At 44.4% G+C, this 144,179-nt stretch overlaps 2 protein-coding genes across 2 annotated transcripts; one reads left to right on the forward strand and one right to left on the reverse strand.

Moving 5' to 3' along the window:
- Positions 1–9,776: 9,776 nt before the first annotated feature.
- Positions 9,777–65,799, reverse strand: ENKUR (enkurin, TRPC channel interacting protein). The gene is made up of 5 exons (XM_085631694.1): positions 65,560–65,799; positions 56,763–56,908; positions 26,026–26,279; positions 24,210–24,356; positions 9,777–10,439 (listed from the first exon to the last, which is right to left on the reverse strand). Exons 1-5 carry the CDS (start codon positions 65,634–65,636, stop codon positions 10,269–10,271), a joined length of 795 nt encoding a protein of 264 aa, XP_085487820.1. The 5' UTR covers positions 65,637–65,799; the 3' UTR covers positions 9,777–10,268.
- A 487-nt stretch (positions 65,800–66,286) lies between these two features.
- Positions 66,287–120,058, forward strand: THNSL1 (threonine synthase like 1). Its single transcript, XM_085631695.1, has 2 exons — positions 66,287–66,529; positions 115,474–120,058. Exons 1-2 carry the CDS (start codon positions 66,493–66,495, stop codon positions 117,720–117,722), a joined length of 2,286 nt encoding a protein of 761 aa, XP_085487821.1. The 5' UTR covers positions 66,287–66,492; the 3' UTR covers positions 117,723–120,058.
- The last annotated feature ends 24,121 nt before the right edge of the window (positions 120,059–144,179 follow it).

Consider the following 144,179-nt stretch of genomic DNA (forward strand, 5'->3'; position numbering starts at 1 on the left):
TAGCCAATAGCTACTGTCCCGACTAAACCCTTCGGGTGCCTCCTCCCATTGGGTAGAGGGGCACATCTCTATTCCTATTGGGCCTAATTCTCCAAACCAAGATGGAGAATTCTCAAGAGAGGGGTTCATCTCAGCTCCTGGCCACCCTAGAGGTGTGGCAAGCCAAGGTGGACACTCCTACTCTGCTTACTAATTTTCTTGCTTGTCATGCCGCCAAAAAGTGGGGCTGGGACAGGGGGGCGGTCATCTCCACTGGTTGGGGCTACCCAAATCAACATAACACAAGAGCCTTTGAGGCTCCTTGCTTGAGTGCTGCTGTTTCTGCAAGAGGGAGGTGTGAAGCACCTCCACCCAGAGCCCACTTTGTTTCTGACCGCCGAAAGCACAAAGGCTCTCACACCATGAGGTTAGAAACCTTTCTGGTGGTGGCTGCCTGGCAGGGAAACAGTCAGCCAATACACTAGAAGTTGGTCGTTTTTCAGGGGGCATCTTTAAGATGCCCTCTGAGTGCTTTTTATAATGAATCCATCACTGACATCAGTGTGGATTTATTATGCTGAGAAGTTTGATACCAAGATACTCAGTCTTCAGTAAAGCCATCATGGAGTTGTGGAGTTCTTGTTGACAAACCCCCAGCCCATGTACTCAAAATAGCTTCACAGCACCTACAGTATCGAAGAATGGACTAAGACACTGTAGGGGCATATTGCTCACGCAGCTATGCCCTCACCTGTGGGATAGTGCACCCTGCCTTAAGGCTGTAAGTCCTGCCAGAGGGGTGACTTGCCTATGCCACAGTCAGTGGTGTGTAGGCATGGCACCCAGGAAGGTGTACCATGTTGACTCTTTTAGTTTAGCCACATCACAATACAGAGCCTGCAATGGCAGTGTGTATGCGTTAGTTGTGGGGTCCTTTAGGGTGGCACAATACATGCTACAGACCAAAGGGTACAGCCCTAAGGGACCATCACTGGTCACTAGGCCCTAGGTACCACTGGTACCTATTACAAGGGACTTATAAGTGGGCCAGAGATGTGCCAACTATGGGAGTTATGGCACAGTTTTGGGAAAAAACACAGGCCCTGGGAACATGATTGGCAGGGACCCAGGGCACACTTAGTCAAAATACTTCAGATATCAGGCAAAACGGTAGGGGGTGACCATGCGAAAAGGGTCCCTTTCCTACAACTATTATTAATCAAGTCTGCATGACCTACATGTGAGGTTACATGCTGCTCCCTGCAAACACATATGCAATATGCCTGGCTCAAAACAAACGCCAACCAAGGCAAACTTCGCCTACAGAAAATTAACAGATTATACAAGTCAGCTATCAAAAAAGCAAAGAAAATACTATTCAGACAAAATTCTTAAATGCTAAACGTGGAAATAAAGAATTCTATAAAATTCTCAATAAATTTCGTAAACCAAATTGCCTAGAAGCAACTCATCCCATCACTCAAGAGTTCACAGACAAACTGGCAAATTATTACACGGACAAAGCAGACACATTGGACTCATATTTGAAACAGAGACAAAGCATCAGCACTAACGCTTTTCCAAAGCTACAATCCAAGCATACTCTAACCCAGCCTCTCCATTCTTTCCAACACATTTCACACAATGAATCTATGGACCTGGTCAAAGCAAGCAGGCCTGCTGGCATCCCTTCTGACCCATGTCCACCGCAAACCTTCAAGAAAATTCTTCTAACAACCTCTGCTGCCACTCCAGTAAGGAGAATCATCAACAACTCCTTAACTACCAGAATATTTCCAGAAGACCTCAAAAAGTCATAAATATGCCCATTACTGAAGAAAACAAACTTGGACCCACTGAACCCTGCCAACTACAGACCGATTTCAAATGGACCTTTCCTGGGCAAACTGATGTTACAATTCATTGAAGAGAATGCCATACTTTCAGACTTCCAAAACGGAGTTCCGTCAGGGAAGAGGCACAGAATCTGCCCTTCTTGCCATCTGGGATGACCTGAAGAACACAGTTGACTACAGCAGGGTTGCTGAGATACTTCTCTTGGACTGCTCAGTTGCCTTTGACACGGTTGACCATGACACTCTGATACATAGACTCTATGAAGCCAGCATAGAGGGGACTGCTCTAGAATGGATCGCGTCTTACCTTTGCAACAGAACTAATGTCATCCATACCCCACCCTTCTGTTCCAATCCGTACTTCATAAAAGCAGGGTTCCCTCAAGGCTCTATTATCTTGCCTATGCTTTTCAACATCTACATGAAGTCATTACTAGCACTGATCAATTTCACCCCACGTGCTATAACAATGCAGATGACACACAAGTACTCCTTCAACTGGAATGCCTCAAAGACATTGGAAAGCCGTCAATTTTCAGTTGTCTCAGGGCCGTGGATCAATGGATGACGTGGAGCCATCTCAAATTGAATGTTTCCAAAATGGAAATACTCAGATGTGGCAATTATGACCCGCTCGCCACATGGCCTGATGATCTGGAAACACCGCCTAAAATATCGAAGGAAGTAAGAAACCTCTAAATGACCATGGACTCAAAGCCATCGAAGAATGTCTAAGTAGACAAACTAGCAAGATCAAGCTTTGTTGCTATAAAAACTGCGATGGATCTTCCCCCATTTGGGATTTCCACACAAGGTCCAGGCTACCGTCGCCCTTGTTTTGTCCAAACTCGATTGCGCCAATAGCCTCTACCATGGATCATCTTTACTGTCCATGAAAAGACTACAACGAATTCAGAACACAGGTGCCAGACTACTCTTACATATAAAACCGCAAGACACCATCTCCCCTGCCTTGAAAGCCCTGCATTGGTTACCGGTTGCCAGAAGATCCACGTTCAAGCTGGTTTGTATCACCCACAAAGCAATACATGAAACAGGACCACTCTTCATCAGGAATAAAATCAACAAACACATTCAACAAAGGAACCTCCACTCTAGGGTGGCACCTCACTGCAAAATCCCAAGATACAAGAAAAAACAATGGGTGGCACATCATTCTCTGTTCAATCTGCCAAACTATGGAACTATTTACTCCCCAACATAAGATCCACGGATGACCACCTTATCTTCAGAAAACTACTCAAGAACTGGCTCTTCCCCACATAACCACCATACGCAAACAGATAGAAATATACAGCATATCTCTATGTATAGAAGCATTTATTTGTACTATCGATATGTACCTATATATGGGTATTGCTTCGTATAAACGCGTAGAATTCTTATGCTTAAAAAAAAGTATGTATATTGGATATAGATATTCATTAGTTCTGCTTAACACATGTACATATTACTGATAGTTACATAATTCTATGTTTTTAACATGTATATAAATGATTGCATAAATAAGTAAATCTTTTTATCAAAACTATTTATATACAATTGATTCACTATTGATCTACAAAAAATATATTTATATAAAAATAAATAAATAAAACTAATCTAATGTTCAACAACACCTGAAAGACAGAGTTTATGTAATGCATCTTTAATCTACATATACTACCATCCTTCATGCATCTATATACCTTCCATGTACTTATGGATCTATATCTTTATTACTTTTGGATCTATATATTTATTACTTTTACTTATTTATTATTTTTCTACTAATGCAGTATATCCAATGCACTACCTTATTTTTCACCCTATACCACTCTCAGTGTATCTTCTAGCTCAACTCTCTGACTCACCTCAAACCTCTTTCTACTACTCTCTCCAATGCACTAGCCTATTTCTCACCCTATACCTCTATCAATATATCCATTACCTCCACTCACTCATTCATCCCACACCCCATACCACTACTATGAACCCTAAAATAACCCTTTCGAGACACTTCCCTACTCCACCCCTTCTTGCATCATCTCAAAACAAGCTTTTCTAAACTCTCCCTTTGACTCTTCCCCCTCCACCTCCGTTTTACCCAGCCCAAAGCCTCCTCCTAGTGCTATGAGCTCCTAAACAAACAAACAAATAAACAAAACAAAAAAATCTAAATCCTTCCCTTCTATCCCTCCACTATCCTTTTCAATCAAAATAACCGACTAACATGTCCACCACTCAAATTAATTTAATATTTCACTATACTAATTCACCACTAATTCTTTATGGGTCCCAGAGAAGCGTGCTACTCGCCGAAAAAGCATTTCAACACCTCATCAGAGGTAGCAAGCGCTATATAAATGCAAACCTTTTTACCTCTTCTACCCCTTCGCTATCCTTCTCAATCCAAATAACGGACTAACATATCCACCACTCAAATGACTTTCATATTTTCACTATACTAATTCACCACTAATCCTTTATGGGTTCTGGAGTAGCGTGCTACTCTCCGAAAAAGTGCCTTGATGTCTCGTCAGGGGTAGTAAGTGATATATAAATGCAATTACAATTCAATACAATACAATACTTTTTAAAAATCAATGTAAATAACAAAATATAATAAAAGGTGAAATATTTAAAAATAACTAAAACATGATACATTAAAATGGATTAAACAAATGAATCCAAACAATAATCCAATCAATAATCAAAACAATCAAATGTATAAGTTAAATAATGTAATTAATAATCTAATTCACCATTTAGAATTTAAATGGAAACAAAGTATTATAAAATGATAAAATAGATATATTAAAACACTTCCCTCCCTCCTCTTCTACTAACCCAACAACTAGCCAATAAAGAAAAATATAACAGTATCAAAATAATCATTTAAATTTATTACCAAAGCAAAAATAATAAACTCTCCTAAAAAAATCATTTTAAGTAATGAAGAACAAAATAATAACTTATAACCCACAAACTAACGAAACACTACAGAATAATTAAACATCAATTTTAGATACCAAAATGTTAAATGAAATAATATTAAACACAAAGAAAGATATTCTCACATTTAATATTCTGTCACTCAATATTCTTGTCATCACAATATTTTTGACTCAATATTTGTGTCTAATTAAGTTTTTGAAATTATATAAATGTTGTACATCCCAGTTTCTACATACAGATGACCACCCATAGATGAACTGTATAATCTATTTAATTTTACACGTTTTTGGTAGGAAAATCACGCTGTTCTCCTTGTACCTATTGTTTGCTCAAACTTTCATTTTGTGCTAGAATTTTACTTAAAGACAGGTTGTGTTATATTAGTAGATTAGGGTTAGTATGGAGTTCTGGTAGTGCATGCACTGTTTTTGCCTTCTTAAAAACCCCACTGCACTGATGTATGGGGTCTGGCCCATTATGTACCACTGAAGGTGGGCCCTGCAATAAACAAAAAAGACTAAAATTCCTTCAGTCATCCATTAAGGTATTCTTAAATAACTGAACACCTGGACTTTATTCTGGTGCTGGTTTAGTTTAGGCGTCAGATAACACCTTTTGATTTTAATACAATTCAATATATAATTTTCTTACTCAAAAGGACTTTCTGACAGCTCTTGTCATCTATTGGTCTGTCGCTGTGTTATTCACATTTTGTTCTGAGCATACAGCATGGATCACAAGGTCAGATAACTTCAGCCATTGTCTTGCCTCTCTGGGAGTGATGACATTTCTCTTGCACAATGTGCACGTACACAGAAAAAGGCGTCCACATGTACACTTTTACAAAAACATTTAATAAACATTGGGAAAACAAAAAGTTGGCAGGCATAACAGGCCTTTTGGCTTTGCCGATGCCTCCGTAATTATTTGCATTAATTCTTTTTTCTTTGTTCTGTATGACAGTGTATCCCTAGTATTTTTTTTTGCTAATTTCATTTGCTACTATTTTTCATCTTTATTCATCGCCTCCACCCAAGTGACCGTATACATGTATTTGCGAGAGATATATAGTACTATTTATTAATAAAAACCAAACAATTAACAATTAAAGTATTAAAAAGAGCAAATTACTTTACAACAATAATATGTCTTCTCTTCAAATGCTATGTCGCATTTCTGCTCTCCCATATATTACTTAAGAGTTTAAATAGAGTTCCTCTCAGGGTAATGGATTAAAACTCCCTCCTATAGCGGTAGGGGTAGGGTTATAGTTACAACATTAGTCCTGTATATGTCAAAGTCCCCTTTTTTTTTTTTTTTGCTGCTCATTATACCTATCAATGATGTGTGTTTTAACATCCTTGTCGGAACTAAGGGGCCGATTACGATCGCGGAACGATCGCCACCGCCGGCCCGGCAGTGAGGTCCGCTGGCCCTGCGGACCACAATTCTCCCACCGCCAGATTACAGTAGCAGTGGGATCCAGACCGCGACCACGGCAGAAGCAAAGCCCTTCCGCCACGGAACCGCCACAGGCAATCGTTACGATTGCCCGGCGGAGCGGTCTGAATCCATAAAATGGTGGTGGTGCCTAGCAAGCACCGTCCGCCAAATTAGGATTAGGTCTCCAGCCAGCCTTTCCGCGACGGTGCAACCGCCGTTGTAAGGCATGCGGAGTTTGGTTTTGGGGGCCCCTTGTGTTGGGGGAGGTGTGGGTGCACTAGGGGGGTACCCATTTTACCCCCTTACATTTCACTGCACCAAGTGGCAGGCACAGTGTCGTGCCAGCCACGTAGTGCAGTGAAATGCACAACATGTTCTTTTTGACATCACGGCGGTGCTGCTATCAGCAGCCACTGCCGCAATGTTAAAGGTGCGGAATCCAACCGCTGCGGTGGCGGTTCCATCCTAATCGGGTATGCAGGACCGCCGCATGCATGGTGGACTGTCCTGGTTTACACCATCATGGCGGGCGGAGCCCATTCCATCCGCTATCGTAATCGGCCCCTACGTTTTTGTGGAGGTCTTCCTCAGGGCGAATATTCTAGGGAAAATTGGACCTTAAAGATAAAAAATAATTAAGAGATTCGATTTTGATAAATGTAAACTTGTGGGACTACATGTAAAAAAAATCATAAATAAGTTGGGAAACTTAAAAGTTTATGTTTATCAAACTGTATCTCAGAAAAAAGAGAGAGAAAACATCTTCCTTTAGTTTTCGGACCCGGAATTGTAGTGAGGGTACACACACATCTAACACCCTTTGTGCTGCCCTATTGTTCTTACCTTCAGGGTTCAAGTTATTAGTGATTATATCTGAAAAGAAAGTTAAAACAAAAAATCTTCAAATCCCCTTTCTATAATGATGGACCTACACTTGGGGCTTAACTTGTGGTGACGCAACAGCATTTTACCTCACCAGGAACGTCTGGATTGTTTCTTTGAAACGCTTGTCTGCCAGCGCACTTCTTTGAAACATGCCAGTCCGATTGCCTCCTCTGTAGTACCAAAATTGGAAAAGGATTCTTCCTGGTGGAGTGTGACCGCTGTTCATCTATATCCACTGACATTCACTGTTAGCAGTGGAAGTCTGGTAAATGTAGTTTTTTTGCACATTTGCCACCTGTGGTTCACAACCACTATTATAATCCATACCTTTAAAATATTGTTTTTGGGTATCTTCGGGTTCAGACAATTTCTTATTTTTGGTACCTACAGTGCTGGTGTGGTCCAGACAGAATTCTTAGGAATTTAGTTTTGCACATTGGCTTTATTCAGTTCATACCACTCACTGAATTGAATTTCTTTTCACAGATGTTTAGGTCATTTTCTTCAATTCCACCTATGTTTTCCGTCCTATCTTTCAAACTTGTACTGCTAATAATGGCTTCCAGTTAGTACGAAGACACCCTTCTCTGCATATGTTTAGAGGGGTTTGCCATTGCACGATGCAAAGCCCTTCTGTGGTTCACCTGTGTTAACATTTCAGCATGCAAATCTTATGTGAGCAAAAGTCATTCAGTGCTGCTGCTTGAGCCGCTTTGTGTTGTGTGAGCGTCAAACAAAAGAATAGTAAATTTAGGCCCCTAGAGCCTTTTATGTAATCTGCATGCATCATGACTCATGCTGCGAATGAAACCTTGTTAATTTATTTACTCAAAAATCTGTTTGGAGAGCTGATTTTTAAGAAGCAATAGTAAGCCAATGCTCGACTACAGTGTGCCAGCAGCAAAAGCTAAACCCAGTCTTTTCTGAGGAAAACCATTCACATGATCAGCCTTATCATTTTTTAATGAATTTCCATTTCGGCAGGCAGGCTGGCTTGAGGAGAACAAAAGAATTAGCTGCAAAACGTGTTTACTTGTGAACTTGCTTAACTGGTCCTCTGTTGTTTGCACTGGCGATCTGAACAGTTATGGGTGATATTCCAGGTTGAAGCCACCGTTTGCTCTGGCAAATACTAAGGCCTGGGAGAATTTAGAGGGAACTGAATATCCTTCAATTTCTGGAGAAAACTAATAATGGAGCGTTAAGTCATCAGAATGAATCTCCTCCATTATAGGGATAATATTATAGAGCAGTGTTTACCAAACTGTGCGTGGATCGTGAGCCAATTTGTGGTGGGCTGCAATTGTCCAAGCAATAAATAAAGATGACTTTAAATTCTGTATGTATCTTGTCACAGCTGCTCCACTTCAAGATCAAGACAGAGGGAGAATTTAGAGGGAACTGAATATCCTTCAATTTCTGGAGAAAACTAATAATGGAGAGTTAAGTCATCAGACTGAATCTCCTCCATTATAGGGATAATATTATAGAGCAGTGTTTACCAAACTGTGCGTGGATCGTGAGCCAATTTGTGGTGGGCTGCGATTGTCCAAGCAATAAAAATAGATGACTTTAAATTCTGTATGTATCTTGTCACAGCTGCTCCACTTCAAGATCAAGACAGAGGTCAAATGTCCAGCGATGTCTTCTGACAAACTACTGCTTATCTTTTTTAACATGGGGATCGGTGTTTACAAACTTCTCTTACTTTTCAGTCAGAGAAAGAAAAGTTAACTGAATTATGTGACAGTCTTGCAGGGGTAAAGGGATTGTATAAGGAAATGCTGCAGTATGTCATTTACTGTAACACACAACAAAATGTAAATAAACTGTACACATTCAGCAGTTAAAAAGCAAAAATGAATAACATTTTGTTTGTAATTCTAAAGTATGATGCAAACTAAGGTTTTAGTAGGATCAATGCAAATCAAGACACTTTACTTGTTGACGCACAAATGATAAATATTCACTGAAACCCAATTCCCACACATTGTCATTTATGTGCAATATAGTTTTATCAGTAAAACTGTATATTTGTGCAAATTTTGTGGCCATTTCAATGGAAAATGCGTTGTCTGTAAATGACAGTGTGCTACCACATGATACTTTAGTTACATTAAAAAAATCCCCTAATTTCCATTAAAGCCAGGTGGGTCGCAAAGGTTTATCTTTTTAAAAAGTGGGTCATGGCTCTAAATGGTTTGGGAAGTACCAGTGTAGAAGAAATTCAGCCTGGCCTCTACATTTTATTCAGAGTTTACTCCTGAATTTGGAGGATTTGCAGTTCCCACCAAATTCTCAATGAAGTCCTTAATTCTTTCGACCCCTTCAACCTCAAATCATTGCAGTTCTTGTGCAGCAGTAGCACCCAGATTTCATTTAGCAAGGTGAAGGCCAAGCTTTTCAGTGACTCTAACTCAGCCTGAAAGCGGTCTGTGACAATGATCACTAAGACCACTTTAGGGTAGACTGGCTTGCTAAATTAAGAATTTGCTGCTGAGATATGCTGTGGATCATATGTCACAAGGTCACAAGTTCGAAACCCGGCAAGGCCGACTCAGCTTTCTGTCCTTCCAAAGTCACTAAACTGAGTACCATAAAATTAGGTTAACAGTATCACTTATTATTGACGTGCTTATACAAAACAAGTTAGCATCATTAGGGTCATTGCAGTGCTAGCCAACACTCCTTTAATTAATAATACATTTATTAGAATCATTCACTGTTACATGATGTCAATACAATTAATGTTCCTCGTAAGGATGAGACACAGACTATATTACGGAAATATACCATATGACTACATGCCGCTTTACCATGCTAACCCCCAAATATTAAAAATGCTGCCTTTTGTTGCTCATCCTAACACTCCCAACTTTTCTGTACATGGAATGGAAAGGTAAGAATGTCATTTAGTAGTATAGGAAATGTGTTTCCTTCATTCTAAGGCATACACAGAAATAAACCACTCGCATTTTCCAGTGCCAAGGACAGCCTCAACAGTTTATGTCTGCCACCGTTACCGAGAAACTCTTTCTTTTTAAGGAGAATATAAATATAGTGTTGCTTTTTATTAACTTGGCATGTCCTCCTGCCTCCCTCCTATATTACAATCACAGAAGAAAAGAGATGTGTGCAGGACAGGCGTCAGTTTGCAATATAGATGATTCTGTGCCTCTCAATCAGCTCAATATCTCGCTCCAGTTGTCTCATCTGAGTTTCCAGTCTTTGTTTGTGGATCATCTTCGGGGGAGTGTCAATCATCACAGACAGGCCTTGGTACTCATGATGCAGTTCATCCCAGTTCTTTTTCAGCCCCTACCAGTAGAAAATCAAAAAGGAAATGGATCAGAAAACATCACTTTAATCCCATATGCGTTTGAATTCATTAGAAAAACATGTCATAACATAATTTTACAAGGTTCATCTCGAAATACATTTCATAATGTGGTTAAGAACTGATGATTTTGTTTCATGAAAATACATTTGTTCACAAAGTAAACACAAAAGGATGTGGACCAATTGAAATAGTAAGACCATACAAATTGTCCTGAATGCTGCTACAAAACAAATCAGTTGCACAATTCCTTAAAGTGGAACACTTTAATATCCAAATTACACATGCCAGCAAGTTGTACCTACGACTAACTAGCATGTTTTGTCATTCGTAACACTTAACGTGGAGGAGGTTAGTATCCAACAACTGTTACGAACTCACCACAGATGATTTTACTACCATCAGCAACACGCAAATGGCTCATTTAATTGATCTTTTAAAAAAATAAAAATTTTCACTAGAAATCGTATTGGTGAGGCTGCATGGAGATGTAATGAAGAAGGCAAAACACGGAAAATAATGACCATGCTGTATTTATGAATGAAAATATTAAAAATGTACAGAGCATGAGGTAGAGATGAGATTGAATATCGAAAGAAAGTGCAGGACAAATTCTATGAGGAAAAAATCACTCAGGCTTTGAACTCCCCAAAAGAACTATTTAGAGTGGTTAAAACCCTACCCACTCAACATGATAGTAACACCATTCCCCAAACCACAAAAGAAAGATGCAACGACATAGCATCCTTCTTCCACAAAAAAGTGACCGATATTTATGGTCAATTCCAAATCAATCCCGAACCTGCGCTAGGGGAGGTAACTATGGGCAGAGATCTGCCACCGCCTCCAATTCTAGCAACATTCTCCATGCTTGACAGAGACAATCCATAATCTTATACAGGCAACCTGAAGCCGGATCTCCATTAGATACTGCTCCCCCACATACCTTATCCAAAGTGGCTGAGGTCATATTACCGTCACTTATGGAGCTTCTTAATCTCTCATTAGAGGCGGGCTTGGTCCCTAAGCTATGGAAGCATGCAGTTATTAGGCCACTATTGAAAAAACCTCAGCTAGATCCAGAAATCCTTGCCAATTTACGATCGATTTCATTACCCCCTTTTCTAGGAAAACATGTCAATCGGACATAAGCAAACTTTCTGGAAAATAGCAACATTCTTCATCCAACCCAGATGGGCTTCCATACCCACCATAGCACGGAAGCAGCAGCAGAGAAGCTCAAAGCTATACTGGATAACGGAGGCTCAGCCGCCATCCTACTACTGGATTTAAGAACGGCATTCGACACAGTGGATCACAAGATCCTAAAAGATAGACTTTGCAAGGTGGGAATTCAGGGCAGAGCTTTAGATTGGCTCACCTTGTATCTGGAAAACAGATCCTACCAAGTCATGGACAAAGACTGCCTCTCTGGCAGCTTTTCAACGATTTGTTGTTTCCCTCAGGGATCGCCTGTCAGCCCCACGTCGTTCAATATATATGTGCGTTAGCTTGCCACCTTAGTGCAGGACTTTAATCTGTCAGCAGTCTCCTATGCGGAGGACACCCTGCTGGTTGTTTCTCTTACAGAAGGCCCTAATCAAGGAAATAAACATTTGGTACTCTGTTTGGATAAACTGCGCTGCTGGATGTCATTCTACCGCCTAAAGCTGAAGGGTGATAAGAGGGAATTAATGATCCTTGGAAACCAGGCTATACACAGACCTCTGACCAGATGGCATGTTGACATGGGCCCCAGCCTTCTGTTCCAAACCGGTGACAACAAATTTAGGAATCTGGTTGGACAATTTGCTAGCAATGGGCCACCAAGAAAATAAATTGTCTGGCATCTGTTTCTCTTTACTCCGAATGCTCAGAAGATACTGGTATTTATCCCAGAGCATCTAAGGAAAACGGTCATTCAATCCCTCAGTTTACCATCTGTATTATGGCAACTCACTTTATGTGGGCGCACCCAAATACGGAATAAAGAGACTTCAGACTGTGCAAAATGCGGCAGCAAGGCTCCTTCTGAAGGTTCATAGCTGTGTCTCCACAAGAGAACCCCTCAAACAGCTGCATTGGCTCCCAATTGAGGCAAGGATTAGGTTTAAATCCCTCTGTATTGCTCATAGGGCCATAAATAACAAGGGCCCAGTAAAGCTCAGAGAGCTCAGAGAGTTGGTAACCATTCATGTTCCAACTAGACACCTGAGATCCTCGCATCTTCATTTCCTCAGTACTACCAGGGTAAAAAGGATGAGATGGGGAGATTGCCAGGGAGTGACAAGCACCACGGGCCCCCTCAGTGGCTGCATAGAAGAATGGCTTAGACTTTTTTATGGGGCTAGAACAGCCTATTTTTGTTGCCAAGGGATGCCCACGCAAACATTACAAAATATGGAATAGATGGGCGGATTACCGGGGTCTGTGGCTGGAGCCCCCATCAGATGTACAGGTGCTAGCATTGGAATAACTTCATGTATATGGGGGGTCGGTGGAGGTTTTTGGGGTGGGGAGGGGGGTCGGAGGGGTGTGTGCTCTCTTGCTGGAACTGCGTATTTTTGTATGAAGGCTGTGGACAGGACTATGCGGACATTGTGCGACTTTGGGGGGAGGGTGAGGGAGGGAGGGAGTTGGGGGGGGTTTCAGTATTTTTTTATATGCTTTTGTTATCCATATATGAAAGTCAATTGCCTAATTGGTCCTATCTAGCTTGATTCTGCAGATGCCTCTGGTGTGCAGAGCCCTGCGATAACTGTGCAACTTGACAAATAAAATATGTTTTAAAAAAAAAAAAAGATGAGATGGGGAAGAATATCATTTGCACACATGGCATCGAAGTTGTGGAACGATCTTCCACCCCGTCTCAGAGCACTGGAAAATGAACTTTCCTTCAGGAAGAAACTTAAGACATGGCTGTTGCCCCGTTAATATACCAGAGGCCCTACTCTCAGCACAGTACTCACCAGCGCGGGGAAGCCTTCAGGTAGCCATGAGCTTTACAAAACATAAACATAATACACTTCAGAGTGTTATAAACGATGCAACTTAAAGTAACTGTCAAGGCAAAAGAAATCTCCACTACACAACACTTGTCTCCCAACCTAAGGGTGTAATCTATTTAGCTTCTGATGTGCCCAGAAGAAGCAATCCCAGCAGTGTCGTAAAATTAGCCCTTGTGGTGCAGAGGGGCTTCCGAGCTCCAAGGGGCCCCCTCTGGCACTGTGCACGGGCAGCGGGCCCATGGACTGAGAGCTCCTTACTGGGTCTGGGGATCATGGGGGGAGATGGTAGCTTCACGTACTTTGCAGGGGAACTCATCAGGTTTAGTTACGTCACTGCATCCCAGGACCTCTGACACCGACAGCAGGTCAGAACTACAATTCCGGGCTTCATAAAGAGAACTGCAATCAGCTGCCTGGCAATGTCTTTGCAAAAAGAAAACACAAGTGGGCACCATAATGCAACAAAATATATTAATAATTGCCCCGTTCCAAAGGATGGGGGGGTGACACACACAAAATATTTCAGTTTTGACTCTGGCTTTGAAAATCTTTGCGCTGGAGCTATGTGGGGGGAGGGAAACTGATGGTCCTCTCTGAATATTTTGCATTGGTTCCCCATTATTTGGCTTTAGTCTACTGCTTTAAGCCTTCTTAGAAGCTCTTTATTATTGTATAAGTCCTTTAGAGTTCCTGCGCAAAAGCACAACTATCTTTTCAAAATAGGTGAAATAAATGTCCCAATTTATTTGTCATTAAAATCAGCTCCAGAACCCATCCATCCTAGTATGAACTCCAAAATCCTTTGCTTTCTCTAGTTTTATTTTTCACCTCTACAGACCCTCAAATCCCAGCCAGGCCAAACAGTCTGTACAAGGGAAATTTGATCTTGACTACGGGTCTTCTATCATGTGAACTCCCAGCCCCTCCCAGCAATATGTTTATTTTACAAGTATGGACCAGGTTGGATGGGAGCAGCTCCCTTTCCCTCCGCCAACATGGCTGTTAGTAGTCAATGTATATTAAAGTTGTGTACATGCACTTGCTTCTTTACTATTCAGATACCACTGGGTTACAACAAGCTCTACAGGATTTGCTCTGCAAGCCAGCCATCTTTCTGCAAACAGGTCCCCTTCAACTGCCTGCTGAAGAACTGAACAAAGACCAACTTCAATTCTCTTTGTTGTGCCAGAGTTTCTGATGAGAAGTATTTCTGTTGTGATAGGCACAAGTAGTTCCCAAGCATCTAGGCTTTGTGCTGGACAAACAATAGTTTTGATATTAACATATGTGTTTCTCTTAGAGAGATTATCTTCTTTCCACTGGAATGCAATCAATAGAGCTACTGAATCTACCAGACATTGGGAGAGTTCATGAGCTTTCCTTCTCTATAACATATTTTAAAATGTGGATTAAAAAGCACTGTTTGGTTCTAAAATACTATTGATGGGGAGAAAGAAGGTATTTTGAGTTTGTGTCGTTGTAAACAAATGATTAAAGCGTGACTAAAATAAGAATATTTTTGAGGTTGAACTTCACTGAGCTCCATGATGGAAGCTCGACTGTGGACCTCTAGTATTATTCATTTCTGTGAATCATGTTCGGCAGCCTGCCTCATGGCCTGAAGAGACACATTTGTCTAGAGGATCCTAGAAGCATCACCGCACCACTATATCTAGTCTTGAATTTCTTCCTTGTTGTTTGGACACAGGAGCACACCTAGTAGTGGACAGCCCGCTTGAACACAGTTTTCGCATCTTCTAGGATGGTGCTTCCATTCATGAGTGGTGCCTGAGAGGGACCTGGTGGTACTGCAGCATAGGTGCTACTTAGTTCAGATTTTGGTATTAATATAGAGGTTGTTATTTTCTAGGGCCCGGCAACAAATGCCTGCAACCAGTTTAGGCTACATCATCGAACTAGCAAATGGCTACAACATGTGATAATGGGCCTAGCGAAAATCTGCAACGATAATCTGCTCATTGTAAACAATGTCAATTCAAAGATGTTAGCTTTTGGCAGAGTGATAATAAAGAAAGGAAAATGAATGGCGGCGAGAATACAAAGGCTTCATTGCGGTTGTTGTGTGATTAGGGTACATAATAGCTTCCTATTACATCTAACATCACTGAAACCTATATCAAACACTTTAGTATATGCCTTGATACACCTGGCAAAAAAACTAACAGGGCCTGCTATAAAACCCTTTTTAAATGTTATTCTAGCAAATGTCATGCTATTGTTGATGTATGGATGACCAGGCTTTAATGACAAGTTCATAAAATGTTTGGAGTTAGCACAATGTTATCTGTTTACAAGGTTCTTTAATCCCTAATCATCAATCTGGCAGGCTCAGATGTATTCTTATTTAAACAAATAAATCAATTACATTGTAAAACTTTTGAATCTGGCTTTAAAACTTGTTCAACATTGAGACATGCTGGAATAGTTTTAAAGTCTTACAAGCTTAAGTACAGCAACCATATCTTATTGAGCAAATGTCCATAAAAATTTAGAGAGAATATAGTAAGTTGTGCTTTAGTCTACTCGAGATTGGCGCACCTGAACGACAATGGAGTTGTAGTTGGATCAATAGTGGCTGCATGTTCTGTGGGTACAGGCTTGAAAGTCCAGCACATACTATACTGCTGAATACGTTTCACCGTGGTACAGCCTAAGGGCCAGATGTAATAAACACTGGTTGCAAAATACTGGTCACAATTTGCAACCAGTATTTTTGAGACCAGTTTGAAATTTTGCGGACCAACCTCTGTATTAGGTCGGTTCACAAAATAAACACATTGTAGTGGGTCACAATTCAACCTTCCTCGTGAATATAAATGAAGTAAGTCTCAAATGGCTAACCATTACGATTCGCTGACATTACGGCGATGGTGGCTGCTGGGGTGAGCAGAGCACCATGTCTGTGATTGCTTTTTAATAAAGCAAACTTATAATACAGTCCCGTTTTTCTTACAGGAAACGGGACTGTATTAAAAAAAAAACATGCTTTTTTCATTTGTTCATTGATCTAAGAAGAGCAATTAGCTGTTTTATTACATTCATAAAGGAGAAGAGATCCCAAGGGGACCCATTCCCATTTGCAGATGGATTACAACCTCCTTTAAGGTGTCGGTAAAAAAAAAAATCAATATTTTGCTACCAGATTACAATTTGCCCTTTCCAAATATTGAATCGGTATCCATTTCTAAACACATTTATGTGGTTTTATGACAGTGGCAGCTAGTATTTGGAGCATGTTTTTGGTCACCAAAAGCATTGTGTTTTGGTTTGACAGCTGGTCAATAGTGCAAGTGCTGAACAAGCATTCTGTAAGAAGCTCACACATCCTGAGGTTGCTCAGGGCTTTGAATATTACATTCATGGCAGGGTCAGTGGATAGAAACAAACCTGACATCGCTGGTTTTCTTTCTCACATAAATGTAAGGCTTTCATACCCGATTCTCTTTCTCACGTTAAATGAAAAGTTTTCAGAAGACTGCAACCCAGTGCTTTAAATGGGCCGATACTGTCCGGTAAGGAGTACCGGCACTTTTTTATTTTGAGAGGGAGAGTACCGGCACTTCTCAAGAGAAATGCTATACTTTTAATTGGAGAGTACCGGCACTTCTCAGAAACAAGCAGGTACTCTGTTACAGAGTAGCTGCACTTCTATTTTTCCATTTCAAGCACTGATGCAACCTAAGGAAAAGACGAGTACATGATACCTTTTCAGCAAGGTCCTTAGAGAGGTGGATACCGGGATCAATATGCTAGTGTTGAGGTCATTATCACAAGGGACGCTTAAGTATTAGGTGGGCTCTAAGGTCATCTGTAGGTTGTACAGAACCGTGTATAAAGATAAAGAGATGGCGCATGGGCTGTCTAGCAGCCCAACTGAGGAATCTGAATTGTGACCATGGGAGAATGGGAAGTCTGTCGTGTACCTCACAAGACTCACCTTTGCTTGCGAGGTGATTCCGCAGAGACGACAAGAGCACCCGTCCCTGTACCCACCTGACCCTCGTGAATAGTAGGAACCAACGGGGATGAGATGGACGCAGGGAAGGGAGCCAGAAAGGACGTAGTGGCTTGGTGTGGAAGTATCCTGGGGCCCTATGGAAGACAGGAAGGACTAGATCAATAAGGAATCCTAACCCCCTGTTCTACAGCACCCACGCCAACCCACACACAGAAAGGAAAGTCATTCCGGGGACTCACCGATGCTTCTTCGGATCATGGCAACCAGAATCAGCGCTGCTCCAGGCGAAGAGCTCCTGGACACTACTCCTTCCGAAAATCAAAGTAAAGCGCTCCTGCGCCGGTGTGTTGAAAGAAAGGTCAAATCATGCGCAAAGGTGTCCTTGCGCAATAAAGCGGCAAACTACGGGGGCAAGCTATAACAATGGCAACGTAGGTGCAAGAACACAGTTCAAAAACGAAATGGGTACTTCGTCACGGTAGCGCTCCTGCGCTATGGACTCTTCAGTACCCCCTAAGCGCATCCACGCTGAAGTGAAGCAAAACCAAGAGTATCCCACCAACGCTCCTGCGTTGTAGGATTGAAGAAAACCCCCAAGCGCTCCTGCGCTAATTAAACTAAAGGTGCTCCCTAAGCGCTCCTGCGCTAAGTAAACTAAAGTGCTCCCTAAGCGCTCCTGCGCTAAGTAACCTAAAACATCCCCCCAAGCGCTCCTGCGCTAAACGAACAAAAGGTATCCAATAACATAAAACAAGTATCCCATGAGCACTCCAGCGCTCTGGGATTCAGGCAGCCTCTGCGGCGGGAATTCTCGATGACCAGTGGGGCGCTCCAGCGCAGTAAGAAGGAATACACATGCACGCCTTCAACTTACTGGAACCAGGTTGCGGGAGTCGTGACTCGACTCGGAACTCTGCAGTCACGTCTTCAGGGGATTCGGTTGAATCCGAAGCACGGAGCCGGCGGGAAACGCGCAGTGTAAGCGTTTCCCCCGGAAGTGTTTCTCCGACCTCTCGTGCGCCGCAACCACTAGACCGGGACTCACCCTTCCAACCGGAAGTGAGTCTCCCGGTGTTTCTGTGTGCGCGTTTGCGGGGCACCTGACAAAGTCGAGGTCTTGGGGGGAATTAAGGGTGTGTGCATTGGCATTTACAGCAAAGATGACAGAAAAGTGAGTAGTTGCTGACTGGTTTCAAGATGAAGATATGAATGGGATGGAGTAGTTCAGAAGGAACACTAGGCAACAAGGTTGTGGTTGCGACTACTTTCAGAGAGCCTGGGGAGGGTGTAGTAAACCCCAATCCAGCCAAAGGGGCCGGGTGCAGCCACCAGGGACTAAAAAATTTCCTAGGCCAACCTTGTGGCAGACACCTGGTGAGCTTCAGATGCACTTGGATGTTATTATAACATGTAATATTCAAATATAGGCTACTAGCAGGTTAAAGTTAAAGGTTGCAGCATCTTATTTTCTCCTGATTCTAATGATTTCATGTCCAAGATCGTGGGTGAAGGGTGATAATAAAATCATTGCTAATAAAGTGGCATATAAACGAGTGGAGGCCTCAGGGAGCTGGCTGCCCCCCTCCCAGCACAATTCAGAAAACAGGAGTTACTTGTTTGCTGGTCTCCATCATCCTGAATTCCTGCGAATGCGAAGAAGGAACCTGGCTCTTATTAACTTACCGAGATTTGACAGGTTAGGTGAATCTCTGCTCACGCATATTAGGCGCCAGGTCTGTTCCTAGCTCCCCTGCACACCTTTTACTGGTTTTTACCTTATCTTGAAAATCCAGTTGGGACAGCTACTGTGTTTGAAACTGTGGTAGTTAAGGGCGCTAGACTGTTGTGGAAAAAGCTGAGACGCAGGCTTACCAAGGGGGGGCTAGCTCTTCCAGATATTGGCTGGTACTCTGTCGCATTCCAATTTAAAAATATACGGATGTTACTTGTAAAACCAGAAGAGACATCTTGGGGGAGGCTTCTGGGGGAAATGATCAAGGCAGAGGGTGGAGGCGGAGGAGAAGGCTTTCTGAATAAATTTGGAGCACCTAGGTTCTTCAAAAAGGTACGTCAGAAAGTTCTTAAGGCCGCCCTTTGCTTATGGTATAAGGTCAGATGTAGATGGGGGATTGGGACTATTCGGATTTTGCCCCGATCTGGGACTCCCCGGGGACCCCGATATTCCTGAAGGATAGCCTTGCGATCCCAATAAAAAAGGCGGGCATTACTATCTGGTCAGAGCTTCTAACCTCAGAAAGAGTGTACCCGTGGGAGGTTTTAAAAGCGAAGGTTGGAAGTAGGCTTTCTAGACTCAAATACTTGCAACTAGCCTCCTGGTTTACAGCAGAAAAGGGGGACATACGAGGAGCTTGGGAGTTGGAGCAAACTTTGCAAGAAGTACATCTCAAAAGTAAGGAAGTCTCTATCTGGTATAAGAAGTACTTCGAGGCTGAAGATATGGAACATCTTCCGCAGCATGCAATCTGGAACCAGTCTCCCCATGAGTCCGATGTTGAAGAGCTTTATGAACCGTCCTTGAAGCTTCTCTAAATATGTTAAACCAGCCCGCTTGAAAAATAACCATTTCTTTGTCATTAATAAACTTTACTACACACCCGCAAAGATTGCTAACTTTGCTCCACTATCCTCTCCCAAATGTCCAAGATGCAACCTTCTTAATGCTAATGACATCCATATTTGTTATGAATGCCTTGAACTCAGCGTGTTCTGGAGGGAGGTTGGGGACATCTTAGGTGGTATTTATAAATTAAAAATCAAGGTCAACGTCTCCCTGGGGATGACGGTGCGCTTGGAAAGAATCTCCAGCAGGGACATAGAGGCCTGTTGTTTTATCTGGTTTTAATAGCCCGGAGAGAAATCTGTATGAAGTGGAAAGAGCCGCGGCCCCCAACATGTGAGGACTGGTTAAAAGCTGCGTTTGCTATGGCTCGTTTGGACCAAGGGGGCGAAAGGGAGAGTGGTGTGAACATATGGCAGGCTCTAGTGTTCTGGGGTAGGGATCCGAGTCTGGTATAGCTCCTCTGAGCTCCTCCTGGTCCTATGATTACACCAAGCTTCCAACAAAGGGGCTGGTCTTGTTCGGCCTAAGTGATTGCAGCAGCCGTGGGGCGCATAGTTCGGAATACGACTTCTTTCCAAGAATTGCAGATGCTTATTGGTGAGATGAGGACAAAAAAAAAACTGTGGTAGATAACGTTTTTTTAAACAAACAAGCACATGAATTGTGATATGTTGTTCTAAGCGGCCAAGATTTCTTTCTTTTTGATGTAAATGTCTTATTAAAAAAATGTCACTTGCTTTCACTACAAACGACAAGGTTTGTAATACCAGCATTAATAAGATCTGAAACGCGTCTCTGCAAATGTTTCTATAACGCATTTGCCGTAAAACATGTGCTGGCACTAACATTCACTTTACTCAGAGAGCATCTCAAATCCCCGATTTATTTTTGTAACATTTCGAAACCATATTGTCATGGCAATGAAAGGTGAACAATTGAAAGTCTGTGCAAAGAAACCGAGAAGGCGTCGCTCGGAGAGGATATTATGGCAGCGCTGCAAACACGAAGTCGCCTCGAAAACCCTCTCAGATTTCTTTGCCTTTTCCCAAAATAAATACGGTTCTCTACAGTCTGAGGCCATGTTGGGACAAGCCACCTAGCAACACGAACGTGTAAGGTCGTATAAACCCCGCATACTATTTACATAATATGAGAGAATAACTTCCACGTTTTGAAGTCCTTCAATGCTATTAATGTTCTTCGCAGTTTACCAAGTTCTTTTTAAAAGTACGACACAGCGACATCTAGCGAGCAGAATTCAAAAGAACAATTTTCCTGCCAGTGGTACACTTTTTAATAGCTACCGAGGGTAACCAGCCACCTGCATTCAATGTCACAGGCCTGCGGACCTTGACCAACATACTTTTTAAGCAACATAACACAAGTCGGAACATTACCAAGATCTGAGTAATTTTTATTTAGAAAACGCAACATAGTTGAGGACATGTTGGACACAACATAGGAAGAGAGATTTGTGCAAAAGATCTAGTTCTAATCCAATCATATTGATATTTTAGAACCACAAGATCTGCACCGAACATCATTTGACACCTATAAAGTTAAAAGTGTGGCGGGGTGCATTCGAAATTCGTAATTTTTTTAATGATAAGTGCATCATCAAAGAGGGCTTGGTTACTAATACATTTTCGAGTCGTGAAACAGTCTCGAGATTGCCCCAAGCCAGTAAAGATGCCAGGACCCAACCTCATGCTTTGAGAAAACCTTAATTAAGGCTGTCTTAATTCTGCAGAACTCCTTACTAAATCAAGCCCAGGGTATTTGGTTGCTCCAAAGTTACAATTATTGCCAGTCGATGCAGTTCACACAAATTGGCTTTTTCTGAAGGCTTAATCCCATTAGCAAATTACACAATATATAAAATCCTATCGGACGTTTTGTCTGTACGGATACGTGGCATGGCTCTAATAGCTGCTTAATGTAGTCATAGTGCTCTGTGTGGCTCTCATGGGCCTGTCATGATCTTCTCTGCTCGCCATGTTTTCGATAACCATGGGAATTAAGTTTGAAAGGTCACAATAGGTGAGAGCATTCGGGCTGTTGCCAGGATGCAGAATCAGCTAATTAGGGGGTGCATTAAGTAATCACAGAAGGTTTCCATATCTCTTAGAGAGGTTTTACCACCCAATATTAAAGGCTGGAAAGTAGCTAGCTGTTCTCATACAGAGACGAGTTTGACTACTATCAAACCAGAATTTCATGTTTCCATTTTGTAAGTATTTAAGTATATATCGTCTGTCACCCTTTGTTGGTCTCTTCCCTTCCCATGTTTAATTGGAGGTAGCATGTTCCCTGCCAGCATAGTTTTTGAGTCCCGCACATGTAACGTTAGGCTCTTGCAAACTTTCAGTTTGCTAACTTGCCATTTACAAGTTTGTGTGTTTTGATCACTGTTTTACTGCAGAAACATACTTCTTATAATATGAGCCAGCAGTGTGTTTCGACTTAGAACTATTACAAACTGCAATAAATAGATTTTTAATCACTATAACCAGGACCATGCACCACCTATTTTGCACTTTTTTTTTTGCTACGTCCTCTCTGGCTTTATGACTTTGCATTTATGTAGGTTATTCACAAACAATTTCCACATGACTAGTATCTCTCTCTCAGAGTGTTACGTACTTATTATTTATGAAATTATACCTATTGTCACAGGTGTAATACTTGCTGCTTTGATGAAGTCCCCGAACCAGTGACTGAACAAGCGTCAGCTGTTTAAACCTCAAGAAAATGAGGACATTAGTTTTTCTAAATATACTTAGGCCAGGGATTAGAGATATGACATTTCTCATGACTTGGACGTTATGGATAACAAATTCAGGGTCCAAGCAGTATAGTGGTTTGATTTGATATGTTTGCTGGTATATCAGTGCAAGACGCTGCAATGTACATTGATTTTAATGCTGTCCCAACTCGGATTTAAATTGGTTAGCTAATCACCACAGCTATAAACAGGTGTGAAGGGCTGGTCGTGGCTTATTTACACTCTTGGGTGGCAGGTTATATGTTTGGGTTAAGCAGCTAAATGTGTTATTACACATAGCTCAATCACTTACATTAACTGGGACTGTTGTTTTGGGTGCGTATCTCTGTCTGGTCAGCAGAGCAGGGATGAAACAAGGGGTTTCTGCCCAGGAACATACCAAGACGGCTCCTTAGGTAGGGAGGGCTATGATGTGATGGCACCGGGGGTGTGGGTTACTGGGTCTCCTGTGGCAGTACTGGGAGGATGTGCTAGCTTTGTAAGGCCAGCTCTCAAGCTTTCTATGTTCTTGCAGCAGGCTAAGCCAAGTAATATAATCAGAAGGAATAAAAGGTACTGCGGCGATGGTATCTGGCCATTTTTCTCTCCTGGCATCCTATCTTGAAAACATATTTGTCTGGCAATTAATAGATTAGTCTACTGTACTTTGTTTGCGTAGAAGAAACATGTTTTTTTAAATATTATTGCGAAGCTGAATAGGACATAGCAGGAGGATTGCGGCCTAATTGCCTAGAATATCAGGATTATTCTCACAAAAAGGGAAATGTTAGATATGTTCTCAGCTACCTAGGCACAGATTAACTGCTTTCTAAAATACCCCATGGGTACCTATTTGAATATACAGATGCAAAGAGCCTTGTCTCCATGGGAAAATTAGCCTGCACCTTACTTTTCAAATTAGACTGCTATGGGGAGTAGGGATTTATGGTAGCAGTGCCACAGAAAATCTAAGAAGCGTCATAAATTTCAACCGGCTCTTTATAACCTGTACCTCTCCTCTCCAGGACCTGTGTAGGCCCTCTCCACAACCTAAAAAATTCCACAGGATGGCCCAAAATCCTTTGGAGAGGAATTCCCTTTTAAACTTCTATTTTAAAGCGGAAAGAGGGTTAGCTTGTCCAAGGCAAACTAAAGGTTTGATTTTATTAACAATATTATAAAAGCAAATAAAAGAACTACCTAAAAACCTTAGAAAACAAAAATTCAAAACTGAAGATCAGCTGTCCAGCTGAAGACATATTTTCATCACCATTTGACAGACTAACATACTGAGCAGCAGGGTTCCCAACAAGTTACCAAACAGCAAGATCCACAAGAAAAATCAGGAATATCATTTCTTTGTAGGTTTACTTTCACTTCTAAGATATTTATTAAATTAATAAAAATCAGTGAGTGTACCTCTAAGACGCTTGTTCTTTCTTCCTCTGAGATCTGTTTCATGGCACCTTGCCTGAGGCGCTCCCGGACATAGTTATCGTACTCTACTTGGGCTCTTATCACTTCCTCCTTACGCTTGCAAATGTATTCAGGAGTAACACCGAAGTCCTGGCAAAACAACATGAAAAGGAATATGTAACATTTAAGCTATACTATTGTTCTGTTTTACAATACAAAAGTTCTAGAATGGATAATGCGCTTTAAAATGAATTCTCCAACAGTATTCCATCACAGGTGAGCAAAATGAGAAGCACCACACTTATCTTCAGACACAAGGATATCCTGACTGGGGACAACTGTAGATGAATGAAAGGCAACACATTACCTCTCTTACAGTTCCTCTAGTCTTGTCAATGGTTGTTTTAATTCTCAGTCTTCATTGACCCACAGATCTTTGCTTATGTTGGTGCAGGCTCTGATTTCTCCTATGCAGGGGTCTCATGCATTTTTTCTGGTTAACCACACGGCTTAATTGGAATATTGCCCTCATTCACCCAAAAGCGGGCCCATTTCACAAATTAAATTTGCCTGCAATTAGCTAAGGAGTAGATTGTTGTGTAAGGCAATGTGACTTCATAATGGTGCGCAGACTACACATAAATGTTTAAAGAAAACATTGTTGAGCTCAAGAATGTTGATTCACCAAAATACAGGGGTAGTGTAAGGGACATCACCAATCCTCTGACGCCTGATGACATTAATTGTTTGACAACTTGTCCCACCCGTAGACTTTCAATGGCCTGTTACTTGCAGCAGAGGGCCTAGGAATATATCATGGTATATCAACCACAGAAAGTTAACCGTGCTCTTTGTCCCTGTTAACCCTTTTGTTCTCTTCTCTGCCTTCTTGATCCTTGACATTAGGAGCAGCAACTGCAGTGTCAGGGTTACCACTTAGAACGCCTTGGATAGCAGCTGCCACAACTGGGGATGTATGACGTTACAACGCATGCTGTTACAACGCATGCTGTTACAACGAAAGTTTTACAACGCGAGTGCATTGACAACGCAGGACATTACAACGCAAGTCTTTACATCGACTTGCACTAGATGGCGTGCTAACATTAAAAAAGTGTCATTTACTATTCCAACTCCAGTCCACGTAACAGTAGGGAAGGTGTTGGGATAGTAAACTACACTATTTTTAATGTTAGCACGCCATCTAGTGCAAGTCGATGTAAAGACTTGTGTTGTAATGTCCTGCGTTGTCAATGCACTCGCGTTGTAACAGTTTCGTTGTAATGGTAGTGCGTTGTAAAAGTTGCGTTGTAAAGGTTGTTCCCCCACAACTGGCTATCCATTATGGCCATCCATACTGGAGACAGAAGTAAACAAAGTATGGCTTACTAGATGGATAATCTAAAATGTAAAAATAAAAAAATGGAGAAATGTTGCAAACTTTAAGAAAGAGGACAAACAATTTAGTCTGTGACCAATCACCGTAGACTCATCTCATGTTAAGTACATTGTGTCACTTTGTATCCCTGCATCAGACTAGGAGAGGGATAGGATTCCCCTAGTGCTCACCTATTCATATTCACTTGTATCCGAGAAACCTAGGTTGTGTCCTGGTCTTCAAAGCACCCACCTCTGGTATTGCCTGGTGGAATTATCTGTAGATATTGTGTTCGCTCTCTGGGCAGACAACATTTACTTATAAACAGCATTACATATGTAAAAGAAAGATACAACCTTAAAAGGGAAATGCAGATTAACGCTACAACCCCCAAAACATTATTTAATATAGATTGTTTAAGAGCATTTTACAATAATATACCTTTCGCTTGATGTACTTCGGAACAAGTCCAGATGTTTCGAGGGGATGTTTGTCTCCTTTTCTACTATCAACAAAAACGTGCTCGGGTTTCTTTGGAACACCCATAATGGCTTCGGTTGCATTGGTGGTTATGAAGTTTTTTTTCGTTTGAATTCCCATGATTGGCTGTTCTGTCCTTCGCGGGACGGGTGGCTTTCTCTTCCCATCAACTACGCATCTGTCCGTTTTTTCTGAAAAATCAAACATAGCACTTCCTTGGCGCCACAAGAAAGTCATGCGAGGCATTTAGTGTTGTTGACCTGCGCACAAATTCTCCAACAACAAGGTAGGTTTTAGCGATGCATTGTACGTTATGTGACTTGGGGTAACCTTTTGGGAACAGGTAGTTGTAGTTACATTAAACGTTAGATCATGAGAAACGCTCCCAAATTCATAACTTCTAGATGAGTGCGCAGACAGTTTCTAAGTAAGTCAAAGAGGAAAGCAAACATGCTTATGAATGGCTCAGTCCCATTGAAACCATCCCTTCAACCCTTCAACCGCCTGCATCCTCCAACACCTGCATAGAAATGTATATTTTTTCCATCGAGTGTCTAAACTGTCAACATCTTTTGTCTATTTCTGATTCCCAAATTGTATTGTTCATCCATTAAACGTATGCATGAAAAACGCAGTAGGCAACAGATGTGGCATGAACACTGACTTAGTTTAATCTTTGTTTTCACTAATGAACCTTTCGGGAAAACACTGCCTCCGTAAACTTGCACTTTGTATTACAAATTTGAACGTTTTAATGTATACGTTATTTCTATTAATAAACTAAGTTAAACAAGCAGGTTTCATTTGTATGAAAGCTATGGTCGATCGTGCAGTCACTCTTCAATGTGAGATAAACAGAGTAGCAAACCGAAGACACCCTGCTCTGCTACCCTGCTCAGGTACCTGCTCAATAGACACACAAGACTTCTCTGGGATCCTGAAATGCTTGGCACATAGCTACTACTGGCTGGCATTTCAAAGCAGCCCATTGAGGGAGAGGTGTGGTGCAGCGGCCAGAGCGGCTAAGATGAGAGTGAATTGCATCTAACAACTCCTATGCTGGTTATCTACTGTTACACAGTCTAGGGAAGACATCATAGAAGACAGCGGAGTGCAAGTCGGACACACAAGATTCTTAGTTGCTAGATACGGGGCTCACCGTACAATCCCCTGCAGCAGCTCAGCATCATGTGACTCTGGGCAGTAGCCCACTCAATCGCCCCAATGGCCCGCAGTGCCTTCAGACCCCTAGAAGTGATGAGTTTGGGCTCACAATAACGGATCCATCCATACATACATACATATTGATTGGGAAATACTGCGGTCAATAAAGTAGACTGGACTACCAGATGTCATTTAAGTACAGACGTGGTACCCGTCACCTGGAAACATCAGCACAAATTAAGCACTGCATGCTGGTGTGGTAGCAATAAGAGGTGAAGCCAAAAGCATGAGAAATTCAAATGAAAGCTTTTAGTCAGTTGGAAGAGGAAATGGGGAAGAAATGCCATTTTGGAAGGACAGAAAATTGTGAAGAAGTGGGTTTGAGGTCTTTGTTGAATTGAACAATGATGACGAATGTCTGTGGATTGGTATTCATATGCAGCAGTAAAGTAATGGAAGCTGAAACCAAACTGTCTGTGCCTTTTTCTTGATGTGGTCCTTGATGGTAGATTGTGCAAGGCAGCAGGAGAAGTTTTAGACATGTCAGTCTTAGCGTGGCCTTCCCCCAAACTTTTTGCCTTCATCCCTCCTTGTTTTTTTCTGAATACATTTTTGTTGGCATTGGGACTCTGCACTTCACTCCCTAAACATGGTAAAATTGGCTTAAACCCAATTGGCACATTTCATTTACTTATAAGTCAATAGTAAAGTGGTACCACATGTACCCAGGGCCTGTATATTAAATCTTGCTAGCGGGCCTGCAGCCCTTATTGTGCTACCCACTTAAGTAGCCTTTTTAAACATGTCTCAGGTTTACCATTGCAGCTGTTGGCAGTTTTAAACTGTTCAATTCAACTTGGAAAAGTAACCCTCTTGCCAAGCCTTAAACGCCCTTTTTATTACATATAAGTTACCACTAAGGTAGGCCCTAGACCAGGCCTCTCCAAGGAGTAGCTTGTGAGCTACTGGTAGCTCTCCAGATACCTATGAGCAGCTCACCTCAGTCTCCTGTGTGCGAGTCAGCTTACTAAACTTGAAGATTTTGTTTGGTTGAATTAATATATGTATACCAAAATTAAAAAGTCTGGATTTGAGACGAAAATGTCTGTATTTTCAGAGCTCATTAGATGTTTGATATAAAATGGTTGAATTTCCAAAATGTATTTAAAGCTGATATTTAAGTAATAAATCATGTGGCTATGGAGAGGCTTATTACTAACTGTATTAACTTGGTGCCAGGGGCATTGCAACGATGGCTACGTATTACCTATAAAAGGGCATTCCAAATTGACAAACTTTTTTTACGTTACTGCTGGCAACCCTCCTGATGCACGGAGGTGATCACTGCTGGTAATCTGCAGATGGTGGCTCCTACGGTAATCTTGTCTGATGTGGTCACTTTTACAACACTAATAGTAGCTCAGGATGATTTTCATTGAACAAAAGTAGTTCCTATTTCAGAAAAGGTGGGAGACCCCTACCCTAGACAATCAGTAGGGCAGGGTTCATTGTAATTAAAAAGTTAGACATGCACTTACAAGTTTTAGATGTCCTGGTAGTGAAAAACTCACACATTTGTTTTACACTCCTGTGAGGCCTACTCCGCCCAAAAGATAACATTGGGTTACCTTACTGCATTTAATCAGTGGTGTAACGACACTTGAGGGGGCCCCCCTGCAGGGTACGTGGAGGGGCCCCCTCCGGACTCAATCTGGAGCTCTCCGGCCGAAGTGCGGTGCTGAGGGGGCCCTCTGGAGGTTGGGGGACCCCCAGCACCGTGGGGGTTGCGGGGGCCTGTGTTTAATAAGTGATAATTCTTGATTGAGAGCATGCTGGAAAGTCATGTTTGATGTCTGATGAATTGTAATTTAAAACCTTCTTTAATGGTAAAGTCAGACTGTAAGTCACAATTCTTAAAATGACACTTTTAGAAAGCTCCCTTCGTTTCCTCCGGACTGATGCCGGCTTCCGAACAACGTATTGACTAATAGTCACTGTCAAGATATTGTAACTGGAGGTTATTTGACTTCCCTGTGAAAGTGCCGCCATCATGCTGGACTGACCTTGATCATTAGATCAGTGATAGCTCCGCTATTGATACAAGTGGTGTGAAATTTACTCCCACAAAAAGGATTCAATCGTGTTGAGTCCATTCAGCAAGAAAAGGGTTTTTTTCATATGCAAGATCTACTGAACTGAAGAAGGTCTGACGGACTGATGCCACTTAAGACCGAAACGTCGACTCCACCATCTACTTCCAAAACACTTAGGGGCACATGCATCAACAATGCCATTTGCGATTATTTATTAGCGAAAAATAAGGAATCGCTAATAAGGAATAGCAAAAGGCTATGCATGTAGGAATCGCTATTCAAATAGCGAATCCTTAACTTTCCTTAATTGCGACTAGCAAATTGCGAGTAGCAATTAAGGAATGCCGTCCCAATCATTCCTATGGGCCTTCAGGACCATAGGAATGAATTGGAGATTGCATGAGCAAATTGCGAGTACCAGTAGGTTCTCGCAAATTGCTCATGCAATTTCAAGGGTGCAAGGGTGTCAAAATGACACCCTATTGCACCCCTGAAATTGATATGTGCACATATGTTGCACACACACATGCTCTAAGGGCATGTGTGTGCGCAACATGAAACTTTGAAAAATGCACAAAAGTGCATTTTTCAAACTTTTAGCAAATTACCATGCAGTTCATCTTCATGGTAATTTGCTCCCCCTATTAGCGAATTCGCTAATTTTTTAACTTTCATGCATTGCATTTAAGGAATCTCAATTTGGGATTCCTTAAATGCAATCGCAATTTAAGGAATCGCTATTTAAGGATTCCTTAAATAGCGATTTTTGTATTTGGGTTGATGCATTGGGATTAGGTGTTATTTACTCGCTAACGGGTGTTATTAGCGATTCGGTATTTTACTGACTGGATTTTGGCTTGATGCATGAGGCTGTTAATGTTATAAGTCAGTTGTGATTCCACTGGAATTGATTCTTTGCTCATGAATTGTAGGATTAATTGTACTTTTTACCTCCTTTCATGATTTATTGCAGAACTAATTGTTCATACATATAAATATTTTTGTATATTCAACAGAAGATACTCCAGTGTTTGTGCTTTTCTTACTTATTTATTGATTGTTTCAATTGAAAACTTGGGATTGTGATCTAATTAGACTCACCTGTAGAGAAACTCCTTGACAAATAACTACAGATTTTTTTTCTTGTAAACAAAATCCCTTGTAGGCGCCTTTACTTGCTACTGTTTGAATTGCCCAAGCCTCCAAGGGTGTATTGGGTTCCCCCGTTTTGACACTTTTAGAAAGTTGGCTTTTTCTTTTCCCTGCCTTTGGTGCCTGCAGTCTGTTCGTGTGTCACACGACTAAGGGCCTTATTACGTGTTCGGTCCGAGCGTGGAGAGCTTGGCGTTCCGATCGCCGGATTACGAGTTGGGAAGATTGGCTTTAGGAAGACTGCTGCACGACCGCCGAGACTGCCAGCAAACCACTGACTGCCGGGCTTGCGATCGGGGAAAGGCAGCTACCATAGATGGTACGGGAAAGCTGCACTGTTGTGCGTATTACGAGTTGCCTGTTCCATGAGCGGACCACGGTGGTGGCGGTGATGAAGGATTTGGGTTGCATACTCACCCCTTTCTTCTTCTTCCAGGTAGAGTCCAACCTGGATCCCTGTCTCGAGGTCTCCCTTCACAGCAGGATCTTCTCTCCGAGGATTACGACCCTCTGTGGGGCGATATACAGGTGAGTATTTTTCATACCATATACCCATTGCCAGAACTGCCCAAATATGGGCTGAACTCCGGTAACAGGTATAAGGTATTTATCCACATATATCATGCATATGTGTGCATCCGGAACATATGCAGTCGAAATAGAAAGCACACAGATCCCTGCCTCCACATCCCTGGCCCCGTGGTCAACTCGTAATACGGCGGTCTTTGAACCACCATAGCTGTCGGCTGCTGACAGGGGCGGATGCGCTCCTATGGCGGTCAGACCGCCAAACTCCTAATAAGGCCCTAAATGTAGTTATCAGTTGGCCTTTATGTATTCCTCCCAGACAGTTTCACAATAGAGGGTCTCGGTGTTGGCAGGAATTGGCCATTTCACTCTTGATGTGGTAGCAGAGCTGTCACCTACCACATTTGCACTTCAAAGGCACTGGCACAGCACACACCAAAGAATTCACTTGAGCCTACTGTGCCCCCAGACAGACTGAGACCAGCACATGAATGCATGAAAATCTAGACACTTCTTTAGGGGGAAACAACTGAAGCTTCTCCTATTTAAAAGTGGGCACCTGGTACAACAAGCATTGGCATAGCCAATAGGTATCACCTTTGGGACCTTATAAGTGTTTAGCCAGAGATATTGGCTTTCGTAATGTTTTTAAGGTATGTTGTAGAGCAGTGTGGCTACTGTGCTCTGTTCTGCAAACTTGGTGTCTAAGTTCTGCTTCATGCAGTGACATGGGGGCAGTGGCATGGTGTGGAATGTGGTGGTGCGTTGTTATATGGTGTGTGTTGGAGGGATGCATATAGGTAGTGTGTGTTGCGGGGGTGCATGTGGGTGGGATATGCATCTTTACAACAACAAAAACACCAATTGTAATGAGATTATGCTTGAGAAAGAGCAAATGTAATATACATCTCCCCATGGACCAATCTAACATGTTTATAACAGTAAACTTTCAATTGAAAACAACAAAACTACCGGCCTGTTGGTAACTCTTACGTTCAAGGTTTCCGATTGCTTATGTGTGACAGTTTAATAATTTCAGTAAAATTATGAGTGACATTTCACCAGCTATGAGTAACACTTTCTTGCAAGTAAAATCCAGCCACGAAGAAAACCTTTAAATATCAGAAGTTACAGCCATCTGAGGAACCAGAAACTCTAGGAAGATTCTAAAACCGCTGTAAAGCACCAGAAATGGAAGGGCAAGAACTTCACAGGAGGGCCTGTTAGTGATAAATGAATGCCAAATTGACGGTTTATTAAAGAAAAGGAGCTGGTGAAGAAGTGCGCTACAGACCCCGGACCCCACCTAATGAATAGTCGAATTTCTAGACTACTGAGCACAGTCAGTACAGAACTGCGAGCAGTGGTGTAACTTAACTAAATTAAATAAAATTAGGATATAAGTCCCCGTGTGTTTCGATCAGAAACCCCGACGTACTCGGGCCCCAATGTTATGAGTGTGGAGAGTGGGGACACATAGCGCGGTACTGCCGCAGGAAAAGGGAAAAGGAGGAAGAACCTATGGACGTGAGCTATGCACCCCGCTCTGTCCTTTTCGCCCAAGAAACCGGGCCTGTGTTCTATGTAAGTGTGTCTCTCAACGGGAGGGTTGTAAGGGCTCTCCTTGACTCAGGATGTAAACACTCGGTTGTGAAGCAGGAGCTGATAAACCCTTCTTGTCTTTTACCTGGGAGGACCGTACATATTAGATGCATACATGGGGATGTGAAAGAATACCCTTTAGCTAGGCTTTCCTTGGGTACCGATTTCGGATTACAGTCAGAGGTGGTGGTGGGGGTATTAGAGAGTCTCCCTGAACCGCTAATTATAGGGATAGACAACCCGTGTTTTGGCCCCCTGATGCATGACGCCCTGAATCCAACAAAACACCACATTCTTCTCACCCCCAAGCCCTGGGCTAGGGATAACCACTTCCAGACGGCCCAATTGAATGATGCCAGCCTCACCCACACATGGCAAAAAGCACGAGACCACCAAAACCCTCTGAAGAGGGCGTATCCCACATTCATAAAGCAGAAGGGTCTGCTGTATCGACTGGCTAAACCTGAAGCGATCCCTCAGCTGTTGGTCCCTTTGGGATTCAGGGACCAAATCCTTTTTTTTGCTCACGCTCACCTGTTGGCAGGACATTCCGGAGCAGAAAAGACGGGGCAGGCCATCTTACAACATTTTTTTGGGCCTGGGGTGTATGCACAAGTCCAAAAATACTGTCAGGAGTGTCAGATTTGTCAGCGACGTAACCCCTACGTCCCCTCTCCAACTCCCCTACATCCCTTGCCCATCATTGGCACTCCCTTCTATCGGCTGGGGATGGACCTTATAGGGCCATTACCCAAATCAGGACGCGGACACCAGTATGCCTTGGTATTGATAGACTATGCCACAAGATATCCAGAGGCCTTCCCCCTAAGAGCAGCCACCTCCGCCGCCATCACTCAAAGACTCGTGGAGGTGTTTTCACGCATGGGGTTCCCCAGAGAGATCGTTACCGATCAGGGTACACCCTTCGTCTCTAGACTAATGAGACAGGTATGCGACCAACTACGGATTAAACATATAAAAACCTCCGTTTACCATCCCCAGACAGATGGGTTGGTGGAGCGGTATAATGGTAGTCTAAAGCTTACCTTAAAGAAACTTCTGTCTGGGGATGGGAAAAATTGGGACCAACTACTCCCGCTGGCCCTGTTCGTTCTCCGTAGCCAAACTCAAGCCAGCTTAGGGACATCTCCCTTTGAGTTGCTCTTTGGCCGCAAACCTCGGACCTTACTCGAAATCACGAAGAATAGTTGGGAACGGGAGGGACTGCAGGAAGCCGAAGCATTACTCGACTATACCCGACAGCTACAAACTAGGCTACATAAGCTCCGATCGCTGGCCCATAACCAGTTAGCCATAAAACAGATCAGACAAAAAACCTTCTACGATCGTGGCACAAAGTGGAGAGAGCTAAATGTAGGCGACTGGACTCTGGTACTATTACCTACTTCATCCCACAAACTAAAAAAGGAATGGCAAGGCCCTTTTAAGGTAATCCGAAAAATAGGAAAAACCACCTATATACTACAGCTAGCAAGGAACAAAACACAAATGTACCACATCAATCTTTTGAAAAAGTGGTTAGGACCCCCTCCGCCCATGGCTCATACTGTGTCTATGGCCTCCTACATACCCCACACAGTCAACGAAACCCCCACTAATCCGGATCTCTCGGCCTCACAAGGCGAGGAAATCCGCTCTCTACTTCTTCGCTACTCCAATGTTTTCTCCGATCAGCCAGGGAGAACTCGCCTTGCGGAACACTCCATCCCCACCCCATCATGGGTCATAGTAAAACAAAAACCCTACCGGATACCCGACGGGTAGCATTTCAGGAGGAAATCTCCCGAATGTTGGAATCGGGAGTAATAGTCCCATCACACAGCAATTGGTGCTCCCCAGTGGTCCTCGTGCCAAAACCGGATGGCAGCATCCGGTTTTGCATCAACTTCAGGGCCGTAAACCAAGTGTCTAATCAGGACGCCTATCCCCTTCCTAGGGTGGATGAATTGGTAGAACGCCTTGGTGAGGCCAGGTATATAACAATGATCGACCTCACCAAGGGCTATTGGCAGATCCCGTTGGCCCCCGCTGACCAGGAGAAAACCGCGTTTTCCACCCCTTCCGGCCACTACCATTTCACAGTCCTCCCTTTTGGATTGCATGGGGCACCGGCCACTTTTCAAAGAGCCATGGACACCCTCTTGGCCCCTCACCTGAATTATTCGGCGGCTTACCTGGACAACATTGTGGTGTTCAGTAAGACCTGGGAGGGACACCTGATACACTTGGGCGACATCCTTGGTAGCCTCAGACAGGCAGGGCTACACATCAACGCCAAAAAGTCGAGGGTGGCCTTTCGGAAAGCCAGGTATCTGGGGTATCTCTTGGGGGAGGGACACATCGCACCCCAGACCGAGAAAGTGGCCGCCATACAAGCCGTCCCATATCCTAAAACCAAAAGGGACTTGCGGGCTTTTTTAGGGTTGGTGGGCTACTACCGCAGGTTCATAGCCCAATTCGCTAATTTAGCGGGACCCCTTACCGATCTCTTGCATAAAACGCACACCTCTCCCCGATTACACGCCCCCTCCGGTCAGGAAGCCTATGCCTTTCAGGCCCTAAAGGATGCACTAACCTCCTCCCCTGTACTGATGACCCCGGACTTTGGTAAACCCTTTATTCTGCAGACGGACGCCTCCGGCGTTGGGATTGGGGCGGTCCTCTCCCAACAGGACGGGGATGGACACGAGCGTCCCCTTCTTTATCTTAGTCGTAAATTGTTCCGAGGGAACAGGCGTACTCAACGGTGGAAAAGGAATGTCTGGCAGTCAAGTGGGGGGTGGTCAAGCTCCGTTATTACTTGGAGGGCAGGCCCTTCGTTCTTTATACGGACCACGCCCCCCTTACCTGGCTACAAAGGAACCGTGGCCATAATGAACGCATCCTCCGTTGGTTTCTGGCCTTACAGCCGTATCAAATAGACGTCCGTCATCGAAAAGGGGTGAACCAGGGGAACGCTGACTTTCTCTCCCGATTTCCTTGTTCCCCCGATCGGGGTACTCCAGGGGGAGGGATGTGTCACGAGGTCATCACGGAGGAAGGACGGGGTAGAGACATTAACGATTGTTCGTTTCCACCCCGGCCACAGGACACATACGGTCCCTTTAACTCGGACTGGAGCTTCCCGGAGGCGGGGTCCGCTGATCCGGCATCAGCAGCCGCGGGCCAATCAACGAGGGGGCTGGCAAGTAAAGGAAGCCCGGAAGAACACGACGGCGCGAAAGCCGGTGGAGGAGTCGGAGCTGGAGAAAGGGAGTTCGAGTCGGAGAGAGAAGACGGAGAGAAAGGAAGGAGATCGAGTGAAGGAGGAGGAGCTGGAGAGAGTGGAGCCGAGCAGACAGAGGTGCCAGGAGGCCAACGACCACGCGACTCGCCCCGCCACGTTTCAGGAGGAGCGTGGCTGGGAAAGGTACGAGATAGAGTCTTGCGTTTGTCTTTTGCACGGGGAGGGACCGAGTAGTATAGGTTGGGGAGGTCACGGGGCTGTGTGAGTGTGGATTCTTTTTTTTTCTTCCTGTCTTTTTCCCCTCACACTTAGTCTTTCTACTGCAGCACATCCTTATGTTTTTGAGCACAAAGATGCGGTGGTAGCCCCCGGTGACCCCTCACTCCCGTACCCCTTTCAAACCCTGTGCAGCAAAACAAACATCTCACCCGTGTGTTCCCGTGTTTGTTGTTTCTTTTCCCCTCCCTTCGGAGCCTCGGACGGGAACCACAACGGGAGGAAGAAACCAACGCAGGGCTTGCAAAGCGGGAAGACTCCAACCCCCTCGGCTGCTGTGGAGTAAAGACTGTTCAGCACAGATACACAATAAAAGAAACCTACCTTACACTGGTGTGCCGCAGCTCATTGTCCCCTACCCTTGGTAACATTTCACAGTGACAGAGAGTGCATCACCACAGTACAGGCCAGCTTGGTCACTACAACTCCGGTCATACTATGCCTTTTACATGCAGCGGATGTCTTTGATAATAGTTTGTAGGCCATTGTGTAGAATTGGATTGAAATTTATGATTGCAAGTAAGAAAAGCATCTTTGTGACAAAAGTAGTAACCTCATGAGCTAGCCACATAAAATACTGTTCTTTGATATCCATAATACACGTTTGTTGTGGCAGGCATGTTAACCCTCTGTGCTACTGGTAAGTCAAAAGTTGCATGAGACAACTCTGATCTCTCTGTAGCAGGAACATTATTAATCAATACTTTATCTTACACTTACCCATGGATTAATTGAGTGCTGGGTAAATCATTCCTGCTGCTCAGCCTGGCTGCTGTAGCTGGAGACTGTTGGGTCACTTGGTGCAGATAGGTGATCTGACAGTGTTGTGATGTGCTGGGGCCAATACTGGCCCATCTGCAGATGTAGATTATAGTAAGGGTGAGCGGTCATGGAGTGGCGCAATTTTAGAGCTGTGCCCTATGCCTCTCCACACACGGCGCCTGCTCTCAGTCTCACCATGACTTTTATGGTCACCAGGGAACCCCCAGGACCAGGGGAGGGGAGCAGTCTGGAGGAGGTCATGGAGTTTGTTTAATTTATTAATTCTGTGGGCGGCAGAATCAGTTCTTGGTCGTGACAGGAATTTGAAATCAAAACATCCTGCTGCCACTCAGCCTGCACTGACCAGAAGTCTCTCAGTGACAGTGCCTACGCTGTAGGGCTGGAAGACAAGAGTGCCATCCTGCAGGGTGCAGTTCTGTCTCAACCGAGCTGTCAGCTGAGCAGAGCGCACATGCATCAGCCAGCGCCAGCCACAACAGAGACCTGGACCTCTGGTGCCATGATTAAGGTAGCAGCAAAACTCTGCTAAGCACGCACTGTGTCCAGCAGACAACTAATTAAAGGCACTAGTGTTAGTGATCTCCGACTGAGGGAACACCAGCACTTAGAAGACAGAGGTGGAAGACAGTGTTTATTCCTTACAGTGTATTGCTGCATCACTTTGCATTATTCAGAATGCGTTAAGAATGTATTTCCATGTAACACAATGTGGCACAACAAGCCCTGGTGCAGTACACTGTACAGCGATACTTCACACAGTCACACTTGGTCACTGCCCGCAGCTGGTAGCCTCTCCTGCAGCTTTGCCACGACTTCTACCTATAGTTCTCTAACTCCGGGCCTGGCGCTCACTGACTGCAGGCAGCTGCTGATTGCACGCCGCCTCTAAAAAGCAATTATGTAACTCAAATAGTTACACACAGCCAAGGTTTCAGATTGCCATTGTCACATTTTCCTAATTTCAGTGTAATTATGTGTGATATTCCAATGACTACAAGTAACACTTTTTTGTGAGAAAAATCAAGCGATGAAGACGAGGGACGCATCAAAAATATTAGCAATGACACCTGTGCAAGGAGCGAGTAGTTGTTTTCAAGCAGGGCCGACCAACACCGTAGTGACTCACCCCAGGACACAAAAAGCATTTGCAATGCAATAGGTCTCGCATTTATACGAGTTTGAGCTATTGGCATTGTAAATGACAATGCTTTTTATTTAAGTTTGGTTTTTTTAAAACAGAAATAAAAGGCACTGTCATTTACAATGCTAATAGCTCAAACTCTCACAAATGCGAGACCTATTGCATTGCAAATGCTGGTTTACATTTTAATATCTTTTGGTCATGAGCATACCGGCAGACACCGAGTGAAAAGAAGCCCCTGTCTGGAGAGATCGGCGCGCTGCACAACTGCCCTATAGCCAATAGCTCTCTCCTTTGGTACCCTAGAAGTGTTTAGGCAATTTGATTTCCGGGTTAATTTCAGGCCCTTTGCCGCAGGTACACAAGGAAGAAAAGCCCAATTAACTGCAGCATTAAGTCATGTAGAACATCATGATGAGTGCCACAATGTTATTTATTGTTTTAGAAACACATAAAAAAAAAAGAAGAAAAGAAAAAATTGTGCAGATCTGGTTCTGCCTGGACTGCTCTATCCAGCGCTCAGGAAATGTATGGGAGAATGTAGAGGACTTTAGTTCTCGCAAATAACTTACCAGCGTTTGGACTCCGTGTTTTAACAATCTGCATTAGATTACACGGGCGCCGGGAGAAGGGTTGGTCGCACTGGACACCAGGTAGTGACTGCTTCACACACAGCTGGAAGGCATGTATATAAATCGTAGAAATAAATACGGCCATTTGGTTGTAATAGCCAAGTGTGGTAGTTGCCAAAGCAGCCAACAGAGCGGCCTCGGCCTACCCTGCACCCTCCAGCAAAACCTGCTCTGTTTGTGGCCTGCCTGCTTGCTGGGGGATCTTTGGTAGTAGAGAGATGTGAAAGAGGCTGCGGGTGGCGGGCCGGGGTTTTGTGGTGGTGTGAAGAGGGGGAAGAGGCTGCGGGTGGCATGCTGGGGATTTGTGGTGGTGTGGAGAGGGGGGAAAGGCTGCGGGTGGCGTGCTGGGGGATCTTTGGTAGTAGAGAGATGTGAAAGAGGCTGCGGGTGGCGGGCCGGGGTTTTGTGGAGGTGGGGAGAGGTGGAAGAGGTTGCGGGCCGGGGTTTTGTGGTGGTGTGAAGAGGGAGAAGAGGCTGCGGATGGCGTGCTGGGGATTTCTGGTGGTGTGGAGAGGGGGAAGAGGCTGCGGGTGGCATGCTGGGAGATCTTTGGTAGTAGAGAGATGTGAAAGAGGCTGCGGGTGGCGGGCCGGGGTTTTGTGGAGGTGGGGAGAGGTGGAAGAGGCTGCGGGCCAGGGTTTTGTGTTGGTGTGAAGAGGGGGAAGAGGCTGTGGGTGACGTGCTGGGGATTTCTGGTGGTGTGGAGAGGGGGAAGAGGCTGCGGGTGGCGTGCTGGGGTTTTGTGGTGGTGTGAAGAGGGGGAAGAGGCTGTGGGTGGCGTGCTGGAGATTTGTGGTGGTGTGGAGAGGGGGAAGAGGCTGCGGGTGGAGTGTGGGATTTGTGGCATTGGGGAGAGGTGGAAGAGGCTGCAGGTGGCGTGCTGTAAATTTGTGGGGGTGGGGAGAGGTGGAATAAGCTGCGGGTAGAGTGCTGGGGATTTGTGGCGGTGGAGCGAGGTGAAAGTGGCTGCGGGTGGTGTGCTGGGGATTTGTGGCAGTGGAGCGAAGTGAAAAAGGCTGCGGGTGGTGTGCTGGGGATTTGTTACGTGGGGAGAGGTGGAAGAGGCAGCGGGTGGCATGCTGGGGATTGTGGTGGTGGAGAGAAGTTAAAGAGGCTGCGGGTGGCGTGCTGTAAATTTGTGGCGGTGGGTAGAGGTAGAATAGACTGCGTGCGCCATGCTGAAATAAAGAAAGGTGTGCATGATATGTCATGAAGCACATTCCTGGTAACTGAAATTACACAGAAATAGAACTGCAGGTAGTCACGCTGCTGTGAGGTGCATGGGTGCCGTACATAATTACAAAAAGAGGCTGCATGCACCGTGCTGAAATTAAGAAAGGTGCGCATGCTGTGTCATGATGCGCATTGCTTTAACTAACATTAAACAGAAAAAGAAAGGCAAGTAGTGATTCTGCTGTGCAGTGCCCGGGTGCCGTGCATAATAAAAAAATTTAATTAAAACCAGCTTCATCCACCGTAACAATAACACGGAGCCAAACAAGGCAGAAGATGTATGTGTCATTCTTTCTGCCAGTGAACAAGACAGCTGATCTCCTAAGCAATTCCTCAAGACAGGCGAGTGAGAGCTGCGTCTAGGCCTCAATTCAATATAAGCATTTGAAAACAAGACAAATTGGTCCGGACGCGAGCCAGCGCCCGCCGCGCGAAAGTGAAAGCATGCGCGCGCGCTTGGCGGGGGCCGGGGAGCGCATTCCAGGCTGGGGAGCGGACCCTTTGAATTATGATGCAGAGGGCGCCAGTGGGCTGAAGCGCTTCCCAAAACGGATTGCATGGCGGCACGATGCACGTGATTGTGCGCGTGCTCGCCATGCAATCCATTTTGGGAGGACTTTGAAATGCCCCTCTTACTAGAGTCTCGCATAGCGATTGCGTAAACGCAATAGCTAGGCGAGACCTAAAAAGGGGTTAGTGCGTCTGAACAACGCTGAAAACGAAGTAGTACAGTGAGCAGTCTGTTCAGAATAAATGTCATCATGAACGTGCGGTACGCTAAGTAGTGTAAAAGTATATTTTTATTAGGCAACATTATCAACTTTTTGATTATATCGCACTCCAGGATAGGCAGCGAGAGCAGCAATTCCATGGCCTGTCTCCGCTTACTTTGACTTCTGGCCCGACTTTCTAACTGGTGTAGTTTCAGGTGCGAGTCGTGGCGCGAGTTAATTATTTAGTATGCTATCAAAGATGCGAGATATCAAAATATCTCTCAAGGTAATATAGTACACTTCAACATTATTGTACACATTATGTAACGTGTAGGCACGCGCGGCAACATTATTTAGTATGCAAAAAAAAATAAAAAATGCGCCCGGCATTGTTGCTAATTAGGAGCATGTCACTGGGTGTAGCTTCTGCACGGGCCGTGCTGAAAGCCAGAGGGGGTCACTGGGTGAAAGGAAGAGCCCCACAGCCCCCGGTAATTAATAGTAGCTCCTTCACGTGTAGGCACGTGCGGCAACATCTTTAAAGCCGATCTTTAAAGGCACACACTACTGTGCTGTAAGTAAAGATTTGTACGTGTAATCCCCATGTTTGCGCCAGTGGTAACCTACAAAATAAAAACGCACGGCGGGGTTTGTGACTGCTACCTGGTGACGTGAGCATGCAACAGCACAGTGGGGACACACAAGGGTAGAGGTGTTTATCATGAAGTCGTCGAATCCACGCAGACAGTGCTAATGAAAGTTTTTCAAACACAGAGATCGTCTGCAGGTGAATCTGCTTCAATGAGATATAAGAGGGGCAAGATGTTTTTCCCAGGAAGAGTGCAGATTTTACGAGTTAGGTGAGCTGTGCGCAACGAGACGCACAGCTGCCATTATTTTGCATGTAAATAAAAAAACGAGTTGGGTGAGCCATGCGAAACGAGATGCGCGACCACCATTTAGGCATGTCAATACGAGAGCAGATTTCTTCAAGTAAGACGACATCCGTGCAGTGGGGGAGGGTTGGGGGTACATAGTCTATTTAAAAGTTATAAGGCAGCGCTTAGGTAAAAAAATACAAAGCCATCACGAATGGCATAGATGGGGAACACAGTGGGGAACAAAGGTGTAATATATGTAAATGAATGAAAAAAGGAGTTGGGTGAGTCGCGCACGACGAGACCTGCAGCCATTATTAAGCATGTAAATATGAGCCCAGAAGACAGCGCCAGCCGTGGGAGCGTTTGTGCAGCGGGGAAGTAGGGAGGGGGAGAGTATTTAAAAGTTCTAGCGCGACGCTCCAAACTACAAGTCATTAAAGTTTAAAGAAAGCAGCTCTGCACTACAAGAGGCCGTGCTCTGGAAGCGGGATGCAGAGACCGGTGACCTCTCGGTGATTAACGTATCCTGCAGGCAGACAATTAAAGTTAATAGAAAGTGGTACACGCGCGAGCGCGCTTGTGCCCGCCGCTGCAGGACAAGACCGCCATCTGTTTCCAATTAACTTGCGCGATAATTGGAAACAGATGGCGCTCATGCTCGCTCCCGAGCACCCTAGGCCACAGAACAGAGAAGGCAGGACATGCACCCCCCTTGGGACAATTGCATGCTGCCTTTCTTAGAAAGACGCATGCAAAGGCCAATAGGGGGAGATTTTAAAAAAAGCACACGCATAAGCGTTTGTTCACAGTTTTAAAGCCCTTACTAAAGCCTCGCAGAGCAGCGCATGCGCATTGGCTCAGGCGAGACCTAAAAAGGGGACCCTCGGATCCACTCTTCAGATCACTTCTGTACCCAGTGTACCCAGTGGAAGACTCAGAATAAGGACCGCTGTTCTGCCCTGCTGCTCTGCTGCAAAGAAGAACTGCCCAGATGCTGTGCTGCTCTACTGCCCTGCAGCCCTGTCTGCAAGAAGAACTGCTCTGCTGCCTTGCAACCCGAGGAAGAATGACTGGACCTGCACCTTGAAGCCAGGACTACCAAAGTGATTCCAAAGGCTATTTGACTGGCATCCTGTTCTGAGCCACAGGGAAACAACCAGCTTCAAAACCCTTGAACCCTGCACCTGGACTCTGCCGGCAGTGAGTCCCAACACCCCCAAGTGGTGCCTGCCAAGTCCTGGACCTTTGGAAGTGAGGATAAATGTGCTCTGCCCACCCAGCAGTGGTCCCCATTGAAACCGATGCAACACGGAGCAACTCAATGCGGACCACGCATCACAGCTTCTCTCTGGAACCGACTCAGGGTGACGCAACTAGACAGGGACCTCGCATGGCAGCCCTGGCAGCTCCTCATCAGAACCGATGCAGGACCCCGCACACCTTATCGGAACCAACATTGTGAGACGCATCTTGATGCAGTCCGCGCATGGCTCCTCAGAACCATCTTGTGGCACAACACCCCACATCAAGGAAATAAGGTACAATTCTCAGTGGGCCTAACCTGATCCCTGTACCTGTCCTACACTCCATTGCGGAGGACCTGAACTTGGGACTTTGTCCCAGTCAGGCACAAGCAGATAACCAGAGGGTTAAGCACAGGTTAGTTTAGTGACTTGTTGTGGTTCACCCTGGCAAGGATTGTGCTGTTGCTTGTGTAGCATTTCATCCCCTCAACCAACAACCCAATTTCTCACATGTAGCCTTTGAAGCCCAAAAAGTTAAGCCATTGCTGGATGCAAAGCTCGATGATTCTTCTATTTATAGGAATAAACTCAGACTTTGTTGGGTTTCGTTTGAGAAAAACTGAAGGGATCCAAATGCCAACTGACAACACTTTAACACATAAACAGGTGTATGAAAGTGAAAATAAAGCCTTATGGAGCTCCACATGGGATTGGAATTGGTGGAGATCTGGTGTAATAGAACATCACAAATTGCATTCTGCCTGAGAGGTAAAAAGTGAAATATTTTAAGACAGTGTTAGTGATGCCCATGTGTGGCTGGAGAGTGTCAACTAATTCCTGACAGTATCAACACTAAGCAGCACAAACAGAAATTAATCACCATTGTCTGTGATTAATAGCATGGCGTCTACTGTGTGAGTAATTCTGGCCTCTGTACTACTGCATGGGCAAAATCCTGACTAGTGGGTTTGGAAGAGGAATTTGATCTGTTCTTGAAACTGGTTAGCTACCACTCTTCCAAGGATCTTTCCAATGAAGGAAAGGCATATCATTGGGTAGTAGTTGCAGAGTTCTTTTGTGTCAATTTTGGGTAACAGAAGGATTTCATCAGTCTTTATGGGTGAAGGAAACAGACACACATGGCTCAATATAGCCCATTAACGACATTCCAAAGTTTTAACCTCCAGAGAGTTCTGGTTTTATTTTATCTAGGTCTGAACCTTTTTTTCTTTAAATCTATTTTCTTCTCAAGTATGGGCAAACAATAATATATAGCTATAAACTGAAATTGCATGTCCTGCCTCAAGCTCCCTCTTGTGGTGGTTAAATATTTTCATAATGGTACTCAGCTCAAATCACCAGGATGGATTGCAGGGCAACTGAAAGAATTGTTGATTGAACACCTTGGTGATATTAATATTAAGCAAATGGGATCACTGTTCCTACGGAATTTGACATTGTAATAAAAATATAAGACTGATACAAAAATGTACGTGTTTACTAGATGCAGATCAAAAGGATGCAATTGATAATGTGTTAAAAGATTATTGATACGGATATAAATTATTTTAAAGCAGTGTGGTATGTGCTAACAAACATAAATAAAGGCATTCATTGATATAATGGTAAAATTACCAGGGTTTGGCAGGATTGAGGTTGCATTCTACTACTTGAATTATGCGCTAGCCAGACGGCATGATGCCTTTTCAATTTAGTTTTTCAATATTCAAATTGAATTGCCATTTGCAAAACCACAGGGTTTGAGAACGCAAATCTCTTTCCAATGTACAAAAACCCTGAAAAGTCTCATAAATTGGGTTTTGCATCTCTTTTTGATTGCAAATAGGAGAGTGTGTCTGAAGGATGCATCCCCTCCTCTTTGCAGGGTCTGTATCAATGGATTGAAACTGGAACTGTGGTTGTCCACCATTTATGAGTTGGCAGCACCTGAGCTGGAGGCGTGTGGGTGGGTAATGGATTCACAAGGGGTATCATTGTGTGCAGCCTCAAAGGGAGCAGACACTGGTCCCGAGGACCACTACATGCTCCCTAAGTATCTTCCTTAGACACCATCAGCTTTTTTAAAAAGAAAAGTGTTGACATCCAGGGATGGAGAATGTGAAAAGGTCTGCCATATCTTCCAGTTGTCAATTCCAGCGTTCACAGACAATTGTATGGGGTTGCAAATTGCGTCCTACTTCATTAATATAAATCACGCAGGAAGTTTTGAATATCCATTTTGCGATGTGACTTATTAGTTCATTAATCACCTCACAATTTGCACCCACTCTTTAAGACCTGTCCAATAGTACACGATGACCTATATTTCGTGATGATTTGTATTCCTAACCGTAAAAATGGGCCAATTAAATGTTTAATTGATCAGTGTAGCATTTTTGTGACTGTAATCATGTTTTAAAATGTAATTATATTTTATTTCTTCTTTTGGGTGTGATTCAATTTTATATATTCATATGCTAATCGAACTGTCTAAAGTATGTTATAATAAAAGGACATTAAATTTGGGCTTTTAAAAGACCCTTGAACCCTTGCCTTTGCAGCAGAGACTTATCTAGTGCTCATTATTGCTCTTGTTTCCTTCCTGTTGAATGTTACATGCTACATTCTGCGGCTACCAAGGATTCGCCCCAAAGGGATGTAGCATGTCTATCTGAGGAATCCACTGTAATCTTCATGTGTTCAAAATCAGTCACGTTTAAAGTGAAATTGGGTTTGTGTTTAAGGGATAGAATGTAAATCCCAGAGTCAGCTGTGTGCATTGTTAGCGCCATGTCTATTACACTCAGTTGCCTCCTACAATTTGTTAGTGTTGTTTGTGGTATGCATCTTCCTTCGGGGCACTTTAATTTATTCAGTCAAAGGTCCTTAAAGAAAATCCAGTTCCCACAGTCATAAACCTACCACCCAAAACAGGCAGGTAATAGTGTCTAGAGTAGAATAGAGTGGGGCATAATTAAGTGCGCCACAGACTGACACAATAGTTGGTGGTCTGTACTGACGTATCAACCCATCTCCACCGCAAGTCGACCATTATAAACAATATTTGATAGTCTGCACTTAGTATAATTAAGATGGCCGTCTTTCGGATATGAAACCTATTTTTCAGACACCGCGGGCTCGAGAAGCAATTTCTTCAAAATCTATCTGTGCATGTTACTAAGAAAAACAGAAAAACCTTTCGCTTATTTTCCATAATAACAGAAATAATATAATTTCTTTTTGTAGCCGAAATACAATCATTAGATTCCATGCTGCGCCTCCAGCCCCATACATTATGTTATTGATTTTATGGCACTGCATTCCATTCACTGCTCCCTTAATCGAACTACAGCCCAGCTGCAGTCGATGCACATCACACAGGGGGATAGTTATATGATGGATCCAAAGCTGTTCATCTCCTCGGTAACAGCCTCCTTTGCTTTCTGCTCTTCAGTGTGGAAAGAGCCTTTATCTTTTCATACGAGAAGCTCTTAGCTTAAACATTGGTAGCCTTATACATTCTTATGGTTCTGTAATTAGTTTTTTAGGCTCTTGTATTACTCATTATCATGTTCTTCTCATTAAGGGTGGATTAGGATGCCGTAACAATCATCACCGCCGTGCTGGCGATGGCGACCATCACGCCATCATAATGTGATTTACCCACCGCCATTGTAATCTGGCGGGCGGAAAGTCCGTCCGCCGCTTTTCCGCCGGTCGGCAATCGGTACGATTGCCTGCTGGGGCACATATATGGTGGCGGTGCCTGGCTGGCACCGCCATCCATATTATGATGTTCGGTTTTCAATGCTTTTCCATGGTGGTGATGCCGCCATGGAAAGGCTAGCGGGGATTTGCTTTGGGGGCCCATTGCAGTCCCCCATGGGGTGGGGGGTGGGCGGGGGGGTGCACTTGAGGGGTACCCATGGTACCCCCCTGTATGTCCATGCACAAGGTCGCAGGCACCGCGCAGTGCCTGCCACGTTGTGCCTGGAAATGCACAACATGGCATTTTACCATTGCGGTGGGTGCTGCAGCCAGCATCACTCATCACAATGTTAAAATGCCAGATGCGACCGCTGTGTTGGTGGTCGCATCATGATCAGGAGTGCGGGACTGCTGCATGGCAGGCGGGCGGTCCCGTTCCCGCTAGGATGGACCCAGGTCTGCCCATCATCCTAATAGGCCACTTATTGTATTTTTTCTTTGTTTGTTTTGTGCCATACTTATTATCCTGTAATTGCTTGTCTTGGAGAATTGGTGGTGGCGGAGGAATTATAGATCAGGCATGCAGGTCTAACTTTTAGGGATAAAGGCTAGGTCTGCATGCTTGGGCTATGTTGCTAGAGTTCACAGATGCTCTGTGTGAATAACTGCATATCATGGTGGTTTTCCTGCAGTCTAACTCTGTCCTTCGTGGAAACAACAACATGCACTTACATGTGCTCACCAACATTCACCACACATAACTGCATTTGGGGGTGCTGGCGGAAGCAACAGGTGCGCTCCCGGAAGGAAGGAAGACGGATATAGGCGAACAGCAAAATAGATTTTGCCCGAAAACATGAGAACCTGTGCTTGCCAACTCCTTAGAAATATGTCCCATGTTAAGAGAGTCACACAGAAACCACTACGTCTATTATAAACAAGCTTACGGTCCAAAAACTTGACATGATGTGCAAGAACACCCGAAAGAGGCAACTACTCATTGCTTAATTTGAGGCCGTGGTCTCCAGTGTTCCGCACCGGCACTTAATTGTCAACATCACCACATATGAGAGTTTGCCACTTGGTGGCGCTGTCGGCCTAATTTAGAAATAAGCACAACAACAGATATTTATTATACATTAAAAATGACTAATACCTGCCGCCCAAGCCATTCTTACAGCTTTGGGGGCCTGGTATAGTCTGACTTGTCACACTTTTAGGAGTGTGATGGTTAATAATTTGTTTTGCCTGCGCTAGCAGTGTCAATTGGTGGTGCAAGCTGTAGTGCCCTCCTGACGAGGGCCCTGGCACTTAACTGTAAACACATAAAGGGTATATACCAGCTCCTTCTCATGAGAAGAACCCTTCATGCCACTGCACTCGAAATGCGCCCCACCAGCTTCACGCCCTGAGGAGAGCTCATATACTATATTCTGTTTGATGCACTTCCACTGCTTCTAGGAATCAATCTGAGGATACTAACTTAATTTTAGCCTCTGGTTTCAAATTCCTTCATATTTCCAGAACGTTTTAAAAGTTTCAATTTTACATTGCGTTTCTCATTTATATACATTTTATTAATTTGTTGATATCATTTAATTCTTATTTAGTCGGGACCCCCTTAGTATGCCTGACGGACCTCCGGGGGTCCCCTGACCACAGGTTGAGAACCACTGGCCTAGTCAAAAATGTCACGTTTCTTGAATAATCCTCATCTGGCTTTAGTTATCTGTAATAGCCATCTTTGATAATACACCTGTGATTAATACAGAATTGGATTTTATAAAATCAAAGTAAAAATGAAAACTCTTCATCTTGTGGTCCTCCTACACCAAGTGAACGTTTCATGAAGATGAATTGAAGTATTTGAAATTTGTTTTGCAGAAGTATGGATTTCAACCAACTACAACTTTTATAATTTTTACAAATGTAATTAATCCTTTTACCAAGGTTAAAGTTAATGGCTGTCACTCATGGGCAATCACTTTAACATGAGATACAACACAGAGTTTTGCTCTAATCTCCCTGGAGTGTTCACATTTTAGTACACTTTGCCCAGAAAAAAATCCGGTGAATAAATGCCATAAAGGGATACGGCATCAAGCATGAAGCCAAAGCCTGCACTGTAATGATATCAACAGTGTATGACAATACACAAAACTCTGTTTACAGTAAACCTTGAGGCTGTTTTTTGCCAGATGTGAGGCTTTAAGGTTAGTTTTGCAAATTGTAAGCTTTAATGTGCCATGGATAGTCTATTGTAAGGGACTTTTGAACTTAAAACTGGGTAAAAATATCGATGAATCATTACATAACTGTGGTTTACACAGATTCTATCAGAATCATAAAAAGAACTGCAATTATGAGACTATTGGAAGCATCGTAGGCAGGGAAAAACATGATTATAATGATGAACTTTCTAGCAAGATACACATGTGGTCTGAGAGCGCTTTTAATATCAGTTGCCAATTAATTTGTTAATCAAATTCAATCAAATATATTTCTCTTTGTGTGAGACAAATCAATGTCACAGGATATTAGAAAGGTTCAAATTTCCCTTTACTCCTCTCCGGTTGAGAGATCCTCTTCAGATCTGGGGAGGGTGACATTTCAGACTTCATTTAAATATGCAAATGACAGCCAGTGAGCTGATTGGCATTGCACTGTGCACTCACTGCTTGCTATGACTGCATTCCTTCAGCAGGCTCTTCCTGCATTAAAGGTTGTTCTCGCTCGAGTGGGAGAGGTCAAAAGGTGCCTGAGGCAGCAATAAACCTGTCCACATGACAACATTTTACGACTGCAATCACATGCTGGTTTACAAATCTTTTAAGCTTCAAAATCCATGTTAAACATTCAAAAGATACTTTAAAAAACTCAGTACCTTGTTTCACATAAATCTTTATAAGCTTTATGTTAGCGGTTGCACCTCTGTGTTGAACTCTTTGAAAGTCTACAGACTACAGTCTTTTTCTTAATTAAGATAGTTTATTGGCAGGATCTAACATATTTTACTTTTTTTTAAATCATGGATGGTTCTATAATTGCACTCTTCACTACTAATGAATATTGCTAAGGTTGCATGCATTATGACGTGGTTTTTCAAGCTAAATCCCCTTGAGTTCGGGAACATTAACCTCTATTGACACACTCATGTCTGCTGATTCTCAGTCTGCCTCACAGGGTGTATACTTTCTGCCTCCCAGGCATGTACAGAGCTATTTTACGAATGCTTATATATATTTTTTAAGGTCAAGAAGGAAGTTTATTAGGAAAACAAGTGTTTATATTTTTAACAAACGTGTGTTGGTTCTATATATGATTGTGAAATATGTTTATTAAGTTCTTGCATATAAGAAAAATCACATCTGCTCCCTCACCGAAAATCATGTAGGACTTACCTTGATTTATTTGATAATACCCCAGGTATATATCAAGCCTTGCCTTTCTCTCACTAGATGGAGCTATTTCCGCACCTTTAGGCTAAAATCATATGAGTCCATGACATCTAAAGATTAGTCCGATAGGCATAACTGAAAACTGTGTTATAGAAAGTCTTTTAAACAGCCATGTCAAAATAGCTAACTGACCAAGCGTCTATGAGAATTTCAAAAACTGACGGGGCAGACTGAACCTTTCATCCTTCTTATGTCGCTAAACTGAATACGATTAATTTGGTTAATAAAATAACCTACTGTTCAAGTACTCATAGACAGCTCAGTATGTTTGCCTGCCCTATCTAAATCATATTGCCTTAAAACAAAATTCTATTCGAAATTAATTACATTTTCAATAGAAATGGTCTTATCTTCAGTTTATCTTTCTAGGGCCCAACAGCCTCAAGGTCACGCACTGGGAGCAAATTTGTGTAAAATAGGATTGTTCGCGTGCTTTTTCTTGCAGCATGTTCTACAAAATGTATTTATAAAATAGTGGTCAATGACCTTTACGCTTGGCTAATACCTGAAAATATAATATATGCACTTTGCTGGCTGGATCAGCCCTGAAGTGCTCCCGACGGGAAAGTCTAGTAGGACAGGTAACACTTGGTTAGAACTAGTGCAAAAATCAATTGATGTTCCTTAAAAAAAAACACTTGCAAGGCTTTTTAATAAGACGAGGTAACAAAAAACAAGTGCAGAAGCAGCAATAGTATGTTACTAGGAAAGAGCTAAAAATATTTCAACATTGTTATTCATTTAGGAAAGTTATTCCATGCGCCAAAAAGAATTTGTAACATAGATATAAGCCTTGTTACGTCATGGACGTCATCATTACACAATTTACCTCATCTTTTGCGTTCGCGCTGACCTCTGAATGTACAGTTAGGAGAAGTACATAACGAACATCTCACATACCATTTTCAGCAATTTGTAGGAAGTTTCCTTCGTCATTTGCTCATCAGTGGCTTCGCTTTGCTTTTCAGTCTCCCTGTTTTCTCTTTATCATGTGCGTGAAAGGGTGACCCGTGATCCTCTGTGTTATCCCTCAGGATGTTTCGTTCGGTACCTTCCTTCCCTGTGTGAGCTTCTATAAGTTATGGGACATTTCCTCTCTGCCTGCTTTGTAGGAAGACTTAAGTCCAATCTAGGCAGGCAAGTACCACAATGCTTGGTTATGGTCCTACAGCAGTTGGTTCTAAAACAAGACTAGACGTCTGATCTCAGAATATGAAGAGCCTGGGAGGAGTGTGGCGAGACTGGGCTTCTGTCGCTGTCTCAGGCCTCAGTGCTGGTGGGTTCACTTGTGTAGACAGTAATTGATCTTTGAGTTCTGATTCTTTGCCTCAGAGCAAACTTTATATATTTTTCCCATGGGGGCGGTGAAGTGCAAAGGGGGCCGTACTCAGGGCATGTTTTTCCAGAGTGTCTCAGTGGATAGCATTAGTTTGCTTCTATAGCTTTTTGACAGTAGCTCTCAAGTGGCATCCGGCTGCCCAATAGCTTTCACCTGCTCTCCTAAGTCAATTCTTCCTTTTAGCATTTTTACTGTTGCTGGCTTCTGACAGCTCAGCCTGAGCAATACATCAATGGTGTCATTTGCATCGGGTTTCCCCACACATGTCTACTCTGTCACTTGGACCCTCATTACCTTCTTTGCATGCAAGGCTCCACTGTTTCTGTTAACCCTTCTTCCACCTTTGCATGCTTCTGGGTGGGCTTGATGTTCATTCAGAGGCAGTACTCAGAAGATTTGCAGCAATTCACAGCAGGTTATCATGAATAAATATATATAGACATAATATTATACAGTGGCAGTTACCATTATGTAGTTCTACTTGAGTCAGAGTTTTCATAGGAAGAGCGTTTTCTGTTTTGCTATTAACTATGGTGCCATTTGACGAATCTTGACAAAACTTTCCAAACAACAGGTCATCCACCTCACCTCCTTCCTGAGAAGTTTCAGGTGTTCCATAAAGCAGGGGCTGAGAAATCGGGGAGGTGGGGTCACAAATCACTTTTCCCTATGCTTTTTTCCATTAGGAAACATTTGACAGGACTTCACCACATTGGGATCCAGGCAGACAGCCTCAGATGGATCTCATCCTTCCTCACAGGACAAACCCAGAGAATCCGCCTACCACCTTTCCCCTCCAAAGAGCACCATCGGCAGTGTTCTTCAAGGTTCATCCCTCAGCCCCACCCTCTTCAACACGTACATAACGCCCCTGGCCTACATCATCAGAACCCACAATTTCAACATCATGTCCTACTCCGACAGCACCCAGGTCATCCTCTCGCTCTCAGCAGACCCCTCAATCACAAGACCAACTTCCACGACTGCATGACTAACATCGTCGACTGGATGAAGACCATATGTCTGAAACTCAACACTGACAATACCAAACTGCTGATCTTTGGGAACAACGCCTCTCTGTGGAATAACACCTCGTGGCCCGCCGAACTTGGACCCACTCCCACGTCGACAGACCACGCCCGCAACCTTGGCATCATCCTGGACAGCAAACTCACCATGAAATTACAGATCAACGCAGTCTCCGCCACCTGCTTCCACATCCTATATGCTCTGAAAGATCTCCAAATGGTTCCCCATTGGTACAAGAAAAACTGTCACTCAAGTCCTAGTTACCATCTGGCTGAACTACAGCAACGCACTGTACACAGGAAACACCACCCAACTCATGAAGACAGTCCAGACGATACAGAACTCAGCAGCCAGACTCATCCTCAACCTACCCAGACGGACCCACATCACCCCCTCCCCCCCCCTCCCACCTCAGGAACCTCCACTGGCTCCCCATCTAGGAAAGATGCCAATGCAAGAAGCTACTACACGCCTACAAAGCCCTTCACAACCAAGGACCAGCATACATCAACCACCACCTGAATTTCCTCCAACACCTCAGAGACCTCCGCTCCATGTCCCTTGCAAAGACACCTCGCATCCGTCGCAGTTACAGTGGAAGCGGTCACTCTCCTACCTCGCTGCCAAGTTCTGGAGCAGCCTTCCCCTCCACCTCAGATCATCACTCTCTCTCGTGGACTTCAGGAAGAAACTCAAGAACCTGCTTTTCGACTGAACCCAGCATCCTAGTGCCTGGATACCCTAGCGGGTGATTAGCTGCGCTCTACAAATACCAACTGATTGATTTATTGAGACAATGATACCGAAAAAATGGCTGAATTACAACAGATATTTCAGAAAACATGCTTTTTGTGATTTGGTGTAATTCTGTTTAGTTGTATTAGAGAAATTAAGGTTCATAATTTCTGCGGGGAAAAATGTCAAAACGCACAATGTGACTGATAGGTCCCCGGGGACCAGGCACTATGATTGGCGGCAGTAACATGAAGAAAAATTTAGTCAGCCATTTTAGGACTCGGTGACTCGGTCTCCGAGTCATCAAAAACAAAAGAACATAAGGAGCCAGGGTGGGGATAAATATTCTGAACCCCTAGGCTTGGAGGTCAAAAATCCCCCAAAACTTCTTCGGGTTCACTGCGGCTTTGACCCAGAGTGGTCCCACCCCACCTTCTAGTTCCATGGCACTCCTGTAGAACTCCAATGAGAGCCCGGCGGGACAAAAAACATTGTTTTTTCAAATTTGGGGTGTGGGTTCTTATCCCTCAACATGGAAGGCTAACATAAGTATGACTTGCACCACTGTGATGCTCTGCTTAAGACCTCACACATTACTACACTGATGACTGGCAAGTTTTCCTGGTTTTATGTTTTTTTAAACAGTAGAGCTAATCCAGTGAATTTCTAACAGTTTTTTTAACGTAAGTTAAAATCTCACTACCTTCTTTACGTCTAACTCAATTTTAATCTTTTTTTTTTTCAGTGAAAGAAGTAAACATATACAGATAACATATTGCAAGAAACCTGACCAATTTGGCAGTCTACATGGATAAAAAGATTTTAGGAAGTAGAAATATCGTTCATCTTTGGTAACTTGGCCTGAGGAACAAGAAAATACTGAAAGGACGTGCACGGGGTGTTGAGCATATGCAAACCAAGTATTACAATACCAAATAAAGAAATTCAATGACCACAAAGAATTTGATTAAAATAAAACCTATAAACATAAAGCAAAAACGAATACATTAAAAAGTAATGGAAACCAAAAATAATGAAAATGCCATCAACTAAAGTGCATGTTTAAAGTGTTGCCTTGCACTTCAGTGAAAATACAGAACTATGAACAATGTTCACCAATGAGATTTTGTAGTGAAGATTGCTATCTATATACGTACAATGCTAAGTTAGCACAACCGCATTAGATGTTAGAAAGCCATCTTGCCGCTTTTGCTGCTTTTGCACACGACACTGTAGTCACATGTTATTAATTGAGAAATGCTTGCTCGACTTTACTTCACATGAGAACTGTCTGTTGTTCACATCCCAAACAGTGAGCAGCGACCTTGGTCTGAACATTGTGTAAAGAAACAGTCTGGGTCGCTAGACGGTGCATGTTGTTGGGTTCAGGTTGATCGGCCCACTATTTAGCCATAACACGCACGCAGCTGCAAATACCTGAAAGTCAGGTGCTTTTAATATTGCCGTGTTGCATGCTTTGCATTACATTCGGAGGAAGAGCATTCCCATGAGCAGAGTCTAGCTGATCCTGTGATGTGATCCCACTAAGCTGATCTTTACGGTATGGGGTTCCCCATTCAAGCCTAGAGACCTTTTATTAGTGATAATAATAATATTAGTTTACTAGGGAAAGGAAGGTGGCTGATATCCACTGTCATTTTAGTATGATTAATCCTTTCATTTTCTATGGCATTGTAACTATGCTAATGGTTTTGATCTTAATCATTTGTCTGCTTATGTTAGCCAAAGTACTGCATCTTAGGACACGAGGTTTATAAAATAAACTCTTCAAACTTTACCGTGTCTCTGTTTATTCTGTTGTGGACTGATATGAGAATAATTACGAACAGGTATTTCTGATTCCCACCATTCCTGAGAATACCCTAAGTCGCTTGTTCTGGGTTGTCTATACATTGGGACCGCCGAGATAAAACTCGGATAACGAATGGGACACTGATGCTGGTCGGATAAGGGGTTCTGGGTTCTGAGGTGAGTTTTTTGGTACACCACAATTCACTGAGGTCCTGGTTTCCTGTGCATAGTTCTGTGCATAAGCAGAATCCCTGCAACAATTTAATGTTAACAATTATTGGATTTGAAGTCAGGCAACTACAAACATTGATGAAAATGTCATTAATTGAAATTAATGTTAAGATCATGTTGCCCCAACAATCAATAGAAAACCCAAAATATTGAAGTGACTTCTATATGGTTGACCTGGGCCTTGGCATTTCTTTAGTCATCTTCTGAGAAGTCTTTTTCAAATTTCCCAGGATAATGGAAGCAGACCCCGATGTTTTGCTTCTTTTCTTTTGGAAAGGGTAAGTGCAACCTTATGCATCATGCAAAAGCACTAGATTTTCCTAGTGGGCTGCTCATGCAGCATGAGGTTCCAAAGCCCTGTCAAAGTCCTACCTTTTTTTTTTTTACGGAGTTTTATATAGCGCAAACTTGACCAAAAGGTATCGGGTATCAGCGCGCTTTACATGAGCACCAGTTGCGTTACATGAGGACACATTCATTTGTGTTAGGCAGGGGGAGATTAAGTGATTTTCTCAGAATCACAGGATGTTCAGCGTCATTGCAGAGACTCGAACCGCCCTAGCCGTTAAGCCAACTCCTCTCCTCTCTTCCCTCTGTAAGATCACCTTGTGGAAATAATTATAAGGACGGCAGGTCTGCAGTACCCTTTTTAAGAATATCTACAGGTTATGAGCTTGATTTTTTTAATGGAAAATTCAGTTTGATAACAATGTTTTAAATGACAACTCAGTCAACATACTTAAAAGCAACTTATTTATCAAAAACTGCACACCAGTCACCTTTTAATCGTTACCACATAAATAGTGACAGTCTTAATATTGCCCCTTTGCCATTTCTAATTGATACTAATAGAATATGTTACTATTACCCTATTTAAAGGTACACCATTTATCAAACTTGGAAGGATGAATGACTAAGTTGGCATTGATAGGTTCAAACCTGTGGCATTCGGAGAATACCTTAAGTAAGCAGTCAGCACTCAACTCGTGAAACCACTTTCTTGGCTTAGAATTTATTTAATTTGAATATTCAAGCCTGTGGAAGAGGAACAGTTGTACTAATGATATTTAGGTAACAATATATTTTAAATCTGTGCAGCTGTCACTGGAAAACACCCAAACAAAGAATTAAAAGCACCACTTGTTTCCCATTTTCCAGTTGCACCCCACTCTAGGAGGACTACAGAACTAGATGGTCAAAGTGGCTCAAGACGCAAGAATTCTACTGCTGACAGCGATCATTTTTATTCAGTATATATTTATTTTGCTTTTCCTGGAAATCACGTTTTAGCATGTTCTCGTAATAATAAACTTAAAGGCAATTTCTTGTGATATTCTGAAAATTTGTAGAGATGATAACACAACACTGCAGTTTCTAGTGCGAGCTCAAACGTTCCTAGACCAGATAGAGCCATGGCAAATTTTCAGGATAACAACTGTTCATGTAAATAGGTTCCAGTTAGTCTATTTGAGTGTATGTTTCTTTACGTGGATATCCCCGGTATCTGGCATGGATTAGGATCCCCAGGACTGGCGTTCCCCATAAATGCGATCACCACTACTACGTTAAGATAATTTATGGGTTCTCATTGTTAGCTTGTTAAAAACTGAACAACACGTACAAAGCTCTGAAACAGGTCACCTGTGCTGTACTCTCCTAAGCAAACAGCCCCAAGAGCGAAACTGTCCTGCACTTACTTTCTTGTAGTTTTATTTCTTTTGAATGTTTTTGAAGAAAGTCTTTAGGGCAGGGTGCTTCCACCTTCGGTGGTCCCATTGTTTTGTTTGGGCATTTGTTTTTCTGAGCCTCCTGCTTTACTTGTCCCCTGAATGTTGATGTATACCTTAAGAAAAAGAAAATACAAATTAAATGGGAGTACAAGACAAATATGAACTTACATTTTTAAACCAGATTAATGATAAGCCTCATTCAATATTTGGCAGAGCTTCCATTCCGCCAAACTTGCAGCCCTCCCCCCAGAACCCCCACCCCTTCCTCTAGAGTCAGGTAAACAGCTGGGTTTCTAGCTGTGGTGCTACAGATGTTTCTACCCTACATAGGGCTTCCAGGTCACATGACAGATATCCCTGGCCTATTTACTGTGGGGCCACTGCCACTGGTATTTCTTGCCTCCGTCCAACATGCAAGGCATACTCAGAGAAAACTTTTTGTATTAGGTCCATAAATTTTTGTCTATTTGTTTTTAGGAAACAAACTTCCGCCTTGGGAGCCTGTATCCGAAAAACAAACAATGAATGCCCTTGGTAACAAAAACCGGTGTCAGCTGAGCATTCTTCTGTGTTTTCAGTGCATTTGCCCCACCACCGAAACCAGTGAAGGCGTGGAGATCTCCCCCAGGCAGATGGGATCTGTAAACATGGTGGACTGTCCTCCACCGGGGCAGTCGCAAGCAATGGCCTTGGTTGTTGTTGCAGAATAGCAGGCCGCCCGCAAAACACTGAATAAGACTGCACATGACTTATTTTCGCTTTTTAACATTCTTGTGTGGTAGTGCAACAAATTCCTATCCTGGAATTAAGTGTTACTGCATGTGTATGTGTTTTAGTGAGTTAAAACAATGCCAGCTTTGTACTTTTTGATTCGATGGCTGTGCTCGGCCCAGTGCCCTTCTACCACTGATGCCTGAAAATAGAACTTTCCGTGCCAATAGGCTGCTGGAGGGCACTGTGCCCTCGTTTCAAGACAAACACAGCACTTTCTAAGTACTGTGGCTCTAAGAAAAGCCCTGGGCTCTATTCAAAGCGCCCAAACTCCACTCCCTGCATAGTAGGTCTTGATGGAGTACAGCTCTGCTTCCAGCTTGCTGAATGCAATAGGATTTCCTAATAAATAACAGAATGGGTGACAACAGCCTATAGTGACCCATTCCAGTCTTTCTAACTAGCATTATGTCTCTAAATATATGTCCTTATTTGTCACATTAGCCTTCCTTTTCCATGGGTCCTCTAAAACACTTCAAAGCCTGCCCAAGAAACTATGCCTTATCCATTAGTGTTTTCAATAACCCGGTATGTTCCCTCTCAGAAAATCCTCAGAAGACTCCAGACCATACAGAACGCTGCAGCCAGACTCATCCAGGACCTGCCCAAATGGCTTAGCTAAATCACCGTACACTGGCCCCACAGTCAGGGTTGGAGTTAATGGATATGTGACTTCGATGTTTACGGTGGGCAGGCATACGCGACAGTGCTGTTCCCTGCATCCATTGCTGTTTGCCCTGGCTATAGAACCCCAGTATTCCAGACTCTGCGAGAAGCACATACAAAGGGACTACATTTTCCTGACGCACAGGTTTCTATTATCTCTCTACACAGACAACAAAGCACAATTTGTGAGGGATCAGGGGGGAAAACTTAGCCTGATGATTCAGAATATTATTTATTTCTGAGAATACGCAGGTCTGCGCGCCAATTGGTAAAAATCTGACATCTACCCTCTTACTGTAGACACTCTGCAAATCACTTTAGATTTTCCACTAACATGCAGGGAAGACTCGGTACAATATCTTGGTATAAAAATCAATACAGCTACTGATGCGATTCTCCGGGACAATTATGACCCAGTTATGAAGCAACTCTTGAGGCAAGTTGAACGTTGGACTATTTTCTCCCTCAGCCTTGCCGGCAGGCTCGCTCTAGGTGGATGAGTGTTCTCGCTACATTCTTATACCTCTTCATATTCCCCTGGAAAACAAATGTTTACTTAGCTTCGACCCCTTAACATGTGATTCACCTGGGATGCTAGGCTTCCTTGAGTGAGCTGGCTGAGAGTCGCACAGGCATATGGGGTTGCTTTCCCAGACCCTGAGCCAGGGGCATAACACCGGTCCCCGCAGCCCCTGCGGTGCGGGGGGGGGGGGGGGGGTCGAGCTGCAGGAGCCCCCCTCAGCACAGTACTCAGGCCTGAGAGCTCCGGATGGCGGGGGGCCCCCTCAATTTTTGTTACGCCACTGCCCTGAGCTTCACGTTCTTGCAGCACAGACACATTATACTATATAATGGATGAGCCTGAAATGCCTCTCTCTACATCTCCTAATCGAGAGATACCCATTAGAGCTGGACAGACTAGTTATGGCACTAGCCATTAAAAGCCAAGACCCGGTAAATATATGAAAACAGTTTGGTGTACTAATTGGGTGATGTGAACACTGGACATTCCTCAGCAAAGCCAGTCTCTGTAAACCCTGCCTACGCCCCACACTGGATAAATCATCATGCACTATATGGTCACGATTGGGCATAACCACAGTTGGACAACTTTTCCCTATACTAAACCAAGATGGCCTTTTCCTTACACTTGACCAATTTTGGGCATTAGGCGACATCAATCACCTTGACCTTTTTGCCTACGTTACGCTGCTGCAACATATTAGAGTGGTTTCCCTCTAGAGCTACCAAAGTTCACCCCACTCACACAGATGTATCTTTCCACAACCACATGGGGCTGGGTCTCGGGAATATGTACAAGGACTGAGTGCCTACATCCTGCCACCTCAAACACTGTTAGGGAGCAATGGGAGTCTGACCTGCGGCTGCCCCCATCTAAGAAGATATGGAGTTACTGTTGTCAGCAGATAAAACGGTTTTCTCTTAATTAAAGGCATTGATTAATCTATTTTAATGTTAGTAATCATGTGCATTACAGCACGCTCTGATTACATCAGATGGATACATCCTGGACTCCTGAACGTCCATGGTGCTCCATTGACTCTATTGATTTCATGCACCTGACTTGGGCTTCTCCCCCAATTGCTTTTTGATCAGAGGTTGCTCACGCGATTGGGGAAACAACAACTATTCCCTGTCTATGCTGTCGATAACTCCTGCCCAAAGAGGAAACTGATTGCCCTACTTCTAGTGCTTGCCAGTTGCAGGGTTTACAGGACATGGCTGAAGGGTACTGTTCCCATGCTCGGAGACTGGTTGCAGGATGCTACATTCTGTAATAAACAGGTTGAAACATATACATCATTACAGGCTCCTAGAGCGAGACCTAGAGCTATATGGGGTCCATACTAGGAATATATTCTACAGCCGATTGGTAATGGAAAGAGGCCTCAGGCTCTGTCTTGAGCTCAGCTCCCTTCTCTGAGCAGGGGCCCAGCTCGTGGCATGATGGGCCACTTCCTGGTTCCCCAACTGCAACTTAAGGGGCTGTGCCTTGGCCTGGTGTGTGCCAAGTTGGGGTTGACTCTAGCTAAAGTTTGTTGTACCCATCATTGCCATGTTTTTATTTTTGTCATTTTTAGGTCGAGCCTGGGCAGCCTATGCGCTGCTTTGTGAGCCATGCTGTATTGGAGTATGTACTTGAAGCCCCGCCAACTCGCTGCCCATATTTGTCATGGGCTTGTGTCATAGTCTTTCTTAAATGCTGGCTTCTGATTTGTTATTAGGCTTGTTAGTCCCTCCTTTGTACCGCCTTGTCTTCATTTGTGACCTCCCATGAGGACTTCCCCTTTTACTTTGGTTGTTACACAGTATGTCTTCTTTAGTCTGTAATCAGACTCTTACTCTTACTGCAGGAGGGCAGGAGGGTCTCTCGTGCACAGTTGTGACCACCGGCTTGTTTATTTAACTCGTAGCAAACAGGGAGCTCTACAGGAGCCATGGGAGACAGAAGGGGTTAACTCAGCGATGCCTTCAGGCATTTGGAATGCAATAGATCTCGCATTTGCGAGATTTTATGCTATTGGCATTGTAAATGACAATGCCTTTTATTTAAGTTTTAAAAACCAAAGCATAAATAAAAGACATTGTCATTTACAATTCCAATACGTCAAACTTGCGTAAATGCGAGACCTATTGCATTGCAGATGCTTGTTTTTCCTAGGCTCAGTTCCATTACTAATCATGTACTTCCTTTTTTCCCTTTTTGTATATTATTATGACAACATTTTATAATATCATTGTACCTTTGTTAGAACTCAATAAGAAGATTATAAATAGATAAAATCATCCAGTGGGCCAAGACAAGAGTGGACGATGTAAGGTAATGAAAACATTTATAATCAGGCGTTCACAACTGTCACTGGTTGGTTGTAGTTTGCAGAATGCTCACAATGCTGTGTTAAGATAAATGAGGAGCTTCTAATGTAAATAATGCTGATCTCCTTTAGTAAACTGAATATGGTTCTAATTGTCTTGATGTATATGGATATGAAAGTGTTTTGCAGGTCCATTGTACACAACCAGTTGTTCTCACAGACCAAAGTTAGCCAATGTTAGCATTTCAAACTTCTCAAGTGAGTGAAACGGGTGCAGGTCATAGAGATCTAATCTTGGGTGGAATCCATTCACTTTCCTGATGACAATAACATTAATAGGAGTAAACGCTCCTCCTCTCCTCGAATGCAGCATATCTCCTATGAGCATTAACAGAATATGTGTCTGCCATACCTTTTGGAGATGCTGAATGAGGAACATGATTTAAGAAATTGGCAGTTTTTTAAAAAAATAGTTTTATATAGTGTGAACTAGACCCGAGGCATCGGGTATCAGAGTGCTTTACATGAGCACCAGTTTCGTTACAGAAGAAGACATTCATTTTTGTTAGGCATGGGGAGATTAAGTGATTTGCCCAGAATCACAGGATGTTGAGCGTCGTTGCCGAGACTCCAACCCGGTTCCCCAGCTTCGAGATCGCCCGCTCTAGCCGTAAGGCTACATCCTCTCCCCTAGTTGCCTCACTTGTAGTTAACTGTGGGCTTCTGCAAGTCTCCGGGTATTCTTAGTGCTCTGTGATCAACAGTGGTAGTGGATAGAAAGCCTTCCTCTGACTGATTTTGGGTTCACCTCCAGAAGAGAAAGACTGGACAGTGCTTAACCCCAAGTGAAGTCAGTGGGATTTTGGCCTTGGTCATGGCTGGAGTCCCTAGGTTTGATCTCCTTCTGATCTGCCTACTTGCCACAAATGAAGCAAAGGAAGAGTAGCCAAAGTACTGCTGGGGACAAAAGAAAGAACCTGTCTGTGACAGAAACCTCGACTCACCTAATATATTGTTGTATTTATAGTCAATGTATACATTTCTTCTCTAATATGTTTATTCAATACAACTGTTACAATTTGTGTCGAGTGAAAGGTCGTCACATCACAAACATTTGCAAGAATCTGGCTTACACGTAATCATTTTTTCACTCTTGGGGAGTCTGTCTAGTAATTCTCTCATGTGTATTGCTCTCTGTAGGGCCTTTCTAATGTAGGAACCTTGAATGCCCCTCTGCGTAACAAATACTTTTCATATTGCAAGACATAGCGGATATCCATCTAGTAATCCATATAACATTATTTTATTCAATTGTGTACTAATTTAAATGAGATGGTCTTAATAAGTGTAATAATCTACGCAGGTATCTTGCAGCAAGTACCAGCTTGCTGACTGACTTCTCTTAGAACTTCCTCACACATCCTTTTCCACTAGCATCATCACAGGTACATCATAATCAAGAATTCTATGCTGCAAGAAATCTAAATAGTATGGCATCCTTCAAGCTTTTAATTTCAATTCTAGAGAGCGTAACGGAACAGGATAGATTATAAATGTATAATTTCATTCAACTATATTACAGCATTTTTTAAATGTTCTTATAGAGTGCTCCATATTTCCATAACATTTGTGTTTTGGTAGTTTTTGTTATGTTTCAAAGAAAATTAACTGCCTCAGTGAGTCAGTTTTCAGTTTTAGCTAGAGGGTTAGGAAGAGCCCACATGATGTATAGGAATACCTGATGGTCTAAATGTAATTTTCTTTGTCCACATTTGTCTACCTAATAATAATAACGCTGTTTTGATTCATTCTTTTCATGCCAATGTATGTATGTATCTTTTTAGAAGGTTTATACAGTGAAAACCCTTGGTGCAAAAAAATCTGAAAGGAAGGGTTACAAAATGTGTGACCATTAGTACAGAGGGAAGGGTTACAATGGATAGTCTAGAGGATTTAGGAGTGAAGGGGTGTTATATTGTGCTTTGCTTTCCTTTTTAGTTGCCCTATGAGGCCATCATAGACTGTCCTCTCAGTTTCTAATTCTGGCTTGCTGTGAAGACCATTGCTGGAGAGTTGCTACACATCTGCTGTGTGTGCCAGGGCTGTGATAAAAAGAATAATTGGAAATACTTTGCTGCATGTACTCAGTGCTAGAATTTGGTGAAAAGTAGAGCCCGGGTACAGCGGACCCATATGACTAACTGAGGACACAATTCACGGGCACATTAATGGTCATCCTACAACTTTCGAAACTACAAAAACAGTATTTGCTTGTTTTAGTGTTTCGACTATGAGAGATTTGTCACGACTATTGTGCGCCTTACAAGGATCATTCAAGCACAAAGTACAGAAATTTACAATTTTGGGACAGCGTTAGTGGCAGTGACTAGTCTGTGGCTGATAATCCTTTGTTCAGATTTCTTCTAACTAGCTGTGGCAAGGGATTTTGCCATTTTAGTAGTGGACATGTGGAACCTTACTCCACCACAGGCATTCCTACCACTGACGGAGAACTGATAATGAAGTGGGAAGAATGAAGGGAGCATAAAAAAATGATATATCTACATTTGAGGATGCGGAGTTAAATCCGGAAAAGAAGAAAACATATTTTTGCACTGCCTGGGTCCTAGTGAACTACAAGGGTTTAACTGTATTGAAAAGGAGAAAAGACAACCAGGGAAGGGAATGTTTTTACAAACTTGGATACGTGTTTCTCCCCTAATGTATTAGTAGCAATTAATCATCATAACTTTTCCCCTAGAAAACAGGGTAAAGAAGAGAGTACTGAAGATGATGTGGTTGCCCCTAAGAAGTGGAGAAGTGGTCTGTGACATGCTAATTTGGTACCTTGCATGTCTGGTAGGTCAGGGACCAGAGGCGTAGCTTAGTCAGTGAAATTCAGAGGATGTGAATCTCAAATTTACCAACTAAAAAAAGCAGTAAGCCAAAAGGTGAATGGGTCAGATGACCGAGGTTTGGGATGAACTATTCGTGAGGAGCAGTACTGGTTTGCATTAGTTGGGCTCTGGGCTGATTTAGAGTTTGGCTGACAGGAACTCCATTGCAACAGCAAAAAAGTACCCTGTCTGCAAAACTCAAAGTCTGCCCACTCGGTTTTGAGTCGACGGACTGCAAGTTTTGCATTGGTGGAGTAAAATGTACTCCATCGGTGCAAAGGTTCCTCTGATGGCCAAATGAAGTAGGGTTGTCGGAGGTAAGCCATCAGACCATCTCCTCTATTTAGAAAGGATGATCAGATGGCTTTTTTGTACTGTCTATCCCGGTGATGGGAGACAGTAAAAAACAGAAAACCTGACCCACACACACTGGGAGAAATTTCCCATTTTGTGGGGAGGCATTATTATTTTTTTTTTTTAAAGTTCCCGCTTTGGTGGTTTGTTTTTCAAAAATAAAAATCTTTGGAAAGGTTTGACAGCTCGCCGTCATGTTTGATGGAACAGTCCGCCAAACTTTTGCTACATTGACAGGAACCACCACCATTACTGCGGTTCCTGTCAATGTATAGAGTTATTTGTGGGAACTGCAGAAATGTCTAAATTTGGTGGGTGATGTAAAGGCAGGGTGGTAGATGTAAAGTGCTCCACCACCTGGTCTGTCTTTACTTAGTCTGTCAAACCCTAAACCAGGCCCTCTCTCTAGTGTGACACTGTGGCTGAAAAAATGATGGTTTGGAATAACACCCTGACTGATTGCCAATGGTTTGACTATATGCAAGCATTGGTCCCATTGCCTTTTGGCTGTTTAAGTGTTAATAGTATACTTAGAAATCTGAGAATGGGGCAGCTTTCAAACCTACTACTGCCAATGGTCGTGAATTTCACATTTAAGGAGTACTTGTATGGGAGCAGATATGCTACTTTTTTAGTAAACCGGACACAATAAATATTCAAGTTCCTTATCCAAAAAATTAACAAGCTAAAACCTCTTAGTGAACTCATGACAACGAGAAAACCCAACACTGACATAGCAGACCGGATTCAGGGCCTCCAGACCAAACTACAAAGCCAAGAAAGCATTTATTTGGAGAATTTCACGCCCCAAACTCACCCCCTGTAGCTACGCACCTGGGACCAAATCGTCATGCACACAGCTAATCCTAATATTCAGGACGAGTTATTTGCGAAAGCTGAGTCATTGGTGGAGGTGCGCCAAAGCTGTTCTAGTAAAAAGTAATAAGAAAGATGTATTTACGAAAACCAGGAGCAATAGGAATGGTTATCGCGATCAGATCAACAATTAAAAATGAAACCGAGTTTTGGTTTAGGGTGCTATATGCCGATAAGTGTATTTTAAACATGGCCCTTTGCAAAATGTCATGCTTTAATGTGAAATTCTAAGAGAAATGTATCTTCTACTTCCTTCAACATTTCTATGAGAAAATTGTTGGTAAGAGAGAATCCAACATTACAACTATGCAAAGAAAGGAAGACTTTTTTCATGATACATACACCTCACTTCTTAATACATACCTAACCGCCTTTGGCACTGCCCCCTCTTCTCGCGGTATGAGGTTATAGATATTCTCTGAGGGGCAAAAATCTGTCATTTTAGCGAGTCGGTGAATGTCAATGCTAGTGGAAATGATTCCCCTCTACTGTGCTTCTCTTTTCCTGCTTTCCTCTTAAGTGCCCTCGCTGGTCCCTAGGCTCATCAGTCCAGAGAACACGGGAAAGGAATGAACACCACTCCAGTCCCATTTGTTACCTTCTCTTTGGAAACCGTTTCCATGCAACGCTTTTGTTTCCTTGGTGACGCGTTCCAGCTTGATTATGTAGATGTTCCACTGGAACGTCACTTCCTGAGCAGCTTCCATTGCACAGCGCGTATAGTAAGATACGAATCATAAACAGCCGCCAAGTACCTTGAGCCATTAATTAAAATTATATTTGTTTTAAAAAATGATTTCCCTAAACTTTGATGAATGTGTGTGAAGCGTGCAAGGCGGATTTGAAATTTCTATATTTGCTTTGTTACTTCACACATTATAAAGCGCTATGAAACAGCTTCCTCGTCTATATATACAATATAATGTTTTAGTTAAGACAAACTTAAAAATACTCAGCCAGAGTTACGCGCGGTGTATTCTGAATGATAGACATTGCAACTCAAACATGGCGGGTCTAGTTACATAATGGTAATAGCTTTCAAATCAGTGAAAGTTATTGGGGAATTTAAGGCCATATTCTATGTAACAACCACGCCTATCCATTGTAGCCTTTAGTCGATTGTTGTTCCTCTTCAAGTGCGCTATTGCATATTCGCTGTGCGGTCTAGTGCCTAACGCGTCTAGCCGTATTGGCGACTTCAGTACGTGTTTTGACACGTTGAGATCGCCCATGATATTTCCGTCCGTCTGCCAGCTGGTGAAGCCTTGAGGCAGTTCAAGTTCATGTCCAGGAGAGATGGCAAGTGCGGGAATGCTCGAGGTCGCCTCTTACTGTAAGTTTGTGAAAAGGGGAAGTGAATTCTACACTCTTCAACATTTGTATAGGATCCAAGTGAACAGGGCTAGTAATCTCTGCTGGGGTTGCACTCCGTATTTTGCTGAAAGGGTAATCGTTAACGCCGTTCACCTTTAAATTAGTAGCATTACCCAGTACCCAAAATTACTCCAAATCTTGCTGAGGTGGGGATTAATGGAAGAATGAGAAATAAGGGTGGCATAAAGTGATTTAGACCAATAGGCATGCAGTTTTCTTCACTATTGTTTATAGTAATTATTTGTCTGAAACTTTGTTCTATTTGAGATATGACATATATGACATAGTGTAAGCAAGCGCTTCGACAGTTCGACTCATCCAAATAGGGAACGATAAGGGTATATAAATGTGGCAATAGTATAAAATATACAAAGCAGTGTTCACCCATTTTCTTTTGAGGAGAATGAGGCTGACGTTAAGACGACCCTGCACGCATACTCTTCATAGATAGCTTTTGGGAGATTATATTCTATGTCAGGACAGGAGGCTCCGATTATGCTTTCTCATTTCTTTACTAGAAATGCTCAGCAGCCAATAAAAACACAGTATATGTAATGAAAAAAACTACAATACCCATAAACACTAGGGCATGACGTATATAACCATAGAGTCCACAGTATAAAAGGTAATATGGCAAGTACAACATCCTCTTTCTTTGCTGCTCCGCAGCCAGTTAAGTGCTTCTTTCTTTTCTATACATTTGCTGTGACTTTGTATACTTGCTTGATATTTGTAGCATATTGTTTCAGGGTTTCAATGTTTTGTAGCGTTCTACATATTTCTGTTTACATCGCCATGGTTACAATTTGAAGGCGCGCATTGTTTTTTCCATTACCGCTCGCCGCGCTTGTGTTTTCCGTGCGGGGAGCGTGTGGTTCACCTCCCGGAGTCGGGCGCTTCGCGCCCGCGTCTTTGTTTGTGGAGAGGGAAACAGGGGCTTGGAGGCTCGCGCTAACGCTGCGAGTGCTCCGTTTTTCTGAAATACCAGGCGGTAATGACCGCGCATGCGCTGCGTCCATATTTGTTGTTCGAATCAGGTGTTTCTCGCCTGTCAGACCGGTCGCTTCGCGCCCAGAGCCCACAGCCTGAGTATTTGCCCCATTTGATTTTCAAAACGTTTGGGCTGTATAAATTCGCATAGGCATTGCCTAGAGTGCTAGTTTTTTCTGACAGCAAGCCTTCCCTCCTCATTTGAACTTATTTGATTGAGTGTTCAGATTCCTAATCTACACTTTGGCTTGCTGTGGGGTTTTTTCACTCCCCCTGCATTGTGCCCTTGGCCACTATTGATTTTCTTCATTCCTGTGGGCATTGAATATTGTTACACTCTGTGTCAAGATGGAGGAATACTATGAAGAGGACTACTATTATTATGAGGAGGATCCTTCTGGCTCTTTGGAGCATGATTTGGTGGAGGTGCTCGATCAAGGGGTGCAACACTCTGTAAATAAGCGTTACAACAAACAATTGATGGACGGAATGCTGACAATGCAGGCATTCTCCCCCAGTCAAGAGATCTGGGTTAAATCCATCGTTCTTTTGCCCACTACGCCACCCCAGTTTAGACATGGCCATATGCAAATCAGTCTTGACCCTGTGCCTCATGGGAACAGTCCAGCCCGAACTGCCAAGCCATGTCTTCCCTGGACCGGAATCAAGCATCCTAGGACCGGTTTCTGGCTATCAGCCGTCATCAGCCAGGATAGCTTGACTCCAGTGGCGTAGTGAGCACGGGTCCCACGTCTGGGAATACCCATCCCACTTAGGGCGAAAAGCGTTACAACAAACAATTGATGGACGGAATGCTGACAATGCAGACATTCTCCCCCAGTCAAGAGATCTGGGTTAAATCCATCGTTCTTTTGCCCACTACGCCACCCCAGTTTAGACATGGCCATATGCAAATCAGTCTTGACTCTGTGCCTCATGGGAACAGTCCAGCCCGAACTGCCAAGCCATGTCTTCCCTGGACCGGAATCAAGCATCCTAGGACCGGTTTCTGGCTATCAGCCGTCATCAGCCAGGATAGCTTGACTCCAGTGGCGTAGTGAGCACGGGTCCCACGTCTGGGAATACCCATCCCACTTAGGGCGAAAAGCGTTACAACAAACAATTGATGGACGGAATGCTGACAATGCAGACATTCTCCCCCAGTCAAGAGATCTGGGTTAAATCCATCGTTCTTTTGCCCACTACGCCACCCCAGTTTAGACATGGCCATATGCAAATCAGTCTTGACCCTGTGCCTCATGGGAACAGTCCAGCCCGAACTGCCAAGCCGTGTCTTCCCTGGACCGGAATCAAGCATCCTAGGACCGGTTTCTGGCTATCAGCCGTCATCAGCCAGGATAGCTTGACTCCAGTGGCGTAGTGAGCACGGGTCCCACGTCTGGGAATACCCATCCCACTTAGGGCGAAAAGCGTTACAACAAACAATTGATGGACGGAATGCTGACAATGCAGACATTCTCCCCCAGTCAAGAGATCTGGGTTAAATCCATCGTTCTTTTGCCCACTACGCCACCCCAGTTTAGACATGGCCATATGCAAATCAGTCTTGACTCTGTGCCTCATGGGAACAGTCCAGCCCGAACTGCCAAGCCATGTCTTCCCTGGACCGGAATCAAGCATCCTAGGACCGGTTTCTGGCTATCAGCCGTCATCAGCCAGGATAGCTTGACTCCAGTGGCGTAGTGAGCACGGGTCCCACGTCTGGGAATACCCATCCCACTTAGGGCGAAAAGCGTTACAACAAACAATTGATGGACGGAATGCTGACAATGCAGACATTCTCCCCCAGTCAAGAGATCTGGGTTAAATCCATCGTTCTTTTGCCCACTACGCCACCCCAGTTTAGACATGGCCATATGCAAATCAGTCTTGACCCTGTGCCTCATGGGAACAGTCCAGCCCGAACTGCCAAGCCGTGTCTTCCCTGGACCGGAATCAAGCATCCTAGGACCGGTTTCTGGCTATCAGCCGTCATCAGCCAGGATAGCTTGACTCCAGTGGCGTAGTGAGCACGGGTCCCACGTCTGGGAATACCCATCCCACTTAGGGCGAAAAGCGTTACAACAAACAATTGATGGACGGAATGCAGACAATGCAGACATTCTCCCCCAGTCAAGAGATCTGGGTTAAATTAGCCAGAAACCGGTCCTAGGATGCTTGATTCCGGTCCAGGGAAGACATGGCTTGGCAGTTCGGGCTGGACTGTTCCCATGAGGCACAGGGTCAAGACTGATTTGCATATGGCCATGTCTAAACTGGGGTGGCGTAGTGGGCAAAATAACGATGGATTTAACCCAGATCTCTTGACTGGGGGAGAATGTCTGCATTGTCAGCATTCCGTCCATCATTTGTTTGTTGTAACGCTTTTCGCCCTAAGTGGGATGGGTATTCCCAGACGTGGGACCCGTGCTCACTGCGCCACTGGAGTCAAGCTATCCTGGCTGATGACGGCTGATAGCCAGAAACCGGTCCTAGGATGCTTGATTCCGGTCCAGGGAAGACATGGCTTGGCAGTTCGGGCTGGACTGTTCCCATGAGGCACAGGGTCAAGACTGATTTGCATATGTCCATGTCTAAACTGGGGTGGCGTAGTGGGCAAAATAACAATGGATTTAACCAAGATCTCATGACTGGGGGAGAATGTCTGCATTGTCAGCATTCCGTCCATCATTTGTTTGTTGTAACGCTTTTCGCCCTAAGTGGGATGGGTATTTCCAGACGTGGGACCCGTGCTCACTACGCCACTGGAGTCAAGCTATCCTGGCTGATGACGGCTGATAGCCAGAAACCGGTCCTAGGATGCTTGATTCCGGTCCAGGGAAGACCTGGCTTGGCAGTTCGGGCTGGACTGTTCCCATGAGGCACAGGGTCAAGACTGATTTGCATATGGCCATGTCTAAACTGGGGTGGCGTAGTGGGCAAAATAACGATGGATTTAACCCAGATCTCTTGACTGGGGGAGAATGTCTGCATTGTCAGCATTCCGTCCATCATTTGTTTGTTGTAACGCTTTTCGCCCTAAGTTGGATGGGTATTCCCAGACGTGGGACCCGTGCTCACTACGCCACTGGAGTCAAGCTATCCTGGCTGATGACGGCTGATAGCCAGAAACCGGTCCGAGGATGCTTGATTCCGGTCCAGGGAAGACATGGCTTGGCAGTTCGGGCTGGACTGTTCCCATGAGGCACAGGGTCAAGACTGATTTGCATATGGCCATGTCTAAACTGGGGTGGTGTAGTGGGCAAAATAACGATGGATTTAACCCAGATCTCTTGACTGGGGGAGAATGTCTGCATTGTCAGCATTCCGTCCATAATTTGTTTGTTGTAACGCTTTTCGCCCTAAGTGGGATGGGTATTCCCAGACGTGGGACCCGTGCTCTCTACGCCACTGGAGTCAAGCTATCCTGGCTGATGACGGCTGATAGCCAGAAACCGGTCCTAGGATGCTTGATTCCGGTCCAGGGAAGACATGGCTTGGCAGTTCGGGCTGGACTGTTCCCATGAGGCACAGGGTGAAGACTGATTTGCATATGGCCATGTCTAAACTGGGGTGGCGTAGTGGGCAAAATAACAATGGATTTAACCCAGATCTCTTGATTGGGAGAGAATGTCTGCATTGTCAGCATTCCGTCCATCATTTGTTTGTTGTAACGCTTTTCGCCCTAAGTGAGATGGGTATTCCCAGACGTGGGACCCGTGCTCACTACGCCACTGGAGTCAAGCTATCCTGGCTGATGACGGCTGATAGCCAGAAACCGGTCCTAGGATGCTTGATTCCGGTCCAGGGAAGACATGGCTTGGCAGTTCGGGCTGGACTGTTCCCATGAGGCACAGGGTGAAGACTGATTTGCATATGGCCATGTCTAAACTGGGGTGGCGTAGTGGGCAAAATAACGATGGATTTAACCCAGATCTCTTGACTGGGGGAGAATGTCTGCATTGTCAGCATTCCGTCCATCATTTGTTTGTTGTAACGCTTTTCGCCCTAAGTGGGATGGGTATTCCCAGACGTGGGACCCGTGCTCACTACGCCACTGGAGTCAAGCTATCCTGGCTGATGACGGCTGATAGCCAGAAACCGGTCCTAGGATGCTTGATTCCGGTCCAGGGAAGACCTGGCTTGGCAGTTCGGGCTGGACTGTTCCCATGAGGCACAGGGTCAAGACTGATTTGCATATGGCCATGTCTAAACTGGGGTGGCGTAGTGGGCAAAATAACGATGGATTTCACCCAGATCTCTTGACTGGGGGAGAATGTCTGCATTGTCAGCATTCCGTCCATCATTTGTTTGTTGTAACGCTTTTCGCCCTAAGTGGGATGGGTATTCCCAGACGTGGGACCCGTGCTCACTACGCCACTGGAGTCAAGCTATCCTGGCTGATGACGGCTGATAGCCAGAAACCGGTCCTAGGATGCTTGATTCCGGTCCAGGGAAGACATGGCTTGGCAGTTCGGGCTGGACTGTTCTCATGAGGCACAGGGTCAAGACTGATTTGCATATGGCCATGTCTAAACTGGGGTGGCGTAGTGGGCAAAATAACGATGGATTTAACCCAGATCTCTTGACTGGGGGAGAATGTCTGCATTGTCAGCATTCCGTCCATCATTTGTTTGTTGTAACACTCTGCAAATAAGGTGCTTGTGCGCGCTATTAATCCTTTGAAGCGTCATTTATCACCTTACGCACAGCAACAGGGTTGGTTACCGCCTGCACCTGCATCAAAGTCCCCTGTCAACCCTCATAGGTCTGATTTTCAGAGGTTGGCTAAATCACTGTCTTCGGACACGGCCTCTACTAAGGGGTCGGCTGGGACCTCGTATTCATCCCTCCATGATCCTGATGCTGACGATGCGCATTCCTCCTCTTCAGAGTTTGAACCACCTCCTCGTAAAAAAGCTCGCAAGGAGCATTTCGTAGACGCTCCTTCCAATCCTCCCATTCTCACATTTGAACCATCTGACATTATGCATCCCCACTCTTCTTCTTGGTTGCCATCTCCAGCGGTGGCGGATTATGTGCAATCACACATTCGCCAGCCTTTTGATAAGGATGTCCGGGCCCGCATGAGATCTGAGTGTCCCCGTCCAGATATGGCGGACCACTTAGCCGAAACCCCGGAGGTTGACCCTACCATGGTCACCTACCTTAAGAAATATGCCAGAGACCCCAAAAAAGGTTTGGACAGATCTTGGCGCTCCTGCCAGGATAAATTATTGGATTTATTGGGCCCACTCACAAAAATTTTGGATTTGGGTGTTCTTGCTAAGGAGTCTTCAGCTCTTGTAAATCCGGATTAACTCATTGAATGGGCTCAGAGGGCCATTTGTCAATTGGGCAATGCTAATTGTGCGCTTTCATGCGGACGACGCCGCTCCATCCTTCTTCGCCTGGATCCCAGGCTGGCGGAGCTCTCCTCTTCGGAGGCCGGTCCCTTTGCTCAGGGGCTCTTATTTGGTCAGCCATTCCTCAAAGAGATTTCTAGTTTTGTGGCCACTTTCAGTGGCCTTGACAAGGCCCAAGCCTCGCTGCGGCGGGTGTTTCGGCCGGTTTTTGCAAAGGCCGGACGTCTTAGGGGACGTTCGTTCGGCCGAGGAGCCCAGCAGAATTCTCAATGAGGATTTCAGTCCCACGGTGGAGGTGGACAAGATTCCGGCTTTACCACCCGTTCTAACTTCTATCCCTCCCGTAAAGGGAGGGGTCAGTTCCGGAAGGGTCGCTTCGGAGGACAACAAGGAGGCCATCACGACTCCAACACTTCAGGTGAGGCTGATTCCTTTTTCCGAAGTGGTTTTGGGGGGGAAGGCTCCAGTTTTTTCTCCACAATTGGCAGTTAATCTCCAGCGATGTTTGGGTTCTCGAAACCGTTCAGGGCTACAAAATAGAATTTTATCAGCCAACGCATCAATCTATCCTTCCCACCCCGTTGATTTTTTCTCTTCAGGATCGGCAGATCATTTCCTCGGAAATCGACTCCCTTCTTGCGAAAGGGGCTATTCTTCAGACTGCCCGCCATCCAAGAGGGTTTGTGAGTTCGGTGTTTCTGGTTCCGAAACGAGGGGGCGGCTCCCGCCTGGTCCTCCATCTAAAAGAGTTCAATGGCGGAGTGGTTTACCGACATTTCAAGATGGAAGGGATCCATCTTTTGCGAGATCTTCTCCGAGCAGGAGATTGGATGGTTCGTCTAGATCTCAAGGACGCCTATTTGTCAATCCCAATCTTCAAGCCACATCGGCGGTTTCTCCAGTTCCAGTGGCAAGGGACCTGGTTCGAATACCAAGTCCTTCCGTTCGGCCTCTCGTCGGCACCCTGGTGCTTCACGAAACTTCTGAAGCCAGTGGTGGAACACTTACGCGCTCGGGGTCTCCGCATGATTGTTTATTTGGACGACATTCTGATCATGGCAGATTGTCCTCACAAATTGATCTTGCATCTCGATTGGACGATCAATCTTCTCCAATCCCTAGGGTTTCTTGTGAACCCGCAGAAATCTGTCCTTATTCCTTCTCAGGTGATTGACTTTCTAGGTTTCCAGATCAATTCTCTGACCTGTCAGCTTCTGTTACCCCATCAGAAGATTCGCTACATCAAACGGGAGTTGCTTTTAATTATCTCCAAACGGATTGTGTCATTGAGATCTATAGCTCGTGTAGTCGGTCTTTTGGCGTCTTCAATTCAGGAGATTTCCCAGGTCCTCTGCATTACAACGGTTGAAGATCCGTCATCTCCAGCAGGGTCTTCGCTATTCAGATCAGATTCCTCTTTCAGAAGAGGCGAGGTGCGAGATGCAGTGGTGGCTGGACCACATGGAGGCCTGGAATGGGCGAGCCCTGTTCGGTTCTTCCCCGGAGATGGTGATCGAGTCCGATGCCAGCCTGTGGGGCTGGGGAGCCCGGTGCGGTCCAATTTCAACGGGGGGTCGTTGGTCCCCTCAGGAGTTGTCTCTTCACATCAATTGTCTGGAACTCCTGGCGGGGTCCTTTGTGATTCGTTGCTTCACGCCTCTTCGAGCCAATTGTTGCATTCTCCTCCGCATGGACAATGTGTCCGCGGTTCGTTATGTCAACAAGTTGGGCGGCACGAGGTCCAAGCTCTTGGCGGAGATCGCCAAAGATTTTTGGCATTTTTGTCTACAGAAGAAGATCACTGTTATTGCAGAGTATCTTCCAGGCCGCAACAATCTGATTGCGGATTGGCATTCGCGTCACCTTCGGGATTTCAGCGATTGGAGGCTTCATCCTCGCATCTTTCGCTCCCTCCGTCGGTTTTGGGGGCAGAGTCACATCGACCTGTTTGCCTCTCGCCTCAACACGCAGCTTCCCCGGTTCTTCAGCTGGAGACCGGATCCGGAAGCCCTGGCCACGGACGCATTTCTCCAGACCTGGCCTGCCCTTCTGTGCTATGCCTTTCCTCCGTTCATGATGATTCCGAGAGTCCTGGCTCGCACAAAGCGTTATCAGTCAGAGCTGATTCTGATTGCTCCTCTGTGGAGGGCTCTGGCTTGGTTCCCAGTTCTTCTGGAAATGTGTTGTGCGGTGCCGATCCTTCTTCCCCAGAAGTGGAATCTTTTGTTGGACCCTCTCGGGAATCTGCATCCCCTGATCCAGTCAGGCTCTCTCCGTCTTCTGGCTTGGCGACTTTCGGGGACCGTTGGTCGGTCCCAGGCCTTTCACGCGACGCTTGTAAACTTATCAGTGACTCTTGGGCACCCAACACTCACAAACGCTACTCAGGTTCTTGGAAACGATGGTGCGATTGGTGTTTTCAACGGGAGGCTGATCCCGCTACAGCGGATGTCTCTCTAATTATTAATTTTTTAGCGTCTCTTGCCTCTTCAGGCTTAGCTTATCGGACGGTTAACAACTTCCGTTCTGCCATTTCGGCAGGCCATAGTCCTCTTGAGGGTAAACCTGCTGGTGAGCACCCTTTGATTACTAAATTGCTCAAGGGTATTCGCCTCGCGACTCCCCCTTGTCCTAAATACACGTCTTTATGGGATGTATCCATTGTCTTGAAGTTTTTGGACGCCTGGCCTTCCAACTCCTTGCTTTCCCGCAAACAGTTGTCAGCCAAACTGACCATGTTGTTATGCCTTGTCTCTTGCAGACGGGTGTCTGATGTTCGGGCATTAGACTTGGCTGGTCGTTGTTTTACCCCTGAGGGTGTCACTTTTCGACTCTCTCGTCGTACCAAAACGAATACTTCATTGATTTCCTATCCTTCTTTTCCTCTCCCTCCCAACCTTTGTGTGGTCCAATGCGTCCAGGATTATGAGGTATGTACTGCTTCTTTACGTTCCGATTTGCAGGGTCAACTGTTGATTGCTTTGCAGAAGCCCTTTCGCCCTGTTACCCCGGCTACTTGAGCTCGTTGGGTTCGCTGGCTTATGTCTGAGGCCGGCATTGATGTGTCCATTTTTGGTGCTCATTCGGCACGGGGAGCTATGGCTTCTAAAGCTTTTTCAATGGGTGTTACTTTGTCTGACATTATGAAGGCCGCAGATTGGTCTTCTGATTCCATGTTTAAATCTTTTTATTATAAACCTATTGATCATGTTGCCTCAGTAGTGGTGGATAAGCTTTGAACAAGCATAATCGGAGCCTCCTGTCCTGACATAGAATTAAAAATTTGCAAACATACGTGACAAGAATTTTCAATTCTATTAAGGACAAGGAGGCGAGTATTATCCCACCCATTGTGTTTCTTCTGATGTATTTATTTGCATTTATACTGATATTTTTTGCATATATACTATATATTTTCTGATAATTTATTGTTCTCTGATATTTTTTTCCCCCCTTGTTATCTTTTTATTATATATTGGATGTATTTTACGGCAGTCTGTCTCTTTTCAGGTTCTGACCCGAAGTGACGATGTTACTGCTTCTTCTGGTTTCTTCTGCATCCGATGGTTTTCTGCTACCAGGGTCCTGTCGCCTTCCAGTGCTGTGTGTTTTTTCCTTATGGACTCCTGCGGTTATTGATGGTGGTTCCTCCTGTTGGTCATCGTGACTCTTGAACTGTTTCCTTGTATTTGAACTGCTCTCCACACCAAAGAAAGAGGATGTTGTACTTGCCATATTACCTTTTGTACTGTGGACTCTATGGTTGTATACGTCATGCCCTAGTGTTTATGGGTATTGTAGTTTTTTTCATTACATATACTGTGTTTTTATTGGCTGCTGAGCATTTCTAGTAAAGAAATGAGAAAGCATAATCCTCGCCTCCTTGTCCTTAATAGAATTGAAAATTCTTGTCACGTATGTTTGCAAATTTTTAATTCTATGGCAGGACCGGAGGCTTCAGATTATGCGTTCTCAATTTCTTTACTACTCAACAGCAGCCAATAAGAAAAAAGTAAACATTTCACAAAACTACACATCCCATGAGACTTTGAACCACGCCTCCTTATTCAACCAATAACATGAGGTTAACATATAAGATAATGAGGCACCATCTTAGCTTCCTCTTTCTTTGCTGCTCCGCAGTCAAGATAAGTGCCTCATTATTGTGCTCAGTTGATTATGATTCTCATGTGTTTGTTATGCATAATTTATGGCTTTTTGATTATCGATTTATGTATGCTATACTCGTACAGTGATTTCATGCTAGTTAGCGCTCGCAAGCAGCGCTGCAACTGCACTGTACGCGCTATTGCGCTTAAATTTTCCCCTTAGTTCCCAGTGCATGTTGCGCTGTGTTAGGCAGGTGTTTTCCTTTTGTTTTTGGGCTTTCCAGCCCTGCTTATGCTTTTCGTATTTCCCCCTTGATTCTCGCTCTGCGAATCGCCGTAAGCGCTTTACGCGCTCGGTGATTGGGCCCCCCCTCTGGGAGTGAGACGCACGCTGGTATCGCGGCCGGCACACCTGTGTGCGTCTTGGGTGCCTGCACACGCCTGTGGACGCGTGCAGCTCCTCGTGACTCTGCTGGGACAGACGCCAATCCCAGGCTGCTCTTCAGGGACACACGCAGCTGCAGTTGGGGGAAGCCGGTACCGGCCTATTAATTCTCAGCAATTTTCAACATTCCTTTGCGTGCTGTGCGCCCATTAACCCCTGAGAGCCCAGTGAGTGGGGAAAGTCAATTTTCCCCTCTAAAGAGCAATTGTTGCATCCTTCTCAGGATGGACAATGTGTCAGCAGTTCGTTATATCAATCGCCTGGGAGGGACGAAATCCCGTCTCTTGGCGAACATTGTGAGGGACGTTTGGCATTTCTGCCTCGATCAGAAGATAAGTGTAATGGCGGAATATCTGCCCGGCAAGTTGAATCAGGTTGCGGATTGGAACTCCAGGTTCCTCCGGGACTTCAGCGATTGGAGACTCCATCCATCAATTTTTTACGGAGATCATGGCTACGTGAGGCTCTTGCAAGATAGACCTCTTTGCCTCTCGCCTCAATACCCATCTTCCTCTTTTCTTCAGTTGGAGGCCGGACCCGATGGCAATGGGAACGGATGCGTTCATACACCATTGGGGACCTCAGAGGAATTATGCGTTCCCACCTTTTGCCCTGATTCCGAGAGTGGCGGCCCAGGTCTGTCGACAGAGAACTTCCTTGGTGTTAGTCACACTGTTGTGGAAGACTCAGTTATGGTTTCCGACGTTATTGGAATTGTCTGTAAATCTTCCCTTCCAGCTTCCGGTGTTCCCGTTACTTCTCCAGGACTCAGTAGGATCGCCTCATCCTCTGGTTCTGCAGAACCAACTATCGCTCATGGTGTGGACGATCTTGGGAAACATGACAGAATTGAAGGCCTTCATCGGCAACTGCCGATTTTATACACCAGGCTTGGGCTCCATCCACCCGTAAACGATATTCAGCTTCATGGAAACGATGGGTGGGTTGGGTTGGTGCCTTCAACGACTGGTGGATCCCGTGGGATCAGAATTAAAGGAAGTATTACATTTTCTTTCTGAATGTGCAGAATCTGGTCTTGCATACAGGTCTGTTAATAATTTTAGGTCAGCCCTTTCAGCTGGACACAATGAGGAAAATAAAAATCTATGAGGCCTATGTGTCCCCATGTGCCCCCCCCAACGCTTATGTGCACATACATGTAACCTATGTATTTCCCCTCCATGGCCTTTCTATCATGATGCTTATGCTATAACGTGGCCTGCCATCATCCAGTCTCCCATGAGAGAAACGACAAATCTGTATTGAGGCCTACACGTTTTTCATCATGTTTTCCTGCATTTTCATGAAGCCCATGTTTATGGCTCAGCCAGAGCCGAAAAGAGGTTTCATGCCTCAGAACGCTCTGAAAGCTGCAGCTACGTATCCTTGGCCTTGCACACTTGGGCCTCAGCCAAAGGGGCCCCGACCGAGGTGCCGAGACAGTATTGAGCACGGTTATCTGCTTACTCCTACAGAGCCGCATTCTTGCCTGGTGAAGGAGGAATGAACGCGACCCATCTGCAAGGAGGGAGCCCAGCCTTACTGTCTCTCTTTGTGAGATTGCAAAGCTCACGTCAGTAAAAAGCCCATAGCCCCCATGTAAGGCCTCTGCAGTAAATGAAGTAAATGAAGAAATAGATGCCACATCGGCTCTTGGTGATGAGCAACCTATGTCACAAATCAGTCCCTGCTCCAGACATCGGATATCAGATAATACAAGATGTGCTGGTCGTCCTGACACTGAAGGCCTCACTCACTGAAGGCCTCACTTCCAGACTTGTCCGGTTGCATAGCAACCCTCCCCACGTCAGTTACACGTCATGCTCGAGTTGAGCACAAGTAAGGCAAAGTTCCAGTACAATTCCAGCAGATCACGCAACCCCCTCCAGGTATCCACCCACACATGACAAATTACCCATTATCATCAAGTGGACGCCCATATGGACGCCCACCTTCACGCCTACTTACACGCCCACATGTTCTTATCTCATTCTCTCTTGCTCTTTTGCTTACGTACAATTGAGAGATGTATATATACTGTACTCTGTGAATAATGTTTTGAGAATATTGAGAATACTTTTGAGTCCCTTTCCAGATCCTTTGTGGTGATGGTAATATTCTCCCTTTGACTCGAGTTATTGGAATAAAGCCCTTTATGAACCTGATACCACAGACTCAGCCTCTTGCTTTATGCATGATCTTATTTATATACTAAAAATTCTGAGAGCGTAATATTTTATTTACCACAACAATCACATTGATGGTAAACCAGTGGGGTTGCACCCCCTCTTGTGAAAGGTATTAGAGTGGCTTGTCCACCTCGCCCTCGGTATAATACGTTGTGGGATGTTAATAAAGTTTTGTCTTTATTGGAATCATGGCCTCAAGATAAGGATTTTTCTTTGAAACAATTGTCTGCTAAGCTCACTATGCTATTGTGTTTAATCTCTTGTCGAAGAGTGTCTGATGTGAGAGCCTTAGATTTGGCAGGTAGGATGTTTTCTCCACAGGGTGTCTCTTTTATCATCTCTAGGAGGACTAAGACCATGTCACGTTCGGTAGAGTATCTGGCTTTTCCACACAATGCCAAGTTATGGGTTTTGCAATGTTTAAAAGTTTATGAAGAACGCACCTTGGCTCATAGGACTGATCCTTTAGGTCAATTGTTGTTAGCAATTCAAAAACCCTTTCGACCGGTTTCGGCAGCCACTCTGGTGCGCTGGGTCACATGGGTCATGTCTGAATCAGGTATTGATATTTCTGTTTATGGTGCACACTCTGCTAGAGGAGCTATGGCTTCTAAGGCATATGTTCAGGGTTCCCGCCTGGAAGATATCCTAAAGGCGGCGGAAGGTTCTTCGGACTCAATGTTTAAAATGTTCTACTATAAACCTATTTCACATGTTTCTTCTGTGGTTGTGGGTCAGCTTTGAACCAGCAAAATCTGAAGCCTCCGGTCCTGCCTTAGAATACAACAATATCGCAACAAGAATTTTTGAATCTATTAAGGACACGGAGGTGAGGATTATCCCACCCGTTGGGACAGGTAAAGGTCAACTGTCATGTTGCAAGATGATAACTATGCAATGTATTTATTCCCACCCTTAAAGTTTAGAACCTTTTGGGTTCCCTATTTTCAAACTTGTTTCTGTTTCAGGAAATGATTCCAAACAACCCTGAATCTATGATGATCCGTGAAATGGACCCTTTCACCGCTGGAGAATAGCTGGCGCTTCCAAGTTGTGGGTCGTGCTCTCCGTTGAGAGTTGGAGTTTGTTTGTTGCTCTCTGTTGAGAGCCTGGACTGTTTACACTTTTTCAGACTTTTTATAGACTGGTTTTGCAAAGAAAGAGGAAGCCAATATGGTGCCTCATTATCTTATATGTTAACCTCTCGTGTTATTGGTTGAATAAGAAGGCGTGGTTCAAAGCCTCATGGGATGTGTAGTTTTGTTAAATGTTTACTTTTTTCTTATTGGCTGCTGTTGAGTAGTTAAGAAATTGAGAAAGCATAATCCTCGCCTCCGTGTCCTTAATAGAAGCAAAAATTTTTGCCGCGATAGCTGGAAAATTTTGTTTTCACCTTGTAGAATAATCAAGTGACTGTTGCTCCACTGCTAGGTTTGCTTTCAATGTCTTTAAGGGGCATAGCCTAAGAAGCGTAATTAGGACTCCTGGCCATGCGGCGTGGCCTTTATAATTGAGGGAATGGCTTAAAACATGCAAACTTAAGTTAAAAATGTTTCAATTCTGGAAATATGACACTTGTAAATTAAACAAGACTAAGGTCTCTGGAACGGGCAGTTGTTTTTGGAGAGTCTCAGTCACTTCAGTTATTCCCTTCACATCACGTTGTTCTCCAGTCTCTGTGTTAGACACATACTCCTTTTCACCCCTCCTCTTTCTGATATTTTCCAGATGCATCTCACGCCTCATCTCTTGCTTGTTCAGCTCCATCTTTTCACTCTCTTGTACATGCTTCCTGCATCTCCTTCACTTCACTCTCCTCTCCTACACAGACCCACCCACTCACCTATAAGCAATGCACTTTCTTTTACTTTCACCATGTCAATATTTTGAGAGCTGTATACCTCTTTCACACTGTTCACAATAGAATTACAATTCTAATTAGCACACATATGTGTATTTTGCAGAGGCCAAGTATTGGATGATCATGTATCATGAATATCTTTATGACCCACTCGCAGGCAATGTGAGAAACTCAGACTGCTTTTAACTTCAACACCAGGGCTCTCAATTGTGGCTTATTATAAAAATCCATCCAGAACCTGAAGTCGCACCCTAGAGGCAACTCTGTTCACAGTACACAATAAACAAGAGTTATATAGTGCATGAAAAAAAATAGAGAAGCAGAATAGTCTGAAAAAGCAGACACACTCAGGGAATGCAAGATAAGTAAAACATGTTAAATGTAAACAGGGAGTACATCACTGACATCAATCAATCAATCGGGTGACTTGTAAAGTGCGACTGCTCACCCGTAAGGGTCTCAAGGCTCTGGGGCGGGGTTGGCGTGAGGGGGGGGGGGGGGCGGCTGGTCCTCTGAAGGCACTATGGCTCAGTCGAAGAGCCAGGTCTTGAGGTCCTTCCTGTATTAAGGCAGTGACGGTGATTTCCTGAGATGGGGAGGCAGGGTGTTCCTGGTTTTTGCTGCAAGGTAGGAGAAGGACCTTCCTCCAGCCGGGGTCTTGTGGATATGTGGGATGGTAGCCTAGGCCAGATGGATGGAGCGGAGGCCTCTGGTGGGTGCGTGGAATGAGAGGCTGGTTATGGTACGCAAGTCCTGCATCGTGTAAGGTTTTGTAGGCATGTGTGAGAAGCTTGAAGGTGATTCTTTTGTTGACTGGGAGCCAGTGGAGGTCCTTCAGGTGGCTGGTAATGTGGCTGTGGCGGGGAATATTGAGGATGAGTGAGGCGGAGGTGTTCTGAATGTTCTGCAGTTTCTTGAGGAGTTTCTGGGTGATGCCGGCATAGAGTGTGTTGCCGTAGTCGAGTCTACTGCTGAAGAGTGCGTGGGTGACTGTCTTTCTGGACTCGGTGGGGATCCTCTTTAAGATCTTTCGAAGTGATCCAGCGGCTCACCAGTAACAGGTACTCCAATATTATATACTCACCTGGGCCCATAAACACTTACACAACCTGGCAATACCTGCTGGAGTCAAAGTTTCATGATTTTCCATTATTTAGAGATTAGTCCCTTCTTATTCTCAACTAATCTTTCACTGATCAAAAAGTTCCTTCCTGTAGTCAATGGACCATTAGTTGAACTAGTTGATGGTGAAATGACAAAATAATCTTCTTACATTTATAAATGACTACAGACTCGGGAAGTATTTTAAATCTTTATCTGAATCAATTTCATGTGATCCACTTACAAAGTACAGTACAGTCTCTGTCACTCATAGGAAGGAAGATTCAATTAATCATCAAACACATACTTTATACCTTTTCAATGACTTATGCTCAGAAAGGAGAGGGTAGAGAGAAAAGAACATTGGCACTTAATAAACAGAAATATAGTTACCTAGGATGGTGTGAAAACTAACCCCCTGGCCAAGGAGCTGGGAAGGGTCCCCCGGGAAAGATCAGGTGACAAAGGCTTCAGGACAGGAATCAGGACAGGATATATGACCTCTCTACCTCCGACGCTTGCGTAACACCCCTCTCTGACACTCTCTTCCTCTTCGAGATTCTTCCGCGATCTTCTTCTAAGTAAAATTAATTGAAGATAAATGGTTCTGCATTTGATTCTTCATCAGCATCTCTCGTCACTCCGACAGCATCCCGAACTCAGCAGCATTCAGCAAATCTCCGTCTAACTAACTAAGACTACCTCAATTATACTCTTCGAAATTCATGGACCACCCATTAATGTTTCAATGTCGTAAAAATACTAACTCTGATTGGACAGGCAAGGAGGGATGATCATCACACCATGCTTATTTTTCATCTTAGTCAATCAATCAATCAATCAAAGACATTTATAGAGCGCACTACATACCCGTAGGGTCTCAAGGCGCTGGGGGTGGGGGGGTGCCGCTACTGCTCGAACAGCCAGGTCTTCAGCTTCTTCCTGAAGGAGAGGTGGTCTTGGGTCAGGCGCAGGTCGGTCGGGAGGGAGTTCCAGGTCTTGGCGGCCAGGTAGGAGAAGGACCTTCCTCCTGTATTCGCTCTTCGGATGCGGGGGACGGCGGCGAGGGCGTGGTTGGCTGATCGGAGGTGGCGTTTGGGAGCGTAGAAGTTGATTCGGCTGTTGAGGTAGCTCGGGCCTTGGTCGTGTAGGGCTTTGTGTGCGTGGGTGAGGAGGCGGAAGGTGATTCTTTTGTTGACGGGGAGCCAGTGCAGGTTTCTCAGATGTCCGGAGATGTGGCTGGTTCGTGGGATGTCGAGGATGAGTCTGGCTGAGGCGTTCTGGATCCGCTGGAGTCTCTTCTGGAGCTTGGCGGTGGTACCGGCGTAGAGGGCGTTGCCGTAGTCCAGTCGGCTGGTGACGAGGGCCTGGGTGACGGTCTTCCTGGTCTCGGTGGGGATCCACCAGAAGATCTTCCGTAGCATGCGTAGGATGTTGAAGCACGCCGAGGAGACGTTGTTGACTTGCCTGGTCATGGAGAGGGAGGAGTCCAGGATGAAGCCCAGGTTGCGTGCATGGTCTGTCGGCTTGGGTGCGGTGCCCAGGGCGGGAGGCCACCAGGAGTCGTCCCAGGCGGAGGGTGAGGAGCCCAGGATGAGGACCTCCGTCTTGTCCGAGTTCAGTTTCAGGCGGCTGGTCGTCATCCACTCGGCTACCTCTTTCATCCCTTCGTGCAGGTTGGCTCTGGCGGCGGCGGGGTCGTTGGTCAGGGAGAGGATCAGCTGGGTGTCGTCGACGTAGGAGATTATGTTGAGGTTGTGTTGGCGTGCGATGGCCGCGAGGGGGCTCATGTAGACGTTGAAGAGGGTGGGGCTCAGTGAGGATCCTTGAGGGACGCCGCAGATGACTTCGGTGGCCTCTGACTTGTACGGTGGTAGGCGGACTCTCTGTGTTCTTCCGTCGAGGAAGGAGATGATCCATTCCAGCGCCTTGTCCTGGATTCTGACGTTGCTGAGGCGCTGTACTAGGGTGCGGTGGCAGACAGTGTCGAATGCTGCGGAGAGGTCTAGGAGGATGAGGGCCACTGTTTCTCCGTTGTCCATCAGGGCTCGAATGTCATCGGTGGCGGCGATGAGGGCGGTCTCGGTGCTGTGATTGGCTCGGAAGCCGGACTGTGAGGGGTCGAGGGATCCATTCGTCTCGAGGAAGGCGGCCATCTGCTTGTTGACGGTCTTCTCGATGACTTTGGCTGGGAACGGGAGGAGCGAGATGGGGCGGTAGTTCTTGAGTTCGGTGGGGTCCGCTGTGGGTTTCTTGAGTAGAGCGCTGAGTTCGGCGTGCTTCCAGCTCTCAGGGAAGGTGGCGGTGTCGAAGGATGTGTTGATGATGTCTCGCAGGTGGGGTGCGATGACAGCGTCAGCCTTGTTGAAGACGTGGTGAGGGCAGGGGTCGGTCGGTGATCCGGAGTGGATGGAGTTCATCGTGCGGATGGTGTCTTCGGTGCTGATCGGGGTCCAGGCGTGGAGGGTGGTGGTGAGGGGTGGTTGTTCGGGCTTGGTGTGCGTTTGTTGGTTGTTGAAGCTGTTGTGTATGTCAGCGATCTTGTTGTGGAAGTATGAAGCGAGGGAGTTGCAGAGGTCTTGCGATGGGGTGATGTCGTTGTTTCCTGCGCTGGGGTTGGATAGCTCTTTCACGATGTTGAAGAGTTCCTTGTAGTTGTGTGCGTTGTTGTCCAGCCGGTCCTTGAAAGCAGTTTTCTTGGCGGCGCGGATCTATTAGTCTATTGTTCATAAATCCAACCCCTTAATTTTTATGCAAAAGTCTTTATTCCCACCCATATTCACACTTCATTAGAAACAAATGTTATATTTGCCATGCATGTCTATTCATTCAGGAGTCTTTGATGCAGGTTCCCAGGGTATGTATCTTTTGTGTCCTTGGATGGCGTTCAAGAGTCTCGTCACTCTTCTGGCTCAATCTCACTAGGCATGCACGGAGGTCAGGTGGTTAAAGACTCTAGACTCATACGAAAGGCCCAAAATATGCACTAATAAGAGAGTCCAAAAGACAAATGTTAATTTAAAAAATAAGTGGTTTCAGTGTATACCACCTATCTCTACTCTAATCCCATTCATTTATTAATGCTTTTCCTGCATTAGCATTAGTAAAGTAGCATGTGCTAGTTTCAGCAAAGCAGATACTAAGCATGTGAGCTTCCAAGCCGCCATCTTAATAGCGTCTGCTCATGCGCAAGAAATTCCCTCCAAACGACAGCTGTCATACTGCGTAGGTACAGCTGACGCATGCACAATAAAGATTTCCTGTTGGCGGCAATTTTAGTATTTCACTTGAGTTACTTATGAGTAAACACGTAAGCAAGCTTTTCTGTCTTTTATGTTCAATGATGTGCGTACTAGTTTTACACAATACATAATTAATACACTATTAGAAGTTAAATGAGAGGATTGCTTTCGAGCAAGTCTCTTTTCTATGAGTCCTTGCTCCATCAATCCCTTCTCTGGTGGCATTTTTGAGCCATCACAAAAATCACCCATCACAATCGGATGCCAACTTTAGCATTTCTCAATTTCTTTCTCATTCTTGTTCTCATCTTAACTCTTCAGATCTTTCATTCTTTCATATAATTTTCCCTTCATTTCTTCTAGCTGTATCTCTGCATATTTTCTTTTCTTTCCCTTTCCATTTACTTCATATCTTCTTCTTCTCAATTTATTTGTACAACACTTACACCATATTACTATTGTTAAAACTATTATTGTTATACCAACTAATGGAAAGATTATTTGGCCTATTATTCCGTTCTCAAGATTAGCAAACCAAGTTCCTATTGAGGAAATACTCTTTGCTAGTCTCTCCCATACATTGTCAACCTCCGGTGGTTTCAATTGTTCTTGAAGTTTTGTAATATTCCTAGTATATCCTCTAATTTCTTTACTTTTATCAGGTATGTAAGTGCAACAATGTTGCACTTTCAACATTTTACAGACTCCGCCTTCTTTTGTCAGTAGTATATCAAGCGCTAGTTGATTTTGCAAAACCATAGACATAATTGCAACCATTTCTGTATTAATCATCAAGAAACCTCCAGCAGTATCGGTCGAAAGATGATCAACTACTGTTGACAATTGACAGATTTTATGTGAATTTAGAACGACTCCCACTGAAGGTATCAATGCACTAAATATGGCACCTATTATTTCTGAAAAAAGAGCCCTCTTTCTTCCTGTTAGTTCATTGGTGTTTTCATTGCTTCCAGTGATTCCTTTTACATGATATATCTTCGGAAATACTATTCCGAAGTAGCAACTTCTGTACCAGCATGCATGCAGCTTATAGTAAGCCTTATTCCCACACACATAGTAAACTCCAGGAAATACTGGATCTGTTCCCCCTTTTAGTCCCCAACCTCTCAAAAGTTATGTTCACATTCGCTGGAACCAATAAATACAGTCTTTAATCTATGGAGGCAGGTTTTCCCTGTCTTTACAAAGTCAATGGACATCGCAGCATGAGCTTTGCCAGCTGTATAAATTCTGTCTTTTTCAGCCCAGGGTGGTATATGGGTTTTCTGTTCAGCAGCTTTTCTTTGAAAATCCTGTCTCCTTTCTTCAACTAAATTAAAAATCACTTTCTCTTCTTCACGTAATGAGTATGTTAGGTTATTCTTATGTGCCTTCACTATATCTAATGACTTCATTGTTAAGAAAAATTCACCCATAAACTGTGCATCTAGACTACTGAGCACTAGATTCATATTCTTTCGAATAGGAATTTCTGTAAATACTACATCTAGATTTGAATAATAATATTGAAGTTTTCCTATTCTATAAAATAAACTTGACAATATGCTACATGAAATACCATATGTTAAAGGCAAATGATGGTATGTGACGCCTTCTGCTACTGATGCTGGTAATTTCATACCAACATAACAATCTCTAATCTCCATTGTGTCTACGTACTGAAACAATCATTTTGTAAATACATTTAAAAATGTGTCATTATCTGTTACTGTGTGATGTAAGTCTACCTCATCTGTAGCTTCTAATTCTATTCTATCTCCTCTTTTAGTAGCTGTCTTTTCGTTAGTGTCTGTGTCATTATTCTTGTCTGTTATCATAAGATAAGGTACTGTTATTGTTAGAAATAGCCATACTAAGATCACTAATAAAATACTACATATGCAAACCCTACAGAATTTCTTTATACAGCTTTGTTTTGGTCTTTCAGCAACTCTGTCTTTAGCCATTTTGACTTAAGAAGATTCCTATTCTTTTCTTTTGTTATGAATCAGAATCTTTAGTACTTCAAGGAGGCCTCACTTCCCCTTCGTCAATCTGTTCTGCAATTACTTCTTCATCTGTCTCTTCATTTAAAACTAGATTCTCAAATTCTTCTAGTATCACATAGGTCCATTCAGGACCCTTGAACTTATTGTTCAAGACTTTCAGTCTTGGACTTCTCCGAATGTTTTTAGCAATTGTTCAGACTGAGTTTGACTGGTAACCCCATTCACTTGTTCTGGGTTTTCATTTACTTTTCTCAAATTATATTTTAACCTTTTGACTCCACCTGGCCAATTAACACCTTTTCTGACCCATTTAACTTGCACTGCACTTTCCCCTTCTTTGTCTTTCTCAAGAGCTCTTTTACTCTCGTTATGTTGTGGCACAATCTGATTTTTCCTTTTCTCAGTATCACTCTCTATCTGTCCTTGTTCAGGTCTTGTTATTGTGGCTTCTTCTGCCTGAACTTGTTCTTCTTCCTCTAACTGTTCCTGTTCAGGTACCCTTTCAGACTGTTCTTCAACCCAAACGTGTTCTTTTTCTCCTAACTGGTCCTATTCAGGTCTTACTACAATTGGTTCTTCTGCTGCCTGAACGTGTTCTTCTTTACCTGTCTCTCCCTGCTCGGGGTTTTCGGCTGATTTGTTTACCTGAGAATGTTCTTCTGTCCCTGTCTGGTCCTGCTCAGGATCTCCAGTAGTTTTGTTCTCTTTCTCCTCAGCGCGTTCTTCTATACCTATCTGATCCTCACTAGTTTCTTGTCTTTCTAATCTTGTTCTACTTCTTGTTTTAATAACCACCTCCGGTATGTCGACCACTGGTATCCAGCCCTCCTGACTTGTGGTCGGTTGTTCTTTGTCAGTTCCTTCATAACCTGTTCCTCTAGATTCTTCAGCAGCCTCAACTGTTCTAGTCAGTTGTGGTCTCTTTTCATCAGGGGCTGGAACCCTTTTCGTGTGGCTGGCATGGATCCGATTGGGCAAACCTGCACACTTCACTGCTGTAGTAGTGACCAGTATGACTTGCCGTGGATCATCCCACCTGGGTGCTAGGCACGACTTTCTGGTGTGCTTCATCACTACCACCTAGTCCCCAGGACTCAAATCATGCACCTGAGCAGGCTGCCTGGCAACTGCGTCTTCTCCAACCTGGTGAGAGACAGAACGCACTAGGTCAGCCAATCCTTTGCAATAATCCAATACCAGATCATCAGTTACATTCAGGAATTTGTGTCCTGGTATAAACGCTTGTCTCATTGCCCTTCCCATATGAATTTCATGGAGACTCAATCCTGTGTTTCTGTCGGGAATACTTCTGAGTCCCATTAATACAAGAGGCAATGCATCTGGCCAACTCAGTGATGTGGATGCACACACCTTTGCCAGTCTTGACTTGATTGTGCCATTCAATTGCTCTACCACTCCAGAAGCCTCTGGGCGGTATGCACAGTGCAGTTTCTGTTCAATTTTGAATGCTTCACAGATTAATCGAATTACTTCATTATTAAAATGTGGTCCTCTATCTGATTCTAAAGTTACTGGAAAACCAAAACGTGGAATTAACTCTCTCAACAACAGTTTAGCAACTGTTATGCTGTCATTTCTCCTAGTGGGATATGCCTCCACCCATCGTGAAAACAAACACACTATAACAAGGACGTACTTCATTCCCCTGCATGGTGGTAACTCTATAAAGTCAAGCTGTAATCTTATGGATGGTCCTTCTGCCTTGCTGATTTTTCCCCAACTGACCACTGTCTTCCTGCCTGGGTTTATTTGTTGGCATACTAAACATCTCTGGCAAAGACTCTCTGCGACTATCCTAAACCTTGGGTTATACCAATCGTGTCTAAATAGTCTGATCATAGCGTCCCTGCCTACACGAGTATCTCCATAATGCATTCTTGCAAATTGAGAGAGCAAGCAGTCTGGCATGACTGGTCTTCCATTAGGGTACACCCACACATCATCGTCTGCCCTTCTTTCACAACCTGATTTTATCCAATTTTCCCTTTCACTCACTTCTACCTCATCCTGCAAATGTCTCACCTCATCCCATGATTCGAAAGCTGAGAATAGCATAAGTTGGCAGCTGATTCCACTTGTTTCAATTTTCTTGTTTAATGACATATTATTTCTTGTACAGTATTGAGCAACCTGGTCAGCATATCGATTTCCAGCCGCTACATAGTCATCTTGTGACTGTTGAGCAGCACACTTGACCACTGCTATTTCTTTTGGCAATTGTATTGCTTCCAACAGGTCTTTCACAAATTTCCTATTCCTTATGGGAGACCCTGAAGAAGTCAGAAATCCCCTCTGCATCCAAAGCTGGCCAAAGTCCTGCACAACCCCGTAACCATATTGACTATGAGTAAATGTGGTAATTTTCCTAATTTTGCCAATTTTGCATGCTTTTATTAAAGCTATCAATTCAGTTACTTGTGTAGACTTGACTCCCGGTAAACAGGATGATTCAATGATCCCAGATATTTTGCAAACCGCATAAGCTGCACTTAGTCCTCCACTTGCAAGCCTTAAGAACGAACCATCAACAAATAGTTCATGGTCTGGCTCTTTCAGAGGCTCTTCCTGTATGTCGGGCGGGGCTTAGTACACATTCCAGTTACATCTAAGCAATCATGATCTACTACATCTTTCACTTCCTCACAACGTGAGTCTGGCAATAGAGTAGTAGGGTTCACCATAGTACACCTGATCACGGTCATATTTTCTGCTCCCAAAATCATTCTTTCATACTTAGTCATCCGACTAGGAGTAATCTGCTGTGTTCGAGTTCTTGCTAACAGAATCTCGACTGAATAAGGAACATAAACTTTCACTGGATGTCCCATCACAATTAACTCACTTTGTTCCAGGCTCATACAAGTAGCAGCTACTGCTTTTAAGCTGCCAGGTAATGCTGAAGCCACAGGATCCAAAGTAGCAAAAACAATATGCGACTGGGCTTCGGCATAATCCATGTCTTTGGGTTAGGACTGAAAGTGCGCAACCTTCTCTTTCTCAACAGAACAGTGCAAATTCTTTCGAATAAACAGGCATACCTAATGCAGGGGCCTCACATAGACAATTTTACAAATGCTTCCACACTTTCATCATCCCAAACTATTGGATCCTTCACTCTTTTCTGTGTCATCTGAATCAATGGTTTTGCTAATAATTAACAACCCACAATCCATTGTCGACAATACCCCACCACTCCGAGAAACATTCTGATTTCTCTTTGTGTCTGTGGTAACTGCATTTGCTTGAAAATTTTAATTCTTTCAGTGGTCCCTTTCCTCACTCCCCTTTCTATTTGGTGACCCAAGTATTTGACGCCTGTTCGGCAAAATTGTAATTATTCTGGGGACACTCTGTGTCCTCCCTCAGCCAAATTATTTAATAATGCAATGGAATCAATAACGCAGTCTTCTCTGGATTTCGATGCCACAAGTAAATCATCGATATATTGCACTAAAACTGAATCTCTGGGCATAACTAACTTCTCTAAACACTTTTTCAGTATTTGATTTCAAATTGAGGGACTTTCTATATACCCTTGAGGAACTCAGTTCCATGCCAAGATACGATCTTCAAATTTAAATGAAAAAAGATACTGACTGTCTGGATTTAAGGAGATTGAGAAAAAGGCTTGACACAAATCAATTACGTTAAACCAGCCTGCGTTCCAAGGGATCTGATAAATAATTACTGCTGGATTTGGCACCACAGGACAACAAGGCACTACAATGTTATTAATTTTTCTCAAATCCTGGACTAGTCTGTACTTTCCACTAGGCTTTTTGAGTCCTATTATAGGCGAATTACAAGGACTACTCATTATTTCTTTTAAAATGCCCTGTTTAATCATACGGTCAATTTCTGAAGCCACTCCTGCTTTCACTTCTGGACTCATTTTGTATTGTCTGGTGTTGGGGTAAACTGCACCTTCTATCACTTTCACTGGGTCTACGTTTGCAATTAGCCCTATTTCGTTTCCCATGAAATCCCATACTTGTGGATTCACAGTTGTTTTCAGCTCTTCTCGTAAGTCATCTTTTGTCATCAAAGAATACATCTCATCTATTTCTGTGCCTTGTTTAGCTAACATTATCTTGTATACCATATCTTTTTCAGGGGTTTGAAGAGCAACACCATCCGGTGTACAATAAATTGTGCAATTCATTTTGCAGAGTAAATCTCTTCCCAATAAATTCACTGGGCTAGAATCACAGACCACAAAACTACGCATTTCTTTAAAATTTCAAATATGCACCTCCATAGGTTCTGCAATTGGGGTTCTAATCTGTTGATTCGAAACTCCGACTACTTGGATTGCTTCTCCAGAGAGGGGTAGGTTTGCGATGTCTGCTGTTCTCACAGTAGAACGGGTAGCACCGGTATCCAACAGAAAAGTGATATCATTACCTTCCACTTTCCCATCAATAAATGGACCTGACTGATCTACTGGTAAAGGTGCACCAAGTACGCACTCCTCTTCCCCCCCCCCCCTCCCCCCAGGTACCGTCATTGCTCATCTTCACTTTCATTGTTATTCAGTAAAAGGTATTGTGAAATTACAAAATGTTTCTTACCACTTCCTCGTTGAAATCCGGCATCCGCACTGTACTTTGGCTGATTCACAAAATTTGGCATAGGGGCAGGTGGCACCTGACACTGCTGATTAAGTACATGCTGTGACTGATTCATAAACACCTCATTCTGCATCTATGGATTAAAATTTTGGGTTGGCCCATTATTATTCTGAATATTCTTACACTCGTTTTTCCAATGTCCAAACTTTTCTCACCAATGACACGAAAACTTCTTCTTTGCATCCTCTCTATTCATTTGTCCTCTTGATTTACCACCATTCACCACATGATCACTCTGACTCTGTTCTTTTATCTGCCCATCTGCCTGAATATTTAATTTAATCTCCCGTTGTTCTGCCAATTTCACTTGTGCCCACATCATTTTCTCTTTTAACTTTTTATGCCTTGTCTCAATAGCGTCCCCACAATATTTTGCGTATTTTAGAATGTCATCAATGGGCTTTCCCTGCCAACACAACTTGTGCTTTTGAATCATTTGACTAATTTCTGGCTTCAAACCGTTTACAAACCGATACACAAAATGGCCCATATCCTTATCTCCAATGTTCTCAAAGCCACTGTACTGTTTGAACACCTGCAGCAATCGTTCATAATACGCATGAACAGACTAATTCGGCTCTTGGGTCGTTCTGTCTATCTTTACCCAATCTGTTTCTTTAGGATGAATTTTCCCTTTCAGGAAAGTAATTACTTGGTAATATTTCTTCATCAAATCATCTGAGGGGGCTCCTGTTTTCGCATCTCTTGGATACTCTTGACTTGGGCAATCAACTGTGATCTTACATTCATTCCATAAATCAGCAGGTACCACTATATCTAACAGACCATCCAAGTCTTTCAACAAAACCTTTGAAACTTTCACAAACCTCTCAACCTGTTTGTACCATTCAACTAGTTTCTCTCTCAGTTTAGGAAAATCGTTTGTAAATGACAAAATATCTTGTCGACTCCATGAAACATGAACATATCCACCACCAGGTACCTCGCTCATAGGACACAATCTTTCTACTTTTCCTGACTCTTTTAACATATATGTAGTAGATGCTTCTTTCGCCTGTGCTTCCTCCTTCTTCCTTGTCCATCTTATTTTCTACTTGTCAATGTCTCCCCACTTCTGCAAAATATTCATTAACTTCTTTACCTGTAACTCCTTTCCTGACACATTCATATTTTCTAAATCGCTGTCCATAAATTCTTCTCGATATGGTTTCTGTAGCACTTTTGATCTCCCTATCTCAATCCACATCTCAGAGGCAAGTTCTGTTAATTTCTCATGAAATAATATTGCATTCCTGGTTATACTTCTACATATGAACAACAACTCTTCCTCATTGTAAGTGTTCAATCTTTCTATTCCCACATTTCCAGCTATCATCTCTTCCAATTCTACTTTCAGTTTGTAAATATCTTAGGGGGTGTACTCTGTTTTTCTATTCTCTGTGCCCATCTCTCCAAATCTTCTGGAGTTACTGTTGTTGCACTTCTGGCTCCAGAGGATATCACTGACCTTCCATCTTTTGAACTACTGGGTGTAACTCTTTTTGGGGTTTCACTTACTGATTCTCTTATCGGTAGATCCATTAATGAAATTACTGAATCGCGCACACTGGCTTGATCGTCTGTTATCACAATTTCTTTTCTGGGGTAACTTAAAGGAGCTGTTACAGCTGGTGGTGTAGGGCAATTTGCTTTGTCTCCATACAATGGAACAACAGGACCTATAGTTACTGGTATTGTCAATGCCTCAGGGTTCAAATTCAATAGACCTATCTTCTGTATTAATTCTTCTAAGTTTTTCCTAGTCCTGGTGCACTTGGTGTGATTCTACTTGGTCCTTCTTGGTACGGTTGAAGGTTTTTAGTTAAAATATCCTCTAGCAACTCGTCTTCTGATTCACCATCTCCTGTCGTGTTCATGTGTTTCAATTTTTCTTTAGACTTACTCCCTGACTGTTCCTCAGCCACTAATACTGGGTATAAACCTGATACCATTGCTTTTCTCCATTGATTCATCTGACCTTCACGTGTCTCCCGCAAGTATCTAGGAAAAGGACCCATATATCTTCCACTCCGATTTCTCTCTTGCTCATAAGAATCGGTCTCCCATTCTTCTAATGCCTCATACTGTGTTAACCTTGGTCTCGTATCTAAATCATTCATCCGCATCCTCAAATTCTGCAAAATTCTCCCATTAAAGGTACCATGCTTGGGAAAAGCTAAAACGCCATCATCACTCGTATATTCCATCCAATTCTCCATCCATACACATGCATGATATCCTCTCTCCATCATCATAAATGAAGCAGGCATTTTAGGTGGCGGAATAGGAATTCCTTCTCTAGTCAATACAGGTTTATCTTTCTTAAAGAAATTCTTATTTTTCTTTATAAATGACATTTTTCTCTTTTCTCCATACATACTAGACACTCGATACATGAAACAAGAATCCGCAAATCCTCAAGCTTTTTGGTCAGGGCGACTCGCACAAAAAGGCAAATGGAAATAAAGCATACAAATTTTCGTCAACCAATCCAAAAGCAGCTTTCACTCAATCATCCAATCAGATTGTGGCTCGCGTTCGTTACCTGACCAATGCCAGCACGGCCTTTTCCGATGTCGTCAGTTCTGCTCCTTACTACTGACCCCTCCTTTACAATACGCGTCAGTTACACACCCGCTGTTTCAACCTATCCCAGCGCGGCTCTTTGTGACGTCAGTGCAACTCCGGCAACTGACCCTCCCTTCACAAGGTAATACGAAAACGTATTTCTTTTACTCTTCCTTTAATTAAATTCCGTTAGTAACAACGTTAAAACATTCTCTACTCTGCCTGTTCCACTAAACAAAGGATAGATTTCGACTTATTCTGGAGACTCAGAATTGCTCCTCTTTCACTGCGAGTAAAACTTTCTGTTTACCCTCCATTCAAGCTCTAGAGAACCTGTTACTCCTTCAGTGTTACCCTTTTTAGGTGATATAAGACTAAAGTTTCACCAGCGAACCCTTTTGCTTTCATTTACACTCAATTTATATACGAAATAATCCCTAATTTTAACACTGCCAGCTCTGCGTAGCTTCTCAGTGCTATTCCAACAAACGACTAACCTTACTGCAGTAGTGTTTCTGTCACCACCCGCTATTCATTTTCCCCCGGGAAATTTTCCAGACAGCATAAAACGGGACACTAACTCTTTTGTTAAATATTGGTTTTTGAATATTGATTTATGTTTATCACCAAACTAGTCAATAATAACCATAGCTCTGCTACTAGAAAATGGATCCAGTTGAACTAGTTGATAGTGAAATGACATAAAATAATCTTCTTACATTTATAAATGATCACAGACTCGGGAAGTATTTTAAATCTTTATCTGAATCAATTTCATGTGAACCGCTTACAAAGTACAATACAGTCTCCGTCACTCATAGGAAGGAAGATTCAATTAATCAATCATCAAACACATACTTTATACCTTACAATGACTTATGCTCAGAAAGGAGAGGATAGAGAGAAAAGAACATTGGCACTTACACATAAATATAGTTACCTAGGATGGTGTAAAAACCAACCCGCTGGCCAAGGAGCTGGGAAGGGTCCCCTGGGACAGATCAGGCAACAAAGGCTTCAGGACAGGAAACAGGACAGGATAGATGACCTCTCTACCACCGATGCTTGCGTAACACCCCTCTCTGACACTCTCTTCCTCCTCGAGATTCTTCCGCGATCTTCTTCTAAGTAAAATTAATTTAAGATAAATGGTTCTGCATTCGATTCTTCATCCGCATCTCTAGTCACTCCGACAGCATCCCGAGCTCTGCAGCATTCAGCAAATCTCTGTCTAACTAACTAACTAACTAAGAGTACCTTAATTATACTCTTCAAAATTCATGTACCACCCATTAATGTTTCTATATCGTAAAAATACTAACTCTGATTGGACAGGCATGGAGGGATGATCATCACACCATGCTTATTTTTCACCTTAGTCTATTGTTCATAAATCCAACTCCTTAATTTTTATTCAGAAATCTTTATTCCCACCCGTGTTCAAATCTTATTAGAAACAAATGATACATTTTCCATGCATATCTATTCATTCAAGGAGTCTTCGATGCGGGTTCCCAGCGTATGTATCTTTTGTGTCCTTGGATGGCGTTCAAGAGTCTTGTCACTCTTCCAGCTCAATCTCACTAGGCATGCGCGGAGGTCAGGTGGTTAACAGACTCTAGACTCATATGATCGGACCAAAATACGCACTAATAAGAGAGTCAAAAAGACAAATGTTAATTTAAAAAAATAAATGGTTTCACTGCCTACCACCTATCTCTACTCTAATCCCATTAATTTATTAATGCTTCTCCCGCATTAGCATTATTAAAATAGCTTGTGTCTGTTTCAGCAAAGCAGATGCTAAGCATGTGAGCTTTAAAGCCGCCATCTTAATAGCGTCTGCTTATGCGCAAGAAATTCCCTCCAAGCGACAGCTCGTCATACTGCGTAGGTACAGCTGATGCATGCGCAATAAACATTTCCCGTTAGCAGCTATTTTAGTATTCCTCTTGAGTTACTTATTAGTAAATATGTAAGCAAGCTTCTCTGTCTTTTATGCTCAATGTGGTGCGTATTAGTTTTACACAATACCTAATTAATACACTATTAGAAGTTAAATGAGAGGATTGCTTACGAGCAAGTCTCTTTTCTACGAGTCCTTGCTCCATCGGAAGCAGGCGTAGCTTTTGGAAGCAGGATGATGAGATGGCGTTGATCTAGCGGTTCATGGTGAGCGGAGTCCAGGATGATTCCAAGTTTTCATGCTTGGTCTGTGGGTCTGGGGGGGATCAAGATCTGCGGGCACCAGGAGTCATTCTAGGCGGAGGAGGTGGAGGACTTCGGACTTCTCGGAGTTGAGCTTGAGTCCTTCATCCAGATAGTAACAGCCTTCATCCCATTGTGGAAGTTGTTCTTGGCAACTGTGGGTTCGTTGGTGAGGGAGAGGATCAGCTGGGAATCTGTGGCATAGGAGACTATGTTGAGGCCGTGGTTCCTGACGATGGCTGCGAGCAGGCCCATATAGTTGAAGAGAGTGTGGCTCAGGGAGGAGCCCTGAGGCACTCCACAGCTCATCTCTGTGGGTTCAGAGTGGAACAGAGGTAGTAGGACTCTCTGTGTTTGGCCAGTGAGTAAGGAGCGGATCCATTTCAGGGCTTTGCCGCGGATGCCCGCGTCGTGGAGCCTTGTGCATTGGGTGCGGTGGGAGACTATGTGCAGAAGGATCAGGGCTGCAGTTTCGCCTCATTTGAGGAGGGTGCGAACATTGTCTGTGGCGGCGACGATGGCTGTCTCGGTGCTATGGTTGCTTCGGAAGCCGGGAGTGGTCCAGGATGTGGTTCGCTTCAATGAACTCGGAAAGTTGGGCGTTGATGGCCTTCTGGACGACCTTGTCTGGGAAGGGGAGCAGGGAGATGGGTCTGAAGTTCTTGATGTCTGTTGGGTCGGCAGATGATTTCTTCAGCAAGGGGTTGATCTCAGCATGTTTCCAGTCTTCTGGGAAGGTGGCAGAGTTGATGGAGCAGTTGATGGTGTGTCAGACTAGGGGAATAATGCAGGTCCCGGCTCTGTTGAAGATGTGGTGAGGGCAGGGGTCCAAGGGTGCTCCGGCGTGGATTCTCTTCATGATCTTGAGGGTGTCATCAGCGATAAGGGGAGTCCAGCTGAGCAGGGTCTGCCTGGGGTCTGGTGTTGTTGGGTGCGGTGCTTTCGGGTGAGATGCGAGGGTCTTGGGTATTGAGTCTGTTGAAGCTGTCATAGATCTCCTTAATCTTGTGGTTGAAGAAGGTGCCGAGGTTGTTGCAGATGTCTTGGGAGGGTTGGATTTCTGTTGGCTTTGCTGGTTTTGGCAAATTCTTTTACCACTGCGAAAAGCTCTTTGCTTTTGAGTATGTTGGCGTTGATCCTTTCTCGTAGGGCAGCTTTCTTTGTTGCTCTGATAAGGTGGTAGTGTGAGGTGATAGGGGTTTTGAAGGCTGAGTGGTCTTCCTGGGCATCAATTACCTTAACGGTTTTTACAGTCGTTCTTCAGAAATCAATCTGTATTTGTGCCTGCAATGTGAAGGAAATGAACACGAGATGATACAGATCTGTTTAAATGTCAGTATTTAATTACTGCTGCGCTTTAGACATGAATGGTCCTGACCCACTTAAAGCACTGTGCTAGGTATCCTATTTTTTCTTATGAATTTTGTGTGTGTGACATGGAATTATTGCATTCGGCATATAGCCAACAAGAACAGAGTTACACAGATTTACTTGGTGTTGTACAGGATACATAAATGCCAGGTTAAACAGAAATCTAAATTTCCACCAGTATGAAAAAGAAACTGTAAGAAAAAGTTTTCTTAGTTGAAAGGTAGAGGATGTGGCCTAACGGCTAGAGTGGTCGACCTCGTAACTGGGGACCTGGGTTTGAGTCCTGGGGGGACACTCATCATCTTGTGATTCCGGGCAAATCGCGTAATCTCCTCATGCCTAACGAAAAACAAATGTGTTCGTCTGTAAGGCAACTGGTACTCCTGTAAAGCGATCTGATACCTTTTGGGTATAGTTCGCGCTATATAAACTCTCCCCTCCCCCCGCACATAAGGGGAGAGAAGTTTCGGCGATTGCAATTTTGCTAAGTGGTATGTATGAAGGCAAATCTGCGTGCAAAATAAGGAATTGCAAAATTTGCGATTCCTTATTTTGCAACTGCATTTAAGGAAATCGCAAATTTTGCGATTCTTTAAATGCAATGTAAGAAGCACAAAAAAAGTGCAATTTGGCCTTAAGGAATCGCAAATTACCACCAACTTCAGGTTGGTGGTAATTTGCGATTCCTTTCAAAAATGCATATTTTTGCATTTTTCAAAGTGACATGTGGCGCACACACATGCCCTTAGGGCATGTATGTGCGTCACATGTGCACCCATGCTCATTTCAGGGGTGCAACAGGGTGTTCTTTTGATACCCTGGCACACTTGAAATTGCATTCTCAATTAGCAATTCTCTAATTGAGAATCGCAAATTGAGAATGTCTTCCCATTCATTCCCATGGGCCTCTAGGCCCATAGGAATGAATGGGAAGGTATTTCTTAATTGCGAACTGCAATTTGCATTTCGCAATTAAGGAATATGTAGGATTTGCTAAATTATTTGCAAATCCTACATACATAGCATTTTGCGATTCTCAAATAGCAATTCTCTAAAAATCGCTATTTGAGAATCGCAAAACCAAAGTTTCATACATATGGCCCTTAATCTCACCGTGCCTAACAACAACTGGTGCTCATGTAAAGCGCTCTGAGACAGTAAAGTATGTGCTATATAAAACTCTGTACAATAAAAAATAAGGGGAGTAGAACAGGGAGCCAGAATGTTTGGACAATAAATTGTGCCAGGCATGAATTGTTGAGTTGAGTGAATCAGGTGCACTGGGTCGCAGAACAGAGTTTAAGGCAGGGAAAGGGGGGGGGGGGGGGTTGCGTTCCTCTCGATGTACAGATGCAGCAAATTATGCGAGCAGTGAAGCCAAAAGTGTGCATGCAAACTTTGCGCTGCTCTATAGTATAGCTCCATCTCTGGGGCATTCAACCCCCCAATATCTTTAGGCAGAGTAAGAATGTCCCACTTGACCCTAGGTTGTTTACCGGCCCAGGCTAACCCGGTTATTAGTGAGCGTAGGGTAGCTGAATAATGCGTAAACCCTGTACCATCTGGGAACCTAAGCCTCCGTATGTGGAGTAAGCCCAATTGCTCCATTATGCCCAAGATCGCCTTAGCAGCGTCAGAGGGGCAGCGAGGTTGACCTTTAGAACAATCATGCTCCGGATCCAAAACGCAATTGAAATCCCCCCGCACCCCCAGATATGAGGCAAGCCACCCCACTGGGAGAGACTAGACTCAAGGGAATGATGCAATTATGGATTATCATAATTTGGAACATATACACCCACCATCAGTATTACCAACCCAATGTGATGGCAGCGGGAGATAACAAACCTGCCCTCTGGGTCAATACAAACTTCTTGCAATGTAATTCCTGCTCTATTGTTTACCCATATAAGTACAACCCGGGCATGTGAAGTAAAGCCGGCAGAACAAAAGTGACCCTGTAACCATCGCTGTGACAGCAACCCACTGTTTGGCGCCAAGTGTGTTTCCTGCAAAATGGCGATATCCACTTTATATTGCTTGAGACACACCACTACCTTGTGGATTTTCCTATGATCTTTAAAACTCTTACATTCCATGTGAGGAACCTAGTATGAGAGCAGTCATCCCGATTTCCACCATTTCGCTCCACGTCACCCAGGCCACTCTTCCTGTAATGAGATACCAAGCAGACAAACCAACCAAGCTATGTATTCTTTTTGTAAGCTAAACAAGGAAACATTACCCTCAACTATTAACCCACCCACTCTATGCGACCCCGAATTAAGCATAGTAGATTTCCAGCCCACCCCCTCCCAAGAGCCCCAAACCCAAGAAAATAGAAAAAAACAATAGATTCTGCAAGGTGTGGAGACCACATTGGGGTGGATGTTGCCGGTTATCAACTGCATCTTACACCCAGCTAGGAAAATAACATGTGTACTACAACAGTGCACCCATCGCTCGGAAGAAGAATTGTTATCTGCACATTTTCCCTCTTACGACTAACATGCCCAATACACTGTTATGAAACAGCAACTTGACACAAAAGCAGTCAGGCTTAACGTAAAGGCAATATGTGAAGTACTTATGAAAGCAAAAAGAACAAATAATGGACGAAATGCTGAATAATGCAAACATTCTCAACCCCAGTCACCAAGATCTGAGTGTAATCCATCATTTTTTGCTCACCACAACACCCCAGTTTGGACCCAGCAATATGCAAATCAGTCTTAACCCTGCTCCTCATGTCAACCGTCCAGCATTAACTACCAAGCCAGGTCGTCCCTAGGCCAGAAACAAGCATCCTGGGACCAGTTTCAGGCTATCACCCCGCATCAGCCAGGCTAGCGTGACTCCAGGGACATGGTGAGCACGGGACCCACGTCTGGGCATATCCTTCCCACTTAGGGCGACAAATGCAGCCCTGAAGACATTAAATGAACCAGGTGGCTGCTATGCCGTGATCCTGGGAGAATGGAAAGGGAAACGGATCGCGATTGCCTTGTGGTATTTCCCACCCGGCCTACAGGGGAGATGATGACGAGGGCCGGAGACTGGCTCAACTCGGATTCCACACACAACCACAATAGTGGTGGGAAGACTTTTACCTGGTACTAGACACAGAACTAGATACGATTAAGCATGGTCAGAGACTGTTAGTCAATGATGTACGGTTGAAGACATTTCCCGAGGTGATGGGATTGATAGATTTGTGGCGTGACACAAGGCCTACTGATTGTTAATACTCATATGCGAGTGGGACAGCGGGTTCAATGTCCCTGCTTGACCATCTCTCGGTCCCTCAGTCATGGGGGATGACATAACTGCACAAAATACTTACCCAGGGATATTTCCGATCCTCTCTGCTATTCACAACCCTGGGTGACGGAAAGACTGGGAGACCTGGAGGCTAGATCCCTGGGTATTGAGAAACTGGGACATGAGGAAACTCCGGACTTCTGTTACAGAACTCCATTTCAAAGAGAATGTCATCTTAGTCCCCTCTGACATTATGATATGGGAGACCTGCAAGACATTAATGAGGGGAGAGCGGATTGCTCACATAACATTGAAAAAGAGAGAGACTCAAAAACAGGTCACTGCACTAGAAACACATTTAACACAACAAGAGTCTGACTGGGAGGGTTCCCCTACACTCAATTAACTGCAGTGATCAGCCCTAATGAGGGAAAAGTATCATAGTTTGGTGGAAGAAGAAGCCCAATACTGATCCAAACAACATGAACTTTACAAAGTGGGTAATAAGGCAAGGAAACTTAATAGCATGGTTGGCGCGATGAGAGGTGGGGAGGAGATGGATGTGTGATGGTCTCCTTATTCTCATACACAGATAATACTTCACTTATTGTTTCCTTTTCTGCTGATGCCTTTCATAACATCATTACGTTTCAGTAATGTATACTGGTAGTGGCCAGTATATTTTTTCTTTCTCTGCTGATGCCTTTCAAGACATCATTAAGTTTCAGGAATGTATGTCAGCAGTGGCCAGCTGTATAGATAATTTCCTGAATCTTAACTTTAATAAAACTGAGATCCTGTTGTTCGGAAAGCACACCCAGACTTGGGGAGATCACTGGTGGCCCGAGGGTTTGGGGGCCTCCTCCTTCACCCAAATCATCCATAAAAAAATCTAGGTATCTGGCTAGATGATTCCCTCTCCTTTGAGACACTAGTGAGAACTCTAGCAGGTGCATGTTTTGGTCTCCTGAGAGGCCTCAAACCTATTGTCCAACCCCACATTCGACAGTTAATCATTCAATCTCTCATCCGGTCACACCTCGACTACTGCAACATCTTGTATCTGAGTTGCAAGAAATCCATTTTAAAGAGATCGCAATTAGTCCAAAGCGCTGCAGCCCTTCCTAAATTCTGCTCCACCTCTGGGCTTCTTCAGAAGCTTCATTGGCTGCCCATTAAGAAGCGCATTCAATTTAAAGTTCTTAGCACTGCTCAGAAGATCATGTACGCTACAGGAGCCCCCGTTCTCTCAGAACTCATGCAGCCCTATCTTCCTGCCACAACACTTGCACTGCAGAAAATAATCTAGCAGTAATCCCTCAGTTAAAAGGAAAGCAACTTGGAGGTCGCTCTTTCTAGGTTCTGGCTCCTGCCCTTTGGAACAGGATGCCCTCTGATCTAAGGAAAACTCAGAGTAATCTCTGTTTTAGAAAACCAAACTTAAACCTGGTTGGTGGCTACCTAGGCCTCTCTGTGGCCTCCCCACCTCTCTTGATTCATAATTCCAGACTACTGTGGTCAGCGCTGGGAAGCTCCATCGCTGGGGCAGCCATGCGCTTTACAAATCATATTAACATAACATACACAATCTGGTGGATAGCCGGGGGGAGGGTGGCTACACACTGCACACAACATTTCAGGGACTGTCGAGACACACCTGACAGATCTTTACAGCCCAGGAGTGAACACCCTGCATCTGACCTCCTGGCCTTTGTTGAGGACATCCCCACCCCGGTGTTGTCCCCAGCTGACTCAAGGGCCTTAGATAGGGAGATCAAGGTGGAAGAGATTAGTGAGGCCATACGGCAGCTCCGGGGAGGAAGGACCCTAGAATCTAATGACTTCCTGCCAAAGTTTTACAGATGTGTGACACACCTGGGCACTGATAAACGGCAATGGTGTAGCAGCCAGAAAGCACGGCACACTTCCCCCCAGATTTGAGAACCGCCACTATTGTCTTCATTCATAAGGAGGGTAAGCCCCCAGAGCAGTGTGACTCATATCGACAAATTACTAAACACGGAGGTTAACATTTTGAAAGTACTTGTGAAAAGCATTACAGAAGCGATTGACAGACTGATAGTCCCGGACCATCCAGATTTTTATGCCCAAACGGTCCACCCGACAGAACCTTTGCTGACTCTTGGTTGCTTGGTGTGGAGGCACAAGATGACGGAGCCTGCATTGTTTCTTTCCCTGGACTCCAGGATGGCATTCGACTTGGTCGAATGGGATTTCCTGTGTGCAGTCCTAGGCAAGATGGGTTTAGACAATTAATTTGTGTAATGGATCAAACTGCTGTACACACAACTGACAGCCAAGACGCGGGTGAATGGGACACGGTCCCAGTGGTTTCCCACAGGCACAGAACACGGCAGGGGTGCTTGCTCTTTTCCCCACTTTGTACTGGTCCTAAAACCACTGGTGTGGTGAGTGAGGGTAGACGCGCAACTCAGACGATTAAAATGGTCTGAGGGTTGGAAGGACATTATCTCCCTATACAGTGATTATATCCTACTGTACTTAGCTGACCACATACGGCCTGCACCCAGAACTCTTGCAATGCTTGACCCTTTTGGTACATACTCAGGAGTATTTATTAACTGGCAGAAGTATGTCATATTTCCGTTGACCCTCTGGTGTCCCCACTATGTTGGTCCCTGGAGGATTTCGATGTCTGGTGGTCTGGATCCCGTGTGATTCTGTGGCCTTTATGAAGCATAACTGAGGTTGGGTGTTAGAGGGGTATAAAAGTGTTGTTGGGCACTGGAGGAGTCTTTCCTTGTCCCTAATGGGCAGAGCTACCTGTATAAGACAAACACACACTCTAAATTCCTTTACCTGCTCCAAAACACAATATTTGAAATCCCAGAGGAATTCTCACTAATCTCTTCCACCTTGATCTCCCTATCTAAGGCCCTTGAGTCAGCTGGGGACAACACCGGGGTGGGGCTGTAAAGATCTGTCAGGTGTGTCTCGACAGTCCCTGAAATGTTGTGTGCAGTGTGTAGCCACCCTCCCCCCGGCTATCCACCAGATTGTGTATGTTATGTTAATATGATTTGTAAAGCGCATGGCTGCCCCAGCGATGGAGCTTCCCAGCGCTGACCACAGTAGTCTGGAATTATGAATCAAGAGAGGTGGGGAGGCCACAGAGAGGCCTAGGTAGCCACCAACCAGGTTTAAGTTTGGTTTTCTATAACAGAGATTACTCTGAGTTTTCCTTAGATCAGAGGGCATCCTGTTCCAAAGGGCAGGAGCCAGAACCTAGAAAGAGCGACCTCCAAGTTGCTTTCCTTTTAACTGAGGGATTACTGCTAGATTATTTTCTGCAGTGCAAGTGTTGTGGCAGGAAGATAGGGCTGCATGAGTTCTGAGAGAACGGGGGCTCCTGTAGCGTACATGATCTTCTGAGCAGTGCTAAGAACTTTAAATTGAATGCACTTCTTAATGGGCAGCCAATGAAGCTTCTGAAGGAGCCCAGAGGAGGAGCAGAACTTAGGAAGGGCTGCAGCGCTTTGGACTAATTGCGATCTCTTTAAAATGGATTTCTTGCAACTCAGATACAAGATGTTGCAGTATTCGAGGTGTGACCGGATGAGAGATTGAATGATTAACTGTCGAATGTGGGGTTGGACAATAGGTTTGAGGCCTCTCAGGAGGCCAAAACATGCACCTGCTAGAGTTCTCACTAGTGTCTCAAAGGAGAGGGAATCATCTAGCCAGATACCTAGATTTCTTTTATGGATGATTTGGGTGAAGGAGGAGGCCCCCAAACCCTCGGGCCACCAGTGATCTCCCCAAGTCTGGGTGTGCTTTCCGAACAACAGGATCTCAGTTTTTTTAAAGTTAAGATTCAGGCAATTATCTATACAGCTGGCCACTGCTGACATACATTCCTGAAACTTAATGATGTCTTGAAAGGCATCAGCAGAGAAAGAAACAATATGCTGGCCACTACCAGTATACATTACTGAAACGTAATGATGTTATGAAAGGCATCAGCAGAAAAGGAAACAATAAGTGAAGTATTATCTGTGTATGAGAATAAGGAGACCATCACACATCCATCTCCTCCCCACCTCTCATCGCGCCAACCATGCTATTAAGTTTCTTGGCTTTATTACCCACTTTGTAAAGTTCATGTTGTTTGGATCAGTATTGGACTTCTTCTTTCACCAAACTATGATACTTTTCCCTCATTAGGGCTGATCACTGCAGTTAATTGAGTGTAGGGGAACCCTCCCAGTCAGACTCTTGTTGTGTTAAATGTGTTTCTAGTGCAGTGACCTGTTTTTGAGTCTCTCTCTTTTTCAAAGTTATGTGAGCAATCCGCTCTCCCCCCATTAATGTCTTGCAGGTCTCCCATATCATAATGTCAGAGGGGACTAAGATGACATTCTCTTTGAAATGGAGTTCTGTAACAGAAGTCCGGAGTTTCCTCATGTCCCAGTTTCTCAATACCCAGGGATCTAGCCTCCAGGTCTCCCAGTCTTTCCGTCACCCAGGGTTGTGAATAGCAGAGAGGATCGGAAATATCCCTGGGTAAGTATTTTGTGCAGTTATGTCATCCCCCATGACTGAGGGACCGAGAGATGGTCAAGCAGGGACATGGAACCCGCTGTCCCACTCACATATGAGTATTAACAATCAGTAGGCCTTGTGTCACGCCACAAATCTATCAATCCCATCACCTCGGGAAATGTCTTCAACCGTACATCATTGACTAACAGTCTCTGACCATGCTTAATCGTATCTAGTTCTGTGTCTAGTACCAGGTTAAAGTCTTCCCACCACTATTGTGGTTGTGCGTGGAATCCGAGTTGAGCCAGTCTCCGGCCCTCGTCATCATCTCCCCTGTAGGCCGGGTGGGAAATACCACAAGGCAATCGCGATCCGTTTCCCTTTCCATTCTCCCGGGATCACGGCATAGCAGCCACCTGGTTCATTCCATGTCTTCAGGGCTGCATTTGTCGCCGTAAGTGGGAAGGATATGCCCAGACGTGGGTCCCGTGCTCACCATGTCCCTGGAGTCACGCTAGCCTGGCTGATGCGGGGTGATAGCCTCAAACTGGTCCCAGGATGCTTGTTTCTGGCCCAGGGAGGACCTGGCTTGGTAGTTCATGCTGGACGGTTGACATGAGGAGCAGGGTTAAGACTGATTTGCATATTGCTGGGTCCAAACTGGGGTGTTGTGGTGAGCAAAAAATGATGAATTACACTCAGATCTTGGTGACTGGGGTTGAGAATGTTTGCATTATTCAGCATTTCGTCCATTATTTGTTCTTTTTGCTTTCATAAGTACTTCACATATTGCCTTTACGTTAAGCCTGACTGCTTTTGTGTCAAGTTGCTGTTTCATAACAGTGTATTGGGCATGTTAGTCGTGAGAGGGAAAATGTGCAGATAACAATTCTTCTTCCGAGCGATGGGTGCACTGTTGTAGTACACTTGTTATTTTCCTAGCTGGGTGTAAGATGCAGTTGATAACCGGCAACATCCACCCCAATGTGGTCTCCACACCTTGCAGAATCTATTGTTTTTTTCTATTTTCTTGGGTTTGGGGCTCTTGGGAGGGGGTGGGCTGGAAATCTACTATGCTTAATTGGGGTCGCATAGATTGGGTGGGTTAATAGTTGAGGGTAATGTTTCCTTGTTTAGCTTACAAAAAGAATACATAGCTTGGTTGGTTTGTCTGCTTGGTATCTCATTACAGGAAGAGTGGCCTGGGTGACGTGGAGCGAAATGCTGGAAATCGGGATGACTGCTCTCATACTAGGTTCCTCACATGGAATGTAAGAGTTTTAAAGATCATAGGAAAATCCACAAGGTAGTGGTGTGTCTCAAGCAATATAAAGTGGATATCGTCATTTTGCAGGAAACACACTTGGCGCCAAACAGTGGGTTGCTGTCACAGTGATGGTTACAGGGTCACTTTTGTTCTGCCGGCTTTACTTCACATGCCCGGGTTGTACTTATATGGGTAAACAATAGAGCAGGAATTACATTGCAAGAAGTTTGTATTGACCCAGAGGGCAGGTTTGTTATCTCCCGCTGCCATCACATTGGGTTGGTAATACTGATGGTGGGTGTATATGTTCCAAATTATGATAATCCATAATTGCATCATTCCCTTGAGTCTAGTCTCTCCCAGTGGGGTGGCTTGCCTCATATCTGGGGGTGCGGGGGGATTTCAATTGCGTTTTGGATCCGGAGCATGATTGTTCTAAAGGTCAACCTCGCTGCCCCTCTGACGCTGCTAAGGCGATCTTGGGCATAATGGAGCAATTGGGCTTACTCCACATACGGAGGCTTAGGTTCCCAGATGGTACAGGGTTTACGCATTAGTCAGCTACCCTACGCTCACTAATAACCGGGTTAGCCTGGGCCGGTAAACAACCTAGGGTCAAGTGGGACATTCTTACTCTGCCTAAAGATATTGGGGGGTTGAATGCCCCAGAGATGGAGCTATACTATAGAGCAGCGCAAAGTTTGCATGCACACTTTTGGCTTCACTGCTCGCATAATTGCTGCATCTGTACATCGAGAGGAACGCAACCTCCCCCCCCCCCCTTTCCCTGCCTTAAACTCTGTTCTGCGACCCAGTGCACCTGATTCACTCAACTCAGCAATTCATGCCTGGCACAATTTATTGTCCAAACATTCTGGCTCCCTGTTCTACTCCCCTTATTTTTTATTGTACAGAGTTTTATATAGCACATACTTTACTGTCTCAGAGCGCTTTACATGAGCACCAGTTGTTGTTAGGCACGGTGAGATTAAGGGCCATATGTATGAAACTTTGGTTTTGCGATTCTCAAATAGCGATTTTTAGAGAATTGCTATTTGAGAATCGCAAAATGCTATGTATGTAGGATTTGCAAATAATTTTGCAAATCCTACATATTCCTTAATTGCGAAATGCAAATTGCAGTTCGCAATTAAGAAATACCTTCCCATTCATTCCTATGGGCCTAGAGGCCCATGGGAATGAATGGGAAGACATTCTCAATTTGCGATTCTCAATTAGAGAATTGCTAATTGAGAATGCAATTTCAAGTGTGCCAGGGTGTCAAAAGAACACCCTGTTGCACCCCTGAAATGAGCATGGGTGCACATGTGACGCACATACATGCCCTAAGGGCATGTGTGTGCGCCACATGTCACTTTGAAAAATGCAAAAATATGCATTTTTGAAAGGAATCGCAAATTACCACCAACCTGAAGTTGGTGGTAATTTGCGATTCCTTAAGGCCAAATTGCACTTTTTTGGTGCTTCTTACATTGCATTTAAAGAATCGCAAAATTTGCGATTTCCTTAAATGCAGTTGCAAAATAAGGAATCGCAAATTTTGCAATTCCTTATTTTGCACGCAGATTTGCCTTCATACATACCACTTAGCAAAATTGCAATCGCAAACGCCGAAAGTTCTCTCCCCTTATGTGCGGTTTGAATGGTGCTCGTGGTTCCTGGTTGGGAGGGAGGAAGGTGTGGTACGGGCATTACATGCTCTGGGAGTGGACACAAGGGTGAGCTCTTTCATTATGGGCTGGCATGCAGCTGTGAAGCTGTCTTGTGGGGAACGCATCCACCATCTCCCCTCACTTTTTTCCAATACTAAAGAGTCCGTCATGTGCTGTGAGATATATTGGGAGAGGACTTGCAGGAGCCCTCAGAGATGCTAGCACTCTCCTCTTTAATAGAATCTGCTACCCCTTTGAAATTGGTGTCTACATCTACGCTTACACGCAGGAGGCCGGCTCTGACTAACGCACGACTCGAATGACAGATGGATATTGGCAGGAAGATCAATGATAAGTGCTGGCAATACTGTTGCCTCGTGCACTTTAGATATGTTAGTGTATTTTTCGCTCCTGAGAGACTATATAGATATGGGTTGCACGACTCAGCGGAATGTCAGGGTTGTCGTGCACACGATGCTGACTTTATACTCACTGCGTGGTACTGCTCAGCTTTCCTGACTGTGAGAAACGGTTTTCCATGAACTAGGGACCATTACTGGCTTTTCCTTGGATCCTGACCCCTTGCTTGCGTTATTGGGATTTGATAAAGTGTTAAATAGAAGTGTAAGGAAACTGGTGGCCATGGGGCTACTCCTTGCTAAGTGCAGTGTGGCGATGCGCTGGGCACGGGGGCCTGTCCCCACACTGCAGGATTGGCACGCAGGCATGGTCTACTTTAATACTCAAACAGATGCGTATGGCGATTTGTTACCCCCGCAGACGCGCCCCAAGAGTTTTTGGGGCCCTATCAACTGTACTTGCTGAGCAAGGAATCAGGTGAACCAACAGTTGGGGGAAGCTGACAATCCCCTGGAATCTGTATTTGTTGAGATATTTACTGATTCTAATCAAGGGGGTAGCCTGTGATTTAGGAAAGTATATGTAAGGGGTGACAGCTCAGTCCTTTATTATATGTACCTATTGCATACCTTGCCCTCTAGTGTTTGTACCTAATGGATATTTGCAATTATTGTACCAGTCCTTGTCACTCTATTAAGATGTATTATTCACACTGCTATGATGTAACCAGCCTTTTGATAATGTTTGTCTAATTCGACTCAATAAATAAATAAAATAATTCCTTTAGTTCTTTAATCCTTTTGCATAGTTGGCAGAATGTGTTACCGGCAGAATTAATAAGATTGGAATCACAAGAATCTAGTGACCAGAAACCCACTTTCTTGCACAGTAAGGAACTTCTTTACAATACACATTGCAAGAGTACAATGGAGTAGATCGATACAGAGATTAATGGTATCCTGCCATGTGTCGGCATGTCTCTGAGGAGAAGCTGTATCTGTTCTTCTAGTCCAAGTGGGCATCGCCATGAAAGAAGTTGGGTACAAGGCACAAAATATGTTTGTTGTGACAATTGTCGGTAAAACATTCAAAAACTCTAAAAATAGTTACATAATAAAACATCCTAAAAAACCTCGAGTACCCACAAATGTAACCCCCACTTAATCTAAGCGATCTTTAAAACACTGCCTCACAAGAAGCATGAATTGTGCAATTCCTTCTGCTAACATCCATAAAACGCATTTCAGACAGTAACCCCAGTGCTTCCGACCTAAAGTATATTTGATATTTTAAAAATAGGGGTTATAAAAAGGTAATATGGGCAGACTTATAGAAAATCCAATCCATTATAACATGACACAAAGAACATTTTTACATTCTGGGGACACGTACAGAAACCATTTATCGTCCTGTATATTATTGTACCTTTTGAATTTTGAGAAAATTGGGTTACACCCCAGTCCAATTCGTAGCCTGGGGCTAGGAACATGAGACCAATAGGGAAAAACCGCGTGTCAGCCCAGAAACTTTAGTGTCAAGCTAATGGAAGGCTTCTCCCTCAATTATGCTATACCCAATATACAACCGACCTTTTTTTCTCGAAAGAACTGCAGAACCAACCCCCCCTGCCTCCCCAAGCCCCCCCCCAGCACCTTGAGACCCTATCGGGTGAGTAGCCGCACTCTATAAGAATCTTGATTGATTGGTCCTCGGATAGCTTTGTGGCGAAAGGCATAGTGCTGCTGTCAGTGACCAGTGCAGGATAAGGTGCTGTCCGCCAAGAGCAGGATATTAACCGGCTGAGTCAAAGGTTCATCTGCCAATCGTGAGGGATGGCTCTGCGGTCTAAGGCATGTGATGAATACGTTTGCTGACTGTGGCAAGTGAAAGCTAGCTCTGCTGTGTCAATAACACTACTGCTTCATTATGTCACTGCACCTGCTGCATTTGCTTTGTACCCGATGTAGGCACTATGCATGTATCATGCACCCCTAGGCAGGCAGTACCAAAGCTTTCCCTTTGCCCCTATACTTGTGGCCGCTAGTATTGATTTCGTAAGTAAGCAAAATAAGGCTCCTCACAGGTGGCCACAAATTATGGTGTAATGTAACCCCAATTAGGACCAGTATGCAAATGGGGCAAGTAACATCCGAATCCATACCCTTATCAGGGCACACTGCCTTCGGCCCGGGCTTCTATATTGAATAGAACGCCTTGTTAAACTTGCAATATTCTTGTGCGTAGTTGGGGGGTACATTATCTCCTATTTAATAGTCTTGACTGAACCCAAAGAATATACGTTGCTTTCTGGCTGGTTTTAAACCAACCTTGACTAAAAGAACTGCATAGTGATAACTTGCTGCATAGTGATATCATAGGCCATCTGCTGCACTCACTCAGCTGGCTTTTGAGGTAGAAGGTGTACTTGAAGTGACACTTCTTCTGGAGTCCCATAAATCTTTTCACTGCGTTTCTATTATTGACCAAATAGATGAATTCTGTGGAAAGTAAATTAGGCCTTACTTTCGCTTTAAACTCCATTCAGTTTCCTGAGTAAAAGGTATTTGAAAAACAAACCACTGTATTTATATAAAGATTGAAAACACTAAATTCAATGTGCAGTATTGAGATACCATAAAAAATGTTTGCATTTCTTTCAATATTTTGAAATGTTGTTTTCTTTTACTCGTTTTAAACAATACTTTACAGACAAACATTGACAAAGCTAACGGCTTGGCACCTGCATTATAAAGGCCACATCTATTGGCTTTTTCAAGGCTTCTTTCTTTTTGGTTAGTGGTGTATCATCAAGTTCATCTCGCAGTTAAAATGTTTGTTTACATGTTAACTGGCTCGTGCTGTGTCCAGAGCACTTACCTTGTTGTTCATTGGCTCGCACCGGTCCTCTAATTCTAGAACTTTGACTGTGGTGACAGGTGAAGCCTAGGACCAGTCTCCACAGGATGCCTGCTAGTGGGCTCGTTTCTTAATCTGAAATAAATCACCTGTAACTTCAATTGGTGCCCCTGTTTAGTTATTTTCACAGCACCACAGAACACAACAGTTAGGCATACGATGGGAGCGCATGTGCTTTCCATCTCTCTCCCTCATATGTTTCTCCCCAGCCAAATTACAGCTCCCTGCTCCCGTAAAGGTGTTCCCCTCATGCTGCTTTTTCCTATCTTGCTTGCTTCTCACCCAAACTCCCCTTCCCGACATTCTCTGTTGCTTTCTCCCTTGTGCACTTCTCCCCACACCCCGATGTTGCTCTTGTCCTGGGGTGCTGCTTTTCCCCTCCTGTCCCACATCCGCTCTTACCATTCAATAAAGGAACCTCCGCTCTAAAAGGGCATGTCGCCTCAAAATCCCAAGATACAAGAAAAAAACCATGGGTGGCACATCTTTCTCTGTTCAAGCAGCCAAACTATGGAACTCTTTACCCCCAACATAAGATCCACCGACAACCACCTTATCTTCAGAAAACTACTCAAGAACTGGCTCTTCCCCACATAAGCACCATACTCAAACAGAAATTTACAGCATATCCCTCTGTATTTAAGCATTTATTTTCACTATTGATATGTACCTATTTTTGTGTATTGCTTTGTATAAACATGTAGAATCACTTTGTTGTTAAAAAAATATATATATATTCTTTGGTCTACGTGTACTTGCTTCCATTGTGCATCTATGTACCTCCAATGATTTGGATCTGTGTGTCTGTTACTTTTCTCCTGAAAAAGCATATCCAATGCACTACCCTATTTCTCAGCCTATACTTCTCTCAATATATCTTCTAGCCCAACTTTCTGATGACTCTCAAACTTCTACTATTCTTTCCAATGCTCTCACCCTACACATCTATCAATATATCCTCTACATCCACTTTCTCATTTATCCCAAACCCCATACCACTACTATGATCCCCAAAATAACCCTTTCAATACTCTCCCCTACTCTACCCCTCCTTGCATCATCTGACACCTCTTTTACTATACCGATTCCCCCAAAACAAACCTTTCTAAACTCTTCCCTCTGACTCTTCCCATCTAAAAACCCTTTTTACTCATCCAAATCCCTCCTCCTACTGCTATGACCTAAAAAAAACAAAAAATCCTTCACTCTTCTATCCCTCCACTATCCTTCTCAATCAAAATAACAGACTAACATGTTCACTTCTCAAATTCCATATTCCGATATACTAATTCACCACTAATCCTTTATGGGTTCCAGAGTAGCGTGCTACTCGCCAATAAAGCGTTTCAACACCCCATCAGGGTTACAAGCGCTATATAAATGCAAACCTTTTTCCCTTTTTTTACCCCTCCCCAACCCTTCTCTATCCAAATGAACTGAATAGCATATCCACCACTCAAATTAATTTCATGTGTCACCATACTAATTCAACACTAATCCTTATGGGTTCCAGAGTAGCGTACTCCTCGCCAAAAAAGGGCTTCAAAACCCCATCAGGGTTAGCAAGCGCTATATAAATACAAACCTCTTTCCCTTTTCTATTCCACCACCTACCCTTCTCTATCCAAATAACTGAATAGCATATCCACCACTCAAATTACTTCATATTTCACTATACTAACTTGCAACACTAATCCTTTATTGGTTCCGGAGTAGCGTGCTACTCGCCAGAAAAGCGCTTCAACACCCATCAGGGGTAACAGGTGCTATATGAATGCAAACCTTTCTACCCCTTCTATGCCTCCGCTATCCTCCTCACTCTAAATAACTGACCAATATCCACCACTCAAATTACTTCCATATTTCACCATACTAATTCACGACTAATCCTTTATGGGTGTCCGGAGTAGCGTGCTTCAACACCCCATCAGGGTTCACTAGCGCTATATAAATACAAACCTTTTTTCCTCTTCTATCCTTCTGCTATCACTTACTTGCATGTTTCACTATACTAATTCAACACTAATCCTCTATGGGTCCCGGAGTAGCCTGCTACTCGCCAAAAAAGCGCTTTGACACCTCATCAGGGGTAGTAAGCGCTATACAAATGCAATTACGATACAATACCCCCCCCCACCCCCAGCCCTGCGATCATGTTCTACGTTAAAAAAAACGGTACTTTTTATAAAATGTACCGATCCAAGAGGCTCCACCATCCAGGATCGGTAAATAATAATAATCAAAAAAGTAAAAATAAAACGGCACCTACATCATGCATGCACACACCTACAGAATGATGCGAGTGGCAACAACAGTTGCATCATGGTGCCTTTTCTTATTATTTTTGTTTGTGACCATGCACATCATCAACACACTGCACAGCAGTGGCTAGCTGCGTTGGCAAAGCAAATTGGCCCGAAACCTTTTGACTTTGCCAAAGAGGTGCCACACGCTTCATATGACTTGTATGTGTGACTAGCCCTACATAGCGCAGGGCCATGTGTAAAGTGTTCTGTTTAACATGCGACTGCAAAGCAAAATCCTTCAAACCGGTTTACATTTCTTTTTTTCCTTTCTGTTAGAATAAAACGTTCTTGTAAGTTTCTTACCTGAACTGCACAGTTATCTTGACTATCCCGGGTTTCTTGAATCAGTTCTGAAATTCTTATTTTGCAGAATTATATTTCGTATAGCACGTTTGGAAAAATATTTTTTTACAATCTGTTTTATTTTGTACAACATTAAAATTATACACGCATTGTCCAGTAAAACATTTTTCTCTTTTTTTCAGTGATCAAAAAGAGGCGGCATCAGTTACTTCATGTTGTCCAGGGTCCGTTTCTGAAGCAGACAGCATGGAATTCCCCTACGGAGTCCAGGCTTTTCAAGTCGACCTTACTGAGCCCCTCGGCACATCCTTTCATGGTGAAGTCATGGCGCTCAATCCATCACTCTGTTATTGGAGACCGGAACCTCGTTCTTATGGGACCTCCTGGTGCAGGGAAAACAACAATAGGAAGACTCCTTGGTCAGAGGCTGGGACTTCCGGTCATAGACGTGGACGATGATGTCCTTGAAAAGGATTGGAATATGAGTGTTTCGGAAAAATTGCAGGATGTTGGTAATGAGCAATTTTTGGAGGAGGAAGGAAAAGCCCTTTTGAAATGGTCAGCATCTGGAAGTGTCATTTCTCTTTCTGGCTCGAATCCAATGCACTCTGCGAGCATGGAGCACTTAAAGAAAAATAGCATTGTTGTTTATCTCGATGTTCATGCTGGAGAAATAGTTGACCGACTGGAAGTCATGAAAGTCGATCGCATTATTGGACAGAGTTCGGGGACTTCAATGGGAGACATCCTTCAGCACCGGAAGCAGTTCTATAAAAAATGGCATGATTTCCGTGTCCTTTGTGAAGGTGGTGAAGCACCAGATGCCATAGCAGAAAAGGTTCTCGATGGAATTAAGAGATACGAAAACTCAGCATCAGAAACATTCACTTCAACGCGGGGCATTTGTCTTGAAGAACCCAAGACAGATTCTGCCAAGACTTTCAGTGAGGTTATTGTGGATGGGTTAGCCTCTGATGGTGGGCTCTTTGTCCCTGATCGAGGAGTGCCAAAATTAAATAAGGGAGAGTGGATGCGGTTAGGGGGGGTAGATTACAGGGAAAGGGCACAAGTTATTTTTGAAAGGTTCATATCTCCTCTTGACATACCAGCAGACAAGCTTGGAGAAATGATTGAGCAAGCATATGGGAAAAACTTTGCTTGTCGTCAAATTGCACCGGTTAGGCATTTGATGGGAAACCAATTTCTCCTTGAGCTATTCCATGGACCAACAGCGTCATTCAAGGATTTAGCACTGCAGATAATGCCACAGATGTTTGCTTATTGTGTCCCAAGAACATGCAACTCTCTGATCCTCACTGCAACCTCTGGAGACACAGGTAGTGCTGTCTTGGATGGCTTTAATCGTCTCAATGACATTGACAAGCAGAGGATTGCCGTGATTTCACTGTTTCCTGAAAATGGAGTCAGCCCTATTCAAAAGTCTCAGCTTATAGGCTGTCAAAGTGATAATGGGTGTTCAGTAGGTGTCAAATCAGATTTTGATTTTTGCCAGAAAACTCTAAAACACATGTTAACAAATTCAAATTACATTGGTTTCTTAGCAGCAGAATATGGAACCGCGTTAAGTACAGCAAATTCTATTAACTGGGCTCGGCTGATTCCCCAGGTGGTCTACCATGCATCTGCCTACCTTGATCTTGTTAACCAGGGCTTCATTAATTTTGGAAATCCTATAGATGTTTGCATTCCAACAGGAAACTTCGGTAACATATTATCAGCTATGTACGTCAAACTGATGGGAATTCCTATCAGAAAATTTATTTGTGCTTCCAATCAGAACAATGTTCTGACGGAGTTCATTAAAACAGGGCATTATGATTTAAGGAAAAGGAAACTAATACTTACCTCTTCCCCTGCAATAGACATTCTCAAGTCTTCCAATCTTGAAAGATACGTGCACTTAATTTCCAACGGAAATGGGCCGCTTGTGAAGCAGTTATTTAGTCAGCTTGATAGTCAAGGCCACTTTCAGTTACCAAATGATTTGCTTGCAAGGCTTCAGAAGGATATAGTAGCTGATTGGTGCTCTGAGGAGGACTGCTTGGCTGCTATCCACTCTGTGTACTCTAGTTCAGGCTACATATTGGACACACACACCGCTGTGGCTAAAGTTGTTGCCGATCGACTGCAGGACAAGACGTGTCCTCTTGTTATCGCAAGCACAGCCCATTATTCCAAGTTTGCGCCTACTATTTTGAAAGCGCTGCGCATTTCGGAGATAAAGCAAAATCCATTAAGCCAGCTTCACTTATTGCATTCTTTGAACGCACTGCCTCCCGCACATGCTGCCATGTTAAACACATTGAAAAAGGCGGAGGACCATAAATATCAGGTATTCGCTGCTGATCAGAACATCCTGATGGACCACATTGAAACGACCATACACAATCTATTCTGTAGAGTTCGCTGAGTCCGGATGAGGCCATTTGTTTTCTTGTTGTTTCCACTTGCAATTGTACCATTTCAGAATTGATATATTTTGCATAGTTGTGGTTTCAAAAATGTTCTCTACTTACAGCACTCTTTTCTCTTGCTTCATAGATTGAAATCAGCTTTTGAAAATGAACCATAATGAACGGTAGAATGTTGGCTGTGGTTTAATAACAGCCAGTATACCCTGTTATTTATGTTTCTGTTGTGCTGCAACATGTGAAGGAAGCTGCATGATTTAGAAAATATCTGTGATGTTTGTTCAATGTTTATAAAGTGAAAACCATACATAATCCAGTTATAGATTTTATGATTCAAATATCCTCTTCTCTTCTAAAGCTTGTTGACATAGAAACCATTACCATAGAAAAGGCCATTGTACCTTTTTAAGATACTCTTCAAAGCAATGTCTCCTACTCTCTACTAGTGTTTGCCATTGTTGCCCAGTTCCTCTTTATTCTCAATTTGTTGATATAATTACACCTCGAGGTGAAGGTCACTAATTACCTTTGTAGTGCATACAAAGAAGTGACACTTGTGGATGGGGCACAATGAACGCTATGTGCATGCCACATTGTATTCACTGCTCCTCAGCATTCTAAGTGACCCAGATGATTCCTTACCATAGTCATGCTGGCACCTGTATCCATCAGAGCCTCCACACCATGCCCATTGATCTTGATCCATTGCCTATACTTTGTAGTATTTGAGTGCGCATGGATCTTAGGAACCATCTCGCTGTCATTCATTGATACTAGGGTAACCCCACTAAACTTCCCCTGTTAGCTGGGACAATCCTACCTCCCCCCCCGCGCACTACACCACCTCTGGAATCCTTCCTCCTGCCACCAGTTGGAGGTGGTGGGTAATTTCGCGTTCCGCGGAGAACGCGAAATTGACCAAAAATCTGCGTTCCGCGACTTCGCAAAATTTTTGGCTTGTTCGCGTTCTCAATATGCGTGTTCGCGAGATATTTCACCCCGAGCACGCAAACAACGATCGCGAACAGGAAAAAAGTATCGTGAACAAGCAATTCCGCGTGTTCGCGGAATTTCTGCGTGTTCGCGGAGATTTTTTACCGTTTCGCGGAGATTTGCATAACGCGATTACGCAAATTCCGCCCACCCCTACTTCTTAGACACTCTGGTGCTGACCCAGATGTCCAACTCCTCAGCAAGTTTCATAGGACCGGTCAACTTGCTATCAACCATGTGTTGGTGCTGCTCTTGGAAAAAAAGTATCAAGCATTTGCTCCTTTAAAATGAAGTTGTACAACCCTGAATAATCATCAGCCTTGCTGCCCCTCACCCTGCTGGCATAATCCAGGAAATCCACCCATGTTTGTTATGAGATTTTGAGGCTGCCCCTGACTGTGAGCCTACGTCTCTCAGGGATCAGCCCAAACCTACTGCATAGGATTGCCTTCAAAGCAGTGTAGCATGTTTGGTCCTCTACCTCTTGTGTAAGGAGTGTGTCCCTTCCCACTGTGGGCATATTACTCCATAAACTACCACACCCTCTGGGACCTTGTGCACTTGTGCACTCGTGAACTCTCAGAGCCTCTTCTTAGACAGCAAACCATTTGTCTATGTCCTCCCTTACCACTTAACTGGGCACCAAATCCTTGCCTATCTGGACTCACCAGGGGACACTGCAGGTATGCTGCCACCATTGCTGTTTCTGGACTTCACTCGTAGAGCTCCGATATTCAGCTGTCTGGGGTTTAGCTGCTGGATTAGTTTCCTCTCCTGCAGAGCCAACCTTTTCTCCTCTAGAGCCTGTTCCTTCTCAAATTTCAGTTTGGCAAGTTACTCAGCCTGCTCGAACTTCAATTTGGTAGGCTGCAACTTTAATTTCCTTTCCTCACTCCTGTCTGCCAGCTCTTCTGGGGACATGTTCTTGGAGGAGACACTACTCTCTGTTCTGGGAATCACCTCAGCTTCCAGTCCATAGTTGGCCCCCTTCAAAGAAAGTTCCAGAGCCACATCAGACTCCAGAATCAGGTCATCCTCCTCATCAGGAATTTCCTGCTCCTCCTCCTCTAGATTGTCATCCCCTGCAACCTCGGTCTCTGCCAGGCCCTCAAAGTTTTTCCGCAGCTCCACCTTCCTTGGTGAAGCCTCTTGTAGAAGCTTCACAATCCTTGCAGAAATCTCTCAGCTGAGGCACAGTGTAGACCTCTAACGTGGCCAGCTCAAAATCAGTTCCTGCAGGTGCTAATCAGGGAGAGTTTAACCCCTTGAGTGCCCATGACGAGATGGTCTCGTCATGGGCCGCGGTTGCGCTGTGCCCATGACGAGACTATCTCGTCATGAGCCCCGCCCGCTAATGAAACGCCCGGCACAGGGCGTGGAAAGGGCGGGGCACTCAAGGGGTTATACAAATTTGAAATGGTCTTAGGATACCATTGAGTTGGGTAACAATAAACATCTGTTATTCAGTGTCAAGATACCCTGTCAGGGGGGGAACGTGTGCTTTACACATACACATGTTATGTTAGAGTTGTAGCGAACAATAAGTTACTATATGGTATTGCACAAACACAAGTTCTATCCTCACCACTGATCACCATTGTTAGAACTGGGGTTTCTGGTTGTCAGAGTATGTACCCTGTACAAGCAGGAACCACCACTCTAGTCCGGGTAAGCTAGATACACACTAAAAGATAACCTGTGCCCACCCTTTGGTACCCTGGTACAGAGCAGTCAGGCTTATCTAGAGAGGTAATGTGTAAAGTATTAGTGCAACATAACAGCACCCCCCCACCCCCAACCATTCCTATACTTATGGAGACCGGCCATTGACCGTAATGAAGTGTGTAATTACTATTCTAACTCCACACGCACTTTAATAGTAGGGTAGGTTATAAAGCAAACCAAAGCAAGTCTAACTGCACTTTTAGGTTTTTGATGCACTCGCTCGAAGATACCTAAACACAATGGAGACCCAGGACCATGACATGCACAGGCCCAACGCATCCCCCGAGGCTAAGTGGAGAGCCGACCCACGGGGTATAGAACCATGGCGGTAGCAACAAGACCATGCACACCCCTGGGCCTACCCCGTTCAGCCTTTGTGACCATAGGTAGGAAGTGGCAAAGGCAAGGCAGCACCGTAACAAAGGGTACGTTGCCTGCACTGGGAGCCCCTTCCCTGTTACCAAATGCAGCACCTGGGCGAGTGACCACGGTAGGAAATTTGACATGCCCACCTGGCGGAGTAACACACCTAGGAGATGTCCCCGCCTGCCACATGGGAAAAATCCCTGGGCCTAGAATGGATAGACTACCGTCTACATATCCCATGCCGGGGCCCCCTTGGTGTGACCAAGAAACAGGCGAGAGCACCCCGAAGGGGCCACGGCAACCACAAACATGCAAGAGGCACCTAGCTGGAAGAGGACTCAGCCATGGGACTGCAGAGGGATCCAACTGAATGCCTGCACCAGGGAACCAAAAGGCTGGCAACCTCAAAATTTTAGAGAGTGCCATTATTGTCACATAACAAACCATAGGGCTGACTATTGTTGCCTAAAAATATACCACGATCAGGATAGAATATTACCAGGGCAGCCCCCACAGAATCCCTGTACACAGAACAAACCCTAAACCAAGCCAAACATGCAGTGAATCCAAAACCTCAGTACAGCACCCACTTCATACCCACTTCAGAAAACTCACTGCAATAACAAGGACTAGCAAAACAGCATTAGGGAAAATTCAAGCCTTTACTTCCTTAGGAAGCTGGCTCTGTATAGGATATTGGCACTAGGTGCACAGAGTCCAGGGGTTCCCCAAAAGTGTACAGGGCTCAATGTAAAACCCAAGGTGCTCTATTGGTGGTAGTGTTGGTGAGCAGCCTTAGGCCTAACACTCGACGTCGGAGTCTTCTTACCGGAGCCGGTTGCAGTGAGAGGAAGCCTCTGGATTCACACTGCAGGCGCCGTCGTGGAGATCAGGAGAGGTCAGCCAACGCTAGACATATGGTCAGGATCACTGGGGAGACTTCACTGCACAGGTGAGCCAATCAGACTCGGGCAGTGGGCACCGGGTGCAGAGTGGGCAGGAGACGCGGATCCGCTTGGATCCAGTCATTGGAGTAGGTTTCTTCCGGACAGGTCTGCTGTCCACGGGGAGACTGGAGTCTTTTTCAAAGGCAGCCGCCTACCCAGGCTTTTCAAAGATCACTGGCTGCAAGATAGGTCAGAGGTTCACAGAAGCTGGAGACAGGCCGATAGGGCTGGGGCTAAGACAGTCGTCGTCTTCAGTCTTCTCTGCAGGGTCATCTTCTTTCTTCATAGCTCATCGTAGTTCTAGTTTTTAGGTCTGGGGGAGCCACCTAAATACTAGATTTAGGGGCATTTTAGGGGAGTAAAAGGTAGGCCAATGGGCACCTTACCCAGGGTGACTACATCCTCTATTATGCCAACCTCCTGTGGGAGGGAGCATAGACCTAGCCCTGCTTGGAGGGGTCTCCCCATCTTCAAGATGGTGGGGGACTGAAAGATGTGCTTCACCTTGCCTCCCCCACCTTAAGGGTGGAATTGGCATAGGTGAGCACACCTCGTATTCTCTTGAATTTTCCCGCTGGATTTCCCACCCAAAGTGTGGCTGTAAACCAGGTACTGCCATCTCCTGCCTGCTAGCAACAGAGGCCAGGGGTTGCATTACAAAGGCGGCTTCGAGCTCTGGCCCATCCTGGGGAGGAGGTGTTACACCTCTGCCCAGGATGTGCATTGTTTCTGGTCCCAGAGAGCAGGGGTTCTCTACTCAGAGGTCCAGAAATATGTCTGGTGGGGTCTGGCTGCCTACTACCGGTCAGAGACCACACCAGGGTTGGTAGGTTCTCAGGGGGGCACCTCCAATTACATGATTTAATAAATTTCATACTGGCATCAGTGTGTATTTTTCACAGGGAGCTGTTTGGTACCAAACACTCCTGGGTTCAGTGAAGCTATCATGGTGCAATGGAACCCGAGTTGTCAAGTTCCCAGACCATTTACTCTCTATGGCTTCCCTGGCACTTACAGTATTAAGGAATAGACCCTAATACTGTAGGGGCATATCTGCTCGTGCAGATATGCCCACACCTGGGATATAGTGCACCCTGCCTTAGAGCTGGTAAGTCCAGCTAGAGGGGTGACTTACCTATATATTAGGCAGTACTAGCTGGCATGGCACACAGGCAGTGTGGCATATCGATGTGGTCATTTGTTCATCTCACGGGCATGCAACCTGCAGTGGCATGGTGTTAGTGAGGGGGTCCCAGGGGACCCTCTTCAGCCTCCGGGCCCTTTCTACACAGTGTGCTACTTACCTGGTACTGGGAACATGGACAGCAGGGACCCAGTACTCTACAGTCAAAGTTGCATGAAAAGCTGGCCAAAAAGTGGGGGTACTGCAACAGAACAGCATTTTCTCACACTTACACACAGGAAAACGTATGTCGACTGGGAGTCCACGCTAGAGTATGCCATCCGGGTGCCTGCAGGGGCCTGGGGTGCCTACTGCTGTTGATCACCCAGGGAGGGGTTGGCTGACCATGCCCCTGGGGGAAAAGACAGTCTGACAAGGGAGAAGAGCGGTCCCCAACTGGTGCATAAAAGCAGGCACCCAAGTCCCTTTGCTCAAATCACTATGGTGCGCCCCAGATTGAACGGACCCCATTCTTGAACATTTTTCAGGCCGCCTCCAAATGGAGGTCCTCCTATAGTTCCAAAACGAGTGACGGAAGCCAAGGTTTCTATGCGCTTGGGGTATGGTGGTTTGAGATGACCATATATTTCCATTGACCATGCACACATTTGGCACCAAGTGAATAGAGAAATTCACCTGGGTAATCAACCGTTTCAATCTGCTTACTCACAGCACGACAAGCCCCAACTGCACACTTAACTCCCATTGTGCGCCTAACAGTCTGCCGCCTCCTGCACTCCTCTCATGCCTCCAAAAACATCCAAAGCTCTGCTCATCGGATCATGCCCCTCCAAAGCAGAGGCAGCAGTGTGACACTGGGCAAGAAGTCCCTGCTGAAGGCGACCAATCTGAAACTTTCCAGATCCGAGGGAGAGGGGAGCGACGGGAGGAAGAGGCTCTCCACAGATGACCTTCTCAGCCTGTGCATAAGGTGCTGGAATAGGCTCACCAACCATGCCCAGTTCGTCGAATGAGTCACAGGGCCTCATGAAACATTGCCTAAGGAATCAATAGGCCCAATCTAAGTCACCGGGATCACAGAATAGCTTCCCAGTGGCCACACAACCCCAGTCCATAGGGAAAAATCAATTGAGTCCATTAGCGTTACCTACACCAGGCCGAGCAAACAAAGTCTAAATGGGACCCCCGACTCATTAAAAAAACACAGCAAACAAACACAAAACCAGCCATTTCCCTGCAGGTCGGTACCGGGGCTGCAAACGACCACCCGACTAACTCCGGCATGCGGCGTTAGAAGCAGCAGCACCCAAGCCACAGGAAAACGCCCAACGGAATCCACACAAATTAGCCGAAAAGTAGCACAAACACCCCGACCTTCCAGAAGGAGGGCGTAACCTAGCAGCTCAACCCAATTAGAGAAAACCTCATTTCATGCGAAAAGACCCAAGGAACGCGCATGTGTCAACAGAAACATTGGCCTAAAAATTGAACATCCACTTCCCCTCACAACTGCATGCAGCTCATGCAGGTCAAAAGGACACCTTGGCACTGGTTAAACCTCACACCTTTAAAAAACGGAGCATCCCACAGAGGAAGAGTACTGTCCCCCACTGTAGTCAGGAGAGCGGGAACCAAAATACAAACAGCACTAAATTATCTTAAACTCACCATTCCCCAAAAATGCTTGCACCTCTTTCCAGTACCTCACTAGGAAATATCGCTCACAGTAATACCATAGAGTGTATGGGTAAAAAGAAAACACAGGCATTTTCCTAACAAATGCCTAACTTTGTTTTTTTTCCAAGTTAACCTACAACCCACAGTTCTTATTCTACAGGTCGGCGATTGAGCTGCAAGTGCACCATCATTGCAGCGGGCTGCCACTCTTTCGATCAAAGCTTTCAAAACTACTTTCACAATGCCGACCGCTCAAGTAACACCAATTACAAATTAACTTAATACTATTTTTATAAAAAGTCTCTTTTTGTACTGCACCAAGACAAGACACCTCTGTTGATACCAGAAGAAACAATGTAAATGTATGCCATAATCTAGGCACACATAATAATGTCGATACCAGTAGAAACGATGTCAATGTATGCCATGATTTATGCATGCATAACTAGGTCAATATCAGTAAAGACCATATTGATGTACGGTATGACAACTGTACGCACAATACTGAGGATTTTGGTAAAAATTATATCAATGACCGCCACATTATTTGTAGAAGTTCTAACAAACTTGTATCATTGCTGTCAGATGCACCCAAGGTGACCTCTCCATTAACCCCGAGTTAGAGATACATGGTCAGACAGGCCCTGCAACCCCAAGCACGCCTATCAAGTGACAGGTCCCATGTGGGGTCTCACTTAGTCCGAAGACAAACGCACACCCATGGAAATCCATGATTGATCCCACAACTAGACAGTTGCACCAGAAACAGGTCTGAGGAAATTGGCCCCAATAAAACATGTTTGACCAGAGCTGCGCATTCCCCAAAATACTGCAAACCTAGTTGCCAAATACAGTTAGGAACACTCTGCCAATCTCTACTCAACATGTGCACCACATATAGTGATCACAGGCTTCCCACACCAGACATCTGGACACACACACACACTGGCCAACACTACCTCTCCCCAAGGTTGAGAGCCATCTGTGTCCCCATATTAGATGACTGTACTTGTTATTTACGACTAAGATGATTTTCTAAGAAGGCAGAATTGGTTTATTGTACCTCACAAGATGTTTATATTATCAGCCGAAACTCTGTTCAGGGAGAGACTTTCTTCTGAAGCAACTCTGTTGATACTCACCCAGCCACTGTGTTCAATTAAACAAACTTGTTCCTGTTTTGCCGAACGCTTCTTGTCTTTTCTTTTCTTTACGGTAAATTCATATCCGAACAACATTTTGGGGAGTCAGTCAGGAAAGATTGGTTTTCTAGTCTGACTGCTGCCAAAGGACAACGACCCCTGCCCGAACAGATTCACATCTGCGCTACAAGATCAGTGAGCAGACGCCATAATTGATTAGATGTCCTGCTGAATCCGTGTCGTCGAACCACGCAGTCCTTTGAAGTGATGTCATCGATCAGCTCCTGCATTGGCTTTAAAGGGCAATGCGTTGCTTCCAGTTGACGCAAAGTCCTCACTACATTGATTTTGATGGTTCTGCACAGCAGCTCACTTTCAAGGGCCCAGAACTGTAGTGGCACCACTTGGCAGGGCAGAACTCACAGATGGTAAAGTTCAGGTGCTGTTGCAGGGTTTGAGGAAGTATTTGATGGCCCTGAGACTTCAGAACAGGGTGCAAGCCAGCAAGCCCTTGGAGGCACTCTGGGTTCAAGTAAGATGCTTCCAGTCCTTGTGCAGGCAGCAAAGCAGCGCAGAAAAACAGTTCTTCCAGAGCAGCAGTCAAGCAGAGTGGCAATCCTTGTAGCACAGCAGTCTTTACTCCTGGTGGAGTTCTTCAAAGATCCAGTAGTGTACCGTCTTGATAAGATTAGAGGCCCAGTACTTATACCCAGTTGTGCCTTTGAAGTGGGATTGACTTCAAAGAAGACTATTTGAAGTGCACACAGGTCCTTTCTTCCCAGCCCTGGCTCCAGACTATTAGTAGGGGGTAATCAGCCCTTTGTGTGGGAAACAGGATACTGCCTATTCAGGTGTAAGTGTCAGCCCCCCTTCCCGCACAGGAAGAACTATGAGAATGCAGCTGGTTGCAGATGAGTTCTGTCACACCCACTCTTCCTTTCTTTGTGGCTGTCTAGAGGGAATGCAGAAAGTGTAGCTGTCACTTACCCCAGACATGTATTGGAGACAGGCTGCAGGCACATGGGGCAGTAAGAGCAGATAATTGCCCACTTTCTAAAAGTGGCATTTCTAAAATAGTAATGTTAAATCCAACTTTACCATTAAAGAGAATTTATCATAACCATTCCAAAGATCTAAAACGTGATGCTGCTTCTCCTTTCTGATCAGGAATTACAGCTTAAAAGTGTTTTAAGGAATTCATAGTGCTAACCTATGAGAGAAGCAGGCCTCACAATAGTGAAAAAGAAATGTGGGTGTTTGTCACTACTAGGACATGCAAAACCTAACAGTACATATCCTACCTTTTACTTACCTAGCACCCTGCCCTACGGACTGCCTAGGGCCTACCTTAGGGGAGACATATGTGTAATAAAAGGGGAGTTTAAGTTAGCAAGTAGTTCTAAATGCCAAGTTGAAGTGGCAGTAAGGTGCACACACAGGCCATGCAATGGCAGACATGAGACAGGTTTGTAAAGCTACTTTTGTGGGTGGCACACTCAGTGCTGCAGGGCCTCTACTAGCATTAGGTTACAGAGCCTGGGTATATGGTATACCACTGTACACGGGACTTAAAAGTAAACTAAATATGCCCATTGTGTATACACCAATGTTACCATGTTTAAGGGAGAACCACATGTACTTTAACTCTGGTCAGCAGTGCCAAATTGCTCAGAGTCCTAAGGCTAACAAGTAGAATCAGAAAAAAGAGGAGGTAAGCGGGCAAAAAAGTTTAGGGGAAGACCACCCTAGGATGACAGGTCTAACAGTTCTGCTCAGTTTAATTTTTTCCACTGACTGTTGAAGACTCGGAACTACTATTTAGTTCATTTGCATTGATCATGGATCCTAATGCTGTAAATTTTATATGTAAAACATGCACTAGTGATTTTTTTTATTCTCACTCCCGAGCCAGTTTTGCAGGAATCAACCTTAACCCTTCCTGCTTATCACTTTATTTTTTCCTGTATATCATTTTTCAAAATGTGGTTATTGAGTGAGATTTCCCCTTACTGCTCTCCTCTAAATTCTTTTCTAGAATTACCATGAGTGTTTTCCAGTCTATTGAGTGGAGATTGGAAGACAAAGGATAACATGGCCAGCCCGGAGAGTGTCTGTTGAAAACCTTGAAGTTAATGCACCAGCTAAATTGAGATGAAAGAGAGGCTGCGTGCTTCGCTTATGTTTTGCCATATTATTGAAGTGCTTGCAGGTAGAACATGCAGAAATTAGATCCAAGCAGCATGACAACACAGAGAAGGCTTTCTCTCCCACAAAATTGAGATTCGTGCCCATGCGTCGTCGCAGGAATGGTGCGATAAACTTTCAAGTTTCTTTATTGATAAGGTTCGTGCCATCCAAGCTAATTTTGGTGCTTGTGATAGCCAGATGCCGGTGGTGGATTCCCCTCCGGTGAGGAGAGGCATTTGAAGCCATATCCTTGATTGACTCCATGGCAGCCTTAAAAACTCTTAAATTTGGCTCACCAATAGATCCATGCCCGACTAAACTATTGGCAGGTGCAGCAGAGGCTAATAACCCTGTGGTTAATTCTTTGCTCAACTTATCCATATCCTCAGCCAGGGTACCTTCTGCCTGGAAACAGGCCATTATCATTCCCTTGCTTATGAAACCCTTACTGGATCCTGCTCTACCTTCTAACTATCACCTCATCTCCCTTCTTCCGGTAGTGGCCATGGTCCTGGAAAAGCAGGTTAACAATCAATTAGCTGGTTTTGTGGAACAGCATAACCTTCTTCATCTGGCTCAGTCGGGCTTCAGATCTTTACACAGCATGGAATCAGTGCTGGTTGAAATCTCTGAGACAATATGTGGAACCGTAGATTCGGGGGGGCAGAGTAGCCTTGATCCTTCTGGACCTATTGGCTATGTTCGATACAGTCCCACATACCCCACTCGTGGCTCGCATCGGTAAATTGGCATGGAAGGGTCAACCTGGAATTTGTTTGAATCCTACCTGGAGGATAGAATCCAGGAAATCTGGACACCGCTGTTTGTGGCTGCCCCCAGGAACTAGCCACAGGGGTTCCTCAGGGCTCGGTATTGATCCCCCTGTTGTTTAACATATATGTGTCTCCCCTCATTCAGCTAGCGGATGAACTCGGAGCCAAAGTCATCTCATATGCTGATGATACTTCTCTCCTTTTCTCCTGGAAGAAAAGTGAGAATAGCTGTGTCCATGCCAAAACCTGCCTGACTGCAATTTTTCATTGGCTAGCGCTAGCCCAATTAAAATGAAATGAGGACAAGACAGAGATCCTCCTTTTCTGAAGCTTCTCCCCGCAGTATAGGCGCTCCTTTTGGCCAGACAAGTCCCTCCTGCTGTCACCCCAAGGGGGTCCAACAAAGAACTTGGGGATTTGGTTTGATGAAAAACTTTACTTCAGCCCGCAGATAAAAAAATTAACGGGAACATGTTTTGGTATCCTGAAGCCACTGATAGAATTCTTACCACTGCTCACTACTAATGCAAGGAAAACTGTCATCCAAGCCTTGATCACATCATGTATCGATTACACCAACACGCTATATGCCGGTCTGCCTAGGTAGCTCCTAAATAAACTTTAGGTAATTCAGAATGTAGTGGCCAGAGTATTACTTAACCTCCCATAAAGGGTGAGCATTAGGCAGCACCTTCGTGACCTCCACTGGTTGTCGGTTAAATCCCTGGTAATTCTTCACTCCGCCCGATATGGTCATGGTCCAGCCTACCTGTGAGCAAGATTTAGCCTCTACACTCCGGCTAGGCAACTACGTTCTTCTACCAAGCTAATGGCATGCGTCTCCAGGTTTCGCAAACAGAGAACTGTTGGCAGTTCTCTGTCACAGATGTGGGCTGTAGCCTGGAACCAACTCCCAGTGGAGGTGAGCGCTCTGAGTGAACCGAAGGCTTTCGGAAAGAGACTGAAGACCCTATTTTTTAAATAGTCTACTGGGATTCGTTCAATCACCCCACAGGGCACGCGCCAGGACACTTCTTGGAGTAGCTGTGCACGCTACAAGTGCTGTTTAACATAACAGATGTTGCTGCACATCACTGCTTACTATGCATGTTAAGAATGCCCTAACTTGTAGGTTTAGAAGACAGACCAAGAACAATTTCTGTCACTTAATGAAGGTCGATATTCCTGATTAATACTGTGATGTTTAAGGTCCAGACAAAATTCCTAAGATTTTTGCTAACAAAAGTGTAGGAAACACTTTGGCAGAGTAAAGTTGATATCTTCATCCACAGACGACAACGATAGGAATAGAGAAGAAAGACCCTGGATATGTCCTTTCCATTTTGGCACCAACTGCTTATCTCATCCACAATTAATCAGAAACTACTCTACATCAGATACAACCTTGAGTCAGTCTCCGAACTGTGCAACTCTTTGGCCAAAATCTTATTTTCAGCAGCAGAGCCAATTGTTTTCTTGGATATTTTTTGAGTTTGAATCTTGAAGGTACTGGAGAGAGCTGCAAATATGTCATCCTTGAGTGGCGGATTTACAGATTACTCACTGAGAGAAGATTTCAGGAGAATTTCCTATTGTAACCCAGGTTTCTCATCTACTGGCCCCAACTATGCCTCCATTTTAACTGAGTCATGGGGAAGTTTTAAACAGTGGTGACATAGCCATCCGCAACAGCCTTGTATCGTAAACATGACTCAGTTATGTTTCATGATATTTATGGCAAAACAGTTTCATGAGTTTGGGCATTCAGCTTCACAAATCTATAGTATTCTCTTATCCATCCACCAAAAGAACAAGTTCCTTACCTTCGGTGACGCTCTTTCTAATAGACAGTCTAATTGCAGATTCCTCACTGCCCCCTTGTTTCCCATTTCTCTGGAGTGGACGTGTAGGTGTTGCTAATGTGCCTTGTTAGATTCTGCACTGTATCACGGCTACCAATCTGTTACTGTTCTTCGCATTCAAGTGCTTGGAATTTTTGGTTTTAAGCTGGTGTCAGCGCAAAGGTGTGGTGTATACAGCTCCACACATCACTTCCAGAGGAGGGAAAAGCTTGCCACATAGTCTTATAATGTCACCTATTAGTGCTTTGGAGCAATTGCTGGAAATGTTTCCAGATCCAGTCTGGCCTCTGGGGGTGATTTCAAAACAAGAGGAGTCTGTCGGTAACTAGAGTATACACCAGAAAAAGCCTTACTTGTTACTGCAGAACTCTAAGATTGGCATTTTTTTCTTCACCTCCTTGGTGGTGGAAGCTTGCAAACACTTTAATAAAATTGGTTGAGAAGCTAATCAATGAAGATCCTCAAGTTAAAATGATGAGTTTCATGTTTTTGTGTTGGTTAAGACATCGCCTCCAAATTCAACCAAATGTGGAACACTGAGTTGAGGTAACCCTTAGAACAGTGTTGAAAATTAAGGTTTTGAATATTCCTGGGGCCATGGCCATAACTAGATTGTGTAGTATGACAGTGGAATACTCATGCCACTTTACAAAAGTGGATGTCATTCATAAAGGCAATGATGGGAAAGATCTGAGAGGCTCAATAGAACCGAGTATTTTCTTTTTGTAAATATGAGGTGGTATGACTTCGGGCCTCTTGCAGTTACTGTACAGCTGTTATCCTCTGTTTTGCAGATAGCCATTTAACACCCTTTTCTCTCAGTTGAGAAAAACTACAGTTTTGCCACCTGTCTTAATTTTCCGGACGCTAACGCGTTAATCTTAGTACAGTTTATTCTATTAGAGGATAGTAGAAAGGTCCCAGAAGGATATTTGACTCCCTTTAGTTGGGGGCATTTGTGAAGGAAGATCTTTAGAGGTTGCCCTGTATAGACACCCAGCAGACTTTCACATGTGTGGATATACTCATAGCCCAGAGAGCAGAGCAATAAAACACAATTGGAAGATTACAGAGGAGATAAACTAGGAGCATGAATGTTATGTTCCAAACACATGTTCTATTGCACCTAGAGAATTCCTCAAGCCTTCGAGAAGCAACTGTATGTTACCACTTAGCTGTAAGGAAGAGCTGGAAGCATATGATTTTGTATTTTATTTGCTTTCATTTGCAAAGTCTTAACCCTTAACTGACCATGAATCGCCACTGTGCCAATAGTTGGCACAACAAACTGCCTTGTGAACCCTAATACTCTATGCACCTGCATCAGGTTTTTACCTGTTTCCAATATTTTTTCCAAATTATAACAGTATTCTGGAAAATAAATTTTGACTAACCTGTCTAAGATGTTCGTATTTCCTCTGCAGGTTCGCCTTCATTCTGCTGTAAGACTGACTTAAGGGGCCTTGAGATATGACCAAAATTACACCAGTGTTACACAGTCTTTATTGAATCGCATTGCCTTCACCATCCAGTTCACTAATTTCATTGAACAAAAGTGAGAGAGGAAGGTGGGAGAGACCAAAGAAGGCAGGAGAAGGCTTTTGGACGTGTCGTCTTATTGGGTTGATGTACGAAGGGAGCACGGATTATGTTTTAGTCAGGCAGATAGGTGGTAATTTGGGGTAGATCAGGAAAGCATGTGCTGTATAAAAGTCTCAAATTGAACTTATGGATTCCAGAGGGTGCTTATACCTCAAAAATGCACTTGTTGTGGGTAGAGCTGTGTTGGTTCAAAGGGAGATAGGATATGTTCCCCAAGGGCCACCTTCTTGTGAGGTGCCAGGATATAGTCAGGCAGGGTTCTTTTAACATGTGGGTTCTACTGCTGTCTGCCTCTCTTTGGTTAGATCAACTGATTTGCTTGATAACCCAGGAGAACTGTCCCTCCTTCTCCTCCATCACCCTTTGTAGTTCCCATCCCTTCTCTGTGGGCCCAGTTAATAGACCTCATTCCTCAATGATGTCTATTCCATTGTCCCTCAAAGGCATGTTCTTCTATACTGGGTAACCCTAGATGTGTTTCTAATTTGAGCTTAGATGTATGTGGGGGGAGGGGGGATGCCTCTGTATGCTCTACCTGGTGACTTCTAGGTCTGATGCCTCTCGATGTTTGTATCTAACTTATCGCTTCCACCTCCAGCTTTGATGACTGCGCTTCAGTGTGTGCATAGGAGGGAGGCAGGTCTTCCTCTTCGGCTACACTGCTTCAGAATCAATCTCACCTCAAATGAGGATTAGCCGGTCATTCCTCATTACTCCTCAGTCTTTTTCTTCTTTGTCGTTCGACAGTTCATGGAGCCCCCACACGTGTATTCTTATATATTTTCTTTTTCAATTGGAACCAGAACCTTTGTGAGAAAAGGATAATGCTCCTGTATCACGCTTTTACAAAACCACTTAGGTTGTCCTTAAAACATTTCAGAGAGTAGTGAACGGTGTTTCTTTTTATTGGACACATTCAATTATGCAACATAAGTGAAAAGGATTTTGGGTTTGTACATCTCTTGTAACTTGTGAAAAATGTGTGAATCATTCTGATAAGCTTGTTGAAGAGTTGATGCTTTATAAAACCGTTTAATAAGAACAAATAATGTATTTTAATATTGTCTATTTACATGTTAGCCAAGAAAGATGATTCTTTACATCTGAACCTAGTAGGAGGGCTCTGGTAATATATGCCAAGGACCATGCCTCAAATTTCTGTGACCTCTGCAAGGGGTCACTAGGTCTATTTGACCTGAGCCCTGCTTAGGACAGGGCCTCACAGCAGATGAGCAGAAGATTAATAGCTGACAATAGAAGTAACATGACCTGGAAGTGACCTTGTGTTTCATCCTTGACAATGAGATTTTTTTTGCTGGTGACAGAGAACCCAGTTTGCAGAGAGCACCCCTGCAGAATGTGCAGTTTGCAGGGTACACTGCAATGCGTGACTGAACTAACATACGGCGCCGTTCCCTAAAGTGTGCCGACTGCTCCCTTAGCCTGAGTCCCGGCAAACCCCAAAGGGAAGAGGCGGGGTAAGTATTTGCAGGGCATGTGATCAGAGAAGACCTGAGACAAATGGCTACTTAGGCAAGAGCCCTGGATGGGCGGGCGGTTGAATAACTAAAGGGAAAGTATAACAAATGATTGTTGATTACGTGAGGGACTAGTGTGTGTCCGCTCTGAATTTACCCGCATTTGCCCCGCTGTGTGTGGGTCTCTGCTCTTGAATTGCAAGAGTGCTTACAGATCAGCATTCAAGCCCTTTGGCACACGGGCCGTATTGTGTTTTAATGTTGGTATAATAAAGGGTGGTGCTACTCCAGATTAAGAGCTCTGACAGTGTTCGTGTCCAAGCACTAAAGGGACTGGGGTGTTGCAGGTTGGGATGTGCTGCCTTTTCTGGGCAGTGTTTGGGCCAAACTACAGAAATAGAATGTCTAGGAGTGATGCACATTAAACTTGCGTTAGATCAGCAATGTTGTAGGTGGTCACAGATCTGGTCCAGCAAGGATAAGTTTGGGGTGCACTAACTACTTTGAGGGTGCCGTTGGAAGCTATGGGTCACAGGGACAGAAGAGGTCAGGGTAGGCAGCTGCCTTGCGGCTCCCCCTTGTATGGAATGAAGAGGATGCCAAATTGTAACAAATGACTTAATGGGGTAGGTATGGTCAGGGAAGGTAAAAGCTGAAGAATAAAAGTACTCATTTTAAATACATTAGGGGATGCACCCTATGGCCTGTACAAAATTTGTTGTGAGTGGCCCCACCAAATAATTTTACTGTAAGCCTCACAAACCTCTGCGACAGCCCTGAGAGGTGTTTTTGTTTACTGTCTGCTGGGGTTATTTAGTAATGAATCTAAGCACTCTATACCATCTGCTGCTACGGCTGGAGAGTTGTTGCAAGAAATGGAGCATAGAAAGTCAGTTAGAAGGCACTTGGAGGTTTTTTCTCATGTCTTGTTATGGCTTCTTTGTGTTTCTTTTACAAGAGCTGGGTTACAGCACTCTCCCATTTCTTTTTGTAGGTCGAGCCTTGCGGCAGCGCGCATGCGCTGCTCGCTCTGCGAGGCTTGCTGTATTAGGGTATGCACTAGCAGCCCCGCCCATTCCCTGCCCATATTTGTCATTGGCTTTGTGTCATTGTCTTTCATAAAGGCTGGCTTCTGATTCATTATGAGGCTAGTTAGTACCGCCTTGTCTCCATTTGTTACCTGCCATAAGGACTGGACTTTTTACTTGGCTTGTTACACGGTTGGCTTTATCTAGTGGGTGAGTACTATTTTGCTAATGGACACTGATAGGGACAATGGCGGCTGCTTTTTTTTGTATATGCATGCTGAGCATGGCGCCCGCTTTAGGGACGCTGCACTCAGTTTAAATGTTTTTTTAAAAAAGCTTTGATGTTGAGCACAGTGCCCGCTTCTGGGACACCGCGCTCTATTTATTTATTTACTTTTAATTTAATACTGAGCACGGCGCCTGCTTCAGGGACACCGCGCTCAGTTTCATTATTTTTTTTGTAACTTTACTAATGAGCGTGGCGCCCGCTTCAGGGACACCGCGCTCTTTCTTTTTTTTTTTAAACTTTAACAATGAGCGCTGTGTCCGCTTCACGGACACCACGCTCTGCAATGCAATAGGTGTTGCTTTTGCGAAGGTTTGAGCTGTTGGTATTGTAAATGACAATGCCTTTAATTTTTTATAAAAGGCATTGCCATTTATAGTGCCAATGGCTCGAACACTGGCCATTGCGAGACCTATTGCATTGTAAATGCTTGTTTCCTCGCCTCTGGGGTTCCTTAGTCTGACAAGGCACAACGTTCTGTACTATTTTCTCAAGTCTCTGCAGTCCTTGGCCTGAGAACCGATGAAGGAAAGATGTGGATTCCCGCGTGAGCCATTGCAGATCTATGACACCCTAAATTCAGCGCTCCAGTCATAAATCTGCTTGCGACGTCTCTGAAGTGTGGGCTTTACATCACCTAGCATTGGTGAGTTGTTTTGTGCCTTTCCGCGTGTTGAAGGCTGGGTGAAACTCTGGCATGGGTTTGCTGTTTCCATATTGGCTCGATTATGGAAGCTGCGTAAGGGCCATCTCTTTGTAGGTATTAGGAACAGGGCCTACCCATACGAAAAAGTATATTGTTTGTTGCTCCCCGCTATGTAGAGAAATACCCAGAGTATTCATCTTTCTAACTTTAGGTACAGAGTTGTTTAGGAAATGGGTGATATCCATTTCTAGCTCACCATTTAAACCTACAGCAAGATGGAGGCACTTCTTTGGTTTTGGATGGAAATGCATTTTGTCTGGGACACCCCCTGAATAGTGGGAACACATCTCACATATAAGGATCAGGTGGCCCCATCTCCTTGAACAAAGGGATTAGAGGCCCCTCATGTTGACACATGGCACCTTATTTAGCAAAAGGGGCAAACAGGGAAATTTAGTGGTCTAGTCCATTTTCTGGGTTCCAGAACTTACAAATAAATTAATGCTTTTGATCTTTCACTAGCAATACACATCTGGTTACCAAAACACTCTTAGTCATTGCTATCCTTTTTTGTGATGTTTGACGTACTTATGTATCACCAGGTATGTTGTGGTACTGCTTCCTTTCTACAGATTATAAATTCATTTAAGTTTTTTTAATAGCCTGTCAGCTGCAAGGTACCTACATAAGACAAACATTCTAAATCTGGAGGTGATGTTCATATCTGACTAAGCATGTGTAGCCCAGTGGTTATTTAAGCTAAGGCTCGTGCAGCATCAGTTTGCTTCTAAGCGCCCCAGAACTGTGTGGACGAACAGCAGACAAGGTACCTGACCCAAAGACCAAACAAGCATTGGCATAGCCAATAGGTCTCGCCTTTGGAACTTTATATGTGTTTATCCAGAGCTATTGGCTTTGCCAATGTATTTAAGCTATGCTGTAAAGTGAGTGAGTAACCACAGCACCTTTGACACTGCGGTGGTACGGCGTCAGCTGCCTGTGCACGACGGTGAAACTCTCACGTGCCCACTTCTTACCAGCTTAGTTACACACAGTTGCACACGCATCTGGTGCACTGGCCTGCACCCCGGGTGCCCAGAGCCGGCATGTGTACCTACAAGCGTGTGCACTAACATACAACACTGATTTAAACGCGCCTCGAAGTATACGAATGATCTATGGGCGAGGAAGCTTTCCCATTGATGTAAAATAGTCTTACGTTCAACTACCCAGCCATCACTAGTAACTCCATGAACATGATCCAAGTATTATTTAAAGTGTACTGGAGACCTATCCTGCAACCGAAAGTAACAAAAACCAGCCAAAAGTGTAATAAATATCAAGTTCAGTAAAAAAAAAAAAAAAATATGTAGCATTGCTCATCAGCAAAGTACACTGCTCGCGAAACATCCTGGGAGAGCTACTCCATACACCAATAGTGCTATTTTAACTGTCGCCAGGTGTTTCGTAACATAAGGATCAAACATATTTTTATAGTAAGAAAACTGCTCCAGGAAGAACAGGAATGTGTCCATCTGCGAGCACTAAAGATAAACGCCAGGGCTGCGGAGCACAAGGTTAAATATTACTGCAGCAGAAAAAAAAGGAATGTGTTCATCTGCGAGCATCTATGCATGTGTCTTTGAAACAACCTCGAGGAGGCATTTGAAGGCAAGGGTGTGGCATAAAGAAATGGAAGAGGAGGAGTGGCGTTGTCAACATCAGAGCTCCAATTGGATTTAAAGTGGTACATTTAAATAATGGCAAAGCTGAGTTCCGAGCGGAGTACTGGAAAGGCAGACCATCTGTGCTGTGAAGAGCTTGTGACTCGGCTCTCCCATTAGATGAGGAGCAGTTGCACAAAACAAAGTCAATTGTGGTCGGGGGCTTTAAAGTAGTGACTCCGTCTCACCTCGCTAATCAGCTTGTGGTGCAGGCTCTCCTAGTAGAGCAAGGGGACTTATACAGCGCAGTCCCGCTGCATGCAGCCCAACCACGGGGCATATCAACAAGCAGGCGAAAAAAATTTATCAGCAAGGTCACGCTAACGCGTGAAACCTTGCTTTAGCGTCAGGATTCCTAACGCCCAGCTTTGCATCTCTAATGAGATGCAAAGTGGGCGTTCCTGACCTGGCTGAACCCCCCCCCCCCCGGTACCGTCAACGTCAGCCAGAAATCTGGGCTTTAAATTCGATGCCAATCTGTCTGGCAAATCACTGGTAGGTCAGGTCTCTGCTGCCTGCTTTTGGAAACTGAAAGCCCTGAGAAGATTCCTGAAGCTAATGCCAATCAGCTGTAGAAAATCAGTAGTCCATGCAGTTGTCATCTCCCAATTGGACTATGCCAATAGTCTTTATCTGGGGATGCCAGAGTATCTGGTCAGAAAGTTGCAGGTGATACAAAATGCAGCAGCAAGACTTATTAGGAATGTCCCTTTTCGCCATCATATTTCTCCACATCTCCGTAGCCTTCACTGGCTTCCTGTAAAGAGACGCATTGAATTTAAGGCACTATCTTTGGCCTTTAGATCATCCCGAGGCCTGGGGCCTACCTACCTTAAGAACAGACTCCAGAAATATCACCAAACTAGGGCACTTCGCTCTAATCAACAGGAGCTACTGGTAATCCCTCGCTTTAAGAAAGCAAGGATTGGCGGCAGGGCCTTTTCGGTAAGAACTACCACTCTATGGAATACTATGCCAGAATAGCTACGGAAATCTCCATCAGAACTGATTTTCAGGAAAGACCTGAAAACATGGCTGTTCAACCGGACTTAACTACTTTCAATGTACCAACAACCGCTCTGCTCTTCTGCAAGCGCCGGGACACCTCCGTTGGAGGTAGCTGTGCGCTCTATAAATGTCAGTAATAATAATAATAAGGACAGGAGAAATGTCGCTAAGCGACATTTCTCCTATCAGCAAGCCTAACGCTATGAAGCATAGCGTCAGGAAAAGTAGCGATAACCCCTGTTATCGCTACTTTCCTTACGCCTGCTTCAGAACTGACTTAGCCATCATATCCTATGGAAGGTGGATATCATGGCTAAGTTTGTGAGTCCCTATCAACAAGCTAACGTGAGATTATCATTGGGTTTCCAGCGATAATCTCACGTTAGCCAGTTAGCGCTAGGATTTTTATCGCTGATCAGATAAGCGTTGCTAATAGCACGCTATCTCAGCGATAAAAATCGGCGCTAGCCGGCGATAATTATCCGAGCGCTAAGTGCACTCAGCCATAATTATCGCCGGTTGTTGTTGATATGCCCCAAAGTTACTCTCTGGGCTCTGAGAGTGTTCTGCCTCCTCCATGTTGCTGATGTCAGCAGGGTCTCCCGGACACGGTGAATACCGAATCTGCACTACATTTCCTGACTAGCTACACTAATACCAAGGAGGCATCCGGAGGTGCGGGGGGGCGCTTTTAAGGGTGGGACGCGGCCCACACAGATAAGGGGAGGGGGAAGTAAACAGACGCAGCTGAAACTGGATTTAAACTGGTAAATTGAAATAATGGCACAGCTGAGTTCCGAGCGGAGCATTGGAAAGGCAGACCACCTGTGCTCGTGACTCGGCTCTGCCGTTACACGAGGAGCAGTTACACAAAAAAATAGAAACAGCACAGCGCTCATGAAATGGGTGCTGCACTGAATAGTTTAAAGTCTTAAAAACAAGCGCAGCCAAAGCGGACGGAGCTGACAATGAAAAGAAAAGAGTGCTTACTGTCTTTTAAAGGACAGCGTGTAAAGCCGCCAGTAAAAGAGCCAATCCCGGGGGGCGAAGCAAAAGTGGACAGGGTGGCAACCAGGAGGGACTAAAAAACCTCTGGCGCAATTATCACACTACGTTCTGTATAATCCGTGACGCACAATGACGCGTTCCAATCAAAAATGCAGGTGGAGCAGAGACACGACTTCTGGAACCGGATTGATTCCAAGAAGCCCTTGCATGGCGAGAGAAGCACATGCGCTCTGCTAACTCCAGGCAAAACCTAAACAAGCATTTACAATGCAACGGTCTCGGCATTGTTAAAGTTAGAGCTATTGGCATTGCTCATGACATTTTTGTTTATGTGCACTAACCTGCTGAACTGTTTTACAAATTATCACCAACTTGACATGAGAAGGGGAGCAAATCCGCATTTGGGGTTCGGGCACATGTATCAGTATGCTGTTCGGAGTCCACAATATAAGCTGTTTTAAGACAAACAATAGTGTGGCAGGTAATGCGCCGGCGGTTTGTTCTAGCCGAGTCCTAAAGAACGCGGAAATGTTATCTCTACATCGTTATCTACTAATATTAATACATTAATATTAAAGATTATATTAAATCAGCGTAATGCTTCTAAAGGCTCCATACACAGGCAACAGACATTAACTTGTTCACATATTGCATACATGAGTAACAAAATAGAGAATTCACTTTTACCTCTAAAGGTGCGCGTCATCATGTTCCCTGCCATCAGTTGTTACTATGCAATGGTCTCGGCAATATTATAGGTAGAGCTATTGGTATTGCTTATTATTTTTTTATTATTTTTGTATCCCTAAATAAATGGCATTGTCATTTCTATTGGCTTTAGCTTTTTTTTTGCATATGTGATACCTATTGCATTAGCAGAGAGAGAGTGAGGTAGTGAGATAGAGAGAGTGAGGTATTGAAATAGAGAGTGAGGTAGTGAGAGAGAGTGAGGTAGATAGAGAGTGAGGTAGTGAGATAGAGAGAGTGAGGTAGTAAAAGAGTGAGGTAGTGAGGCAGAGGGATGTTGTGAGGTAGTGATATATAAGCATAGAGTGATGTGATGTAGTGAGATAGAGAGAGAGGTAGTGAAAGAGAGAGTGAAAGTGAGTTAGTGAGATAGAAAGAGTGAGGTAGTGAGATAGAGAGTGATTGAGGTAGTGAGTGAGAGAGAGTGAAGTTGTGTGGTTGTGAGCTAGAGAGTGGGAGCAGTGCTTCTTTCTAGTGGCAGGGGTGTCCCTAGAGCGGGGCATTTATCTAAAATCTGTGTCTGTAGTGGGGGAGTACTTACAATTACACCCCGATGTGCTTACAAATCCGGGGGTGGGGCGTCCCCAAAAGGCCTTCCTGAAGTTATTCCAACGTCACTGCCATGATGGACACTCAGGTGCAGTCAAGCACTGACGTCAGAGCTGGTTTCACGTGGAATCAAACACTGCGCTTGAACGAGGGGGAGGCACAGAGGTCACCTTTTTGTGCAGTTTGACCAGGCGTCCCGGAATTGCCGGGACAGTGCCGGGTTTTCACCAGCTGCCCCGGGAAATGTAGGCAATGTTCTGGTTTTTTAGACAGGGTCGATTTAAAACGGTGGCAGGTGCCTTTTTATGTTTTTCAAAGCAGCGATATGCAAGCAGCTTTTAGAAGAAAGCGGTTTAATTAGCAGGCATGATACTGGCTTTAAAAATTGTATTTTAAAGATGTTCTTATTGCCTCATCTGTAATTCTATGCTGAAGAGCGGTGTCATTCTGCGAGCCCAGTTAAAGTAAACTTGTAGTCCTTCTTCTGTTTTAGTGAAATGTCCCGGTTCTTGGCTTGAAAGTTCTGGTCACCCTACTTTTGGGGTACACCAGAAGCGTCTCGTGCCAGAGCCCAGAGGAATGACACGTCTTGAATACCCAGTCTACAGCGGGCCTCGAGCTCCTTGCTGCTTAGTCAGGCCTGCAGTCGGCACTCACACAGCTTCAGGGAGCCGGACTTTTAATCACTAGCTCCATATGCAAAGTTTGAGGGAGACTTCGCACGCTTTGGTGAACAGGAACCCTTTCATCCGGATTGTTTCCAGCGTATTTGCCTTTTTGTTGTTAGTGGTACATAGGATACAACAGAAGCAATAAAGCCGTATAGAAACGACACGGTCTGGCTCCACGTTTGCCTCTGTGTGTCTCTTTGCGCAGCGCCTTGACTCTCTTCGGAGCCTTTACTGCGCTACAAACATCCGCAAAATAATATGGGAGGTCTTGAAAGTTACCAACCAACACAGGGCCGAGGGTGATACACACATGTCTTATTAATACTGCCCCCTTCGCCTGACCTACGTAATATCCCGCCCACTCGAAAAACATGAAAGAGAAGCGAGGGAACAGTTCGCCTGCAGGCACAGCTGCCACAGAAAGCACCTTGTTGTGTCTTATACAACACCCACGTCACTCGGAGACGGGGGTCACTTGATTTGCAACCACGAGGAAATGAAGCGCCCGCGGACATTTACAGTAAAGAGAATTAATTGTCAGAAGCGAGTCTAAAACCCTGTCAGTGCCTTGAAAGACGGCTACTGTCCTCGGCGAGCAGCCAGGCCCCGCCCCTTCACTGGCCCCTCAGGCGATGCAGAGCCGATGCAACACACGCAAGCTGCACGAAAACATTCACAAGATTACAAACTGTGCTGAATTTTAAATCAGTGTCACAAGAGGTCTACTTTTTCATATACCCTGTGTCCTTTTACAGTTAATTATTTTTCATTAGCTTTAGCTATTTTACGGACTGAACTATAACAAGCATTAACAAGCACACCACTGCCTAAGCACACCACCGCCTTTCTCCGAGGCGAAGCAGAAATGCCTCGGAGAAAGGCAGCGGTGGTTTCGGATTCGGGGGCGTGTTTTTCTTTTCTCTCCTCTTGCCATTGGCTGGAGGAGAAAATGAGAAAAGTAGCAAAAAACACGCCCCCGAATCCGAAAAGGACGGGGCCTGTTCGGAGAGACGATCCTCTTCTCCAATGGTTGGCCAGCATTCAAGAGGCCAGCCAATGGAGAAGAGGAGAGAAGAGGGGCGGGTTCAAGCCCCTCTTCTCCAAAACATTAAATCTCCGGACTTCCGGTTCTGCCTTCGGCAGACCGGATGGTCCCTTGACCTAAAAACCACACTCCATGCAAAAACCAAGTGTTCTGTCTATTTTGTTTAAGTGCTTCTTTTGAAGCTCTTGTTATTGGGATAAAAGTGGGTGAACGAGCAAATAGTTGAATACATTTAAGAGTGAATGGGTGGGTTGATGGTTAATTGGCTGAATAATTGGGGGTATAAATGAATGCACCAATCATACAGGTTGAGGCTACAAACGGTAGTAGCAATAATGTAAAAACCAATGACAGGAATTACCAATCTTCTGCCCGGGCAAGTATTAAGCCTGTGTGTGGTACTGATGTGCCACCAGTACCCACATTACATAAAGAATAACCACCAGCATCTTGAAGTGTTACACTAACGGTGGGAATCCACGTTCCAATGGAGCTTTGGAGTTTGTCAAGAATTGCCCATATTAGCCCTTGGTGCATCTTCACATCTGCACCATCTATCTCAACCTGCCAACAACACTCTTAGCGGGAACAGGGTACAAAAGGACATGCCTTCCTTTCCACAACTGGAAGGCCCTCAGTTTGATGATCTGCATCCTTTACAGCCTGACGTGACGCGCACCTACTCAGATGAATAGAACTTAGCATCACCGATTCAGTGCTTAGAGTAACGTGGTGTATCAAGACAGATTTCCGATAGACAAACTAATGGACCTGTTGTAGTTGGTAAGGTAGCTTCGTGTTGCCCATACTTTCTCAAGGGAAAAGTTAAAGCAGTCCATCTTGTGATTTGCAGGCGAGTTGCATACCACTGATACGTCATTGAGGGAAGGCAGATGGCCACCAATCCTAACAGCTGTTCCTTGTCGGAAAAGTAATAGTCCATTTCTAGATGGCTGCTTCATTTAGGATGAGTTGCAGCATCCACAGGTGGTGCGGGGAGATGGTGAGGCTGGAAGATGTGAAGTACCCTCCAAGCACTTGGACCACAACTCTGGCGACGTGTCAGACACAGCAGTGCACCTCGCTCTTAGTAAACAGACTCTCCTTTGGTTACATGGCAACCAGGCACATCTCTAGCACTGGGGAGGCAGGGCAAGCTAGGGAGGAGAAACACATTAGCAGAAGACGGGATGGTGGAGAATTTTCATGAGTCTGCCTGTCACAGGCTGTGAGCAAGGCACAGCAACGACAAGCACAAGTATCATACTGAAAAAGTGGCATTCCACAAGAAAGTAAACATGCGTGGGTGTAAAGCAAATGTTATACTTTAAGCATGCACTAGATTTGGAAGTAAACACATGATAATATTTGTTTGTGATTAATTTGGGCATAAAATCCTTTTTTTGTATTTATTTATCATTTTGCGCACAGGAAAATATTATTTTTTTAAATAAGACTGTTATGGTGCATTCTGAAATTTATCTAGATCATTCTTATAACAAGCATTTGGTTACCATGCATAATGTGTTGTTTTTAGTAGGGAAAATGTTCTTTTAAAATATGGCTTCTGTGCTCAGCAAAAAGCCCCTGCCACTATTGCAGCTTTTCAAACAAAGCAACTTGTACATTGCAGTGTAATTTTTCCCTAGGAACCAGAATGAGGCACCCAGTAGCAATTAGCATTATGTTGAGGCAGAAATACTTTTCATGCTTCATCCAGTGGCTGAAGGAGACTGACCAAGCAAGCCAATGGTGGACGGGGCTGACCAAAACCCACTCTCTTTCTATTGTGCACAAAATGTCTTTGCCAGAACTAACGAGCATAAGCAAAGCCAATAGGTCTCACCT

Source organism: Triturus cristatus, chromosome 10, assembly GCF_964204655.1.
Source record: "Triturus cristatus chromosome 10, aTriCri1.1, whole genome shotgun sequence".
Classification (NCBI taxonomy): domain Eukaryota; kingdom Metazoa; phylum Chordata; class Amphibia; order Caudata; family Salamandridae; genus Triturus; species Triturus cristatus.

Excerpts from the sequence above, each read along its gene's own strand:
- ENKUR (XM_085631694.1), bottom strand. The coding sequence starts at position 65,636 with ATGACAGATTTTTGCCCCTCAGAGAATATCTATAACCTCATACCGCGA. Across the intron at positions 56,909-65,559 it reads GCAGTGCCAAAGGCGGTTAG|GTATACATCAACATTCAGGG; the intron begins GTATGTATTAAG and ends CTTTTTCTTAAG. Across the intron at positions 24,357-26,025 it reads CGAAGTACATCAAGCGAAAG|GACTTCGGTGTTACTCCTGA; the intron begins GTATATTATTGT and ends TTGTTTTGCCAG.
- THNSL1 (XM_085631695.1), top strand. The coding sequence starts at position 66,493 with ATGGCAAGTGCGGGAATGCTCGAGGTCGCCTCTTACT. Across the intron at positions 66,530-115,473 it reads GCTCGAGGTCGCCTCTTACT|TGATCAAAAAGAGGCGGCAT; the intron begins GTAAGTTTGTGA and ends TCTTTTTTTCAG.